This window comes from Antennarius striatus, chromosome 6 (assembly GCF_040054535.1).
Source record: "Antennarius striatus isolate MH-2024 chromosome 6, ASM4005453v1, whole genome shotgun sequence".
Taxonomy (NCBI): Eukaryota; Metazoa; Chordata; class Actinopteri; order Lophiiformes; family Antennariidae; genus Antennarius; species Antennarius striatus.
In genome coordinates this window covers 22,930,760-23,068,078 of record NC_090781.1, presented here as the reverse complement: position 1 = coordinate 23,068,078, position 137,319 = coordinate 22,930,760, and the positions used below count along the sequence as shown (strand labels likewise).

General features: G+C 40.6%; 3 protein-coding genes across 3 annotated transcripts in view; 2 read left to right on the top strand and 1 right to left on the bottom strand.

The window, feature by feature from the left end:
* The window catches only part of pdgfd (platelet derived growth factor d), a 41,510-nt gene extending 29,607 nt beyond the window's left edge, over window positions 1–11,903 (top strand). The window contains exons 5-7 of the mRNA XM_068317283.1: window positions 1,095–1,308; window positions 7,221–7,438; window positions 9,345–11,903. Coding sequence (XP_068173384.1) covers window positions 1,095–1,308; window positions 7,221–7,438; window positions 9,345–9,479 — 567 coding nt within the window. The 3' untranslated portion in view covers window positions 9,480–11,903. The remainder of the gene's footprint in view (window positions 1–1,094; window positions 1,309–7,220; window positions 7,439–9,344) is intronic.
* A 13,085-nt stretch (window positions 11,904–24,988) lies between these two features.
* dync2h1 (dynein cytoplasmic 2 heavy chain 1) lies at window positions 24,989–105,749 on the bottom strand. The gene is made up of 97 exons (XM_068317104.1): window positions 105,666–105,749; window positions 104,973–105,175; window positions 104,441–104,614; window positions 104,097–104,235; window positions 103,756–103,874; window positions 103,284–103,428; window positions 102,928–103,073; window positions 102,716–102,802; window positions 101,250–101,384; window positions 100,937–101,050; window positions 100,714–100,825; window positions 99,676–99,800; window positions 99,294–99,469; window positions 98,931–99,126; window positions 98,584–98,679; window positions 98,226–98,387; window positions 97,985–98,083; window positions 97,669–97,808; window positions 97,206–97,434; window positions 96,634–96,761; window positions 96,123–96,238; window positions 95,892–96,019; window positions 95,455–95,604; window positions 95,076–95,281; window positions 94,400–94,555; window positions 94,174–94,288; window positions 93,833–94,003; window positions 93,477–93,635; window positions 93,016–93,084; window positions 92,710–92,864; window positions 92,357–92,489; window positions 92,127–92,244; window positions 91,868–91,980; window positions 90,605–90,718; window positions 90,345–90,495; window positions 88,535–88,740; window positions 87,933–88,115; window positions 87,614–87,796; window positions 87,169–87,392; window positions 86,740–86,855; window positions 85,285–85,484; window positions 84,925–85,056; window positions 84,593–84,725; window positions 84,176–84,383; window positions 83,948–84,077; window positions 83,111–83,266; window positions 82,648–82,907; window positions 81,279–81,525; window positions 80,950–81,101; window positions 80,635–80,779; window positions 79,977–80,079; window positions 78,511–78,675; window positions 77,774–77,898; window positions 77,151–77,399; window positions 76,927–77,035; window positions 76,203–76,316; window positions 74,905–75,047; window positions 74,454–74,532; window positions 73,862–74,022; window positions 73,395–73,532; window positions 72,176–72,289; window positions 71,917–72,077; window positions 71,320–71,443; window positions 71,049–71,170; window positions 70,696–70,782; window positions 69,449–69,575; window positions 68,628–68,769; window positions 67,977–68,086; window positions 67,646–67,666; window positions 67,126–67,224; window positions 66,493–66,616; window positions 65,798–65,961; window positions 64,702–64,821; window positions 63,482–63,616; window positions 62,761–62,904; window positions 61,125–61,214; window positions 57,797–57,862; window positions 57,663–57,713; window positions 57,528–57,584; window positions 57,185–57,316; window positions 56,549–56,621; window positions 52,275–52,435; window positions 51,521–51,646; window positions 48,707–48,817; window positions 47,339–47,408; window positions 47,095–47,180; window positions 45,078–45,153; window positions 44,588–44,814; window positions 43,349–43,453; window positions 40,163–40,279; window positions 38,529–38,636; window positions 38,160–38,261; window positions 35,245–35,334; window positions 28,704–28,813; window positions 28,545–28,626; window positions 27,593–27,709; window positions 24,989–27,249 (listed from the first exon to the last, which is right to left on the bottom strand). The coding sequence occupies exons 2-97, from the start codon at window positions 105,153–105,155 to the stop codon at window positions 27,088–27,090; spliced, it is 12,933 nt and encodes a 4,310-aa protein (XP_068173205.1). The 5' UTR covers window positions 105,156–105,175; window positions 105,666–105,749; the 3' UTR covers window positions 24,989–27,087.
* A 2,528-nt stretch (window positions 105,750–108,277) lies between these two features.
* LOC137596832 (T-lymphocyte activation antigen CD86) lies at window positions 108,278–114,564 on the top strand. The gene is made up of 8 exons (XM_068317593.1): window positions 108,278–108,294; window positions 109,107–109,135; window positions 109,565–109,629; window positions 110,594–110,899; window positions 111,752–112,024; window positions 112,246–112,374; window positions 112,467–112,509; window positions 112,718–114,564. The coding sequence occupies exons 1-8, from the start codon at window positions 108,292–108,294 to the stop codon at window positions 112,752–112,754; spliced, it is 885 nt and encodes a 294-aa protein (XP_068173694.1). The 5' UTR covers window positions 108,278–108,291; the 3' UTR covers window positions 112,755–114,564.
* Window positions 114,565–137,319: the final 22,755 nt, after the last annotated feature.

Here is a 137,319-nt window from a genome sequence, read left to right as displayed (position 1 = left end):
GATCCCCAACATCAGCTGCATTTCATAGAGTGCTGGGGGCTCTGATAGATACTGAGCTGCCAAATAGCTCCCGATGGCTAATCCATTGGTGTGTACATATAATGATTTATGTTTTTGCCCATGGGTGCCCAAACTAAGTGAATGCAGCTCTTACTTTGGTAACCCCCGCCCCCCCGATGTCTGCTGTCGTCTGCTTGATGTGGATGTGAAGCACAGTGGAATGTTAAACCTCTCTCTATATACTACTTTTCTCTATTTTACTCTATTTACTAAGTTGTAGGAAAAAATTTTAATTGCAAAGGAACTAGGGGCAGCACAGTGAGTCACACTGTCGCATCAAAGCTCTGTACAAATATCTGTGTTGAGTTGGTATGTTCTACCCGTGTTTGCACGGGTAGAGTTTTTTCCGGGTTCTCTGATTTCCTACCTCCCCCAAAAAGATGCAGTTCAAGTGGATTGGTTGATTCCAAATTGTCTTTCTTGTGGTTCTGCGATACACTGGTGATGTGTCAGGAGCATCTCCCCGAGTTACTACTCTCTATAAGTAGTTTTCTGGACTTAAGACATCACCTTGAAAAGTTCTTTTTCCATTTCACTCAAATGTTTCGAAGTGAGTGACAAGTGAAGCTGAAATGTGTTGAAGGAATACAAATCAGTTTGATCAAAAAGACTTTTAATTCAGTTTTGAGGCTGTTCCTGAAAATCTCCACATCATCACATGAATCGCTTTGATTTATTTCCAGTGCTTGTAAAGAAACAGTGTTGACCTCCCCACCACAATACAAGAGGAAACCACAATGCAACAAAATAAATTCAGTGTCAAAGACTCTGACAAGCTCGGAAAAATGATGTGTTCTCAGATGTAGAATTCTTGTCTCTGCTCGTTATAATATCTGATCTTTACATACGTCACTGACACTGTAATTGAGGTTATATAATAGAATAATGGTGCGGGAAATAATGACTTTTTCCAAGGTTTTAGCCCATGAACTATGCTGCAGATTTAAACTTTTCAGTGCACGTTTGCTAAAGTTTGAATAAGTTTAAATGATTAATTGAAGGTAGAATACTTTTTAACCTTTGTCTCTTTGCAGGACTTTGGGGGAGGGCAGGTGCCAGAAACAGTCACAGAAGTGCCTTTCTCACTGGAGGATTTGGACAAGACCATTGCTGCCTTTGACACTGTGGAGCAGCTTCTCAGAACCCTGAGCCCAGACACCTGGAGGCAGGACCTGGACAGCATTTACACTCAAACACATATACAGTACAGATCCAGGGCCTATCACCTCGCAAGCAGATATAATAAAGGTAAGAGCTCTCGGTTTTATAAGCCATGCATGACTGTACATCTTAGGCACATTCTATCAGTAATCGAGGCGTCATCCATGCCTGCAACCAAACTGTTTGTGAGGTAAAGTGACGTGCCCAGTGAATCGGCAGGCGTGGTTAAATACCCTGGGAAAAGCGGTCAGGTGTTCCCAGTTACTTGATGATGACGATGATGATGATGGTGGTGATGATGATCAGCTGTGGACCTGCAACACAAAGCAAAAGAGAGAGAAAGACCAAGGCCCTGGGAGCCGTGACAACAGCAATATAGATTTTACAATATGGCTTTGAAAAGCATGTGGATATGATGGTAGACACAATATTTAATGTTGAAAAAAATTAGTATGAATTAGAGAAATCTTAAAATAGCCATAAGTAGAGTCACTTAGTGTCCAATCAGCAGCAACTGCCTAAAGAACGTCCCAGAATAAGAATCATGTAAATAATAAATGCCTTGCTATGTGAAACGTATGCATTAAAATTGACCAAGCAGATACTTCAGAAAGATTTAAGATATTGCACAGTGATGGTATGCATTTCACTAAATTCCTGCTTTAGATGGGAATGGTATGATGAGAATGGATGTAAATTATTGAAATAGAAATAGTAAAAGAAAAGAAAAAATACTAAATAAGTGCAAAGCCCACAATGACATCAAAATTGGCCTCAAATCTGAACAGTGCTTCAGAGGAAATATTTTGTGATCGGTGGAACAAGTACAAAAGAGAGAGGATGTTTTATTCTCATGTTTGGGGCATCTGTATATGGGCCAAGGAATTCTTTGTTACAACGCCATATAAAGGTGTATTTTGCATATTATGAGGCCTTTGATGCTCAGGGCAAATATTCCACAAGTGAATATTTAGAGTTTTTTTCCATCAATAATGTTCAAAATACCACAAAAAACATCATTCCTGCATGTGTGTGATGTTTTAGGCCCATTTCAGACAGACATGATAAGCAGAGCAAGAGCAGTTGATGTCAGGAGGACAATGACTTCTATAATGAAGCCAGGGGACTGTCGAAATGATGCAGGAAGATGATAGTGGTGATGCTCTCATTCTGTTTTAGTGTGCTGCAGATGGTGATTCACAAAAACTCTGCTGCATTCACCATAATTCACGGCAACCTGGTGCGGTTGTGGGTAGATGGGGTGACTAGAAGGGGTGGGGGTGTGTCACCTTGCACTAATAAAGCCAGACCCGCACAGCAGGAGGGTAATTTTCATACACATTATTGTGCGGCACTGAGGTGGAAAAGGTTTATTCTGGGCTGTAATAACTGCGATGGAGGCGCATTAGCTTTTAATGATCAAATATAGCACAGGTGACAGTCAGATGTAAGAACATGCTAATGAAGTGTAAGGTATAAACTGCTTCTAAGATATTTCATAGGTCATTGGATGCATCTACACACGTGCGCTTTGCATGAAAAGAAGGAGTATTTGAGAAGCATTTTAATGGACTTTGGTGTGAAAATACATTTTGAAATTGAAACAGGCAATAAAAGTCAATATGAGAGATCATGACAAGAAATGAAACCAACTCCTGTCCACGGTATGATGCAACAACACACCACATCCTGAAAACATACTTGAATCATGGATTGAGGGACATGCCTTTGTGGGTTGGTGACAAGGCAGATCTTAATTGTGAAGTGAGGCCACTGACCTGGACTCACTAGTGGTATAGATTTCTTCATATTGGAACCCAACCAACTTGGGTGCTTCCAACCGCTTCCTTCTCATCTGTTTCGGCATCTGTGCCTTAGTAAATGTTTTGTTCATGAAGGCAGATCTATTTTTGCATGATAGGCTGGTACATGGAGGTTCTTTACATTGGGGGGAGCTTAACGTTGCAGCACTGCATCAAGGTGCAGGTGCTGCAGGTCTTTGGTATATTGGTCTATCTGATTGGAAATTCAACCTGTGCAGTGGAGCAGAAATGTGCCAGAGTCAGCAGCTTAGCTTTGTTTTCATTAAGACACACACACACACACACACACACACACACACACACACACACACACACACACACACACACACACACACACACACACCGTAGATGTTGTGAAGGACGGTAGTCCAACACATAGGTCATAGCTCATACAGAAATAAACAAAAAAATAACAAAATGATATTTATACATCCATGGACATCTTTGGAACAGAGTGTGTATTATAACTGTCACACACACACACACACACACACACACACAGTTGCTTTATTTTTTCTATTGTGTTACCATCTGTCACAGTCATTCTTGTAGTCTTGCTAGCTATCGGTCTTCGTATTTTGTCTCTCCAACAGTCCCTGACAAGGTTCATTGATTTTTTTTTAGATTGCACTCACTCCTCTGAAAAAGGGACAAGCTCATCCGTGTGAGCGCACAGACCAGAAGAGTCTGCACACCAACACACTGACACACTCCCATTTGACCCGAGCCTTTGTCAGAGGTCTGTCATGATTCTTGACTCCAACCATGAAAATGGCATTGGCTTAAAATCTGGTGTTTTATTGCAGTTCACTGATTCTCTATCCCATAGCAGAGGACATTTTCCTCAGACCAGATTCAGGAAAGTTAGAGCAGAATTTCTTTTCCACCTTTAATGTTAATACAACATTTTTTTGCTGCTTTATACAAACAAGACTCAAGGCTGTTAGTAGAAATTGTGTTTCTACCTTCATCTCTATCTATGTACCCAAAATAAATGATCAGATCCGCTACTCTCCTGTCTGTCCATTGTTGCGCATTATTTATTAGGCTTCCAACATGCTGTGTCTCATGAATGGTAACCCACTCAGCAAAGATTTCTTTTTGTGAACAATTGCTTATTGATTATCAATGTCATTAGTCTTCCTTTTCCCGTTTCACTTTGGTTTCCCTCTCATCGAGTTATTGAGTTATTGTTGTGTGAATATACTACAGGATGTGTGATTTTGAGGTGGTTCCTTGTGCATAACTGATCTTTAATCTTGCCTGGCTGCAGTCAAGATGAAAACGGAGTCTATCTCTCCGAGCTACACGGCGAACATCGATCTTGATAAGTCCTTTGGGCCTCTGAAGGGTTGTAGAAGCAGGTTTTACTTCCATCAGATGAAAATGCAAATGATGACCCAAGAAAATTAGCTTCATCTTCTCTGAAAAATTGACTTTTTGATTTCAGCCAGGTTGTGCTCTCTAATTGGCTCTATGTGCTTTTTAGAGTCATTGGGCAAACAACCAACTCCAGCTTGTACTGGCAATGGAAACAGCCCTCATAGCCAAAACCTGCTTCTACCTGATTTCATAGTCATAATGATGCAGGATGTCCACATTGCTTGCTCTGTGATGTTTGCTTCTCCCTGGGAACAGAACATTTGGGTTTATCTGCCACCAACTTTTTTGTGCCTTGATGGAGTTTGGGTATGCGATGGAAAACCAACTTGTGATGCTGCAACTTTACATCTTTTTGCAGACTCTGTCTTGCATGAGCAGCGCAGGAGGAAGAAACCAGTGCTTTGGCATCAGTCATGGTCTCCGAGAGGAGTCCACTATCCAGTTAGAGTAGATTCAATCCACCATCAATGCCTGAGGGGCAAGGTTGAAAGAACCTACTCTGTCAGGACAGTTTAGTGCTTTTTTAGTCTCCATCTATCGAACAGAGGACAGTTGCATTCTGCCATTAAGGTGAACACATCAACAATTTCTTCTCCAAGTTGCTGAGGGCAAGTCTCCTAAACCTCCTAAAGTGGTTTCTGCAGATAGTGAAGTGTCACTATGGACCGGTGGGCGATCACGTCTGTCTCCTCTGAACCTCTGGAGGCCATTAAACCTTTTACAAACGTGTTTATTAGTGTAGCAACTAAATCAGAGTAGAGCACACTTCAGTCGTTTCTGCCTACACCGGGGACGTCAAACTCATTTTCACAGAGGGCCAAATCAGCATAATGGCTGTCCTCAAAAGACCACATGTAAATCATAAATGTAACTAAATGTAATTCAGTGTTATGTAAAATAAATTTAATTACTCCTTAATGTTAAATAACTCTGAATTTGTTACTTATTCAAGTTACAAACATTACAGTTACACAGAAAAAAATATGTTTGCTTGTTGCTTTGTTATAACATGAACCATTTTAATTTGTCAGATTATGAAACCCACAGAACTCCATCAAGCAAGGATCAAACTAGTGAATAGAGTGAAGTGAATAAAGAAAAATAACATCACACACAAGTTAGGATATTAACTTTGTTCAAAATGATTTTGTCAAGGTTAAAATGGAGCTTAGTTACTACATTGTGGGAAATTCTGGAAAGTTTTTGGTCAAAGCACACTTTTGACCTATTTACTTTTAGATACTCTCGCCTTTTATACTCTCGCGGGCTGCTTAAATGATGTGGCGGGCTACATTTGGCCCACCGGCCCTGAGTTTGACACATGTGGCCTACACTGTCCATCCATAGCTGAAAACTTAGACCTTTCTTTTTTAATATCCAAATATGCCTGCTTTGAGAGCCACCAATGCTCGTGTATTGTCAATCTAGTTTGGTTTTTTTGAGTCTGAAATACCACTTTTTTTTATCTTTATTGTGAAAGAAAAACCAAATAAGTAACCTCATACGTAACCTCATTATTTGACTTTATGAATATCTCCCAATTTAATAAAAGCTTCTTTTTTTCATTCAAAGTCACTGACTCCGAAATCAAGAAAGCGTTTTATTACAAAAGTAGAAACCAGTAGTTAAAAAGAGGGCACAGTGCAAGAGACTGATGTAGCTCCATTCTTTAACGGTTTGAACAATATTAAAGAAATATAACCTCCAATTTTCGAAAAGAAGAAAAAGGCTTTAAATCCCTGGAGAACCTTTGAGAGAATTGTGAGCCAATATGGAAGTCCATCGTTTAATCACCACCTCAGGTTTTTGACAGCACAGTCCTGATTACCTGCTGATGACCTCTGAGAAGAAAGCAATCTGACACTCTTCATTGTTCATTTTCTTCTCTAGTCTTTTTGTTTGTTTGTCTTGTGCCTCATCTGCCCTTCATACCACTTGTGGTCAATGTGGTTTGCTTGCAGAGAAAAAGGCAAGAAAAATGTCTCCACTATATTCCACAGTTAACAGATTCTTGTTCCCCTTCATGAATTTATCCGTTTTAATGCTCTATTTTCCATTAACTTGCCTCACAATAACCAGTTCCCCTGGAAATGAGTTTTGAACCATTGCAGCAGACTAGCAAACAAAGGTTCTATGCACAAACAAGTTCATTTTCTCTAATGTGGTGACACAAAGAAGCACTGCAATCAATACATCTATCTGCAATCAATGAGCGGGCCCTCCTTCCTCCTCTACTTCTGGATTATTTTCTCTCCTTCTTCATCTTTATGTCTCTGTTTCTTCATCTCTGTTCCTCTACAGTCAATTTTGGTTGCAATTGTACTCATATCTAATAGTCCTACTCCATCTCTCATGCATTGCCATTCAATCAATATTGAGCCTATTTCTAGTGTGAATTGCAGCACATTTGTCTCGTTCATCCCCCTCCTCTGGTTCCATTTGTCCTTCTCCATGCCACACATTTCTATTTATGATGATATGAGGCAGCAGATTAACAATAATAAATCAAAACTGTTTTCATCAACGAGGGTCGCTACTGTGTTAGAAACAAAATGGTCATGGACAATAACTAGTCAACGACAACCCGATATCTTTTGTGTTTATTCACTAAAAAAAGGAACCATTGCGTAAAACCACGAGTGACAAAAGAGCAGGCGAGGACTAAACACTGAATCTCATGAAATACAAGATAAAGATGTGTCACACTGATCTGGAAAACACCACAGCAGAACAGGAATAAATGAGACTAAAACCTAAGCAGCTATTTTCCTCTTTCTGTACCTTGCTGTCCAGTTGATCTGAACCGTCTCTACGACGATGTCAGGCGGTACAGCTGCACTCCTCGCAACTACTCCGTAAACCTGCGCGAGGAGTTGAGAGCCACCAACGCCGTCTTCTTCCCTCGATGTCTGCTGGTCAAACGCTGTGGAGGCAACTGTGGCTGCGGAACCAATAACTGGAACAACGGCTGCACCTGCCAGGCCTCCAAGATGACTCTGAAACTACACGAGGTAGGATGTCTGATCCAAGGACCCACCAAAGCATTCTTATTCATCCTTTTTTTTTTCCTAATGATTTCAAATCTAATGATTTAAAATATGCTGTCTTAACTAAAAAAATCTATGCAAACCCATTGTCTTAAAAGACCATGCTAAGTCCATTAAAAATAAGTGAGCCAATGCTTAAAACCTATAAGTTCATGCAACTTAACAAAAACTGGAATATTTTAAGCCCAGTCAACTTAAAATATTCAAATTCAGGTAACTCCTTTATTTTAAATTGACTTAGCTTAGTTTTTTAAGGCAATGAGTTGGTATAATTTTTTGAGTTAACCCAGCCTATGTTCAGCACTACCTACGCACATAAACATTCAAGTTTAATCTATCTGTCTGTCTGTCTGTCTGTCTGGTTTTGTTGGGACTGAACAACAGGGATCGTTTCTAGTCTTATTTCGTGTGAATGAAGGGTGGAGGAGGGATGTAGCCTTTCGGATGAAGTAGTGATGCACCAGGAGCTTCACACACACCTTATTTCATTCATTACTTCATATGTAAGTCTCTGCTTCCTCTCTCCAATCACTTAATATCACTCTCACTGGATCATTAGCAGTCCATCACTCTTTTTCTCTCAACCATCATCCTTCCATTCTTCCCTTTCCCATTTTCAATTTATCCCTTTACAGCGAACCATTCTTTTTCTTTAAGCCTGTCATTCATTCTTCTCTCCGTTTTTCCCTCCATCTCTTTGTGTCTTTGTTGAAATACAGCTTCATTATTGAAACTTGGCCCACAGGGCTTTCTCTCTTTCTCTCTGGTAGGAATCACACAATGGAAATTTAGACAAAAGTGGGATTTGGATTGTAATTGTACCGCATGTACGTATGTGAGTGTGTGTAAGTCTCTGTGTATGAGCATGAAAAGGGTGTTTTTGTGTCTATACGTTCTTGTGTGTGTGTGTGTGTTTGTGTGTGTGTGTGTGTGTGTGTCTGTGTGTGTGTCTGTGTGTGTGTGTGTGTCCCACCTCCTCCCCCAGCAGGCAATAACTGTAACTACTTTCGTCACTGGCTTAACTTCTGAAGAAACGAGTTATTACTCACGCTATTGTTTCATTGCTGGAAAGTCCTGATATAAATCACGGGCCGCTTTGCTCTCACTGAGCTTTGTGGAACAAATTCTGTCTGTGGTAGAACAATTACCACTTTCACTCTTTTTTCACAGCCGAGGTGGCACCTGCAAAAAATATATAAAATATAATGCTGCCAAACTTAAACTACTGAATGTCTTCAGTTCATTTGTAATTTTGTCAAATTTAAAGGTAAATCCTTAAACCCAGTTTCGTTAACATCCAATATTTGTTTGCATTCTTATTCCTTTAAATTACGATCTTTAAAATTCTCTACAGTTTAATAAACTCTACCATCTTCACTTGCTTGGTGTTTGGAATGTTGAGATCCTGTGAACTGTTTTGTCTTTGTACGAAACAGAACAGGAATTCTTGTGGGGCCAGTTATGATTGATAAAGGGAAGGGTGGGTTCCTAATTGTCTTCATATGTGTCCAAGTTTCACAGCACACTGCTGCATTCTTTGAAACCATGTTGGTGTATGTTGAAGTCCATTTGTTTTGGTTGTGTTTTGTGATGTGTGTGTGAGTTCTTATCTTTTATCTTACGTGATAGTCTTTGATTATTTTCCTTGTAAATCCGTCCATCCTTTACATTTTTTCTTGTGCCCTTTAAATCCCTGCTGAAGTCTCCACTCACAATGAGATGTGATTGGACGTCGAGGTAACGTGTTACCACCTACTGCGCTGGGATTCATTGTCATTAGCTGTGACAGTAGGACAGTATTTTCAACACCTACCTGCCAACAATAAATCCGACTCTTTTCCCGCTGTCTTTATCTCCCTGTCTCCTCCAGGTCCTGAAGTACGCCCCGGAGATCACTCTGTATCAACGCCACCGGAGGCCGCAGGTGCGCTGGGTGATCGCTGAGATCTTCCTCACACACCATGAAAAGTGCGAGTGTGTGTGTTCCTCCCAGCCCCCTCGTTGAGGATCTCCACATCTGGAACTGCTGGACAAGTTTTTTTTTTCTTCTCTTATCTATTTTGCAACAGACTTCGTATAATAACAGCAATACAGCAACACATGCAGCAGAAAAGAGATTGTCTTTTTTTGACAAATGCAGCTATTGTCATGCACAATGATTTGTTCTTGCAAGTAAACCACCAAGCCTCCTCCGTATGCAGGCCGGGCTTATAAATGCATAAATGTCCCAAAGATGTTTGATATCTAACTGAACTGCACCTTGGAGAATAAATCGACCCCATTCAGATTACATTCAAACTGCTTTTACACCTTAAAGTGATGAAATGACAAATTTCCCTTTTGATTCATCCCCTAAACATATAACTTACAAAAACATGATGGGTTTAAAAGAAAATAACACACATTAATGATGAAATAACACTAATATTGGTTTGAAAATGACTACCCTTGCATTGCCATTGAAGGAGCTCAACAGATGCTAACTCGAACTGAGCAGAGAGCGAGTCTCGCTGCTGTGTAAACAGTTTTTCTATTTGGTTTCTTTTTGCTATAATAAGAGCGTTTCTAGAATCCTCAGGCGCTTCTTCTGTCAGGATCACGCTGCGATGAGTGAGTGTGAGACAGACGGAAGGAGGGAGAGAGAGGTTTGGAGGAAGTGTAAACCAAAATAACACTTTATCTTGATGTGAAATTAGGCTAACCACAACCCTCCAGATCTGGATTGCACACAAACACACACACACACACACACACACACACCCTAGGCTTTCACACCAACCTAAATATAAGAAGTGCAGTTATTTATATCAAATTCCTCAGTGCTGTTTTTATTCCGTGCAACCGTTCTTTGTTTTTCCTGCATTCCACACTTCCTGCTTGTCTGTTCATCCGTATAATTCCTGTTTTTTCTTTCCCTCTCACTGAATACCCTCTTCCTTTCTCTCTCTGTCACTCTCTCTTTCCTTCCCTTCATCACTCACGTAACACATCAAAGGATATGTCAGATGAGGCTGCAGCGCTCTGCCCACTTTTCTGAGCGTTCCTGGCATTCCGACTGCCGCACAGGAATTCTGCTTACTCGGATAAAAACTGTGCTGCTTACAGTCAAAACACTCAGGAAAAGCGACATGGAGGTTTTTTTTTTTTGGTGTGGGGGGTTATTTTTGGAAAGAGAATGGACGCTCAAACAAGCTTCCTATCTGTAGTTTACCAGTGGATGAGAGTTCAAACAGTATCCCCGTTTGAGGTAGAGCCCAAACAAGATTTCAGCTACTTCAGGGGCTCCGATCAGCATCATTTCACGTCTTCAGTGTGTCTCATTTTAATTTATTTTTTTCCACGCAATTTCATTCTTCAGAAACAAAACCCCGTGCACAGCTTGCACCAAAGTGAAAAGGAGTTTTGTTGGAATTAGTTTGATGCTCTTCATCTCAGCTGGAAATACAGCTGATACTTGAGAGATGCTTTGTGTGTGTGTGTGTGTGTGTGTGTGTGTGTGTGCATGTGTGTGTTTGTGTCAGCTACTCAGGAAGAGAAGCTTTTGTCTAAAAGGTGGAGGGTTACCAGCAGTCTGTGAGAGCTGGCAGCAGATGCAACGGTCAGCATGCAACCACGCACGCAAAGTAGGTGTAGGAAGATAAATCTGCGACGGTTCAGGGTGACTGCTCCTGGTTTTGCTATTAGAACGATTACGTACTAACCCATACTCCAGGATTGTCAATCCCAGACATATCCATAACCTGAGTTTGTATTAATCTGTCTTCTGTCTTCAAATGTTGTGTTTTGAAACACAAACAGAGCGTGGATGATGTTCTTGTTTCAGGATGGTCAGCTGATACATCATGTGGGATTAGTTAACGTATCGTTTTCCAAGATGCTTTGCAGCAAAATGTAAAGTTACAATATCCATGAATGTTTTCGAGCTCTCATGAAACCTGCTGCAGGAGATGTACAGTAAATGTAAAAAAAAGGGTGTGTGCGTGAATGTGTGTGAGTATGTGTGTGTGTGTGTGTGCATCCTGTCAAACAGATTTCTGGTGTGACTAGCACATTCCTCCTTTTCCTCATACCCAGTTTGTTTTTAGATCCAGAACCACATCAGCGTTTATTAAGATGTTTCAGGGCCCACTTGTGTTTGGATTTTGTAGCCCAGACTGTCAAAAACCACCACATCAATGTTGATCATCATTATTATCATCATGCTTCTTTTTTGTCCCGGGTTTCAGCTTCTCTCCGGAGGATTGTGGGAATTGTGGTTTTCTGCTCAGAGAAAAGTTGTTCATAGTTGTCATTTTGTAGCAATAAAAAGAAACTCAACCAGCTTTGCTGAATTCATAGAAATATTTCTGATAAAATGTAAGCTTTACTGAAATAATTTATTGTTTTTTTTTCAGCTGGTTCTCTTAAATAAAATGTTTCTTGCACTGCTGCCATCAGTATCTTCATTTTCTTCTCTGATCTGTGAGTTTATTTGATCAAGTACAAAGTGTTACAGGAAGTAATTTAGAAGAGATCATATAATTGTACCAATTTAATCATTGTAAGTAACATTTTTCAACTTAACTCCATACTAGAAATTGGAAAATATAATATTAGGATGGATAAATATATCATATATATATATATATATATATTTATGGTTGTTTGTCTTTCATGTGGCCCCACGATGAGCTGGTGTCTTATCAGGGGTGTACCCTGCCTTTGACCATTCAGCTGGAATAGGCTCCAAAAGACCAGTGACCCAACATGGTGGATAAGCAGTTCAAAACTAGATGATTTCAATTGTCCCATCTACAAGAAAATGGATGGGTGGATTTTCCAGTCAATTCATCCATCCATAATCCATACATCCTCCCACTCATCAAGCCACCCATCGCATAACCTTCTCTGAATCCCCAAGGAGATGAGAAAGATCAAAATATGAGACATAAAGCGAGATAAATATGTGTGTGCAGAATTTAAAACAAAGTTAAAACGTGAGGTGAATAAAAAGGGATGAAGGCAGATAGAGAGGGAGAGGTTATATTATTCATCTGTTTGCAGGTTCTTATCATTTTCCTGTTTACAGTAAAGCCTTACAGTTCATTGTGTCCATGCTGACTTAGCCACCGACCTCAGACTGACTCAAACGCGAGTTACTCTAAGCTATAATTTACGACCATAAATGCACCACATTCTGTTTTCCTAACTGTGGTTTAACCATCCACTTAGTCCCCACTCTGCCTCCTCATTCACATATTGCAGTTTGCTTTTTGATCCAATTATGCTTCACATGCATTCGGGTTTTTTTTTTCTTTTTCCATGTTCATTTAAGTGTGAATCCGGTGGTGTTGGGGGTAAAAGGGACTGTCCATGTTCAATCTTATCATGTATTAGTCATGGAGGAGGTTTCTAACACGCATAATGCCTTCAAGCGCTCTCTGTGCCTCACAAAACATTTCCATATCTCCTTTTCATGGTCAGTGGTTGTCAGGAATACTTGATAATCTACTCTGGATGTCAGCGGCTCCAGGAACTTGTGAATTAACAGAGTAAGGAATTGTCAACTTGCAGTTTAAAACAAAATAAATGCATTTATCTTAAGTGAATTGCTGCAGCAATGGCAGTTACCACAGGGTTCTCCATCAGCTCTGCAACCCCATCTGAAATGGGGGGGAATTAAATGAAAATTATTACAGCACAAAGATAACAGTCAGAAAAAGGAACCCTGAGACAAATCTGTTTTTTTATTCTCCTGCATTTGAGTAGCTTTGGGAGATTTTAATGCAGTAATATGTCAAGTGATGTAAAAATTAAATCTGACATCAGCGTGTAATAAAACAGAAAGTTAAAACCGGCCTGTTCTTCTAATGGAACGTGGGAGAGAGAGAACAAAGTTATACTAAATGCAAAAGTATGATCTAATTCAGGGTGGTGGCTTGTCACAGTCATACGCCTGGAAAGCGTCTGGGATGGAAGGAGTGGGATTAATTTGATCGAAGACAAACAGGCACCATGAGAACAGGGTGATGGATGAGAGAGACGGACAGAAAAAGGTGTGGAAGAAACAGAAAGTAGAAGACAAGAAAGTTTTATAGAGAGACAGACAGAACAAAGTGACACAAAGACAGATGATGAGGAGGTGGAGAAGAGTTGATGAAGTCATTGAGGCGTGGAGCAAAGAAAGGTGGGAATTTGACCTGTGACTAAAGAACCATGCATGGAGTCAGCGCTGCCCAGCGTCGCAGACTGGCAGGCAGCGAGAAATGTGGTATTGTTGCATTTCTACATGAAAGCCATAACGTCTTTCCTGTAGGGCTTCAAACGCCTCAGACTCGTCTCCTTGGACAAGAGTGTGGCTGAAACATTTTCTTCTGCACTCCTTTTCTCCTTGATTGTCCATCTGGATTCCCAGGTCCATCCAGCCTCCAGGTCCCTTTGGTCCCATCTCCCCTAGCTTTCACACTACATTATAGAAAAGCCTTCATTTAGGTATGAATATTAAATATTTCCTTTGAATAATGGAGAAAGAGCGTATGTGAGGAATCTGCAGACATAGGGAGAAAAAGGACAGTCGTTCCTGTAAGTACTCACTTGCACATTTAAAATAGTCCAATAAAAATGACATTCTCAGATCCAAACTGTTCCATTAAATAAATGATTAACTCAAAGTGCACATCAAGAAGAGTGTGTGTGTGTGTGTGTGTGTGTGTGTGTGTGTGTGTGTGTGTGTGTGTGTGTGTGTGTGTGTGTGTGTGTGTGTGTGTGTGTGTGTGTGCGTGCGTGTGTCGAAGCATAGCTGCGGTAAGCTCTGGGATTCTGTGACGAAAAATATCCCAACTGCTTCCAACGGAGGTTGGGATGTACGAAATGCTGACTGAAGTTTTTGAAAGTGTCACACGTGGCAAAAATGAAAACAGAAACACTTTTTTTTGTTGTTGTTGTTGGTTTCTTTGGTTCCTGGAAAGTCAAGTTTGGGAAGTTACATCTATTAAAACGTCTAAGAGCGACAAGGAAGGAAGACGGAGAGAGGAAGAGGAAGAAACAAACAGCCCAGAGGCAACAGTCACTCGAATTCGATGAAAGGGATTCACTTTTTTGAGTGTGTGTGTGTGTGTGTGTGTGTGTGTGTGTGTGTGGTCTTCATACCTCCATCTCCCCATCCACCTTCTCCAGCTCTCCTGGGGTTACATCAAGGTGTTTTCAAACCAGCTGAGAGATTTAATCCCTCCATTAATCCATCCTTCTACCGTATTTTATTAGATTAAAAAAAATAAAACAACATAATAAAGCTCATCAGCTTGTGCGTCAAAAATCCATTCTTGTTCAGTTGTGAATGTGTTTCACGTCATGGTTTCAATTTCTGCTGTCTTTTCTTCATCCTTTCTTCATCCTCAGCTCAGACTCACGTAAAACAACCATTTCTTTACAGGTAAACTCAAACATGCACATTAGAAGCTTTCATTTCAACTGACATGACTTTACCAGAATGCCATATTGTAAACCGGGAGAAGCTCAGATCCAGTCAGATCCTAGTACGCGCCCTGATCCCTCCTCCCATCCTGCGGTGAGGAAATGGAGCTGCAGTGATCACCTGCTCTCAGGTTCAGCGCCTGGCAGCAGTGTGTCTGCCTCAGCCTGTGCAGCAAACACACCTGGCACACCGACGGGGTCGCTCGGATGCGTGTTCACCGAGGGGTACGGGAGGATGACTGAGCGTTCAAGGAGGCCACGGCTGCTCCCCGGGATGAGAGGTGGTTCTATCGCTGCTCCACATGTTGTGTAAACGCCCTGAGAGGGAAATGAATGCTGCCCTGTCTGTTTGTAATGGATGTTATATCTGTGTGGGAAAAAAAAAAGATGTATGTTCAACTTGTCTGGCTCTCGGAGCAGATGGAGGGAACACGGTGAACCCAAAAACAAGGGTGACGTACAGCAGGAAAAGAACAGGGTCTGATAAACAACAACGCAAAGTGACACATTTCATTTAGTGAAAAGCAGGAAAGTATGAGGTGTGTGTGTGTGTGTGTGTGTGTGTGTGTGTGTGTGTGTGTGTGTGTGTGTGTGTGTGTGTGTGTGTGTGTGTGTGTGTGTGTGTGTGTGTGTGTGTGTGTGTGTGAGAGAGAGAGAGAGAGAGAGAAAGAGAGAGAGAGAGACAGAAAAAGCCTTCTGGGAGATCTGTGGCTGCTCGGACCGAAAAAGGTGCAAAAAACAGGAAACACATGGTAAGGAAGGCTACAAAGAGCACACACACACACACACACACACACACACACACACACACACACACACACACACACACACACACTCACGCATGCACGCACACACACACACACACACACAAATCCACCATGATGGATTTTTCTCCAGGACCGTTTCGGTAGCTGTGAGGTTATGTTCCTTATCACATTACTGGAATACAGAGGCTGAGAAATGCTTCACTGGAAGAGACTTTATATTTATCTAGCGTTACATCACAGCACCGACAAGCCAAACGCCAGACACACCGCGCTTCTATCAGTTCAATAACAAAAGGAAATATATAAACCTGTACCGACCACACGTTGATATCCAGCAGAGCAGATCAGTTCAGGTCTCCAACAACTAAACGAGATTCTAAAATTCTGCAAATACGATTTTTTTTTTTTTTTTTTTTAGATAAAGTTATGGAAGGAAACCAAGTCAAAAGTTCAGCAAATTCCTCCTTTGGACTAAATTCCTGACAGGAAATTGTAATATTTTTTATGTCGACTGCTGTCTAGACAGTGAATTAACGCGCCAACGCCTTCAGGTTCGTCAACTTTCAAATAAATATGAATGTCAGCAAGCTACTGGAAACATTAGATATTTATCAAATCTAAATTTTGACATGATGACACTAGATGAAAAGAATCTGCGGGATGTTTTTCATATAAAATTTATCCTAAACAAACTGTACCAAACACCCAGTGCCTTATTTTACAGAACCACATAAAACACACCTTTAAATGACTTCCTACTGGTGACATTTATACCAACTACCGGAGCTCTGCTGGTCCCATTAACCACCCAGTAATGGTGTTCTAAAGTTCGAACATATATATATATATGAACATGCTGCAAGAGAAGAAATCAACTTCAATAATGTGTCTGTTCTTTTATTCAGTACTTTACTCGTAATCCGGTGTTTCAAGATAATAAAACAATGTGCCAGCAAAACAAAACCAATGTAACTTTTAGTTTAAGCTTACGCTGACAATAAAGATAATTGTCAAATCTCTGAGTATTGGAAACCTTATGCTGTTTTGGATCTGATAAGTCTTTAAATATAATTCATGTTTTACTCCCAACTGGACTATTTGTATCTTAAAACAACCTCAACACATCTTAACTCCAAAATGCCACAATTTATTCTTCAAATTTATTCCTAACAAAATAAAAGACAAACAGTTTACACAGCAAAGATCTGTAGAACCATTCGCCAAAGCGACGCCCATCTCCATCCCCTCAAAGACTTCAGACCTGATTTCACCAACAACCCGCGAACCAACGTCTGAGCTACACCTGCATCTGCTGAACACAGTGATTACATCTCACGTTCAGGTTGAGGTTTCTGACGCATCCAAAACGTAACGTGTTTATTCTGGAAAGGGAAATATCCAGAGAGGAGAGGGCCGAGAACTAAAGCAAGAGATACTGAAGAGCAGGACAAAGAAAGGTGCCGATCTTCTCTGGGTCCAGCTGTTCGGTCAGACTCACCTCACACACAGAGGTCTTTTCACGTCTCGGATAGATTCTGAAAAAGCTTTGATTACCCCAGGTTATGCAATCACGGCTGGAGGAAGGCTTTCCTGGATGGGTCTGAAAATCACGTCGGTAATCACAAGCGACACCAGAGGCTCCGCGTCCAAGGCAACGCAGCTGTGGCCTTTTGTGTTCTGTAGGTTGTAATTGCAATTACCTGAATGTGTGTGATTTTCTGAATCTGACAATCAGTCCGTAATTGTGCTTGTGCTTGTGTGTGTGTGTGTGTGTGTGTGTGTGTGTGTGTGTGTGTGTGTGTGTGTGTGTGTGCACATGCACCTGCAGGCAGGTTCTCTGCATCATGATAGGAAGCCTGTTCTCTGACACGTCGGTCCAACCGCCATAACTCAGCGACACACAGATACGTAACCACAAAAAAGGTTTATTAAGCGTGCGATCTCAGATGCACACTTAAGCAAACACACAACTGTGGACAGACACACATATGCAGGTACACACAAACACACATACACCTACAAGCCAGCATTAGGTCCAGTCCAGCCCCCCCCCCCCCCAGCTAAATAATAAATGACGAGTCAGTGAGCGTCTGACCTGTTTTTGATGATCTTGGTAGAAACTTCCATGTCTGCACAAAAATGCTGAATCACAAATACTTTAAAAAAAAATATATATATATATATTAATGTAATAGAAAAAATAAGTCTGTCTGGGTCTCGGTAATATTTTGTGTATCGTTGTTTTTCAGATAAGTTGTGTTCACATTATTATGAATCATACAAACTTGACTGTTAATGAACCAAATTCAGGACTTTGGGTTGATTGTTCAAATATAAAAGCAATTGAAATATACTTTGAGACTTATATCCCAGATAAATAATGCTTTAAGGACTTGAACTCTTCATCCTTTATCTTTCGCTCTGTCAAAATACCGTAGTATTCCCCCCCCCCCCCCTTTAGCTGTTGCACTCTTCTACTATCAGCATCCCTAATGCTTTTTTTTCTCTTTGTCCTTTCTCAAATCGTTAGTTCCTGTTTTCTCCTGGCAGTGGAAATAAAAAGACGAGAATTCGTTATTTTTACTTTCCCTCCTCTACTTTCTCTTCTCTTGATCTATTATCTATTTCCTTCCAACAACAGTGTTGGCGCTACAGAGCGTCTCGCCTGTTTCATAACCTTTTCTGTACAAATATGGGTTTTTTTTCCTTTCCATCTATCTTTCCTTTTCTATAAGTTTATTAAAATCTGCCAAAGCAACCCCCCCTCCTCCCCCCATGCTTCTTATCTTCCTTTCTTTTCCTCCATTGGTGTCCTAGATTTCCCTCCTTTTCTCCATCTCTACTTAAGCCTCTTTCTCTGCTTTTCTGACTGAACTTTTTCCCTTTATTTCCTTTTTTCCATGTCATAAAGCCTAAACCCCGCCTGTGAAAATGTCTGCTTTGCTTCTAAATTTGGTCCACATATTTTCATCTCATAGATAAACTGACTAATCGTTCATGGAGTTAGCACACATGACAAAAAGTGAACTTAAAATACTGAGATCTGACAAAGTTCTGCCTGTTTTTGACGGAATTAATAAAATCAGACTTTAAATTCTCCTCTTGTCTCCACTCACATCTCGTCACGCATTCATCCGTTTTCCATCTGTGTGCATGGATGAGTCCATCTTTACTAATGAAGCATGTTAGCGACAAGAAACGCAGAGCTAATCCGGCCCTCGCTAAAGTGCTTAGTAGAATTACAAAACTAATGAACATCCTGATAAACACGCCGTTGAACAGGTCTGCATTCAAAGCTTGTGGGAGACGATGCGGCGTAGACGCTAGAGCAGAACATCATTCACCTCCACGTGTTTGACGATACGAATGCTAAGTATTCAGAAAGGAACAAATATTTTCGACGGTGCATTTAGTTTGTCAAGATAGGTGATTTGAGAGAAGCGACTTTGGAAGGAGTCTCCTTAAAACTCTAATGATGCAACTCTGATGTCAAAACATGAAAGTCAAAGATGATCTCAAAAACAAGTCGGAGCGTACGCACAGAGAAAACCACAGCAATAGACAATAATACACCTAAAAAAATATCAAACTCACACCTCCGACTGATGTGTTCGGAAAAAACTTATAACACCGTGGGACAAGTGGATAATTGAAGGACGATATATCCAGTCAACTCAACACACAGCAGCACCTGTTTAAACTCCACAAAAATTCATTTTCTGGTCTTTAACAACCTTTTGAGGACACTTTTCGCGAGGAATTAATGGAACATGACTTAATGGTTGGTGATAATCGCATCTTAAACATACTCCTGCGACTATTTTAATGTAACTTTTAAATCTAGACACAACAGGATGCGGCTACAGCTGGAAACAACAAAAAACACAACATTATCGGTCGACTTGTGGGTGAAGCTTCGTTTGCTGCTGTCTGACAACGTTTGACGTGTTTGGACCGCTTCTGGTAAATAGACATGAGTCGTTAAGTTTGTGAGGGAACAACAAATTTGGTGAGAAATGATGTTGACACCAACAACACAGGAGGGGATGCTTCCACCAATCACCACCTGATATCAAGGAACATGAGCTGGCGACTCTCTGTGGGAAGAGAGGAGCGCACAAAAGAGTGTATTTTCATTTACTTAAGAATTCAAATGACTCAATTTGGCCAGCGTCTTCCCAAGCAGCCTGAATCTGCAGGCGTGATTGTTACTGACACCCACCCCCCCACCGGCGATGCCTTTCCTCCCACGTGAGTGTGGCAAGGTTACGATGAGTCATCAAAAAAATACAAGGATACAGGTGAGGGGGAAAAAAATGATGAAAATGCCGTTTAGGTGCTGCATTGCCATCACACACACACACACACACACACACACACACACACACACACACACACGCACGCATGCATCGTCACGGACATAGATCTTCTTTAAACTCGCAATTTCTCTCAAAGCTTTGCACTTTTACCACAAATCAACAACCAAAATGATGGAGTCGGCATTTTTTAACAAGACTCTGCTGGAGATTGACCTCTTTAGCTGAAGAAATGACAAAATAAACTGCGAAATCCATGAAAGATTTTCACCTTCATCTCTGTGTTTTACAGTAAAGCCTCTGAGGCCAGAGTCATAAAGAAAGCAGCGCGTTGAGACGTCTCTGCTGTCACATCCGGACGCCTCCTCCGTCTCAAAAAGACGATTCTGCAGATTCAAACGCCTGAAAGAAAGGATATTAGATCAGATCACCTCAAGTCATCCTCAATATGATGTTAGCATGTGAGCTACTGTGTGTGTGTGGGGGGGGGGGGGTGGGGGCGGCGCCATGGTGTATCTAAAGGCCAGCAAATAGGGTTGTGGTCATAAATCCGCCCAGCTGTTACCACGGTGATTTGCAGGTTCAGAGAAACCATAAACATCAGCACTGAGTGGCCGGCTGCCCTCGGAGGAGGGTGAATTAAGTGGTGAGTGAGCAGCTGTGTTTGTGAGCGCCAAGTGTGTGCATTCCCGCTTCAATGCACGAGAGTGTGTGTGTGTATGTGTGTGTGTGTGTGTGCAAATTTTGCTCAAGGGCATCCCTGGCCTGAGATGTTGAGCAGAGCCCAGCGATTGGCTGAAGCTCTGAATTAATCTACGCCGCTCCATTGGCTGTGACAGCAGAGGGGAGGGGTTAGTGCAGCTGGTCAGTTAGCCGCTGTCAGCTTTCTAATGTGCAGCATTCTTCAGTATTAAATGGAATTCATGGAGGATCACTACGGCAAAACCAGGTTTAGTAAAACACACACGCTTATCCCGGCTTTGTTGATCTTCTCTAATCAGGAGTTGGAGGCTACCATTTAAAGACAAAACCTCTTATTATGACAGAATAAGTGGGATTCACATTTTCAAGTCACTTTCCAACGAACACACACACACAGAAAAGTTAAATTTGGCCTCAACATTATGTAAAACAGGATGAAAAATAAAAGTAAAGTCAGAAATAAAGGAAAACTCAGAATGTATAGGACGGCTGCATGAGCGGTTTGCATTCGTGCTCAATAATAATTGTAAAGTGTGAACATGAGGAAGAGTATGTACCTTAATTTTTATACTCTTTCTTTTTCCTCCCCCTTAATCATTTTTATTTTAGCCCCTCCTCCATCCTATCCCTCTGTTTTATAGGAGGACAGATGGACGGTCCAATTTCTGCAAGACTGTTTTCCATTGCAGTGGGATTCTGCAGTAGCTCCAAGGCATCTGTTTACAGCTGCATTCTTGTTGCAATGAAAGAGAATAACTCAACATCTGTACTGCAGCAAGCTGCGGATAATTTAGAAATGGGAAGAAGAAAGCTTGTTAGAGAACACACAAGTTTTTGGGGGAAGTTTTTTTGTAAGGTTGGAACATGGAAATGTCTCTAAATCTGCACAGAGGTGACACACCATCAGAGAACTGACACTACTTGCGGCAGGAAGTGGAAATCGGATTGATTCAGACCTAGAGATCTCATCTAAAATCAATCCGGAGAACAGCTGGTAGATGTATGTGTGGCTAGAGATGACCGCATTGATCCAGATGGGAGAAAAGCACGTCTAATAGCTGGATAAACCTTCAGTATCTCTGTCACCTTCAAATGGAAGGCACAAGATTAGAGAAAAAGCAACTAAAAAAAAAAGCTTTTGTGGCTCTGAAGCTATTCAGTGACTATTAAAAATAATTTTAAAAAAAGTTATGGACTGGGTACTCTGGCCACTTTTAAAACCATCAACTGGAACAGTGTGTTCTGTGCTGCTAGGACAAAACACAGATTAAAACATCTGTGATGGATGTGATGTTGTGATCCCTGCATCTGGCTGTGTGTGTGTTGGGTTTTGTAGATTTAGATTGGTACCCTGGTGTTAAGTGATCTCTGTAACTACTAGATCCATCTGTTCAGCATCTGTATTGAATGTAAATTCTTTTGCAAAGACAGCAATTCCAGCGGCACTGACGACAACAAAAAACTGCTGAAGCCGACTTTTAAAAAAGGGTCACGGGCAGAAACCTCTAACCAAATATATTCAAACTACTGCTCCAGGTTTTAGCCTCTGCTGTACAACGCTACGTCTATTTGGAAAGCTGACTTGAGGTTCTTTTTTTTTTTTTTTTTTTTAAAGAAGCTTGCAAACATCCTTCACAAAACTCAATGATGAGGGGAAATCGTAAGAGATCGTTCGAAAAAACTGGATTCCTTCCAAGCTCAGCATGAATCTAAAAACCCAACCTGAGCATCCGAGAGGCTGTGGGAACACAGAACTCCTCCTCTGCTACTGTCAATGAAAGGTCCCGGTGTATTGACTTCATTGAGGCAACCTCTTCACCTTAATAGATGCAATTCCCTCAATGTGCTCAGATCAGAACTGCAGCCAAGATGAGTCATCAGAGGCTGTATTGTTGTTTGAGCTGAACAAAATAACGGCATGCAGGAGGCGTTCATCCACCCGTTTCCTTTAACGCTTATACTCTGCAGGTTGACGGCGTGGGATGGAGCCTATCCAGGTCACAGAGGCGGGTTCAACTCTACAGAGGTCACCAGTTCATCTCAGGGACACATTCACACACATTTACACCTACATGTGTGTCCAACTCTAGTCACCAACGTTGTGCGTCAAACTGCACAGAGGAGGATCTGGGTGAACACACTCTGGTCTGGCTCAGAGCGTTTATAGCTGCGAAATAATTCCTCAATAAGTAATTTTATAATAATGTTATTATAAAGTGTGTTATAATGTGCTGTATTGTAATGAAATGAGGGTCTTCAGATTTATACAAGACATAAATGTGAATCTCTCGACTCACATCGCCAGTACTAACTTCTTTTCCAGAAGATTCATTTTTATAATTGCGACCCCCCAGCTTGTTTTTTGGAGGCAATAATTTTAATGAGAATGTGAAACTAACTGGCTTTGGTTGAGGGCAGTTTTTAGTTGAGAAGAATATCCAATCTGTTTGGTAATTATAGGTTATCAATTTGTGCTGAAGAGGTTCTTTAAAATGTCAAAGTTAGCAGTCAGTAGTCTAAAACACAGCATGACGGACGGCAAGAAGTACAAAAGGAAGTCAGGCTGGACTGAACGTCCCAAGGAAGAAGGGTGGGGGAGATGAGGTAGGTTTAAAATAAAAAAATAAAAAAAGTGCAGGAGAATAAGAGAGGAAATCAGAGAAAATATGGAGGAAATTCCCCTGAGGTGTGTTTTCGTCTCCGGAGAGGATCACAGATCAGTGAGGAGTGACCTTGTGGTCGTCTGTCAGCCAAACTGACTCCACTGGAGGCAGGATATCTCTCCAGGGACAGAGCACTGCACTCCCCCCACCCCCCATCACACACACACACACACACACACACACACACACACACACACACACACACACACACACACACACACACACACACACACACACACACACACACACACACACACACACACACACACACACAATGAACATTTTACTGGAGAGAATACACAGTATGTGTATTTCCACACCCACTAACATACAAAAGGCCTGAGACAACCGCCTCACACTTTGTGTGTGTTCAATAAACAGGATAGTGTTGAACGACATCCTCAGGTCACCTTTTCTGTTTTTCTGGTTCCTCAGTATTTCATGACACAAACATTACAGTAGGTCTATTACCTTCATTAAATGTCCTGAATCCAGACACAAACACAGCTTCACTTGTGTGTTCGTCTCCTTCTAACTTTTCTGTTATAGCAACAGAAGAATTGCTAACACTGCTGTAGCTAAATCCCATTTTGGCCAGTCTGACCTCCCAGAAATCCCATTAGAGCCCCCTCACTCCACATCCAAACATCTTTCTATACTTCCAGTTAGAGTTCCCACCTCTCTCCTCCACTCTCCTCCCTTAAAGTCCATCTTCTCCATCTTCCTCCTGCTGAGGTGGGACCCCCTCTGTGATATCTTTCAAATTAGAGTGTGTTTACCGAGGAAGTGACAAAATAAAAAGTGGAAATCTCACGGTGGCCCGAGTGAAGCTGATGGAAGTACTGGGAGTGACTGGAGATGTCATCCATCTGTACTCCAAAGAGGCTCTGGTCTTCAGCTGAAACAGCCTTATAAAAACAATCTTAACACAACATAAAGTGGGTGAAAAATACCAAAAAATGTTTGGTTGCCACTCACATCTGGTTTGAGTGCATTTTCATGCCCCTATTTGACTAATGTGTGATGATACGACAGCTCACTTGCAGTTTAAGTGAATTCTACCCTCGGTCTGGTTTTACAAGCCGGCTGTGACTCGTCTGAGGCTCCACCACCAGACTGTGGTTACAGTCTGCAGCAGCGATTAACATTTTAAACGCAGAAAACTCAATGAGAAACCGAGCCTCCTTCAGGAGCTCAGAAACATTTTGTAGCTTCTGTTTCATGAGGTCCCACTAGAACCGGCGTGGGCAAACTAAGGCCCGCGGGCCATGTACGGCCCTTTTGGTTTTGTAATCCGGCCCTCCAAATGTGTTTAGAATATATGATTAATTTAATGAAAAACGCAGTTGTAAAATAAGTCTAACAATGAGCCTTCTATACGTATGCTTTGCTGCCTGTTAAAGGGCAAAACCTATTAGATAATGGTTTTTACATTTCATTTTGCATGAGAACAAATAAACACTCCATCCATCTGTTCCTCAGCTGGCCCGCCTGCCAAGTTTTAAAACTCTGTGTGGCCCACCGGTCAAAAAGTTTGCCCACCCCTGCACTATGATGATTCAGTGAGCATGAAGATGCATTACCCAAACACACTCAGCAATATTAAACGACTAAATCCAACCTCTGAGATGGTATGATTACATATCTGCAGGCCTGGAAAACAAGGAAAAGTTTAGTTTATATATCGAGCTTTAGTATTTATTTGAACATGTCACCATTACGTTACAATCAGATCGAAAAAGAAATGTTTACATCCCTCACAAGACACCTTATTGTGTTTTAGATTTAACACAGGAAAGACCTCCAGCGCCGTGAAAGGTGGACGCCATGGAAGAGTGAACGCAGGAAACAGTGGAAGAATTGGGAGTGAAGCAGAGGAATGCAGGAAAGATTGTCTCATTTTTACGTGGGGTTTCATTATCTTGATTTTAAACAAGTCATTTCTCCTCAGTGGCAGGAATTTTTCCTGAGCTGTGTTTTGAACCATTGTTCTGAAATGACTCACAAAAAAGAAAAGAAAAAAAAAGTGAGTTTACTATCAAAAAAAAAAAAAGCTAAGCAAACATCTCAAGACAGCAAATCCAGAGTCAGACTTTTATCACAATAGTTTCTCAAACCTGACACAGTAATTTGTGATACAGACAGAGTCTGTAAACACATTAAGTTGGAAACCAGCCCTGAGCAAAGCGCTTCCTGTTTGCCGCAATGCTGATTTTAATTTGCCACCTCTGCCTGCAGGATTATGATAAAAAAAAGTTACGGAGGAGTTGTGCAACAATGCCAGCTGTTTTTTTCAAATCCAGTTTGTGACAATGTGAGAAATTTCAAATATTTGCCGAACAACTCGTGAAATCACAGCTCAGAGTTTTGACTTGTCCTCGCTGCTGCAAAATGTCACCAATATTCCAAATGGACAAATTAAAATGGTTCACATTAAACGTTTATCTTCTCCTCCTTCTATTAGATTTCCATCTCCCACTCGGAACCCATCCTCACCCTCTCCATCCACCTCTTTCCCGTTGACCCCTCGACCTCGGTGTCACTACAATTTTCTCAAGCCGTTTACTTTTTTTTAACCTGTTTTCTCCTTCTCCCTCTCTCCCTGCATCATCTCTCTACCTCAGCTTCATCCCTCTGTCTCTCGTTCACCCTCTGACCCAGAGGGCTGTGTTTTGTCGAAATCCAATTCTCTCTTTTTTTTTAAACCTGCTGTTCCATTTCACTACCATTTTGTCACACCGCAGTGCACACACAATATCCACTCCTCCCTTATTCCAACCCTCCTCTCGTTCTCACAAATACATGGACGTTCACGGGGGGAGGGCGCACACACACAAACACACACATACACACTTGTGAGCGTTTGCACGACTGCATAAACATGAACCGACAACGGGAGGATTATGGGGGGAGAAAGTCTTAATTAAGCCATCAATCATTTCTGGTGCTACTTGCTCGGGTTTATACACAAGCAAACACAAACATACACACCTCTCAAAGCTCACGCCCACCGCTCTGCGGCCATCCATCACAGCTTCACTGACTCCACTCAACCTCAACTAACAACCTAACAGGCACTTTCATGCCTGTTTCAGCGCTCACACATACAGTACACACACACACACACACACACACACACACACACACACACACACACACACATGCGCGCACAGTTACGTCTCTGAGTTGGTGCTTTATCAATATCCTTTACACTTCTACACTAATAATAATAAAACAGGCTGAAACAAAATTAAAACAAGGGGGATTTCCATCAGCTGTTGTATTGAAACACATAAATGTTGACTGCGACTATAAATCAAAGTAATAATGATTTATTTCCTTTTTATTGTGAACAAATGAGGTTAAAAAACACACTTAAGTAAGGAAATTACGACAAAAACATTGATGCAAAAACATTCCCTAATTATTTCTGCATCAGTTCTGTAAATAAAATAAATTACTGATCAACAAATTTACATATTTCTATGAAATGTGGAGACTTGTGAGCAGGAGGAGAAGGTGGTTTTATAAAAGTTTGATACATACCGAGGTCCAAAATGAGATTAAGTGTGTCTCTAAAGATGCTTTTTCGTGTCGCTAACAAAAAGCCGGTGCTATGCCACTTCAGTCATTTATGACATCATCATCTACCCGACAAAAGCCCCCGTTGTTGATGCCTCCAGGCGATCGTCGTTCATCCAGACGACGATGTTTCACTGCTGTTTGAGGAAGAGAGCGGCTCCAGTCTGGATCCACTGGTTGGGGTTTGCTCCACAGGGCAGACAGATGTGTGTGACCACCTTCACCCTCTCTGAGCTGGTGTACAGAGGCAGCCAGATGCTCTCCTCTGATGCAGTGGAGTCAGCTGCAGAGTTCTAGAATGAAAGCATGCATTACGAATGTGTGGACCGTTACCGTTTGAATTTTAAATGCACAGCAACAAACAAATGTTATCCATGATGCTCAAATCCCCAAATATTCCAGAGAGGATGGATGTTAGCTTTCTGCAGAATGCATCAGTCTAATTGTTACATTTCTGAATCGATAAACACAACCTCAGATTTACAGAAAGTCTCTCACTGCTAGTTTTACGGTTATATCAGAGAATAAACGGAAATTCAACAGAATCGCAAATATCCATGTTTTACACACACAAATTGAGTCTTTAAAGGCAACAATATGCTAAAATAGCATGCTAATTTATACACAGACACATACCTGAGGAACCCAGGCCATGTAGCACAGAGGGACGGCCGACACACTGGGAGAGTTATGTTGATTCTCACACAGATGAACGCCATCGAAACTACAGCCTTCCAGCTGGAGACCTCCAACCTGGAAGAAGAGAGATGAGGGAATGAAGCGGCGCAAAAATTGGACAAAAGGAGCGAGACGCAAATAAACAGGATGAAAGGATGACTAAACCAAAACGTGTGCGAACGACAGACAACACGGACTGTACGTAACAAAAGATGACAAACATTTTTTGCGGCCAGATTAGCTAGCATGCGGCATACATTGTGCTGGGGAGGGAGTGTTTAGGGAGTGGATTCAGTCCACTGACAGAGGGATTTTCCACAGAAGGCCAGACTATAAAGGAAACCCTGGCGTCGAGTCAAACATACAGACAACCAACAAATCATCATAATCTGGACAATAGAAGAGAGGGAGTGGGAAACAAATCCAAGTGTGTGTGTGTGTGTGTGTGTGTGTGTGTGTGTGTGTGTGTGTGTGTCTGTCTGTCTGTCTGTCTGTCTGTCTGTCTGTCTGTCTGTGTGTAAGGCAGCTCATTGTTTCACAACAATTATCCCCTTTTGCTTTTTCTGTCAGATTTCATCTGGCACAATTTAAGTCGGACACTTTGTATTGACATGACAGAAAAGTTTCTTTTGACGCTTTGAATAGCAAACTAAATAATTATATCGCCCTTTAAATCAGAGCATGAAAGGGGAAGAAAGGAGATAGAGTGGCATTGTGCAGTGTGTGAGCTTTTGTTGAAAGAATCAGTGTCCATCAAATGCATTACAAAAGCCCAGCAGACCGGCTGTGACTCAGCAGCAGCAGATGTCTCTAATGGAAATGCAGAAAACTCTTCCCAACTTTCCTCTCTTTGAGTTGCCTTCTCTTCTGCATCTGTGTTGCACGATCTGTTCGCTTGCTGTCATCTTACCTTGACTTGCAGCTTTGCCTGCGCTATGGGACGACTCCACGATGAGACGAACACCAGACTATCCATAGAACAACCCATAGACCTGAGAATCAGGGTGACGACGTGAACATTAGCGTGCATGCAGGATTTGTCTCGCATGTACATCCCAAGAGCCGTTACCTTGCAGTTTCCTGTCTTAGAGCGTTGAGGAAGGTGTCGGGGTGGAAGAGTTCCGCTAGATCCAGGGTGTCGGACAAAAGAGCTTGTCTTTCTGCACGTTCCACCCAAGTCTAGATAAGCACACACACACAGAAGAATTTAATGACACGCAAACCGAGTGAATGATAAATAAACAGCAAAAAAATGCAAAAAATTCAGGTATAAAATCACTTTTACACAGTAGTCAGGCACAACATTTAGTGGATCGTTAAAAGATAATGATAATATGATAATAATGATAATATGATAATATGATAATAAAGATAATAAGATAAAAGATAGAGTCTTCTGCGCATGCGCGAGCAGGCTGCAGTTTCCTCTGCTCAGAGCGAGTTTGTTTGCATAATTTTGCGTTTTTTTTCTATGTTTCTGCGTGTATTTTTCTAACGTAAAATTATATAATGTATAGTAATATGCTAGTGTACTCCAGGGAGGAGTTGATGTCCATGAGGGTCAAAGGAGACCCCGCAACACGCGATCTCATCCCCGCTGAGCTCCGACGGAGATATCGCGGATGCCGAGCGGGTCGAGTTGAAAGGACTAGACTAACGGCTAGAGCCGCTAACCGGAGGAGAGTCAAGCCCTCCGTCCCCTCCGTCATCACGGGGAACGTGAACTCTCTACCCAACAAGGTGGACGAACTGACGGCGCTGTGCAGGACTGATCATCGCTACCGGGAGACCAGCTTGTTGGTGTTCTCAGAGACGTGGCTAACTGGCGACGTGCCGGACGCTAACGTCCGACTAACCGGCTTCTCCTCCGTCCGAGCGGACCGGGACACGAACACCGCCGGTAAGAAGAAAGGAGGTGGATTAATCATCTATACCAACGATAGATGGTGCCATCCGGGACATGTGACGGTGAAATCAACACTGTGTAACCGCGACCTGGAGCTAACAGCTGTTAGCATCAGACCCTACTACCTGGCGCGTGAATTCTCACACGTCATTGTCCTCGCCGTCTACATCCCTCCACGTGCGGACCCTGAGGCGGCACGAGAGACCATCTGTGGGACCACCTCTGCTCTTCGGACCCGGCACCCGGAGGCGCTCGTCATCATCACCGGTGACTTTAACCACGTCACCCTGGACTCATCTCTCCCCACAATGGTCCAGTGTGTAGACTGCCCCACACGGAAGAACAGAACCATCGATCTGTTCTACACTAATGCTAAGGAGGCATACACCGCCACCCCCCTCCCTCCACTAGGTAAATCAGACCACAACCTAGTGTACCTACAGCCCACCTACATCCCGCTGGTGAAACGGCTGCCAGCAACAACACGACAGGTCAGGAGGTGGTCCCCGGAAGCAGAGGAGATGCTGAGGAACTGCTTCCAGATCACCGATTGGGATGTTATTGTGGGCTCACATGGGGAAGACATTGAGGGGGCAGCTCAGTGTTTTACAGACTACATAAACTTCTGTGTGGACACCGTGGCCCCTGTCAGGACAATCAGGTGTTACCCCAACAACAAACCATGGGTAACCAAGGAAGTCAAGGCTGTCCTGAACAGGAAGAAGCGGGCGTTCAGGAGCAAGAACGAGGAGGAGATGAGGAAGGCCCAGAAGGAAGTGAGACTCTGCCTGAGGGAGGCCAAGGAGGCGTACAGGAGGAAGCTGGAGAAGCAGCTGGGGCGCAACCAAGTGCGGGAGGTCTGGAATGGGATGAGAACCATCACCGGACACGGGAAAGGGCGCAGCACTGTGGAGGGGAATATTGAACGAGCGAATGAACTTAACAGCTTTTTCAATCGGTTCAGCTCCCCCACCTCTCCCGGCTCCTCGTCCCAGGCCTCTCCTGGCCTACAGGCCTCTCCTGGCCCTACAGACCGCTCCACTGATGCTCCCTCCTCCTGTGCTTCCTCTCCTTCCACCCCTGCCACTTCTCCCGAGCCCACTCCAAGAACTGCGAAGCTCAACGGCCCCACCTCAACCACTGGACTTCCAACCTCGCCACAACCTCCTGCTCCCACCACGACCGAGACCATCATCACTGCAGACCTGGTGACGACAACGCTGAGGAGGCTCCGTCCCTACAAGGCGGCTGGACCAGATAAGGTCTCCCCAAGACTCCTCCGAGCCTGTGCTTCGGAACTAGGGGACCCCCTGCAACAATTGTTCAACCTCAGTCTGCGGCTGGGGAGAGTCCCGTCACTGTGGAAGACCTCCTGCATTGTCCCTGTACCCAAGAAAGGACGCCCTACTGAGCTCAACGACCACCGACCGGTCGCTCTTACCTCCCACGTAATGAAGACCCTAGAGCGACTGGTCCTGGAGCTCATGCGTCCACAGGTGCAGGGTGCTATGGACCCTCTCCAGTTTGCCTATCAGGCCAAGGTTGGGGTTGACGATGCTGTCATGTACCTCCTCCACCGCACACTCTCCTACCTGGACGCTGGGGGCTGTGCCGTCAGAGTGCTCTTCTTCGACTTTTCGAGTGCCTTCAACACCATCCAGCCCCAGCTCCTGCAGGATAAACTGACCTCCATGGCTGTGGACCCCTACCTCGTGAGCTGGATTACGGACTACCTAACGGACAGACCCCAGTACGTCCGTATGGGGGACTGCTTGTCTTCTATGGTGACCAGCAGCACGGGGGCGCCACAGGGGACCGTTCTATCCCCCATTCTCTTCACCCTCTACACATCAGACTTCAAGCACAACTCGGATACATGCCACATACAGAAGTACTCCGATGACACCGCGATAGTGGCGTGTATCCGGGAGGGTGATGAGGGGGGGTACAGGGCATTGGTGGCTGACTTCGTGGAGTGGTGCCAACAGAACCAGCTCCAGCTCAACGTCTCCAAGACAAAGGAGATGGTTCTGGATTTCCGGCGGGCACCTCCCTCTCCACAGCCGGTGATCATCAATGGCAGTGAGGTGGAGGTGGTAGAAAACTATAAGTACCTGGGACTGCAGCTAGACAGCAGACTGGACTGGTCACTCAACTCCAACTGTGTGTACAAGAAGGGGCAGAGCAGGATGTACTTCCTAAGGAGGCTGGCCTCCTTCAACATCTGTCCTAAGCTCCTTTTCATGTTCTATCAGTCCGTAGTCTCCAGTGTGCTGTCATACGCCATTGTGTGTTGGGGTGGGGGGGCCAGGAAAAGAGATATGGACCGTCTGAACAGACTCATCCGCAGAGCGGGCTCAGTGGTCGGGCTGAGCCTGGACTCTGTGGATATGCTTCTGGAGAGCAGGACTATGTCTAAAATTAAGGCCATAATGAACAACACCAGGCACCCCCTACACACCACCTTCTCCCAGCAGAGAAGCACCTTCAGCGGCAGACTGCTGTCACACAGCGCCTCCACAGAGAGGCTGAGGTCCTCCTTCGTGCCCCGTGCCATCAGGGGGTACAATGACTCTCTCAGGAGGAGCGGGGGGGAGGTGGCGAGGTCAGCACGGGGTTGAAAATGGATTTAATTTAATTTAAATTTAATTTTATACTGTTGTATATATATATATATATATATAATTTATTTATTTATTTTTATACTGTTTTTATATTTTAATTCAATTTTATACTGTTTAGATTTTATTTTATACTGTTTATATTTTAATACTGTAATATTTTTAAATTTTATACTGTTTATATTTTTAGTTATAGTTTAGTATATAAGTCCTGTTAGTGCTGCATGTGCCTGTCTGTTAGTGTAATGTATGTCTTGTGGTATGTCCTGTGATGTCAGTGTTTCCTTTTCTCCTGGTGTTTATCCAGTATTATTTGTTAAGTAATGCCTGAGCAGTGGATATATGCAATTTCCTCCGGGATTAATAAAGTATCTATCTATCTATCTATCTATCTATCTAATGAGAAAACCGTTTTCTTCAGGTCGAGAGGTGAACTTTAGAACAAATAAAAATGGAATCTAAATATTCTCTCCCTGCCGTCAAAGTTTACAGACTACAAATAGTGAATTTTAATTCATGTTAATTTTCAACCAGGACATCGATCTGTGATCTATTTGTACCCAAGTCGGTGTGTTTTTGCTAATTAGAGGTGAAAAAAAGAGATGGCAGAACAAGTCGTTAAAATGTGCTGCGAATAAAGTATTTTATGTCCCCTTGTCTTTTTTATCACGGCGTCAACAAGCTGATGACAGAGAAACCCCAGTTACAGGAATTTATGTACAAATACACACACACGCACACACGCACACACGCACACACACACACACACACACACACACACACACACACACACAAACACAGCACAAACACACACAAGCTATTTTTACACAGACACCACATTAGCACCGTAACCAAGGCTCATCACACAGTCTTTGTTTATTTACAGTAAACCAACTAATACTGGCTTTATGTTGCTCCAACATGTGACTCTAAACAGAACGCCAGCATTCTGTGAAAAAATAAGTGTAACATATATCATGGCAGCATCACCGTCTAGTGTCACACGGAAATATCATGGTAAAAATGATGATTTATCGTCCCTGCTACGGTGGATGATCGTCTCCTCTGATTGGAGGGTAAGGAGCTCCAGAACCTTGTGCTGTTTACTAGATTAGTTGATATTTTCACAAATTTTGTCTTTGATTTTGTTGCCAGCTGCTGCTGGTAGCTTGTTTCTTAGTTTCCAGATGTGGATCGCACACATGATGCTTCATCAAAACATCACATATCTGTCCTGTCTGATCGGTTTGATTAGACGTTGATGCAGGACTTAAACTATGAATGATCCCCAGAATACAGTTCCACCTTGAAGAGTTGTTGTTATTTAAGTGTGTATTATTTATACTGCTGGTTTACACAGACACATGCATGCACAGATGTTGTGACGCGTGCATGTAGATAAAATGCACAGATAAAAGCAACCAGTATGCATTTGATCTCCTGCAGGTGGATTCCTCAGAGCTTTATCCAACGTCTTCATCCATTTCACTTCATTCAGAAACGTCCGTATTGATCAGGTGAGTAACGTTCTTCTTTGTTCCGCTGAAATGTTTCTTTTCCAAAGGCAAAGCTCCAGACTTAACCTGATGTGTATTTCACAACGCAATATTTGTTCACGGTTTGGATTTTTATGGATGTTTTTCCCTGATTTTTTTATAGAACAATACGCAGTGATACAACAGCTGATTTCAGCATCCGCTTTATATTTATGGCCAGATTTTATCATAACACACGCCTGGACGTCTACAGTGGCAGCATGTAAGCACTGATCTATTCTCGGTCCTTTATAGTATACCTGTTTTGGACAGATAGGGAATTCCTCTATATTACCGTGGATACCACAAATTTACAGGTCAGCCGAGAAACATTTCTGACAAATAGAGTCATTGTGAGGAAGCATTTGATCAAATCTCTATTGTAAATGAATTCCTTTGGAGCACAGCATCAGTCATGACCGGCTTTAGAGATGAATTGTAATGATCATCATGCAAAGAACACTTGCAAGTGCGCAAATCCAAATACGTTGTCACATGAATACTAAAAGACATGTTCACACACACTAAAAATGTCCCGAAAAAGCCAGGCTGTGCAGGGCTGCACAGACTCTGTGTGAATATGCATTGTGTGTGTGAACATGATGTTCAAGGTCGTCCGACAGTGCTGCTAGTACTTTGTTCTTTAGCAGCGGCACACAGCAGACACTCTGGCCTTTATTAGACTGATTAGCTAGCAGTACACAGACATGCTGCTAACATAGATATCACTCAATGCTGATGGGCAGAGTTAGACAGGTAAGGGCAGAGCAGTCTCCAGACAGACACACGTGAAGACAGGTGGAGCGTAACAGAGACAGGGAGATAGGAAGGTGTGTTCAGTTACGCACACACAGACTGATGGATAAGCAGGCGGGCAAGTCGGTAGACCCTGAACCCCACAAAATTTTCTTCAGGGTTAATTCACCCAAAATTACGTAAATCAATAAGGAAACAGGTCAAGTTTCCAGGAATAAACCAGGGGTAGTTTAGTCCTGAGTCACTATGAGTTGTCCACACCTCCTCAGTGGACCAAAACAAGCTTAAATTTGTAACATGCATGTTGATAGGGTTGGGGCTGGGGTTACTTAGCTTTAGAAAACAATCAAACACGAAAAATCAATCAGAATCTTCACTTTCTGGCACCAACGTGATGCTGATAGTCCACAGAACCTCATGCTATTATATGAAAAATCTTTGGCTACATCAGCTCTGCAGTGTTCTTCAAGTCAAATGTTAACTATCACATTAAATTCCAAATTTCAATCTGAAATAAATTACAAAAAAAAAACTTTCATGGCTCAAGGCAATTTTCAAAGGTTGGGGAAAGGGACAGAAAACAAGAATAAAAACTAGCACTATTGTGGAGTATTTGGATACAAGGTCCTTTTTTAAATCACTTAAGTACTTAGTAATATAAAACGTTCTGCCTTTAAAACTCATTTTGACTGGAGGCCAAGGCTCCTGGTAGCACATGAATGCAGCGATGAATTAAATGCTTGCTTCAATCATTACATTTACGCTGATTAGAAAACCACATATGACTATTACCTGTATAGCAAGAGCTCGTGTTACCACAGCTCTTAGGTACTGCATGGGCTCCTCCGGTCCTTCCCATTTATTTTGCCACGTTAAAGGGCACTGCAGTTGTGGGGAAAAAAGGCAGAAAATGGAAGTTACTTTAGAGGCATAAAAAAAAAAAAATCAAACAAGTGTCATTATTCTTCAGGAGAAATAAGCTATAAATAATAGCGAGCCAAAAAATTCCACAAGATATGCCTGGAACAACAAAACTGTCCCAAACACACATCCCAACTATTACTTAGGACCTCGTACTCTCAGTGGTTTTGCCAAAGATGAAATCTGATACTGAAAACAACATATGGCTGTTTTTCTGTTTTCCAAAGAAGTAATGATGTAGAAGTTTTGGTGACGACTGGTGGAAGAAGATCCAGAAAACGTGGGTTGGCAAGAAGAAAGACAAGACTCCTTCCAGATGCTAAGTAGTTTTAAATGTCAATAACCTTAAACTGTTATGTTAAGTTTTCAAATCCCGAGAGAGTTTATTATGGAAGCCACTGGCAAATACAATACGTATGTGTGGGCGGTGAAAGAAAGTTTCCCTTAGGAGACAACTGTTAATTGGAAGCTGGACACTAAAACTATGGTGCTATTTGTACTTAGAAGTCAAAATGGAACTTGATGCGCATTTGAGCAGCTGTTAGTGACAAATATATATATATTTTTTTTACAAACATTTGTGAATATTTTATGATCTATGTCGATGATGAAAGAAAAGAAATACGGCTTCAGAGCTTAATACAAATCATAGTTTTGATTAAATCCTATTTCTTTTCCTTTTTGTGACAAGTAGTGACATATCAAATAAAAATATAAAAAGCTAACAAAAACTCCCAATAAAAATGTTTATACGATTCATTTTTATCCATTGCTAATAACGACACATACTTCTTCATGTGGAATTCATGTTACTGTGTAGTAGGTTGCCAGGGCATTAAATTGGAGCAATTTCAGTCTCAAGGTAATTCACTGAACATTTTGCCTTTTGTCGGTTTACTTTGAACAGAACATTCCTTTTATCCCTTACAAGCCTGTTTGTTTAAAAGTGACCACAATGACAAGATTGCATATGAATTTATCATAACTCGTGCCCATTTACTCAATGATCATAGAGATTGTTTAATCAATCAAAATATCGTCTCTACATCTGTCCTCATGGCTTGGTATTAATGATATCTGCACTGATCAAAGACGCTGGTGATGTGTATTTCTGTTTTTCAGTGCTGCTCTCTACTCTCCTCTGATGCTTGGAAAGTTTTTAAGTATCTAATTATTTCTTACTGCACAAATGAGGAGAAGAGCAATGGAGTTAATGGAGCCAGAGTTGTGTCTGAGATACTTTTACAAATTTAACCATGATCCACTTTCCAAAAACATAAATAAATGGATATGATTGCTTTGAAGTGGTCCTTTAACTGGTGCGCTCAGCAGCCGAAGATGTAGTTAGGGAGCTTTCGTATATTCGTCTGGCTATGTTTCTCTTTCAAAAAATAAATAAATAATAATAAAAAGGATTTATCTAGCATTGAAAGAAGTATTCATTGCACATGCACTAATGCACTCTCTAATGTGTTCTATTAGAAAGAGTTTTTTGACACATTTGGAGTTGTGGAGAATATTTTCTGCTGCACAACTCTGGGTGGCTTGAAACAGGTCCGTCCCAATAATTTGGGGCATCATCTGAATTTAAAAATGAGGCTGTGATAAAACTCTACAAAGCTACACTGCCCTACAAAACTCATAAAAAAACCCCATCTGTTTGATTATCAAACATCTTATTAAAATGCACCCTTACTATTATGCACACCACAAACAGAGAATGCCTTGTGAGCTCTAGAACAAATTCTAGAAGTGATCGCCGAGGTAAATTAGCTGAGCTTGCTACTTCAGTGGAAAGGAGTGAATAATTCACACTTTATAACACAGGAATCACGATTTAATCATTTTAATATTCTGAGTTGTTTTTGTGCATGTAGGAGGTTTATGATCTGTGGAATGTCATACCATGAGTATAAAAAAAGAGAAATTATGGCATTAGAGAGAGTCCTTGGTTTACTGTGACCCTGGGTACAGATCTAACAGACTAAGCAAACAAATGACTGGACATGTCTTTGATATTATGAAATTGAAATTATGATAATTTACAATTTAAAATATATAATAATTCAACTGCTGGAGGTACAACATTTTAATTGGTACCTAATATTTTTTTTTCTTATTGACTTGAGTCAAGTGGAGGAATATATGAAAAAAAGAAAGAGGAAAAAAAATGACTGGAGAGAAAAATTGAAGAGCTTGGTTCAGAGAGAGATGGCAATGAGATTAAAGAGCCACTGATTAAAATAAAAACAGTTGAAAAGCAGTGAGAAATGAATTATGGTTGAGGCGTCTCCCTCTCAGGAAATTACACACAGACTAACACAGTAAAAGGTTGATCGTGCAGCTTCGCCTCCAACTCATCACATCCACTTTGACCCACAGGAAGTGAAACGCCGTGTGTGTTAAACATGTACAGGTCAGCTCTGTGGACTCTACATGTGTCCGTCCCTGTGGACAAAATTTCCCCGTGTGGGAACCAATCAAAAGAAAACATTTACTTCCCTCTCTAAGTCAAAGAGATAAGACTTATTGTATATTTTATGATGAGATAAATCAAAGTTCCATCCAATGTGCTGAGCTGTCAGGGGAGAAAATATGCTGAATGTCAAAAAATTTAAAACCTACGGGAAAACAGACAGTTATAAGACACAAGTGTGTTTGATGCTGGAGGCACGAGACTTTTAGTACTTAATGTGTATTCATTTTTATCCTTTGGTTATCTGAGTGAGGAAAAGACATCTTTCTTTCTTTTCCTGTCTTTCTTTTGTTTTTTCTGTCATCCTTACCTCTTGATTGAGGAGGGCAGTGGCCAGCCTTTGGACCTCAGGAGTTAACAGCTGGGCTCCTCTGGTGACCTTGCTTAATGCGGACAGGGATTGGTGGAGACTCTGTGGCAACACTTACAGGTTAGCATTTATGCTACGTCTCTTAAAGAGTATCAGCACCTTACAGAACCTGTGATTGGCTGATGGAGCAAACTGTTTAATTTTTGTAGTTTCATGTAGTTGCTTTCAACAAAACTTGCAAATTAAAGTAACAGGAAGTAGAAGTACAACAAATATTTTAAATGAATAATAATGCAATACAGTTTCATCAACTATATCTAAAATGATATAAACAAATATTTGCTGTTTTTCTCTGCATATCTGACACACCTGGACCAGACGGATGGCATTGAACTGCTCCAGAGTGATGAATGACAGAACCGGTGACCCCTGACCTTCTGTAGGTGGGGACACGTTCTGGTGGATCAGCTTAGAACCCTGACAGTCGACAGACAAGAACGTTAGCATGGAGGCAGCAGATATAATTGGACAAGTGTCGTATTAATTGGCTTTGAGCTGTGGATATTTGCAAAATTTACTCAAATGAACTTTGTTTGTAAGACATCACAAGATCAGTTTGTTTGATCTGGCTTCAATACAATAGCAGACATCATTATTTTGGATAAGATGCATTATGCATTTTATAGCTGCCACTGTGCATCAGCGTGCTTTTACTTTTGTTTGAAATCATTTCTGCAATTCTTACTGTATACTCTTTCTACTCTGTGATCGCTGCGGGATTCCTTTGCACAACATACATGAACTAAAATAGTTTATTTTTCTTTTCTATTCTGCAAACAGGGAGTCCATTCCACTTGTCAGCAGAAGGATTGTGTGCTATCTGTACAAAAAAAGATACACCAAGATTGAAATTGCTATGTGTTTGTGTGCATATTACTGCCTATTAACACAGTTCCTGCATCTCTCCAACAAAAGGCAGAGTTACGAATAGAGGTAGAGAGGGATGGTGAGACTGCAGGATAGGGGAGAGGAGAAAAATGAAGAGTGAGATATAAATGAGACAATAACAAACAATTGCCTTCGTTCACAAGTACCATAACAGCCAACAACGGCATATGCTGCCTCTTTCCTCTGGACCTGATCCAGAGTATAGAAAGATTTGATGAAATAAATACATTCATTCCTTACACAGGAATACAGACACACTGTCATGAAAGCAGGCAAATTAAAAGCTGTACTTAAACACACATAAGATGAACACCAAGCTACCAATCAAACTGTGCTGGTGAAAGGGTAAAGATGTGCATTCAGCGAACACAAATCCACTGATGGTCAACCCCAAGAGGTTAGCTGATGACAGAAGGGTCCGTTAATTGAAAGCAGTCGGAGGTAGATTGTAATCTGTGGGTAACTGGATAGTGATACACTGGCATTGTTTAAGACCGCCACTTTATTAGAGAGAGAGGAATAAGGGGTAGAAAGAGAAGGAGGCATCAGTGCAAATGAGAGAAAGACAGAGTGTGTGGCTTACAGCGTGAGAGTGAATAAAACAGAGACAGAACACAGCGGCTGAATTATTCAAAACAGATGTAGATGTCCTTTTGATTTGGAAAGGTGCCAGTCTCCAAGCAACTGCACACAGGAGTCCCGCTCGACTCGGCAAGCCGGGGGGGGGGGCTATCATCCTCATTGTTCAATAAGACCCTACTTATTCACAATGAACGTTCACGTTTTTCATTTAGACTAGTTAGTGCTTAATGGAGAATGTGAAAGCATGATTGTGCATACAAATAAAGACCCATTTAGAATGACTGATTAGCATATACTTCGCGGGGCATGTTAGTTTTATTACATAATAGTCAAGTTATCGAGATGAAATCAAGATGAAATTTGTAGGGCCGGCTTTTCAGTTTAGCGAGTAGATCAAACGGTGACATAAAAGATGCAAGGTGATCAGTTGTGGAAATGGAAAAAGAAGAACAGAAAACATAAATTGAACCGACCTGGTTGAGTTTTTTCCACAAGAGGAAGATGGGAGCGAGACCTTTTGACCAGAGCTCTCTGTCAAACTTTGAACCTGTCGCGACAGAGCGGCTCAAGACACGCAGCTGAGAAATCACCTGAGAGCGAAATACACAGACAAACAGATTAATGACATTTAGATATATTGTAAAAATAACAGTGCCAACAGAGGCACCTTTTTCTGACTTACACGTTTGTTTACGAGGGAAACCCTGCAGCAGGCTTTGAAAAGGTTGCCTAAAAATAAATGGCACAGGTTTTTTGAAACCTCCTCATAATAAACAGACATAAAAAGTGTGACTGATGATAAAATCCCTTGCAAACAGCTCTTTGTGGATTATTTTTTCACCAATAATGTGTAAAATAAGAATAGAGTAAATATGCGAGCATTCAATGCTGAGTTAAAGAAGTACATGATTAGAATGCTATTGATCACTCTGGTGACGAAACTCTCAAGTGACATTGACACTGTTTCATGTCCTAAAATACTAGAGGAATACATTCCAACAACACACATCAGCTAACAGGTTCTTAAATGCTTAATCAAGCAGGATTAGATACAAGCATAGAGTCCTGAACAGTGCTTTTATCTCAAGTCAGCATGTGTGTGTATGTGTGTGTGTGTGTGTGTGTGTGTGTGTGTGTGTGTGTGTGTGTGTGTGTGTGTGTGTGTGTGTGTGTGTGTGTGTGTGTGTGTGTGTGTGTGTTTTTATGCAGTTGTGTGATTTTCAACATATCTGTGTGTTGTGGGGAGGCAAAGTGTCTGATAAATGGCTTTCATTTGGGCCAGGAGAACTCTTTACCAACACCTGTTTTATCTTCTCTGCTCAGAAGGGACGACTGTGTGTGTGTGTGTGTGTGTGTGTGTGTGTGTGTGTGTGTGTGTGTGTGTGTGTGTGTGTGTGTGTGTGTGTGTGTGTGTGTGTGTGTGTGTGTGTGTGTGTGTGTGTGTGTGTGTGTCTGTGTGTTTGTGTGTGTGTGAATGACGGCGAGAGAGACAGAGGGAGAGAGAGAGGATGAAAAAAAAACAGATAGCTAATCTAGAATTTCACCCAACAGAAGAATTGAGAGTGGCTGAGGATGGAGATTTGAAACATACTGGGGTTCAAATATATACGAATTTAAATATATGAAGCCTCATTCTTATCTTAACCACTAACGACAATGCAGCAACTGCATTTAACATCCTAACCAATGGACAGAAAAACACACTGCACAACGTCATTGTGTGAGGAGTTTTGTTTTGATTGCAAAGGGTGCCGACATGTTTAGTAAAAGCACAATTCAGGACTGCATCTCATCTGAACTGATGGTTATAGTGAAGAAGACGTTGAATGAAGACAAATAAATTCACAACATGGATTCTGTTATTAACACACGAAACAGTGACATCACTGAATATGGTTGAATGCCAAACCAAGAGGACTGGCAAGGTGCACGTGAGGTTGTGTTTGTGTGATTGTGTGTGTGTGTGTGTGTGTGTGTGTGTGTGTGTGAGAGAGAGAGAGACAGAGAGAGAGAGACAGAGAGAGAGAGACAGTACCAGTGACAAATGGCAGAAGGAAGAGAGACAGTCACGAGTGGGTATAGGTGGAGAGAGGCATATTGGGAATTGGTTGATTCTGGGGTCACCAGACCCCAACAGGACTGTATACACAAATTGTAACGGTTTAGTGTGGCTAAAGTATGTGGAGTTTGCTGGGGTTAGTTTCACACAGTAAGACATAACTACTGCAAAATCATCTATTCATCCGGTTACTCCTTTTTATTTTTGCTTTTATGTAATTGACATAAAAATGAAATAGTTTGATATTGCCGTTCAAAAAGGATAAAGGAATAAGAGGCTGCTTCTTGAACTCTTTTTTTTACTTTGGGTCACAGGTTAAACATACAGTCTTTCAGTTTTCATGGGCGTGACTCAGTGTCGTATTCCAGGAATTGCATAGCTGCTAAATTTGTAAAGATGCTAAAGTGAATGTTTTGTTGTGATATCCAGCCTTCTGGTCAAGATATAACTAACTGATTATCAATTCCATGTTTGTAGACTGTTGTTCAAGCTGTATTATGGCTGCAGAGTAAAAAGCCACTTACACCCATGAGGTATGGCAACACTTCACACAGGCAACATGACCTTCACTTTGATAAAATCCGACGCAATATGCACTGTGATGGATTACCCAGGTAACCCCAGTTCCATGTCTCTGCAAGGTGAATTTTATTTTGCAGTGAAATAAATGGAAATGGATGGCTGCCTGGTATAAAGGTTTAACCTTAAATTGAAGTCCTGACCATGAAATAAACTGCTTTCATGTCTCCTGAAGGAAGGTGATGCCCTGCACCGGAACTGAGGTTGCTGGCTTGTCTGAAGGATAAGCATTCAAACATGTATTAACTCAAACGCTCTGGTGCACATAAGACTATAGATTGTAAAAAAAAAAAGAAGTAACTACATGTCATAAACTGTTACTGCACAGGTTTCACCTACAAGCTGGTTGAGTAATCACCTGTGTAATGTGAACAGTAATTAGGAGATAAATAGCCTTCCTGCACAAGGAGTGCAGTGACCTTGCAAAAACATGGCTGCCAAAGTGAAAAATTGACTTCCTTCTGGCAGCGACTGCTTGCTTGTTCATTTTGTTTTAATTTCTAGAAATCAGAGGAAGTCTGTATGTTCACGCATACCCTACAGTTCTATTGTAGATATCTTCTTTGAAATGTCTGGTTGCTTTTATTTTCATGCTTTCATGCATTAGCTAATTATTTAGCTAATTATTATTTATTATTATAATTATAATTAGTATCTATTATTTTTGCAAACAAGGCATGGTGACCAAGTAAAATATATTCTGATTGGTTCTGATCACCTTTTTCATGATATGCACTGAGCAAATCTGATACACACAATGAGCATGAGTATCTGCCTGTGTGTGAGCCGGCATGCGTGTTAATATTAGTGCTTCGGTGAGCATGAACATTAAATAATGTGTTTATGTGCTTTTCCTGCGTGTGTGTGTGTGTGTGTGTATATATATCGGGATCAAGAGTGCGCACAGCTCCACACTGTGAGCGTTTTAGTGTTTGTACATCAGTGAGGGTGTGTTGGAAGCTGTGGTGGTGGTTATGTTTATTTGAGGGGGAAAAGCAGGTGGCTGTGTTGGTGGCTGCACCTGGGAGCTGATGATTCTCTGAGAGGATCGCTCTATGTTGGCAGGCAGACCAAAGAAGGCAGGTCTGTCATCCTCTGGGAGATTCTCTATTATGTTTCTGTAGTCCTGTAAAGAAACACAGACACATATGGATCACAGAGAAAAGTTGAAGACACAGAGAATGTCAGCATGTTACCCTTTTTTTTATTTATACTGGGGATCTGAAATACATGGAATTTTGTTTTTACCAAAATGCTGCCAAACTGAAAAAAGTAAAAACTTCTAGCATGCCTATTAGTGTGCAATGTGGGAGTATAAGATAAACTAACAGGGCACTCAGAGAGAGCGTATCTCTGCCAAGGCCAATAGTCCATTCTTCTACTACATGTAGATCAGCAAGTGCAACTAAATGTGTGGGTACATTTCCAGAAAGTATTGAAATTATGTCAACAGAAGGCTGTGAATAAGTGAAGCATCAATATCATCTTGATATCTGCAAAGGCCCACCATGTGCTTCATTTTCTGTGTTTATTATACTATTATTATCAAAAAGGGGAAATATTGTAATATCCCTGAAATATCACAATCCTGTTGGAGGTAAAAACACAGCACCGTCCTGAATCACATGTTCATAAACAGATTAATAGAGATTTTCTAAAATCAATTTGGAACTCTCACTTACATCCAAGTAGATATTTCCATATTGACTTCATTTGTGTAGGAAATGGTCTCTTCAAGGCTCTGCAGTGTATTAACTTATTCAAACCAACATACATCTAATCAATAGTGTGGACTTACACATCCATTTATCTTTGTGAATACTACGCTACGTCAACAGAATGCACGGCAATTATAAATGGACATCAATTGAATAAATTTAAGGTTAACTAATTGGATGAATTTACATTGGCAACTCTATACATGAAATTAGAATAAAGCTGACACACCTTATATGTACGAAACTTCATCACTGACCAAGACAGTAGCTGTAAATCTATTCCGTAAAAATGCTGGGAGCATTAATCAAGTTTATGCTTCTCTGCTAATACAACTTGATCATTTCAGAAAGTTAAAGAAGACAACAAAAACACTTAAGAAAAAAAATAAAACATGCAACTGGCTATTTTCTTCACTGTGGCAAAAACTACTTCTTGAATATCTCAAAGAGCATTGCATAGAGTACCTATGGCTGCAACTGCTCAGTAAAATCCATTATTTGCCAACTGTGTGTTACACAACCACGATGCCCTGACAACTTACCAATATGGAGCAAGAGTTCGGTAGGTTGATCTGAGGTGGAAAGAAACGTGTTCCGCCTCTGTTCATTCTCTGGCCACCTGACAGGGAGGGTGACAGGAGCTGTGAGGAGAAGAATTGCTCCAGGTAGGAGCGCAAGATGCGAAGGTCAGAGGGGTTGTCGATACGTCCGCCGTAGATGGCGCTCTCCAAAAGACCATGGACAAACTCCCACTGGAAAGCTTTGCGACCTTGAGGAGGTGGAAACGTAGACACAATGAATGTAATGAGTGCACGGAGAACAAAAGGAAACTACAGCAACGTGCACATAAAAGAGGGGTGGGGGGACCTCACACCGCCTTGGAATGCAAATACTGAGTTGTCCAGGTCATGCTTTAACAGGAGTAGTGTTAATTAAAGAGGTAATTGATTGAAGAACACACATATTCGATCCCTCATTACCATATGACCTGCAGTCTCCACTTTGCTATAACATTGCTACAAGGCCCCCTACCTTCAAAAAGCCTGTCGATGATCTCAAAGCTAGCACGGAGGTCCGACAGAGAGAACTCGTAGAACTTAGTCCAACCCTGCATAAAAAAAAACAAAACAGAGGATGTTCATTTTACTATAAAACCCTTCCTGACTACAGTTGCAGTTGACTACAGTAACTGTTGTTGCTCTGGTCGTGTTTGTTTTCTCCTTGATGTTGATCTACGAGCTAAAGGTGGCACTGGCTAATCTTACAGAAATTAATGCAAAATATTTGTAACAATAAAAAATCCAAAACTTTTATAGTACAGCGATCTTATAGAAAATGGTTTCAGTTTTGGCCAGCATGTTATCGTCTTCCATGATGAGTCCACTTGATTCGACTCGATCATCTTGTAAAGCAAAGTAGTACGAGAAGTTTTGAAACACATTTGTGTGTATGTTTTTATTTCTTTACTTGCTTTTTTTTATTATTCATTTATTTATTTATAGAGGGGCAGCACAAAAACATCATAGCAGCTGAGTCTTGTTGTTTGTGACCCAGAGAGAAGCAGGTAGTGCAGGAAGTCCTGCAACAATCAACATGTTTTACATAATGTTCCAACATTTCAGCAGTTCAGTAGTTTTTCGCTGCCTTACAAAACAAAGCCACACACTCTGGTTTTATTCACCTCCAAGGTCATCCTGGTGTTCTATAAGTCTCAGAAGAGTTAGAGCAGTCATTTTATGACTACCTGAGCATCACCCACCTATGCTGTCGGGAAAGCATGTCTTTTTCTCTTTTTTTTCTCCATTTGCCACTTTTTTTCCACTTCTAGCATCTATCTATCTTTGCAAATAATGTCACACTAAAAAGGATGGAAAGAATAAATTGGAGAGCTGGGATGAAGCCAGACTGAAGGAGCTGTGATTTCTTCAGTAATCGGGTGATCGTGTTTTTGGATGATGAATAACATTACAATCTCAAATGAAGACACTTGCACAGTAAGGAGGGAAATAAAAGTACTAAATAGAGAAAAAAAAAGATATTTTAAGGAAGGATTTGCTGTTTGACAAAAGTTGAACTACAAAAGCATCTTTTTCGCTCCGCTTCTCCTGAGAGTTTGGGTATCCTGTGTGTCAATCGCACATCGGCATGGCAACTAGAGAAAGAGACACTCTCCTTTTAAAACTGCAGACATGTAATATTTACTGAGACAGACCTCTCATTGGATAACTTGTGAGTAGGATGTTGAAATTACAGAATTGGTATGATGGAAAGGATGCTTCATCAGCGTGAACGTAGCACATTTTTATTAATTTAAATTAATGGAAATCTAACAAATAAAATTGTGTTGACAGGAAAAATGCTGATTATAACATCCACATATCAGCCAGAATGGTAATCAGTCCACCCTAAATCCCTATGGCCTCATAACAACTCTTCAGCATCACTTCCCTCAATGTTTTTCGATCTGCTATCCATTTTATGCTGATTCTTCCCTGCCGTGGGGTTCAACTAAGGAAATAAATAGCCTGTTTTTCTCTATAGGGATGCAAATTACGCCATTTTTTACACCCTCTATTGTGTTATGTGGACATGATTTATAGGCAGAGTTGAGGTTCAAATGAGGAAAAATCGTGTTCCCAGCTCTAATCATTTTGAGTTGTATGTGGCGCATAAAACAAAAGAAAAAAAAAATCACTTAATGTTGTTTAGAGCTGCGGTGAGGCTGGAATGAATTCCATGTTTGGTTGACATTTACAATATGTCACCTTTAAGGTCAGGTCATGTCAGATACGCCATCATCCCTGGCGGGTAAGTGTGTTGGTGTAATTTCATAAATGTGATTATTTAATAAAAAAAAATTAAAAAGATAATGAGATAGAAGACACAACATGAATGTGTTCCCATTGTGCTGCGTTGAGATTAGTTGATTATTCTTGATGTACAGCGGAACTGTTTTTAATGAGTTTGCAGAACTACAGCTTACTTTCCTGACATGAAATAGAGGAACTGTGACCACTCAGGTCTGTGTGGAGGTGTTCGTGTATTTTACCTGTGGTATGTAGTTGCGTCTCTCTTGGCAGACAGCGTGGAACCAAGCCAAACAAAACAAAGACTGCGCTCTGGCCAGGATGCCTCCTGCACACAAATGATCAACACATCACGAGAAATATTACAACAATAATTAATCATTTATCAGAATCTGCCTTGTATAAACCCTAAAAGCAGCTGTTTTTATTATTCATTAAACAATATACATAACAGAGGGGAAGAGAGGAGAGAAATAGAAAGGCAACCTTTACTGATCTGCTCTGGGCTCCATGACTCGTACGTTCTCAGCAGATTCTTCTTCAATCCAGGAGGAGCCTGGAGATTGGGGTATAAATAATGGACAGACGGACAGAGGAGGCAAGACGTAGAAAAAGGAAGAGAGAAGAAGTTATTTTATTATGATGTAATCTTCTGCAACAGTCAAACATTTACAATAGTTCAAATTGTTAGGTCACAACACATGGTAATTTATCAGGATTAGGACCACAACCCCTGACAAGGTTGTTTTATAAAAACAGCCATCGCACTGTCTTCTGCATATAAATGCTTCATTCTTATATTAGATTGTGCTCTAGTCTGTTAGGCTTTCTGCATAAGTCAGCACATATCGTATCTCTGAATATTTCAATGTACATTTAATTCTTCTGGAAATAATATGCTCTTGTTACAAGAAAAAAAAATCAGCAGACACATTATCAGCTTGACTGAACATTTGGTATCTTCATCCGGAGGTTTTGACAGCAGGGCATAGACAGTAATGAATATACTTTAGTTGTAAAAACAGTAAAATCCTCACATATGTCACAAATTCAGTAGATTAAACATATATGTGTCAGAAGAGACACATTCTAAGCATACACTCAAAACGAGAGAAGCTTTTTACGCAGCATGCTTGACTACTGAAGCAACGAACCCCTTGAGCAGGACTGCCATCAAAAACACACTGAGCACTAAAGCGTGCATTACTAACACATGAGCTGCATCACTATGCTGCTCCTTACTGATGTACAGAGTGTGAGGCTCCATTTGAATGGAGTCATTATATAAGGGAATAGAACATGCATGGTTCTAAATTCACAACACTTCAGCTACAGAGTCCCGATGCACACTACGCTCTCGTGAGTGGAACTTAACCTACTAACTTAAAAAGTTTTGCAGAATGAATTAGACATCATGAGACTACAATAACGTCTAGAGCAGGGGTCTGGAACTTTTTTGGCTGAGAAAGCCACATATTTTTAAATGTAACTCAGTGAGAGCCATACAATATGTTTAAAACTAAATACATATAAATGAATGCATTTTATGGTATACCAACACTTTTAAAGTACAATAAATCTCTGATGGTTCTTTTAATAACATTATTATGCTGTTGCTAATCAATAATGAATATTTTTTATCATTAATGTGACTTCAGTTTTTGCTGATGGGTTTGTGGTCTGACTGTTTCATAGATGTAATTTTATCATTACATATTAGACACACTGCAGAACCTGCTGTCTCCACAAAGGCAAATTCCTCCGTCTAGATTCCCTGCCTCTGCTCTAGAGTATTATGGTGGTATTGTATGCATAGCTGTTTGTGTGTGGTGATTAATGTGGGTGTGTGGGTACCTCATACGTGATCTTGAGGCTGGACTGCAGCAATATGGGAGGAAATCTGGGGTGAACTTCTGCTGTCAGCCAGAGACGGAAACCTGCTTTGGGGTGAAGCACATTCAACTCCTGAGGAAGAATGACAACACGTATTTTAGATGACACACGACACACAAACACAAGGAAAGATTGTCACAGGAAAATGGAGCAAGAGGATGAGGATATGCTGCATTTCGAAATCAAAGAGATGCTAGTTTTTTAGAGGATTTGAGCGAACAAACTTCACAAGGTTGGTCTTCTGCATTGGTACCCTGTGTGCTTTGGAAAGAAAAGTAAATTCACAATAGTAATGGAACACTAAGCATTAGAGTGTTTATCTAATGAAGACATGTATGTTTTATGTGTGCAATTATTTATGATTGTTTGTTATTGGGCCATGTCTCTTTCTCTCACTGCTCTTTACTCATCTGTTCTTTCCACTTTCTCCATCACTATCTCATCCTCTTACTTTCCATCTTTCTCTCTCATTTCTCTTGTTTTATTCCTCCCACCACTCTTTCCATGAACGCTTGTGATTAAAAATAGCAAGTTGGAACCTCAGGATCATATGTCATCTGCTTATATATTCGCACATGAACACACACACACATGCACAGACACGATAAAAGTCATTGACTTGAAATCACATTTGTGCATCATTTGGAATGCATTTGACTCTCGTGGAAGTAAACATCATCACAGAAAATCAAAGAACATAGAAACTGACATTTGTCAAAGCTTCTGTCGTGTGTGTTTGTATGTTTGTGAGTGTGTGTGCTGATGTGTGTTCAACCACTTTGTTGAATCATAGGGTTAGAAAAAAATCCAAGTCAAGAAAAGACAATAAGTATAAATGTGGTAACCATAGTGTGACTGATTTTGTGATGAGTGGTATCACATTTACTAGATGACGATTTCATCTCCTACCCCTGCTACAATGTCTTGAGCGGTGAGTTGAACAGAAAGGGGCACTCGAAAATGAGGGGCGGGGTTATACAGAGGAATTGGGATTGGATCTTCATCTACACAGCTGTTATTTGTTATTTGTTACCCATTCTTTTTAAAGAAGAATAAGAATCTTACCATAGTGTAGCTCCTGATACAATCCTATCAGAATGCTTTCTCCAGAGATACTGCCTTAAGAGATGCGTTTGTGAAAGGTGTGATTTACAGTGACTCATTTATTCGTGGGAGTAAAACAAGTCAAATATATCTATCTTCTCTCATATGACTCCATATGATTGGCAGGGTGGCAGGCACTCAGACTGAAAGATAGATCCATAAGTAGAGCTGGAGTGGATGATGTGAAAAATGAGACAGAAAACAGCGCAAGTGGAAGAATATGAGCCGACAGGAATGCGAAGACATCTGCACTGCCAGCTTCAATTAGGAATACATGCCGCTCTCCTTCTCTACCCCTCTCCCGACCTTTGTCCCAGCTGTGACTGACCAACTGGTTTAGTGAAGTATCAAAGGACTGGAGAGACAGATGGCAAAGAAGAAGCTGGAAAAGTTAGATGTTGTGTTAACAAATTCAGTAACACAGTGGAAACAGGCGAGAAAACGGACATGCTCTGCAACGATTTCCACCTGCCTGTCGAGATTCGGTTTGTCATTCTTTATTTTCCTTACATTTCTACATTCACTGTTTTCATTTTTTAATTATTTTCCCCATCTCTGCTATTCCTCTTGTTGCATCAGGTTTTCATTTCAAGCTCAACTGCTGCTGTTGCTGCTTGCTGTGTAAAGAATAAGAAAAGGAAAGTGGAAGAGGGGTAGGTAGGAAAAAGTGGAAGCTGGTGGGGAGATGCTGAGAATGTGGAGGGAGGAGAGGTGAGTGGAGAAGAAGAAATGAGTTGTAATAATCTCTGGTTAAAGTGACACTGTGAGTGCAGACGACTCTATACAGGAGGATCTCTGGCTAACCCCGGGGGGGGCACAGACTCTCCCTCAAACGCACAGGTGAGCGCTCCAACACACAAACCAATCAGTGCAAACAGCTGTGCCTCCCGGTGAGATATGACCTACGACAATAAAGCAGCGATGAAGACCTCACCGACACAAACAGCAGGAGTTAATAATAGGAAGTGGGGGGCCACATTAACCCACTCAGCATTTATGTAGCAAGAACCAAAATTTCAGCACAACAGAAAGTGATCGAGATCTTGGACGATGTTGACTTGTGTTATTCTGACTGCATATCGACTAGTATGAGACAGGTTGAGAGGAAATGGGAATAATGAGGCAAATACTAAAAGGTGATTTTAGATATGGAAATTTCTCCAGCATTCAGAATTTGTTGTCTTGTTGTTGTGTTAGGGTAAATGCAGTGATTTAATGTCAAGGACGAATAGAAAATTAGGTTTAAACATGAAAACTACTCACCTTTTATTTATAAAAGTTCAGTTCCGAGTGTGTTCTGGTTCCACTGACATTTAAAAAAAAAAACTTTTATTTCATAGAATTAGCTTCCAGCATCTATTCAGTTGGTCATATGTCACGGAACCAAGCCTTATCCCAAACTTGGTATAAAAGTCATATTATGCATTTATCATAATTCTTCACATCTTGTTAAAATCATAATGCTGGATCATTGCATCATGTATCAAATATAAAATCTTTGAAAAATCTATACACCCCTATCCAAATATACAGTCACTGCATGGAAAGAGTCAATTTGACTCTTCAACAAAAATCCTTGTTAGGTTTCAATAATTGCATTACCGTTACAGCATAAAATCAGATACAGTCTCTATCAACCAAATAACACTCATCCATACACCAGGTACCTACTTTTTCTAGGAGGGGCAACCAAGTAGTGACAAGATGAAGATTTTTTAGGCAAAGCCAGTCTCCGTTTCTGGAGCATTCTCTGAGCATAGCTAAGGCCACATCAGCCTGTCCCTGACCCATAGAGATCTAGACAGACAAAGAGAAAGGATGCTATCAGAAGATGAAACATTTTTCCAATGTATCAAAAGATAGAAGCAGATAATATGAATAAAAATTTACATTGATGTGTCTAAAAAGTGAGAGAAATTATGAAATACTTGCCAAGTGAGATTAGTTTCCACAAGGAGATCAGTAACTCATAACTACTTTGTTTTACCTATATAATCAGTGATAAAACATACAGATTTTGTGTTTGTAGCTACGGTTTTGATGGAATAGTGTGTTCATTTTTTATGAATTTAATTTCATGTAGGTGTAAATGTTAAACTGTGTATTTTCTACGAACTCCCTGTATAAAATAATCAGTGGCTATATTGTGAAATATAAATCACATCCATAAAGTGTCGCTGACCAGGTTGCAGTCACTTAAAACAGCATGGAGGCAGAAGCTAATATACAGTAAGTATATCATGCTTTGAAAACACAAACAATAGAGTTCCTTCGAGTGATTTATTAGTAATTACAAAAAATTAAATGCAATAAAGCATCGCTCTTTAATATTTACATTAACCACAGGTGCATGAGAGCTTCTCGATGTTATGTTGCACTTGCTTATATGGTATGCTTTTGACCATTTAATCGTTCTATCCTCTACCTCATGATAGTTGTCCCTGCCCACGGTTTCAGCTGCTAGTTCTGCGAGTTCCTGGGATGGGTCTGCCCCTGGAGAGATGATAATCAACACCGGCTCCAATTCCAGTGTCTCGGTGTGGAGGCGTCGCAGGTTTAGGGGAGGAGGGGAGAGCTCTTTCATACCTACAGAAGAGAAGCGATGGGACGATAATGGCAGGTGTAAAATGCACATCTGCAACAAAAGGTTACAATGTCTTATGCACAGGAAATCTGCAATTCGAAGTCAAAGGGTCTGCAACTGTTGAGCAGCCAGGCTGTGTAAGGTGTTGACAGGGAAGAGTCAGCAGAAGTAATAAAAAAGGGATATTTGATGGCGGTAAGCAGATGAAAAATGAGACATAGATAAGGTAGATACATCAAGTAGGAAAAGATGACAGGAAGAAGGAAAGTGGGAATGAACAGGAAAGAGCAGACAGCTCCTAATGGGGGGAGTGATGAGGACAGGAGGCTGGGGTAAAAGAACAGGGGGAGAGCAGAAGTGTTGGTGATGATGTAGAAATGGAGAGAGACGCCGAAAACACTGAGACAGACTGTGTGAAAGAGATTACAAGGGTGATGTGCCGTGCATACTGAGTGCTAGGTATGCAGCAGTGTTCACCCCACATAGCAGAAGAATACCTTGTCAGCCCCCTGGTGCTGAGAAGCCAGGCTCTTTCATGTACTTGTATGTGTGTGTTTGCAAGTGTGTGTGTTTCCTCACTGAACATTAGCCTCTAATCCTGCTGTAATATATCCAATTGCAGATCTGATGAGTGACTATTGACACAGACCACGATGCAAATGGACACACTGAATGGCTGTTTTTTTTGGCAATAATCGTGCATATACGTCAGCATACTGTATGCACACACACACACACACACACACACACACACACACACACACACACACACACACACACACACACACACACACACACACACACACACACACACACACACACACACACACACACACACACACACATCACAGTGCTCTCTGTTCTGGCCGGGATGACTGCCCAGCCTCAGCATTCTTTTGGAGTCTGCTGCATCCATACATATTTGTATCAGCACAAGGTCTTGGTAGAGAACATCTAAGAGAGACCTTTTTTCTGCATCGCCATGGCAACAACATGAACAACACTCATCTGACCACATGACTTATGATGTGTGACTACAAAAAAGGAAGCGTTTACAGGATGTCCGTGAGCGCCCAGAGATACACAACTTGCCGGATGGTGGAGAGTCGATACGTTTACCATAGGCAATAATCACTAATGTGCTATATGAATCTGCAACCACTGTCTGCATGTAACAATGTCATATAATCAGGATAGATAAGAGACTTGAAAAAGACAGAACCAGTTTCCCCATGAGTAAAACTTTCAATGGATGAAAAGGTGAACAGCTACAATTAATGGTATTATTATAGTATAATGATGCACAAACCTCATGATGTCTGCCACTGAGGTTTTTCTGTTAATATTTTTTCATTTTTACAATACAAAAAAAGAGTCTTTCCCTTATGTGTATGATTAATGATAAGACAGATATGAAAAGAAAAAAAAGTGAAATTTGTATTTTTTGAGAGCAATCAAGGCAGTGAGTGAGCCAAAGCGTGATGATTGTGTTCACCCAGGCATGCCTGTGTACGTGAGCAGTGCCCAGGCCTGGACTGGAGGGATTGACTGAGATTAGCTGTAAGAGGATTACAAACCATGCCTCATTAGCATACTGATTTACAGCCAAAAACACAGACATATACACACGAAATCTTCCTCTCTCCTGATTTTTTAATCTGCCTTTTTCTTTCTCTCTCTCTCTGTCTGTCCTTCTCACTCTGTCATTCAACGAATGCTCCCTAACCCTCATCATACTTTTGGGGCACCTTGCACCTTCTTTAACTAGTTCAAAAAATGTTTTATTATGTCAAATAAAAACAAGAAACAATATACAGTATGTAGATTTTTTGCAGATGGACAGCTGCAGAAAAGCCAAACACACACAGCTACTATAAACACATCACCATCCTGAAAGGTCATTGTTTCATTTTTACCAGGTATGATAGAACCTCTCCTAATCTGAAGTGGAGGTCGAAGATTAATATTGATAGCAATATTTTTAAGCAGGAAATGGCTAAAAGCTGATGAACTGACTACTGTGAAAGCTTGACCATCTCTCTCATTGAGTCAACACAATTATTAGCAGACTGGAGCAGATGTACAACAACTGACACTGACATTCATTGAACAGAGTGTTTCTTCCCAGCAGAAACCAAAGCAGGTTCAGTAATCTGGCTCAGGAAATAATTTTCTTTGTCTATAGTTTATCTGCTTTCCATACATATATATCCATTGGGATCCTTCACTGTCCTTCAAATCATATTTATTACAATATTTGGCATTTGAGTAATGCAATACTATACTGCATATTTTACTGCATACTACAGTGTTGGACTGGGCTAGCAGTTGTTGGTCCTGACTGTGGGTTTTGAAGCATCCACACTTCCCACATTTGTCCATATATCCCATTTCTCTAGGATTGCTTGTGTAGTAACATTCCAACAATTATCGATGCCTTGTCTTGTATGTCTTGTTCCAGTAGCCCATTTCTCAACAGATAGCTCTGGTTCCATGATCAGGGCTACATCCAAGCCGGTATGACTCATTATTGTACTCGTTCATGTTCCTGAGGTAGGCTGGTATAGCGTTCGGGGTCTTGCTTAAGGACCCTTACCATGAACCTCTGGGAACTTTTTCAAGACTATTGCAAAACGACTTTCAGTTATGATTCATGAACTTCATTGAGAAATTGTCAAAACTGTGCAATGCTGCAATCGAAGTAAAGAGTGGTTATTTTGAAACATCTAAAATACAAAACATGCTTTAAGTTATTTAACTTTTTTTTGTTTAATATATAAATCCATATGTGTTTATTCATAGTTTTGAAGTCTTCAGTGAGAACATATAATATGAATCAACGTGGAAGTAAAAAAGCCCATCAAATGAAAAGATGTGTTCAAGTTTTTGACTGGTACTGTATAAACCTAAAAAAATAAGTCGACGATCATGCACATGAGTGAAAATCAGCTTTGCATGCGTAGCATATTAACATCTGCATATTAGTTTTATCTGAGACCAATTAACAGCAGCAGTCAGATAGTGCAGTCAGAAGTCAACAGACCATTAGTTTGATCTTGACTGAATGAATGGGCTAATTAAGCACAATAAATGAACATATCTCTGACAACATCATGACCATGTGTGTGTGTGTGTGTGTGTGTGTGTGTGTGTGTGTGTGTGTGTGTGTGTGTGTGTGTGTGTGTGTGTATGAGTATCTTTGTGATTTACTGAAGGACACTGGCATTCTCAGTGATGAAAAGCACAAAGAAAGAGGACAGAATAAAATAGTTAAGAGTGGAAGAGAATGTGAATTTCCAACCCAAAAAGGATAAAGGAGGATCCAGTCAGTCCAGGTGTTTAAGATTCTAAGATCTTTATTAGATCTTTATGAGGTTTTACACATATAAATCACGCAAACCGTAATTCTCAACAGCCTCAGCTCATCATTTCAGTCAGTATATATGTTGGTTACTGCAGCTTCAATAGGGGTATAAAACATCAAAACATGTTCTTTGATGTGATGTTTCTGCTGGATTGACCAAGTGAGATCAAACAAAGACAGAACCATCATAAACATCACGTAAAGCTGAAAACACATTCAGGGGCTGGGTGACATGAAGGTGTTGTGAAAATGTGAGTAATTCACATTTATTTCTTTTTAAGGCTTGGTGTCCACAATTTTATTATTTAGTATTTTCAGACTTCTAAAATTAAGTTTTTTGGAAACATTGATGCGTTTCATCTTTGTCAGAAACCTCCACAATTGCATGTCTATCTCCAAGAGCAGAAACAGAACTCTGAAAATGATTCTGTCATGATGAGTTCTCTTTTTATTTGTAACATGACCTTTTCCAGAATAGAAAAAAAAAACATTATTAGCCTATGGCCGTGACCACCGCTATTGTTTGCTTGACTCCTGCATAATACAATGCTAGTACCTCCCACATGCACTGTAGGCAATTATTTGAATTACAAGGAAATATTAGAACACACAGGTTGACCCTGATCAACCGCAGCAACTGAAATGGTCAAGTGGGCAAAAATCATTTTTAAGTGTGAGTGTATTGTAATGGATGTGAATTCCAGCCAACTAACACAACAAAAAAGGAAAAGGCTTCATGTGAAAGACTTACCCAGGGCTTGAGTGGTAAATGATACCATAGCACTCTGCATTCGGTCTGGTCTGACTGCCTGAACCAGTAACAGCTGGGGAATGCAAAGAGACAAGGGTTAGATCAGGGGTGTCCACACTTTTTATAAGAAGAGCCAGATTGATAATGCGAATGTGTCCAAGGGCCAACAGTCCCTCAGTACGTCATCTCAGTACGTATGGCAGGTCTGGTTGGAGAGCTGTGGTAGATATACGCAAAATGTCACTTAGTTGCTCTCACTCACATGAAATAAAATTGCAGCATATCTCAAAAATCATCAATAAAAAAACCCTACATTGGTTATGTAAAACTGGACCGAATGAAAGAAGTTATCTTTCTTAAATTTACTTGAGAACATAATACGTAAAAAATAATATTGTAAGTTCACTGGTTTGACAGAGCACATTTTTGAAGGTAGTCGTCGGTATCTACTTTATCTTTTACGCTTTGAAATCAGATCAAACATTCGCTTATCCTCAAACCACATGTGAAGAGGTGTGTTCAAAGACCACAACCAGAAAAGCTGCTGAAAGAATGCACAGTGTGTGATATGCTGTATATATAAGGTGTTTTCATCTGTATGATGAAATAACTTGTAGTTTTTGATTTAAAGCTGACCTGCTGGAAGGGCGTAATCTTCTTGGCAATGGAGGATGGGATTTCCTGTTCACAATGCGAGCTCTGTGAGAAGGACAGCCAAAGGTCTGAGTCACCCAGACAAAGGGATTGGTAGAGGGCTGGGAAGGCAGTCTGTGAAAGAGGGATGGAAGAATTACCAAAGAAAGATGGAGGAGAGGTCAAGGTATAGGTTTAAGGTGATCAGGAGATCCACTACAAACCATTAATAAATTATTTTACACATTGCATATGCAGCACATGGCGCAACAATGAAGCTACAGAATTTTTTGCACACAGTGCACTTGAAGTTTGTGTACATCAGCATATATATCATTGTGTTTACTTTAAAAATGGCCACTGTTCCATGTCTCTCTTGATCGATCCAAGAAGGAAACTCTTGCTGAAAGAGAAAAATGCAAGTCAAAAAACAGAAAACTACTGTATTGTCTCCTGCTTAGAGATAAAAGTGACCTATTACCTCTTTCTTGAACATTTCTCCCACAACGGATCCAGTGAAAACGTCCCATTCCTACAGTAAAAATCAGTTTTGCTGATGGTGCGTTGATGTTTCTGTGTTCAAATTGTGCGTAAGTTAAATCCACAAATACTCACACTCTCCTGGAAGAGTTCGGGGTACATGCCTTTCACAAAGTGAATTGCAAACATTAACTGGTCAGCCTAAGAAAAAGAGAAGGATGGAGTAAAACAAACTCACTAACAGACTTACTCAACATCTCAGCCCATAATTCCTTTTCATGATAGTGTATAAAGCTCAATCTGCCAACATTAGTGCTTGCTAAAGGTTGCTCCACACATAAATGCACAAGGGATGTCCAGAACTACATTGGATGTTGAATCATTCCTGCACACTCGCCCTCGCTCCTCTTGTGTCTGTTTCTCATCAACTGGTAGAGTTTGAAAGAGATAACAGCAACAGTCCACTAATCAAGATGCTTATCCTACTCCCACCCAGAGAGGGAAACAGAAAGACATTGACCAAGAGACTCCAGAGGGTAAAGTGAATGAGCCAAAAAAAAGAAAAGAGGACACATAGAAAATCTAAGGGGTATAATAAATAAAAGGTACATATTTATTAATCCTAATATTTGTAATATTTACTCTTCAAATTAAATAACCAAAAGTGCACCAATATCATGTTCAAGATGAGATACAGGCACATGGTATCTGTGCTGGTCATCTATATGTATGTTTAAAAAATACACTTAACAACAGGACAATCAAGGATAATCATTCTAGAAGTGGCCCGCAATTCAATACTGGTCTTGTATTGCAGGAACAAGTTAAAGGACTGCGACAGTTCGGCCGTTCATAGTAGCTATTCATGTGGACGTGATTGAAAAATCAAGTACATCAGAGAAATAATCTACCTACAAAAAAAATAAATAAACGCACAGCCACTGAAGCTGCAGTTGTTCAGATGAGACAATTACAGTACATTAATTAATATAATTACATTACAATCAAGGGGAATGGCATCTAATAATCCCATGTGATTACTGTACTTAGACTCCCTGTGGATTTAAAAGTCTTAAACATGTGTGCACAATGTGTGTTGGTTCTATGTTTGGAAACCTACAGGATTGAGCCGGGGGTGACCCATGTACACCAAACCAAATGACCCATAATATTTATATGTCAAGGTGTTATTCTTTTTACAAGCCAAGATTATGTGACATAGGTCAGGTTGTGTGTCACACAGACATGCAGTCGGCGTCCACACAATCTTTTTTTCTTTCATAAGCTGCGTGTCTCCAACACACTCTATTTTGTTTTTTTCATCCCATCTTATTACTTGTAAGTCAGTTCAATTGAATTTAGTCTCACAACTCGTGTTATTTGTTATAAAGGTTTAAGACAACAGAAAGCTCATAATAAAAGAAGGGATCATTCTTCTTTATGGTAGGCACTAGGGTACAAGAAAATCAATAATAAAATCAGCAATAATTGCACTTGTTAATTTTTCTCATGGACAAAGAATCATGGAGGGGTACATCTATGTCCTACAAATCCAACATGTGCTCCAGTCAGCAAATTCCAAAAACTTCATTTTGTCACAAAACAGACTAATATACTGAATAAAAATCTATGTATGTTTTCTACATCATCAGAAGACTTCATGATTAATCTCTCTGTCAACTCCTACTCTTTATTCTCGGCCAGTTTAAGCTGCATTGTTGCTAACATTCAGGCTACATTTGAGCGAAAGCTCTTCAACTCCACGTCCTCCTTCGGACCCATGCAGCAGTTCCGCTCTTGATGCGACGTCTTTACGATTTACACCACGTTCACCACCATCTGCTGAAGTGACAGGACACAGCCTAGCAACAGATATGACTGATTGAACACAGACTGGCACAATGTACTGGGTCCATGGGTTCATGAATAAATATTTATCTGTCAGAGAAAAATCTATTAATATACACTGATGCACCGCTTATAAGAAATGAAATATGAATATTTTCAAACATCTATCATACAAATAACATATGTCACATTCGCTATTGAATACGTTTTGGTGTACATTACATATAAGCATATATAATCATACTTCTACAGTATACTGTAACCTTAATACAAACCTGTTTTTATTTAGATTTGATAGTAACTAACACAGTCAAACTCCAGACCAAACCAGAAAACACATGCAGTACATGTAAATCTAAATTTTCCAAGTATTTCGATTTCATCTTAAATATGCTTCTAAGTTTTGAAAGAATTCTATGCTTTCATAAATATTACAAATTTATATCAATATTGCAAATCTAGTCACTGAAACTAAACATGAAAAAAGTACAAGGAAAAAGAAAACTTAACGAATGATGGAATGAGTTTCAAGGATCAATACTGGTAAAGACTCTTTATCACAGCTTTGATGTGTGCAGTTATAGTCAGTCAATAACTCATTCGCCTGAATCGCTTGTGTAACACAAAAAGGAAAATGACAGTAATTATCATGTATACACAGATATTCCAAGACTATGGGTGTAAAAATGTTTCTGTAAATTAGATATCTTTTCATTCCTTCTTCTCTTTTCCCTCTTTGTGTTATCTATTTTTAAAACACCACTATCAGTGTGGTCTAATGTCTCCTTCTGTTGACTGACGAAATGCATTTGTGTGTTTGTGTTTACATGTTGGATCGGTAGTCCATAAATGCAATCAGCAGGTAATGGTCACCATGATTCTCTGTCCATAAAAAACACTTTACAACTGCATTATTGCTCTGTTGGTCAATATTAGTGGTGATGGTCTGATTACACAACTGGTCTAAATGGTGATACCACTATACCAGTACTATATATCACAAAAACACAGACTGCATCTGCTAGAAACAAACTGTCATGGTTTGGCGTGGCAGTTCTGGTGTGTGGCAGGGGGAGGCCAGGCTGGTGGGTGGAGCCACGGCTTCACACCTGAGACTCATCCACACCCCCGTTCTGATCGTTCACACCTGAACTTCATTGGGGAATCATGGGGAGGCTTCTTAAGCCTGGCTCAATGAGAGCTAGGTGCTGGTTCGTTTCTCTAGTTTGGTTGGTATTTTCTGATTTTGTAATTCTTGTCTGTATGGAGTATTTTTCAGTTTGTTATTAAATGATGGAGAAAGGATTCGCTTTTGGTGTCCTGCATTTGGGTCCATATTCCGCCTCCCGTGAAACGTGTGTTACTATTAATTTCTATACTTATTTCCTGCCAGCTTAAATCTTGCATTTATAATGGAGAGTCTTTCTAAATTTAAAAGTAAATTCAGGTAAATAAATGAACATGTCATGATAATTAAATTTCATAGTTGATAGTAGAATCTTATATTGTGGATACTAGAGATATTTCTTTTTTCTGTTTGGTTTTGACTGTGGTGACCAACATAACGCTGACACCAATTTATTTGTTTTGGTTCTGTGTGTTGGTTGTGTGTTACCTTGAACAGCGACCGGCACACGTATTCATACACCATGGTCTTTAAACTGGACTCCAAAGCAACAATCCTGGCATCGGTATCCTCCACTTCCTAAAACGACAGGAGGTCAAATAGCCACTGACAAAAAGATACATATTTACCTGGATCTTTTACAAGCTTTGTTTTTTCACATTTGGCTGATAGATAGTTGCTAGACGATAGATGATGTTTGTCAAGCTGTCTTGCAGAGTGGCTTCAAATAGTAACACCTGTGTTTAATCAGCACGAGTTAACACTGTGTATAGAGTAGCTGACCGCAGACATGTGTGCTTCTGAGTGTGAACAGGGTGCTTTGATGGGCATAAGAGGCTAAAATTCTCCTCTAAATTCTGGGAACAATAGGACACTCACGGCTAATTAAACTTATTGATTCAACCTAAGAAAGGAGTAAAAGATACAAAGGGAGTGATGACCCATGAATCAATACAGCATTCTGACCACGCTCACTGTGTCCACAAGCACACAAGCATACCTACACCAACACACGTAACAGCAGTGACCAGCTGCTGCTTGGTGACATTCCTTGGATGACAGCACTGGCTCTAACAACCCTCACAGGCTTTGGGGAATTATTGCTCAATCTCTCAACCAAATGCCTGTAAGAGTGTGTGCGTGTTTCTGACAGGGTTCAGGATGGAGAACAGCATTGCAACAGACAATTCATCATGCTGTCTTGTCACACAGGACGGACTGAGATAAACTTGTAAAGGAAAACAAAATTGTGTTGAAATAAATCAAGTTGGCATCAAATGAAATAAAATCATTTAAACTCTATTTACACAAAATGCACTTATTTATTAAAAATAAACAGCACAGAAATGAGAATCCACAGACAGCCCGGTTAGTGTTTTTATAGGAAGGTCTGCAACCATTTCTATTTTCTTTCAAATTCTATGTCATACGTGTCCTCGGGCCAACCCAAAGTTCACAGGCTTTGAAAGGAATAGTTTGTCATTTTGGGAAAAGTGCTGTTGCTAGGCAACGAGCAAATCCAGAGAATCTAGCAAATTACGGTGCTTCGCTCATAATTAGCCATGTAAGACCCCTATAAAACAGCAAATTGCCGTTTACTTGATTTTTGTACAGGCTAAAAACAACAATAATGCTAAGCTTTAGCTGCTTTTAGCACTTCTCTTAATAAAGTTACAAAGTCTTAACAATTAATGTGTTTTAATCGGCTGTTTTTCTACCACTGGGTTTGATGAAGCACATTTTTTTAAAAAGTGGAGTTTAAGTGAGGATAATTACAATTTTAGACAATTCTTTTACAATACAGAGTAGAATAACTAGATTAAATAGTGAGGAATTAACAAAACAAGTAGTTCCTCCTACTAATGTGGAAACTAATGTTCTTCCCAAGTTTTGCTGCATTGATGTGTGACATCAAGTGTTGCAAAATTGCATGTGGGAACATGTACCGTAAAGTGTGTCTTTTACCGGTTTTGGACCTCTCCTGGATAATTTGTATATTTGTTCAGTTACATGAAAGTGCTGCATTGATGTTGTTTTCTGGTAGAGGGAAAATATTTGAAAGCATTCTGCAAGATAAAAATGATGAAATGGATGAAAATGGAAACAGGATAGATTTGTGTATCACCTTCTTTGCCTGAAGAGCCCTTTGGAAGAGGCGCAGAAAAGAAGAAAGGCTGAAGCGGTACATGTTGTTGATCTTGGACAGGTCGGTGATGACAAAATACATCTTGCTAGCGCTCTCTGCAAGAGGCAGGTACGCATCCCGCTCCTATATTACAAACAGACAGAAGGAGAAAAAGAGAGAACTGGGGTAAATCAAGAAATAGCACAAAAAATGAATCGTGGATGTTTTAGGGTAACAGAACATACAACAGATGGAAGAAAGGCATTGAAAGGAATTTATATGACAATGGATATGCAGAAAAGTACAGTGAATACATTTTATTTCAATGAAGATAGCAGGAGAGAAAAGGAGACACGAGGAAAGACAGCATAAGGTGTGATAAGACAGGAACTGTGGGAGAAAATCGCAGTATAGGAGGACAGAAACAGGGATGGGATAAATTATGAACAACTGAGGGTAAAGAACAACAGTTCTGGTATAACACTGCTCCCTAGAGGATGGCTGCGTAAGCTATCTACAGCATCCTTGCTTGTGCACTGTACAATCTATTTGTAGCTATTTGTACAGTGAATGGATGCTGGTTTATCCTTCATAAACCAATAAAGACAGAAAACCGACACTCTTTAAGGCAGAGATAAGTCGATCATTGATCACTGATTGTGTGCATGCATGTTTGTGTGCATGCACATTTATGAATGTGTGTGTATGTATATTACAGTACCTGGTCCAGGGCTTCCTGCAGTCTGTGTGATTCCAGGAGTGACTCCTGAATCAGAGCGCTGCTGGCCTTTGTCTGGTTGAGACTGTCTATCAGCTCCTTGTTCTCCAGAATGTTACCCTGAGCTGTAGCCAGAGTCTGAGACAAGACAAAGACAGACAGACACACACACACACAAACAAAAGAGTAGGTAAAATTCAGTCAAAAACAAAGGAGAAAGAGAAGGGGCTTGGATTGCTTGAGAAGAAAAGAGAAAGTGGGCCATGCATCTGTTAACTGGCTGGATTCTGCATTCTATGAGTTTCAGAATTCTATGTTAAACAGCCTTAGCTTAAATGTTCATTCAACTTTCTTTACTCACAAAATTTATTATTTGACTTTCCGGACCCACCCAAATAATCTTGCGGGATCTATTCTCTGAAACAAACTGACAATTTATTCAAATATATTCAACTGAAATAGGTGAAAAAGCACCGGAGCATGGAAATGTCAAGTCAGATCTGCTCCTACAATTCTGAAATAATTGCTTGTCTGGAATTACTGAGGCCATAACATCCTGCTTTTGGATGGCTCTCTATCTTTCCTTTCCCATTTCTCCTTCAATCAGTCCATCTATCCATCCATTCATGTTTCCAAAATGTCCCCTTGACTGTGTGCGCAGAAAAGTATGATGCAAGAATTTACTTTATTTGAAATTTGCAGCGAGACAAAATTGCTAATTTGTTTGAGTTGATTCAAGGTATAAATTACCAAAGTTATTAAAGGTGGAGCAGAAACCCCCCCCAGCATGACAGAGACACGGGTTTGCTGCTTCCGGCTTAGCTAAATGTTCTGTCAAACACATCTGGCAGTGTTCACTGGAGGGAATATGGTGACAGATCACATCCTTGTTGCAGCTCTATTAACTCCTCCTGCTTGGTCTGTACACATTGTATCATTCTGTCAACAACCGCAAACAAACAGTCAGAGTTGGCAACAACAAGGTCTGCACACAGAGCAGTCCAAAGAGGAGCAAAATGTGACTGATTTTCTCAAAGGTGCAGAATGACTATACAGTACATTGGGAAAATCAACAACACATTTTTATATTCAGGGTATATAATTAGGCTTTGGCAGACATATTAAAATAAATAAATAATCCAATGAAAGGATAGTGATGCAGCAACAAGCTCCACAAACACTGCTTCATTCCCATTACGGATGCTGTGTGTCTGCATGTGTACCTCTAACAGAGTCTCTTCCAGACTAGCCAGCTGTATCTTCTTGTCCTCCTCTTGTTGCAGCAATCTTGTTTTTTCAGTTTCCAGCTCTGGTTTCTCCTGCTGGATGGTTAAGGCTAGGAGCTAAATCAAACACACATGCAGGAAATGTTAGAATGTAGACCTACAGATTGGAAATACTGAACCTAATCTTTCTGGTAAACCCACTACCTCTCTACGGACATTCAGAATTAAATTGATAAATAAATTGGTGTACATGTTCTTGACTTTTTATCATTTGATTTTACATAACAGGATAACAGACAATATTCTCACTTAATGCACTATTAAATCAACACTGCTCCATCCATCCACTGTCTATGGCTGCTTATCCTTGTAGGGTCATGGAAGACTGCCCGTCAAAGCTGACACTGGGTGATGAAGTGCCAACCCTGGACAAGTTGCCAGTTTATGTCAGGGTCGTCACACGGAGACAGTGACAAACTCCACTCTGTCAGGTAAAGGTCATGACCGTGTTTTGCAAGTGTTTTTGTTTCCTATCTCAAAATGGATTCAAACCCTGATTCACATCTGTCAATGAGTCCAGATGTGGATAAAACACTTGGTAAAGAACATTGTTACTGCTGTTGTGGACACTTACTTTCTAAAATGATCAGGCCTTCCACCACCAAGATTAATCACCATTTAAACTAATCACCAAGGGACAGAATCATCTAGTCCTAGGAAAAACTAACAACTTTAAATGCGGAACAATTTCATATCTTCGTGTATTTAGTCTACCCCCAACCTCCAGTGCTAGTTTCTGTCCATACCAGCATTTCTTTATTCACCTTACAACACTAGAATTCAGTAAAGATTTACACATGGAGATTATCTCTAGAGTCACATGTGCGGTTCCTGACTTCTAGTTGCAATCAGTTACACCAGACAAAAACAAAAAACAATCATTCTCGTGTTCACAGTATTCCCCTCTATTGCATTCATATCCCGTGAGGTGACAGTGCTAACCACCACCCCCCAACATTGATTCAACAAGGTACTAACAAAAAACGAAAGGTAACGGTGTGAGTGCTTGTGGTTGAATAAGGGATACGTTTACCTGTCCTCGCAAGCCTGCCCTGGTGGTGGTGAAGTTCACCTCCGTAACCACAGAGGCAGCATCAGGGGGGATAAACGGGGCGGGATTCCGTGTTGCCATGAAGAGCCGGAAGTCCTCATTGTAATCAATAACTTTGTCTCCTATCTGGACAACGTATCTAGGACCTGTGAGTGCAGAAAGAAAAACACACTGCCTGTTACGGGTCTGTTGCTTTTCCCTTCTACTCTCTGTTATAAATGTCTGCGATGCAGTAATTTCAAGCTTCTGTCTACTTTTTCTTTCTTGTACAACAGCGCTTTCAAGTGCAGGAGATAACTTGTCCTTCTTACCCACTCTCTGACCTCACTCTTTCCAATTAGTTCCTAATAGACCTTCACCTCCACCTGGAAGATTGCCGTGTGACTCATCCTCAATTTTAAAGGCCTTTTTTCTACCTCTGTTAACACGTAGCTACTGAATAAACTTGGCAGCTGCTTTAGTAGCACTTCTACCTACCTTTCCAGCTGAATCATCACAGTAGAGAATAATTCTCATATGATTCTAAATGTTCTCTTTCCTCTGAATTAAATCATCATGATTAAAACCAGACAGGCAAAGACATTTGCACACGAATAAAGGATATGACAAAGAACAATATGTGATATGTAATAAATCACTTTGATATAGAATAGTGTTTGTGAAGGTGTATACTGTACCTTGCGCTATGAGGTCCCTCCTCAGCAGTGGGTAGAGCACAGCTTCCACTCCATCCATCTCTTGAATGATAAGTGTTTTTCCAAATCGGACTGCAAGCTCCAGGGAGGTCATGAAGTTACTATCCTAAAGAGAACAGAGAAACAGAGAAGGAATTGAAAAAATATTTTTGAATTCAATTACTGGTTGATAAAAATGAAACATGTCATGGTAATACTGTCGTTATTCCCACTAAAATTTAAGAAAATTTATTTGATTAACATTCATATAAAGAAGTACCCTTTCCTTCTTTTCTAAGGCTGAAGATAATTTCCAAATCAATCAATCCAGTTCTTCCTTCCTTTTGAGTAACTTGAGCAAAAACTAAATCTTTTATCTCTGTATAAAAACACATTAGCATGTCTTCATAGTGTAGTAGATCTGACTAATTCAATGCCACTTCCAAATTTCTACCAACACAAATTTTACTATTCCTAATTAACAATTAATGGACAACGTTAGAAACTAATATCATATAATATGGTCAAGTAAATATCTGGTAAGATAGAGAATACAATAATGTTAAAAATTTGCCATCGATATGAACAAGATTTAACAATGTTGAATGTTGTGTGTGTTCGTTTGTGTCAGTTCACCTGTTGGTTGATGACCTCTAGTCTGTGCTGTTTGAGGTGCGTGCAGAGCCACTCTGTAGCTCGGGATGACGGGTCAATCAGGAACGGACAGGCGACACTCTGGGAGTGGAATGACAATAAAAATTTTAGATGCATTTGTTAAAAAAGAGGTTCAGTTATTGAGAAATGGAGGAGTGTGTGTCTGTATGCGTGTGTGTGTGTGTGCACATGTGTGCACGCATATGCTATTGTGTGTTATTTAGTCCTGTGTAACTGGTTATCGAGTCACGGCCGCACCAGACAAAAGAAATAATCTATCACCCTCCATTCATCCTGTGGTCTCTTGCTCAAAACATTTTAAAACTTGAAAGTTTTAATAATCAGTAGAGTAACTCAGGTGTGTCAAGACACTGTAATTTCATACACAAAAAATAAATGTAAAATTATACAGAAGACACAAAAAAGGATAAATGAATGAACTAGAGATGCGGGTCTAAAGAAAGCGGGAGCAGTTAGGATGAATTGTGGAACAACTTCTTACCGGTAACTTGAGTGCATTGATCTGAAGGCAGCAATGGTAAAAACAACACACAAACACAATACAGACAAATGGAGGACAGATGAATGGTGACAAGGGCATAATCTTCAGTATGACTATTAAAATGATAGCGGTGTGAAATTCTGTTTTACACTGCGCTGTGATAAAGTGTGTATTCAATTTATGATGAAATTGAAAAAGAGAAAAAAATCTGTGATTAAATTTTATAATGACTGAGAGCCTCCTGTTTCGAGATTGATCTGTAATTAAAAACCAAACACAAAGGTAGAGAGGTAATAACAAGATGTGGCACACAGACAAATGAATGTCCAACCTGCAGTATGACGAGTGCGTTCTCCATGGAGAGGTCATCAGACGGCAGCCCTTCACTCTTCCAGATTAATTGTTCACTCTCCGAGCACAGGAATGACCGCAAGTCAAACTCTGACACAAACAAACAACAAACAGATGTTATTGTTCATTTCACATCTTTTAATTAAACGCATGGCAGCTCTGTTTTTTTATCAAAATTCTTAAACTTAACAGTCCGACCGTTTCCCCCCTGTACGTCCTGAACACTCCATCACTTTAAGTGTTGCATTAAGCAATCTCGATAACCAACATGTGGCGAGGCCATGCAATGAATATGACTTCCTGCAGATTGGACCAGTCAGGCCGTAAAAACTAATATTCTGTTTCATAGTGGATGAGACAAATGTGGGAAAAGGAATACATTAAAAATTTTGAAAACTTTATTACATTCCCTACAGCAATCCACAGCAGCAAAAATGATAAGCGCCTCCCTGCTGTCTATGCCATTAATGCAGAAGGTACAGCCATTAAATTTATGCTTGGGAGCTAATGATATTCTGTGTTATTTTGCAGTACACACACTGTCCTCCTGATATTGAAACTGTCTGAAATGGAAGTACAGGAGCACAGTAAAGGAGCTAGCTACTGTGTTGCCCTGAAAGAGTGTATTTACTTTGCAGTCCAGACTGAGCCATCCATGTCTCCAAACATTGTCTTCTTCTGTCTTCAGGAGCTGCAGACAGGTAAGTGATGAAGGCTGCCGCCAACATGGCCCTCATAGGGAGCGTATCCAACTCGTTCTTTATGTCAGACATCTGATGAGAGACAAAGACAGCTGACAAGGTCCCTTTGAGGTTGTCTGATTGGTTGGCAAATAACTACACCAGACGTTAAAGTCACGCTTTATGACTCATGTATGTCAACATCTCCTAGAATCTCTGTGTAGTTAATCTTCTGCAGTATTCCACACTCCCAACCACTCACTCTCTAATCATGCACACTTCCTTCTTTTATTTTCCCTTGAAAAACCCACACGACAATGCACAGACATTAACAGAAAATCACAGTTACCGCATGGTGTGCTTAAGAGTTCAGATGTACGCACGCATATGTGTGTATATAAAATATGGGGAGTAAGAAAAACGGCTCTTTGGTTCAGGCCTTGAGGGAGGCAGAGCCTGGGAGGCTGTGTGTGAATGTGTGTCAGGAAGAGATTGAGTATCTTAATTAAGGTGCAGACAGATGCTGCAGAGACGAATAAAAACAGCCAGAAAGGACTCAAGACAGCAGGCTACATCCTGCTGTCTCTCTCTCTCTCTGTTTTTCTCTCCACACACACACACACACACACACACACGAACACACACACACACACACACACACACACACATACACACACACACACACCTCCTGTTGCATGGCAAATGGTCCCTTTCTTAGTAGATAACCACCCAAAGCAATACAAAAAACAGAAACATTGATGAATCAAACAACCTGTGCGTTCCAGCGGGTGTGTTCTCCATCCAGTTGTGATATGAGCTGCTGGGCAGCGGTGATTGTGTCCTGAGCTTTTGTCACCTCAGCCTCCAACTTAGCTGCCTCTGTTGTGCGTAACTGGAACCTGAATAGATGTAGATAATTGGAAATTTCTATAACTGAGCTACATAAAAAAGGCTAAGTGAATTATCTGAAAGTTTCCTTTTTTCCCTCTGATCAAAAGTGTGATATTTTCTCTGGTCTGAGTGTTCTTGTTTTACTGTTGCATTTTCTGAGATAGGGCGGCACGGTGGCGCAGTGGTTAGCGCTGCTGCCTCACAACACGGCGGACCCGGGTTCAAGTCCCGCTCTGTGCGGAGTTCGCATGCTCTCCCCGTGTCTGCGTGGGTTCCCTCCGGGTTCTCCGGCTTCCTCCCACCTCCAAAAGCATGCGCTTCAGGTTAATTGGCCGGTCCCAAATTGACCATAGGAGTGAGTGTGTGTGTGAATGTATGTTTGTTTGTATGTGGCTCCGCGGTACACTGGCGTCGTGCCCGGAGTGTCCCCCGCCTCACGCCCTGAGACTGCCAGGATAGGCACTGGCTACCCCGCGACCTGCGTTAGCGGATTAAGCGGGTTGGAAAATGGAAATGAAATGATTTTCTGAGATATTGGGGGGGGGGGTATGCTTAGCTATGAAAAACAAAAAACATATATGCAAATTTTTCCATGGTGCAGTTAGAATAACTAATGTTTAATTTACAAAGGATGGATCAAAGTCACTGTAAATATACCATCATGTTCCTGATGTTCAATTCCTTTGTGGTGCCTTTTAATGGCATTAAACATAAAATAGGTGAGGTGATGTGCAATGAGATGGGGCGAGGAGCCAAGTTGCAAAGGAGAGATGGATCTTTGTTGGACTACGATTGGATAAATATTGATGATGGCCAATGTCCAGCCGACTTAAATGAGGAAGAAAAATACCTGCCCTTCAGAAATTATTGATTAAAGCCTTGTTTATATAATTATACATGGTGAAAAGGAGGAATCCTGCATGGATGTCAGTGAGTGAAGGGCAAGTAAGGGTAGATAAATATAAAAAGGTGTAAGATTTGTACAATATCCTCCAGAAAAAAATACACAAGGAATGACAAAGTCATTTGACACAATGTCACAAAGGTATTTCTTTCCACGATCAAACGCATTCAGAATGGAAAGACGGCTGCCTGGAATAACAGATGGGAAGTAGAAAGGAGTCATACTTCTCTTTCAACTCATTGACTTTGGCTCCAACAGAGTTGAGCTGGTCCTCTAGTTTATTCTTCCTGTTCTCTGTTTTCCTCAGGTTTCTGAAGAGACACGCACATTCATATATAATAATTACTGTAAAGAATATATAACCACTTTACGCATACTTGATGAGCAATTATCTAAAACAAATGGAAAGGCATGTTATTACAGCACCAACTTTAATTTGCATGTAAAAACTGTGAGGCTAGAGAGAAGTGCACAACAGACATGCCATACAACAGCAAAATCGTTGACATCTCTTTGTACAGTAATTAACTGCTAAGGTGTGTCGGAGTGGTGTTTGTGCATTTGCGTGCGTTCCTACTCCAGCAGACCGGCCTGCTCCCTCTCCAGCGGCTCTATTCTCTCGAGGACGTGGGAGTATTGGACGTTGGCTTTGACCCAGGCAGCCAGAGGAGCAGCTGCTGCACTAGCGCGTTTTGCATTCTGAGCATTAAGAAAAACGGCATGTTGTCACAAACAACTCAGTTATAACAACAACCTCGACACCAGCTTCGGCAAATAAATAAAAATGGGGTTGCTATCATCCACTAATCATACATCTAATTCTTATTCTTCTATCATGACAAGCTGACCTTGGGATCGAAGGAGGCCCTGTTCCTGTTGAGTAGTTCTTCCACACTCTGGCGAATCTCTGGGGTGATGTTTCTGGCCTCAAATGTAGCTATGTCCTCTCTCACACCACGCTTAGCCAGAAAGCTACAGAAAAGAGAAAAAAAAACAAAAACAGGGAGACAAAAAATAAAGAAGAGTGTGAATTGTAGACAAGAATGCGAAAAAAAAAAATTTGTTTCAGAGGTTTGACTTCATATATACCGGCAATACAGCTGAGCAAAAAAAGGTGTACAAAAAAAAACTAAAAAACTAAAAAACTAACTATTCCATGTCTGACCTTGTCCTGAGGAAGGAAGAAAGAAAAAAAAAAGTGGTCCATAGTCTAATGTCAGGGAATATTTTCTGTTTCGTATTTTATTTTATTATATTTTTATTACTATCTTTTTGTCCCCGTTGATGTTTTTGTTTAAAAAGTTAATTAATAACGTTTTTTTTTTTTTTTTAAAGTAGTGAAACATAAAAAAGTCATGAAGAATTAGAATGAGAAAAAGAGCAACGCACACTTCCTGTTTTTTGCTTGTATTTTTACATGTTCTTCATGTGTTCTTTCCTCTCACCTCTTCATGCTGACCCAGGAGGTGTCAAAGGTGCCCATCAGTCTCAAAACACCCTCCAGAATGTCTCTGATAACATCGGGGGGCATGCGGAGAGATCGGATCTCTGACAGAGATTCAGGCTTTATGTTTCCAACCGCACGCTTTGCTTCATCTACCAAGGGCTGTAGGGCAGCAATGATAAGGAGAGGGAGGAGCCAGACCCAGGATGAGTACACCAGGAATAGTGAGTCTGGGACAAGTAGTGGTTGTGCCAACTTGCCTGCACTTCTTTAAGCTCGTCGTCTATTTTGGCCTTCCTCTCCTCAATTTTGGACACTTCTTGAGCCATTTTCCCTTTTATCTTCTCCATTTCTGTCTTCTGGTCACTGGCATTCTGGATAAGTAAAAAAAAAAGTTTTAAAATACTTGAGCACAACACCACTCACACCACTCAGAAAACTTAACCCCGAGACTAAGGATACAACAGCCTCAACTTCTCTAAACACCCTTTTAGAATGTAAATGAGCTCTCCTTTTTCAGCACTTCAAAAAATGTGTCAGACATACTCAACCCCAGTCCCCATAAAAAGAGCAAAGATGAAAGAAAATATGAAGAGTCAGAGTAAGACAGGCATTGAAGATGAAAAGAGAGAGAGAGAGGATGAACATTTGGCAACACCTCCTCTTTCTCACCTCTACAGTATATGCCTGGAATCTATCAATTTTATCACATCTCCACCTCATCCAAAACTAATCCCTTCATGACTGTCACTTCATTCTTCCGGTTTTCACCTTGTCTTCCTACGAGCCACAGGCTCACTTTTACCTTTCCGAACTGTATTTTCCTTCCACCAAATCCACCAATTCTTACTCTTCTCACAAAACGTCTTCCCCAAGTTTCTTCAACTTTTACACCTGGATTGTCACAACTCTTCATCTCTTGGTTTCAGTCTTCCTCTTCTTCCCTCCCTGCTGCTACCATCGCAGCAGGAGACAGGGTTGCTTCAGCCCAAGGAGATGAGTCCAGTCATTAATTATGAATCTACAAACAAATAGTTTTTCCTTCTGTCTTCCTCTTTCCCTACAACACCCTCAAAAAGCTGAGTTCCCCCACAGAGATGGGAGATAAAAGGATAATAATCGATAAAAGGAGGTCTCTTTCTCTCCATAGATCTACCATCCATCCATTTATCTAGAAAGGAATGGAAACATGGAACATATGGGACATATGCATATCAAATAAGTGCCATCTTCAAACTGGAGGAGTCACAGCCATCGGATATTCAAAAAAGTGGCTGGTGTTGCAGAAAACAATGACGATGAGGAGGAGAGGAAAGAGAGGAGAGAAGGAAAGAGGCCAGCGGTGAGAGTTGAGAGGAGGATAGATGCCACACGGAGAAGACAAGAATCCCTGCAGGGCAGCTGTTCTGCTGCCACTGAACGTCAAGGTTACGTGGCGTTGACACACACACACACACACCAAACTACACACACACACACCTGCATGGAGATGGTGATTTCCTGCAGGGCAGAATCTGCCTCCTGTTGTTTGGACTGGAGCAGTGCACTCTGCTCTGCAGCCCGTCCCTTCAGCTCGTCGACCAATGCCTTCGCTTCGTTCAGCTTTGAAACGCCTGCCTGCAAAGGCAACAGAGGCACTTAGAGACACCGTAATTATGATCAGATAAAAACAATAATCAATCAATAAACTGATTAAGACAGACTGAGAGGGACTTGAAATCCTCACCATCAGGTAATTGTTTGCTAATATGTGGATTTTGTCATCATGCTGAAGTATAGATATGATTAGTAGTACAATTTCTCTTTTATTAAATTAATACATAACATATCTACACATCACCACCATGTTTTACTGGATTATTGAAAATACTTTTAATTATATATTTTAATAACATATTAAAATATTGAATATACATAAAAAACAATGACACTGTTCACTGCTGTACCTGTAAATGCTGCTGTCTTGTTGTCAGCTGGCTCTTTTTCCGACTATATAATCCCGTGTAAACATTCAAAAGGGCCATGTATTGGCTGGGTGTTGCACCATGCTCTCTGCAGGACTCATGAACCATGAGGAACAAACGACACAGGTCTCCCTGAGCTGAGCCTGCTGGGAGCAGTGGGGGATGATGATTGTGATAGCAAACTGATAAAAATATAGGAATTTCATTTAAGAAAACACACAGTCAAACTGAGCTTAGAATAAACAGAAAATGTGTTCTTCCTAAATCTAATTTATGATTAGGGTATGTCTTTCTGCAAGGGAAAATAACTTTGTTATTACATACACAGATTTTAAAAAATCCAAATTACATATTTCTTTTATTTGCAGAACTAATATTGTAATCTTGACCACTGCGAAATGAATTAGACCACTACACCAATAATCTTACAAGAAGCTAACAATTACTGTACAATCAAGGAATGACAAACATAGCATCAATATCATTACAAATAATCTCACACAATTCAAATGGCTTATTCATCCAAATGAGATATTTTTACAACAATGTATACTTTTCGACTTTGAGGTCCTACCTGAACTTTTACCCTTAGTGGCCTTTTCTCCCTCATGTCTGCCTCCTCCTTCAGTCTTTCCCAGCAGTAGTTCAGGAATCTGACAAGTCAACACATTTAAAATTGAAATAGATAACCTTGATAAATGCAAATAAAATCCCTTTCATCACTTTTATTAAAATCATATTTAAATTTTTCAGCTTTCAGTTTCAGGTAATTAAATGTACAGTACTTCTCAAGCCCTGCAGTGACGAGTTCAGTATCGGGTCTGGAGCCACTAAATACTGATGAGCAGAAAAGTTTGATGTATGAGTCTGTCTTTACAATTTTTCCTGGCACATATAAATACATATGCTCAACATTTTTAGGCAGATTAATTAATATCAATATTGATGAGCCTCATTAACAACCGCTGATGTAATAACCACTTGATCTTGTCACCGTACTTCCATCCTCCTTCTCTTGCACTAACCTTCTTCATACTGCTTTCAGACCATCCTTCCATCCACTGGACCGAACACTTGCGGTAGAATGCTGGATTGCTCTCACAATTGATGGTGAAATTAGAGTTGGAGCAGTCCATAATCAGAACAACATGGAGGTTCTGCTGGATTCCTAAAGGTGTGTGGTATTCACAAAGCAGCAGAATAGAGTAGAAAAACAGGAGAGAAAGTGCTCTCACAAAATGTCACAAAGACAAGACAAAGAGATAGCAAGTCAGGATGTAAAGACAGGCACTCGCTTTTGTGTCGGGGATAATGTTTAACTTCCACCTCCCTGACAGAGTTAGATTGAGAAGTTGAGCAAAGAGGTTTTTAGTGGGATTACGTTGACAACCGTAGCATCGCTGATGTGATCCTTTAGTAGAAACCTTTACCTCAATGGCACTACTTTATTTCTGCACTGCACTCACCCTGCATAGCAAGGAGGCAGGGGAACAAACATAATGATAGAAGGAGGAACGGAAAGGACCTCAGAGAGAAAATACCTCCTCCAAAGCTTAGGAAGTATAGATCTGCAAGCACAGCTGCTATATGGGCAGATACAGTATATTTCTAAATGATTATATACTTTTCTAAAGATTGTTGTGCATAGCTGAATCAGCAGCACTCCCCAGTCATTACTTATGACCCAATAGAAGCATGGTCCTGTATCTGCAGAGACCCCATTCGTTATTTTGTCAGTTATTATCTTGCAGGTCAGGTGCATTTCAGGGCATCCTTTGGATGCGACCAGGTTACATCACTGTTTCTGTTTGTCTCCTCTGCAGTCTGTTAGTTGAAGATGTGAGAGTGCTTGTGTTTGACGTGTTATTTGTTGGAATTCACACAAAATCTAGCAAAGCCTCACCTCCCTGCAAGGTTGTGCGCGGAGGTGTGGGTATGTTTGTTTGTGCTTTGGTGAGTAACCATAGTGAATCAGATGATTCTCTTATTTTCCATCAATTTTAGCTCAGTGTTCCACCATTACTGCTTTCAGACAGAGAGCAGTGGCATAATCAAAAATATGATATTCCTATCTGATATACTTCAAAATTTTACTCCACAACATTTTTCTTTACCAAATGCTACAATTTTCCAGTCAGGCATCAGGAAAAAAACCTGCTAGTAGCATTTGAGAAACCATGACTTGAACTATGAATGTAATCACACGGAAGGGCACACTGACAACAATAAACAGAAATAACAATAAATACCCGCGACCTGCGTTAGCAGATTAAGCGGGTTGGAAAATGAATGAATGAATGAACAATAAATACATATTACATACTGTAAGAAAAGTAGTTATAGAGTGGTCCGGTGAATCCATCTTGGGAAGCAGCGTCTTTGAGGGGGGAGAGGAGAGGCTCCATTTCCTCTGGGGTGTACAGACCTGGAACCTCTCCTGATACAAAATAAAAGCATACAGTTTTTTTTAGTTATTACTAAATAGTGGCCACCCCTTTGCTTATCTCACATTCATTTACACAGCATATTTACTCAGAAAGGTGACCTGTGATAAAAGAATCCAGGCCCAAACATCCCACTTACACATCATCATCATCCATTTCATTTGTCAAACTTAACAAAAATTTGGTGTTGAGGAAAATGTATTTGAAAACATGAGTCTTGCAGTCACCTTGATGTTGCCAGGCAACCAGCAGAGAAACCTTCTTTTTTTTTCCATATGAAATGACAGAACTCTTTAATTAGTGACATTAACAGGTGCTGTGGGTGGATTTTACATCCTGTTGACACAGCCAAGCAAGCTGTTTTTCCCTGTCTTCATGCTATAAGAAGATTCCATCATCTGATTCCTGCTACAAATCATCCATCAAGGAGACCATTTCTTTCTCACATCTAACTCAATGCAAACACGTTTAATTTTGTGTATTATCCAAACTGAACCCTAATCTTCATGATAAAAAAATGTTATAACTCCTTGAGATCCAAACAGTGGAATCACCTTTAATCCAATTGTGTTCTATTTTCTGTTGCACAAACACAATACACACCTGATGACAGCAGGCTGTTGATCATCTCCAAGAAAGCTGGGTGAACAAACTGATAGTCTTCTAACAGAAGAATCACCTGTTGACCTTCCAGACCTGCCAGCTGCATCACCTACAAATATATGACACACATTACACATGTGATATACAGTACATATGATCAAACTCACTGCATTTTGGCAAATTGCTTGGCACTTTTTCAAATGATGGAGAAAAACAATTGTTACCGTCTTAAGATCGTTGCTGAAATGTTTCAGAGAATAACCACGGGAGATTTTGGGCGTGAAAAGTGTGTATCCATGCATATGTGAAACCAGGTATGTGGCGGTGTGCCGCCCGACTCCACTTCGTCCCGCCAGAAGGAGAGATCCACTGGGTCGGCTCAGAACACGATCCACCCTGGACACAAAGTCGCACACCTCCCAAAACAGGAGAAGATCCAGCTCCCTGTTTTCACGGCTGTAGAGCGCCACTCCCTAAAGCAAGGAATGGAATAAACAAGAAGTGAAAAGGTGAAAAACAACAACACTTTTTAACACACATTCCAACAAATACAATTAAATGTGGACAAGAGCACAAAGACACAAGAGAATCATAACGTGTTGAATGAATCAAAAACGCCAAAAGCAAAAAGTTATGATGATGTATGGCAACCTCTTTTAGTGTGTTAATATTGCATGGGCATCGCATTAATCATGCATTAACAGGAAAGAGTTCAATGTTCTATGTAGCTATGAGCCACAGAGCTCAGCTGTACAATCTAAAACATAACGTATGTGTGTTTGAAAATTTAATTCAACAAGCCTGACCAGACACACAACATACCAGACGGTAGTTCCTGACAATTTACCTTTTGAATGACTTGTTTTAGGTCAGATGAATCCAGACATCCCAGCTGTTTACCATGAGGAGGTAAAGGCTGGCCTGGAGCCATCACAGCCCCTTCAGAAGATCCCCAGGTCACATAGAAGCCATCTGCAAGCCAGGGAAATATTAAAGAATATGACACACTGATGCTAACCACACTCAGAGACGCATCAAAAAACATGACACAAACAAGAAAAGAAAAGATGATTTTTGAATGACAATTTGTTTTTTAATTCATCTTACACGTAAATTTAAAGACACTTTAGCATTAAAGACTACGAGTTACTAAGCATCTGTTGTAACCAAAGACTTCAGAAGTTATTACCTGTGGCTGAAACTAAATTTCTGATCAGTGATTGAGAAACATTGTTAAGTATAGTTTTTATAGTGCTTTCTTTACGGTCTTTAGCACTTTGGAGCAGTCAAAAGAATTTAACGATTTTATGATTTGAAATAAGGCAATGGACCGTCGCCTGAAACACCATAAACACGGGGCTGTCAAAAGGAAGCAGCCAATAAAGAAATGTGTTCATCCAGGCATAAATGGCAACTTTAGAATGTGTGAAAACATTAATTACGTGAAGTATTTAGTAATTGGTCAATGTGGAAAAGATGATTTGATTGATGATAGGGTTGTTAAATTCTGATTTGCAAAAAAGCTGTTTGTTATTCCAATGAATTTGCAATTTGAATGAGGACTCGTGTTCATGCAGTTCATACCGGTCATGTTGTCGAGAGCATCAGAGCCCCAGTCTCCTCGGATGATGGAGGACAGGATGTTGTCAAAGCTGTGAAGGTCTTTAGAGGAAACGAGCCGGTCTCTGAACAGCCTCCTGGCCTCATATGCCACCACCTCCAATACGCTGTCTGTCACATTGGATTGAGCTAACGAGGAATAAAACAGATTCACACACATCTAGTGTTTGGATTAACAACAAAGTCAATTAGATGTTGAGGGGTTTTTTTGGCAGGATCACACACAACAAATTCACTAACCAGAGTCAGATTCAATTTATTTGAATTCCCTTTAGAATCAACAAAGCTTCCACCTAAACAACAGAAAGCTTGAGAGACAAGCCACTGTCAAGGTCCCTCTGCCTCCAACAGCTTCTGATATGTGATTCTAAAAGACTTGACGAAGGCAGTCGAACTGGGAACTGACTTTTTGTGACATAGTGTAATACATTTTACAGAACACTAAGGAAATGAAAATACTTCAAGTGCCAAGTTGTCATGCTAAACATTTTCTATGCCTCAAATGATTTGCCTGTTCTGATACTGATATCTGTGAAAGTCTGCATTTATGCTTGCGGAGCAGAAACACTTCATTTCTTGCTTGAGTCTTTTGCGGCTTTTACAGGGCAGCAGACCTCATGCCTCCATCCTCTTAAGAATAAAAGTGAAGCATTTGGATGTCAATTACCATGGAAACAGTTGAAGCCCTGAAACATTTGGGTCAGAACGGTTGACCCCTGTCAGACTTACATATTGTTTTTACTCTGTGATTTCACTGTTACTGTTCAATTGAGATTATGACATGTTTATTCATTGTAATCACATGCAACTCATTAAAAAAATAAAGGTACATATTTTTACATACCAAAAGGAATTTATGCAGCAAGAAGGGGAAAAGAGGAGGAAAGAAAATAAGAGTTTGTTAAAAACTGATGAGCATTGGAAAAAAGAAGTTCGTCTGCTGACTTATTCAATTAAAATAAATGATTGGACTCACTATCACGGCAGGAACACATTGCAGAAGAAAGAAGAGTGACAGAGGGAGAGATGAAAGGACAGCAAAGGAAGAGGGTGATGAAAGAGTGGGAGACAGACAAGTGGTGGAAAAGAAGTGAGGAGAGACAGAGGAGAGGAGGGAGACGGAGAGAGAGATCGAATGAAGAAAAAGGTGAGAGTTGAAGACACTGGCTCTGAGCTAAAAGAATGCAAATGAGAAAGGAAGGCATTTGGCACCGTCTGTGATTGTGGCATCACAACTGACAGAAACACTGAAGCTTTATGTTCCTCATCAACAGCAAAAAATTCTATGCGAGGAATCTAAGGACATCGAAAACCAGCAGATCGTTAAGTCTACTTTCTGTTCTTGTTCGCAGGCAGCAAATCTGAAAATGTGTGACAGTGAGACTGATTTTTGCAAGTTTCCACGTTGCAAAAAACAAAAAAGTGATTACCTGCAGTGAGGTCGTATCGCAGCAGGCTGAGGACCCATTCTGTGAGGATGCAGGGAGTGAATAGGTAGTGGCTGTGGTCATCCACTGTAAACTTGGCTTTCACCTAAGTGTTATGATGCACAGGGAGAAAGGTGATTCACACATAGGACAAAATTCATTTACAACTTCCAAAATGCCCTTGTCTTTCTTCTATATCAGCATACAAATAACCTAATATACCCCAGACTTGGTGTCAGTAATAGTTGCAGGTCAGGCCATGTGGTGCTTCACGTATAGCCTGGACCTGAACGATGCCTTTGACAATGATTTATAGTGATTTTGCCAAATTACCGCAAATAGCCGCTCACAAACGTTTACCACGACACCAAACCTTTAGGTACTGTGCAGTTCAACAGAGATTAAATGCAACCAATTGTTACTTGAATATGTTAAACAATTTATTATGTGACATTTGTGGCATTAATTCCAATAAACATCAAGATGGTGGAAAATTAATCTTAAACTAATTAATGCTCATAGTTTGTAAATGTACTATTGTTTCATAATATTAACCACCTACACAAAATTCAAATATCCAATGTCATTTTTCACCGGATTATCGTGTTATTAATATATCATTGATGCCTGATGACATTCAATAGTGTTGAATTGCCAATACCTGTTCGTAGAGCTGCACAAGAGACCCGGCCAGCTGGTGTGTTTTCCCTGCACTGGCCCAGGATGCCTGGCTGCTCAGGCTATGCTGGAGAACAGGCTGCAGGTATGCTGAGTAGATAGTCTGCAGCTGCTCCCTATCGGGGTAGCTAGAGGGGGATTCAAAGAGGTAGAAAAACAGATGGAGAAAAGATTAGATTGAAGCCAAAAGCAAATAGAAAAACAAAGAAAGATGAGGGTGTGCATCTGCACATGTATATTTAACTTGTAATCTGTAAATGACTTTGTAATCTGTAAATGACAGGTGAATTTTACTCACTCTATAGTGCAGATTCGAACTATAGATGAGAAACGCGATGTGAGTGAATGGCTGCCTACAGTGCCCCCTGTTGACATGGAGGCCACCACCTGGATGTTCTCAAGACTCAACCACTCTAAGTTTTCATCATAGAATCCCTTGTAGGTCAAAGCCTAGAGGAAAGATAGAAAGAGAAAGGGATGAAAGGCCGTTATTAATAAGATTAGTAATTAATGGGAGGGTTGAAAGAGAAATAAATTCCTTAAAAGACAACAAAAAGTCTGTGAGGGAGATTTTAAGTACTTTTCAATTTGCATGAAATTAATACCAAAGGTTTTTGTTATTGCTACCTGTTGTAAGAAGGCTATGAGGTTGCTGGTCCCCCACTTGTCAGGTTTAGGTAGGTTGATGTCTTTGAGATAAAGCACCAAGTTCTCACAGTCTTTGGGTCTGAAGACTCGACCAGTGTTTGAACTGAGCAACAGGCAGGTCTGACCGAGCTTCTGTAAGATGTGACGAGAAGACGTCTGGGCACTGCAGTGAACCACGGCCACTTGAGTGGACCGGAGGCGAGAGAAGGCGTAGCTGAGCAGCATGCTAAAGAGAAAGCAAGGGAAAAGAGTCAAGAGATGCAGTCACCAGAGATACAGTCTTAACAGCTTCAGCAAATAGGTTGACATCATAACTCCCATAGATCTCATATAAGATTATGATCTTTGGAATGACCTAAGGTAGAAATGTGGATTGTATGCAAATGCTAAAAAGCACAGACCGAAAGACAAAGCAAGACATTTTGAGAGGATGGAACAGAGAAATAAATAAAATGATTCGCTGTGGTGACTCCTGAAGGGAAAAGTCGAAAGAAAAAGAAGAACAGAGAAATAAATAATTGCGGCCTAATGCAAGACATGGATGTATGGTTTTTCATTCCAATCAAAGTGAGGCAAGACAACTCAAAGGAAAAAAAAACACAGTGAGTGAGTCTCAACCTAAATGACATACTGAATGAATAATAATGACTTCAGAGGCAATGACTCTGTGCAAACAGTCAAACAGCAAATTACCACGTAGCCATGCCCCTGCAAAGCTGATCATTATTCTGACTTGTCAGTGAACCACAGTTCATTTCTTGAATGTGTGCTGATTGGGTTTTTTTATGTGTCTCAAAACCCATATTGCCCCCCCCCCCCTCACTGTGATCTTACTGACCATTTTCTCTGGTAGTGATCAACAGTGATTATAGGTTTTTTTCTAAACAGACTAACATTCATTAAAACGTGTCCAACAATCATGGCAATGAAGCTAAAAGAGTGAATGTAAAATAATTATGTCAAAGTCAAAAGACCGCAATGAATGGAATTTTAAATCCATATTTTAAAAATAGCGTCTCCCACCTCCAAAAATATGCGCTTCAGGTTAATTGGCTGTTTCAAAATTGCCTGTAGTGTGTGAGTGTGAGCATGTGTGGTTATCTCTCTATGCGTGACTCCACAGTGCACTGAAGTCGTGCTCGGAGTTTGCCCCACCTCACGCCCTAAGCCAGCTGGGATAGGCTCCAGCTCCCCGTAACCCGCTATGTCAGATAAAGCGGTGATTAGAAGATGGAGGGATGGATTTTAAAAATATTTCTTTGTTTGAGTTTAGTCCATTGGTTTGTAAATATGTATATATTCTGAGTAATATCTGCTCTGTTTGATTATGCGTGCGTGTCCATATTACCCCTTCCCGCAGCCCTCCGGTCCGACCACCATGAAGGGCTGCCTGTGCTGATTGGTGAGCCATGGTGAGAAGCAGTGAAGAGCTCTCTGCATATCTGCAGTCTCAATAACAGGCAGCGAGTGAGCGTGAGAGAGCTGCTCCACTGTCAGACTATCAGGAGGCTGGAAAGTATAGGCCGCTAGACGGCCGCTGTCTGTGTCGTAGTAGGTGTCCAGTGGTTTTCTGGCATCCGGTGGGCTTTCCCTGGTCCAGCTTAGCAACTAAATGAGGACAGAAATAAGGGTTGTAGTGATAGTACTGGTAAGATTACATTAGATGCATAACCTACATTCGTAATTGATGGTTCATTCTTCTACTTTTGAAATGTGAGACATTAATATCATTGTAAACATAAAGATGACCAGTTCTGTCAGTCACCTCTGCTTATATATTTAAAAAAACCAAAAAACCCAGAGGTCCTCACCTCTTTGGCAAAGTCCTGGCGTGCTTTAAGGTTGAGGTTTCCTCCCAGACCTCTAAGAAGACCAACGATAAACTGGCCTCGCTCTGACACAGCGTTGAGGTGTGACAGACCATTCAGGACTGTACCCACCAGGCTGGTCTCCACCACAAAGTTATTCTGATGAAAGAACACAAAAAAGATGATTGAAATAAAAAGAGTTGCACAGCTAATGAGGATGGCACATTGCAGAACACATACATCAAACAATAATCCACACGTATGTACACCCTTCCTGACCATGACTCAACCCACCATGTTGCTTTGAAGAAATTGATTCAGCAATTTTTATATGGTTAGTTAAATGTTCAAATACGCCAGCAGGAAAAATTCGTCAGCAGGACCCTTTATCTGTTTCCATATCAAAATCAAATCAGAATTTGTCCATAATCAAACCAATAGTGACTCACAATGTCAAAGATCGCAAAAATAAAACAGTCCTGGATCTGCTCATCTGGAAAGATCAGCATAAAAAGTTTATTTGGGTCTATTCTGACCCAAAGTTTTTATGGAAATTGTAATCCAGTTAGAAAACTGATTTATCAACAAATAAGTTGAAGATGCTAAACAGGATTTATGCATGGAGTCTGCTGACAAACACTTGTCAATGACAGCATTTAGGTTTATTACAGCAAGTACTGACAACATATATGAGCGTGATTTATTAATTGTCCTGTATTGTTTTGTTCATATGTAATCTTGGTTGCTTTATTTCAATAGTCTGGCAAAAAGCTGGAGTTCAACACAATTAAATGATTTGACCATTTTTAGAACCACTATGTAGACGTAAGGTACAGTTACCTGATTGAGTACCCAATCCAGGGCTTGCTGGAAGTAGTTTCCCAGCCAGTTTTCTAGATTAACACAACAATCCTCGGGCTGGCCCCTCAACCATGACTTCAGCAAGGCAGCCACATTGATGTCCTCATCACTGAACATGTCCATGGGAAAATGTGGAGGCAACAAAGTTAAGAGATAGAGTTTGATAACAGCAATTGTCTTAAAAGCTGCTCGCAAAGAGTGACCGACCTGAGAAAGATCATCCCCATGCGGGATATGGTGGCAGGCGAGGCACAGCTGAGGTCATGAGTCTCAAACAGGAAGTTAACATTGGGTCCAAACTGGATGCGTTCTCCACTGGGCATGGTTAACAATCGATTGTCATCAAGCACGGAGTTCAGACTCTCAATCCACTCTGGGTCTATGTCGCCATCACAGACAATCCAAGAGTTCACCTCTACAAAACACAAAGACATATAAGCACACAGAACATGCCATCAATGACTAAAAGGCTTTGTCCAAGTATATAGTGTTGAATTTTAGAGATCTTTAGGCTTTAGGCTAACTTTACAAAGTCCTTGTAATGTGTACCGGGTACAGCACAAGAACATTACCAATCAGCTTTTATTCCAGTTGTTAAAAGTCTGTCTGTGCAACACTCCATACCCTGTGGTTCTCTAACCACATTCCTGGCACTATGTGTGAGGACGCCATCTGCCCATTCTCTGGTGTCCATGTCTATATGCCCCAGCAGCTGTTGTCTGGGCATGGCTTTAGGATTCATTGTGTACTGCTTTACCTGCAAAAGTACAGCATTAAAATATTTTTCTGATCGATTAAAGGTTGGACAAATGTGATTCATATTCCTTTACATGCTAAAAAACATTGGAACCAAAGATCACTTGTGCATTTATTGAATCTTTATTGTATTTTTATATTAATTCCACACACTAAATAATTTCATTCAGTTCCAGGTTGGTGCATTGTCTCTTGCTCACCACTTTCCCCGTCTTGCCAAGGGCAGCTCTCAGCATCCTCCACAGCGTTGATTTCCCTGCTCCGCTTGGCCCTACGATGACGACTCCCATGCGTTGTCTCAGCTGCTCATTCAGCTCCAATGCCTTCTTTAACTGCAACGAGATGAAACAGGCTATCATTAGTCTATTTCCAACCCTTTACAAGTAATTATCTAAATATTGTGCCATTGCTATCGTAAGATAATTTTGGTAGCATAGAGTGGCACTAAAACACTGACTGAATATCACTTCACCAAATATATCTTGGTAATAAAGCATGTATCGGGCTAATAAATAGATTTTTCCATACAAACACACACACACACACACACACACACACACCTGGCTTGGTATAAGTTCAAGTTGTGCCTCCTTGTAGACTTCCTCCAGTGCATGCGTCAGTATCTGGTCCTCGACATCGGTAAAATTGACCCCAGAGAAGACATCTCTGACCAGAGCATCAAACCTGGAGCTATCGGCAAATGTCAGCTTGGACATAGTGTTCAATCTCAATGCCTGCACCACCAGACTGCTCTCCTGAACTGCATGGAAATGATACAAACCGATTCAATTTCCATGTCAACTGCAAATAGGAAACTGCATGTAAAATACAGTTTGTATAAATGAATATAAGATGAAATGATCACATGCAAGAAGAAAAGGAATAAAATACAACAAATTTCAAAGTTATTGGTAAAAATGTACTTTGTTTTATTTCTCGGGCCATTTCTGCTCTGCTCCTGCAAATATTTCCTGCTAATTACAAAAGCTGGTCATGATTTAAGAGTTTGTCAATACTTCTGTTCTCTTCTCCAAAGAGGCTGGCCGGAATATTGGCCAGAATCTGTACAGAGATAAATGCAAGAAAACCTCCGGGACTCATTGTGAGTTAGGAGGTGCATGTAGTGGGTGTGTAGGTGTGTGTTTGATAGATAAAAGGTTCATGTTGGGAGAGAGGAAAACAAAGTGGAAGAGGGCTTGAGAAATGGAGGGATGAAACAAAACCAGACACAAAAAAGAAACGGGGGCCGAAAAACAGAGAGTATCAAGTGGGATTGGAGAGGCCTTCACAAAGTAGCTACATAGGGGTCAGATGGAGAGGAAGGACAGTGGGAAAAAGTACTGAAGAGGTAAAGAACACTTTTGAGAGTTGATGGGGAATAAGTGAATGAAAAATGACAAAAGTCAAGGTTTCCTGTAAGTTTAATTATTTGTATCCTATACTAACCCAGATATCTGCCATATTTACGTCTTATTTTTGGCACTGCACACATCTGTCTTGCTCTGACACTGTCTTGCTATGTTTTGTTCTGATGATTTACCCACTGACATTACATTTTCAGTACAGCTGGATCCAATAAGATTGACGTACCAGTTGATTTTAGATAAGATAAAGTTCCTAAATGTCAAAATACCTTAAATACTGGGCTAAATATTTCCTCCTCTAAATATTTATGTCATTGATAAAACGAGTGATTAACAAGATGTAGAATTTTTGGCAAACAAATCCCACATTGATTAAAATTACCGCAATGTTGCATTCTTCACTTTTAAGACCCTGAATTAGCAGTAGTTTACAATATTTTTTGCAGTACTTCATTCTCTAAATCTTTGTCTGGATTAGTTTCACTTGACAAAAAGCACCATATTTGCTGTGTTGTAGGGCTTTCAAGGTCACAGACAAAGAAGCCTTCACATTCTTACACTACTTTCACAACTCCCTATAATTTTCTACTACTGGAAAAATATAAAAAAAATATTGTACTTTCAAATAAATAATAGCCAGAGGGGTCTTACTCTTGTCCTTCTCATGACTCCTCCTCTGATGCTGGAGGAGGCTGCCACAGGCCTTGAGGACCGTCTTTAAAGCACGCAAACCCCAGTCATAGTGCTGCTGGGGAGTCAGTAGCTCCCTGGACACAAAAAAGGCACATTACCACACATACTCACTGTGAACTGGCTGACTGTCAAGCTAGTGGTGGGATGACTTGAGCACAAAATCAATATATTGAGGAAGAGAATCCAACAGACTTAGTGGCAGTATGAATGATTTAAAACGAATTAATGAACAGCATGATTTAGTCCTGAACACAAACACCACTTTGAAAACTGTTTAGACAACATAATGTTGCATAGTAAAGACTGAAGATAACTTTACAGTGGAATACATTCTGTTCATACTCATTCTCACTTCGACCCTAACCCAAACCAGATCACAATTTTTACCTGGCCAGATTAAAGATAGCAACCAGTTTGCGGCCCAGTATCTCTCCGTTCTTGAAGCCCTCAGAATAGAGGATGACCTCAGCAATGAGATCATTGTCTGGTCTGCTCATAGCCACAGGCCTGAAGAGCTGCTTCAGGTTGTCTGGAAGCTTCTGTCTTCCTCCATAACCTTTTCCTGCTGGGTTCAATGTGATGAACACGCCAGAGTTTGGGTCTAATTCTACCTGCAGGATAAAGACAAGGGAACAATGTGTGTTATATACGACATGTTAGGTCATCTGAATGATTGTTTGCTAATTAGTGTCCCAAACAAAGCCTCCAGAGGATGAAAGAACTCAAGAACTGACTGATTGAAAGACTGATTTGACAAGAAAAAGCCACTAATTGTTTTTTGGCAGCAGTATTATATTTAACATCCATGTGTTGCACTTCTTATTTTCCCGACCTCCTTCCCCAGCAGATCACACATGTTCTTGTGATGTTTAAGAGAGTCTTGAATGGCCTGGATCTGCATGGAAACAGCAGACAACACTGCCTCCTCCAAGCGGTTAAACTCATCAAAGCAGCCCCACGCACCGCACTTCACCAAGCCCACAAAGATCCGTCCCATCGACTTCACATCGATACCCTAAAAAACAGACAGATACAAATCAGAAACACCTTCTTGTGTGTTGTCATTTGTAGTTTCCATTGAGTGTTGCTCTCAGATAAACGGTCACCAGTATGAATTTTATGTCACATACTCTCTGGGAACATTTCTATACCTCATCGCAGTTGAACACCAAAACTTGTCGTCCAAACAAGCCACCGAGGGCTTTGACAGATTCAGTCTTGCCTGTGCCAGCGGGCCCATAGGGGTTCCCACCAAGCCCCATTTTCATGGCCTGGGTCAGAGTCAGGTAGCACTTATCAGTCAGCGGCGTGTGCACCAGCTTAGCAGCATTCCCCTGTGAGACAGGAAAGGTAGGATGGAGAAGAAAGTGAGAGATAAAGCGACTAAGAAACAAATTGAAACACATCAAGTTAACCAGACACCAGTGAAGGTATCAAGGAGAGAGGGAAGGGGGAGGGACATAGGAGAGAGAAAAGAAGCCAGCAGAGGATAAAGACAAATACACAGATGATCATTTGAGAAAGGATTGACAGTCAAATAAAGAACAAGAAAAGGGAACTGAAGTGATCGAGGCCGAGTCTAGCTCGTGTTTCTCATCGGTGCATAAACAGTGCCACCAAAAGGTAAGAAAATAATATGTACAGGTATATCCTCAAGACACACAAAAGGGCTCTTTTGAGACACAAAAAGAGTTATTGATGCATTCATGTTAGTCAGTTACAAAAGATGAGACTTTATAACATGCTAACTCACCTGGTATTCATATGTATATGTGAACTGAGCGTCCACCATATGTATGAGACAGCATTTGTCTGGTCCCATGTAAAAGCGAAGCTGCTTCTTCCAGACCCACGCATCAGGACTGGTCGCTCCTGCCTTGTTGAGCTGCTTGATCACGCTGATGTTGTGAATAATATCCAAGATCAAGGCCTTCAGCTTCAACGCCAGGACACCGGACTCTGTGCAGGAGGATACGCAGGAGTCTGAGGATGGCACAACTGATAGGCCTATGCAAATATGAAACGTGGCCATTATAGAGGTTCTGTTTCATGTCGTAAATGTCACAAACAGGATGTAAGAGGGACATTTGTGAGAACAGACACCTGCACCGGAGTGAATATTCGTATCATTCCTGTCTTTTGAAAGTGGCCACTTGTTCCTTTTTTAAATCTAAAAGAGCTCTATGTCGATGATTTGGATTTTGTTGTATTGAGGTTTACATACATGATTTCAGCATTGCAGCAGAGGCACAGAAAAATACCCTGCCATATGGGTACCATCCTGTCTTGCTTTATGCCAAAGGAGAACTCTCTCCACCTGGGTTTATGGTCCATTAATGGAGGCTGGATAATTAGATTATCCCTCTCCCCATTACTTTAGTTTCTTTAATTAGTACTGCCACTCCAAAGCCTCTTCAGTCTACCTGTTTGTTTGAAGGGAGCCGGTAATTAGATGAGATGCTATCATGGAGATGATTGCTGTTTCAAGAGTGTATGGCAAACTTCTGAATGCAAGACAGTCACAAAATTAATTAGATTATCCGCTGTTACTGTGCTGTGAAGAAACGTCCGATTTTCTGAAATAACGTCAAAAGCTTGGGGATGTGTGATATTTTGTGAGGAAACCATTGCTTACATTTAAACATTTTATATAAGACAGCAATGTGAAACTTGCAAGCAATGTCCCATGAAATTATTCCACCTCAGGAGCTTGGGGGAGCTTTTCATCTCAAGAGTGAAGGAGAACACTTGATTAAAATTTAAAAGTCTTTTTATGAAATCTAAGTTGCATGAAAAATATGCTGTCCTGCTTTATGCAGCCATAGATCCTACCCCCCCCCCCCCAAATAAAGTTAAATTAGCCTCGGGCTATCGAGACATTCACATTAGAACAATCATTCAGCAGCGATGACAGTAATGACCCACAACGCTGATCAGATCTCTATCACTGACAAGACATGGAGCACACCAAAAATAGGAACAAGGAAATTTGGAAAGGTAAGTATTATTCTGATACCAATCAGCAAACATAAAAGGCATGGAAATATTGATAAGTTTACGTTAAGTCATTATTTAACATCCTGAGAAACATTTAGCATGCTGTAAATGAGCGAATCAATTTCCTCCATCTAACCCTGTCTTCTGCATCCTCTTCTCTCACACCAACTACCTTTATGTCCTCTTTTATTTCATCGGCCTCACATGAGAAGTAGGTTTTCCTCTCGGTCATTTTGTTACACTAAAGAAAAATTGCAACCAGCATTGTGAGATGCAACATTCACTCATTCATTTTCATGTACCGCCGCTGTATCCGCTGCAGCGGGTCACATGTTCCTGAATAAATGCAGAATACAGTACGGTTTGTTAATACAAAACGGAACAGAAGGAGAGACAGATGGAAAGCATATGACTACTGGAACCCACTGAGTATACATTAAACCCATGCAACCTACTCAATCACACTACACCTGGGGTGTCATCCTTTGCCTAAACTGTTGTTATATTTCGTTACTTGGTTCTCTTGATAAAGAGAATGTGGCTCATTCATATTCATACAGAGTTACCTTTGTTAGCTTGATCATCGGTGTTGGTGTCCACTGCAGTGTAGTGTTCTAGTTTGGCATTTAGCTCCAGCTCCAACTGCTGCAGTTTGTGATCTTTCAAAGCTCGTTCCACATCTTCAGTGAACTGGATTTGCTCAGCCAAACACAGAATCTGCAAGAGAAAGGAGACTCTGTTATTGAACTACAATATGTTTAGACTTTGGAGCTATTAAATTCAGATATCAAAGTAAGTTGTACAAAAACTGTGCATGTTTGTGTACTTGTGATGGATAGCGTGAGGGGTCCACCTCCCCTTTCCTCCCCGCTGACACACATTCATTCAGGAGGTGCTTCAGAGTCTCCCTCATTTCCATTGATAGCTCACTTAGCCACACCTAGAGAGGAGTAACATTCAGGCACAAAAATAAACAAATAAAATGAAAAAAATAAATAAATAAAGCTTTTAGTTTAGATCATTGAAAAAATTAGTAGATCAATGTGGTTCTCGCAAATTAACACAATATGCTCAATTTTAATCCACCTGAAAGAGTATGTACTGCACATTAACCACAGTGTAGGGATGCATCAGTGACACCATTGTCAGGCAAAGTGCAAATACTTTATATCTACATTTCAATACTGTTGGTTAATACTTGGTTAATTATTTTATAGACTTCTAAATAAGGGCATTACAAGATTTTCCAGGTGTGTTTTATTTTACATAGGTATTACTTTCTTTCTGTGGCAGCTGAGTGAAATCCTCATTTCCCCTTGGGGATTAATAAAGTATACTTTCTTGCTTTCCTCTTTCTTTCTTGAATTTACTAAGCAATTCAACTGATTGCTGGATTTTTGCATAAAGGATAAGACATTTATTAATTTCAGAATTTGATTTAACCAACAGAAACACAACAGAGACTTCAGAGAGTAATATTCATGAGCAAAATGATGTCTGAAATACATTGCACAAAAATAAAAGAAAGAAGAGGACAAAGCCAAAAGGAGAAGGAGGTTAAGGAGAAGGGGAAGAAGAAGAGAAGAAGAAGGAGGGTGATGAAGAGGAGGAAAAGCAGGCTTGTGGGCAGATGATAGTAAACTCTTTGGTGCGAATATGGATGAGAATTACGTGTAGACTTGAGAATGCTGAGAGTAAGTTAAAAAAATAAGAATTATCTACAGCCAATCATTACAAGCAATATAAGGGGTAAGTGTCTCATATTTTCACAGACCATCACTAGTTGCTACACAGTTGGTTGTAGCTATTAGCATGGTGCTAGCATTAGTCAACTCCTTGAACTCATGCCAGTGTTCAATCAAACTGTGTCTATTTATAGACCAGCTTCCTCTTTTTAGATCAGCAGTTTTATCCCAGCACTCAACTTCCCTTTTCTGATTGCAGTTTACTAAGACCTTAAAGTTATGTTGTCAAAGCGTTACTGGGCACAATAATAATCCCAGTATCAACCTGATACATAACACCCATGTATGTGCATCCCTACCACAGGAGCGTACAATAAACACATTCACACAACATCCAGCTTCACCTCTACAAGACTGGAGATGCGTACGAGGTTTCTCAGTGGAACAACTTCCCCCTCCAAAGAACACATGGCAACAATGTGCTGCCACTCCTCATCAAACACAACACTATGAATTCCTGCAAAGACAATCCACAATAATATTAGCTTCACTTTAATACCTTTCAAACAAAGAACACTGAGGAAGTTATCTTTGAATTTATTTTTGAATTTATCTCTTCCTCTTCTCTTTGAAAGAGGAAAGAAAAAAACTGAGGTTTTTGACCTCCAAATAGTTTCTTGAGGTGCGACTGGATGACAGTTGGGTTGGTTGCCTGACCGAGAATCTCTAATAGGTCGTCATCACCTATGAAGTAAAAGCGTGGGAATGCGGAACGTTTCTCCTGTAAAAAAAAACAAAAAAGAATACCAAACAGTTATAAGCGCAACCTTATGTCTTACATGCTTACATGTACAGAATGTGTTCTTTGCACAAACATTTGCATGTTAGGGTACCTCCAGGAACTCATTGAGTGACTTCTGGCAGCGCTGCAGTTGGTCGAGTATGGTGACCAGTGAATTCCTGATGCCTGCCCTTAAGCTCAGAGACACAACTCTGTTGTCTCTCTTAATATCTGACATTATAGACCTATTACACATAAGGAAAATATTTTGTGACTGAATGCATGTAAAACACTTCCTGTCTTTTAGACAAATTTTATCTCTCTAATTTTATTCATATAAAATTTCAGCCACAGTGAAGCTAAAAATCATACAGAACACAGATATGAAATGTGTAAAAAGAGCTTGTCTTGTAAAACAACAGCTTTAGATTTGATGCTGTACAGACACAAATGCTAAAATAGCACCTGAAGTCTTCATCAACCCTTTTGAAGCGGGCTTCTTCCCGCGGCAAAGCCCCCCTTCCAAAAATCGGCTCCAGGTAAACCCAGCGTCTCTGGATGGCATTCAGATCGAGCAGGTACTCATCTAAGTCAGACAGCCTGACCTCCCACAGACCGACCTGGATATCCAACGTAACATGAATTAATGTTACCTTAATACAGATGAACCACGGAGAGGAAAAACTTAAAAACAGACCTCAATTTTAACACACACGAAAAAAATAAAGAGATTAAAAAAGCACATTCACAGATTCAAGCTTTTGACCCAACCTTATCTTGGAAGCTGCGGTAGTAGGGAGAGTCTTTCAGAGACTGCAGCAGACAGCGGTTATCTCCCACCTGGATGGGCACAGAGCAGCAATGAATTCAACTTTTCTTGACAGCGCTGGTAGGTATGCCTTCATTTTTCTGCAAAATAATTTTTGTCTCCTAAGCCTCACAGGTTTGGAGCTAGAAAAGTAGAAAATGCATTATTTTGCTAACTAGAGCAGCTAATTCAAGAGACGTGAACTCTTGGAAAACTGGGTTGAAAGATAAAGAGATCAAAGTAGATGCTAACTAAATACTTGCATACTGGATTCAATCCAGGGGGCAATGTTAAAGAAGCCTTTTGTTTCATGGATGAAAAATTAGTGACTGCTTAAGACAAACCCCACATCAGCATGATACTATGCACATTGTGTTTTCCATTTACATGGACTCTGTATTTACGTTTGTTTCAGCGTCCCTACCTGGTTGACGATATCCTTCCAGTCCTTGATGAGGGTGATGGTGCGTTTGCTGCTGTCTGTGTACTCAATGAGGGTAAAGTTTGCAGCAGCGCCCCACAGATCCAGCTCCCGCAGCGCCTCTCGGATCGTCACTTCTGCCTGAGCACGACTGTTCAGGTCCTAGATGCAGGCACAAGAACAAACACACACACAGTCTTCTATCAATACTTCATTTACGATTAAAAAAACTGTGAAAATTGACCTCTATAACACCTGTATATTGATTTGTTAGATGTAATAGAGGTATTGTATAAAGAAGCATGTGTCCCTAGAGAAACATATACTTTTCACAGTTGTACTTGTATGTGTGTTCATACTTTAAGCTCCGTTGCCTTTTCTACGATGGTATTTGCCACACCAAGGAGGTCATTAAAGGTGAGTCTCTCTAAAGTCGTTCCTTTCGGAAGGCCAAGCAAACGGAACATGTCCAGCCAGTGGTCCTGAGACAAATGCTCCCCACGCACATACTTTAGCACTGGGATCATGTTCTAGGGTAAGAAAGCAGGGGGAACAGAGTATGAGCATTAACCACTATGCAAACATTCACTTGTCAGGATTCGAAAATAAAATCCATTCTAAGATTTGTCAATATTTTTCCATGATCAAAATAAATAAATAAACAATGCTACAATTTCCCATCACGTCTACCATGGTCTACCTTGTATTTGTCTACTTCTCCCTGCAGCTTCACAGACATGGCGGTAGGCTGCTCCAGCTTCCTAAGCCTGTCCTGCCACGAAAAAAGAAACTCCTCGAACACATAGACTTTACTCCTGGAAAAAAAAAAAAAAAAAAAGGGATGCATGAATGTAAATCAAAAACACAAAGTTGTAACAAAAAAACTAAAATCATCCAAGCCATTGATGGCAGACGTAAACCTCTACCTGAATGTGATCCAGTCCTCTTGGGCCTTTTCTGTGAATCCTTGCTGCCACTCCTCATACAGACCCCAAATCTGCCTGCACTCCTCCATGTCTCTTTTTGTCTCCTCTGCTACAGAGAAATCTGGAGCCTCCAGGTCAAAGCAGGTGCAATCCTCTCTAAGGAGAGGAAAGGAGTTGGGAGTAGAGAAAGTTGAGGGGATTTGTTTGTTTATCTGGATTTGCTTGAATATGTGATGGATTTCTACCAAGTTTTACGAAAAGCAATCAAGTATTTTTGTGTAATCCCACTAACAAAACAGACAAATTGACAAAAGACAAACCCAAAAAGTAAAACCCTCCCTGACAGAGGCGAAAATATCTATGATACCAAAAATAGGAACCAGGGAGACACTGATAAATAACGTAAAGATTGTAATCCCTGTTGAATGACAAACCTTTATGGGGTATCTGAGTTATTAGTCACATTCATAGCCATAATCTTATCGTGTCAGATTTAGATAAATCATGAATAATTCCACAGACAGAACAAGGATTTATGTAAACTATGTCTCTGGCCACATTTCACTTTAATGCAGCATTTTCTAACAAGATAAGGGCAATAAACATCCTTATCGGCCATCCTGACTCTCGGCAAAAAAATATATAGATAAATTCAGCATATTACAAAACAACTTACAGCAGTTTAATGCGCACAAGCTCCAGTTCCTGGAACTCCTGCTGCTTATCTTTGATGGTTTGGAGGCATGCGAGCAGGGTAGCGTGATCGCCCGTCTCAAGCATCTCATCTTTAGGCTTCAACTGGTCCCAGCGGGCTTTGAAGCGTTCTAGGTCTGCCCTGTAGGCATCGATATGGCCAGCAGCCTTACTTCGCATGACTTCCACCTAAAGGGGAGACAGGACAGGAGAAATGAAGCCGCATTAAAACCACATTTGAAGACGGAAAGAGAACGATTGGGATAAATGGCAGAAGAGAATTAAAAGAGCAAAAATAAAGAAGAAACATTTCAATACAATCAGCAGCAAACAGCTGCTGACAGATTAACTGCTTATATCACCTGTTCCTTAATCATGAGCTGGTGACTCTCCATGACAAGCTCCAGTTTGTCCCACTTGGCCCTCAGTGAGGACAACGAATCCATGCCGGCACCAGCAACAGCTCGCAGTAAGCGGTTCTTCTCCTCAGCACACTGGAACTGAGGTAGGATCTACAGAAGTGAAACAGGACAGTCAGGCAGTGTTGCCTCATGTCATGTCACACATCTGGCACATATCATACAGATGCTTTATAAATCAAACTTCAAAATATATTTTTTAAAAATTGGTTCTAAACAGGAATCTATGAGTATGTCATGTAAATTAGGGCAGCAGCTAGGATAGTCTGATACATAGAGAAACATTTGGAATAAATAAAGAATATGTGACTTGTATTTCTAAAATCTAAAAGTATCACTGTTATCATTCGAGAAAGTTCATATCCAGACTATTTCCTTACTTCGGGTTTGCGAGCTTGAATCTGGTTATATTTGCTCTTGATTGCGCCAATCTCTTCCATTGTCTCTGGTCTGGTGGACAAGGCCTCCATTGACTCCAAAACAAAATTGTCAATGGTCTGTGTGTGGCCTGCAAGTAGGAAACAGTGTCAACATCAAGAAAAGGACCAAGAAAGCGCAGACATAAAAAGGGAAATCTCACCGGCAAACACAAAAACATAAACGGGTTTTACCATGTATGGACTTCCTGAGTGCCAAAAGCAACATGTCAAATAGTCGCTGGATGAAGTCATCGATGACAGATTTAATTGGCTCACAGTTAATGGTGATGCAGTCAACCTTCTCCTGACTGACAGAGAAGGAAGGAGCAGTTTAGTAAATAAAGCAGTTACTATTTGTGGTGTTGATTCTTCAATGACATCCACTTCTTAAGAATTTCAAAAAGAGGAAGTGAATGTAATTCCTCAAGGGTAGAAAAAAAAATGTCATGACGAGTGGAATAAATGTTGACACAGAAAAATCTGTAATTTCATGAGCACAGTGAAACAAATGTTTCTCATTCTTAGATTTTTTTTGTAGTATCATCATCTGTTTAAGAATAAAGACAACTTTCACAATCCCACACCATTTTATTGAAATCCTGTCATTGTTTTGACTGTAGTAGAAATGACTCATGTTCAAGCTGTGTTTTCTTGTCTATACTAAACAAATACAATATTGCAATGTTGTAAGAGTGGCGGGTACCTGGGAAGACGTTCTGACTCCTTTCCTCTGGCCTTCAGGGCCTTGAAATTTCTCTCCCAATCTTGCACAGAGTTCAGATGCTTCTCTACTAACTTCTCTAAATCCACCTGGCCCAACACCACCCACTCCTGCAACACACACAAATAAAACATTTATACTTGTTTGGTTACTTTGCACATGACAGAAGCTACACGGAACCACAAGTCATAGAAGTCTAAGTAACAACTGAAGTGCATATGGTGTTTTTTTAAAATCATCCTTAAGTTAGTTGTTACTCAGTTTGCTGTTGGAAAATTCCACCTGTAAATCAGATGTGCTGAGCTACTGTGCACTTCCGTATCAGTATTTACAGTATATCAGTCATCAGAGGTGCAAAGGCCAATAACTTATAGAAGAAGTCATAAATTTTATGACAATCATAACATTAATCTTGGCCTCTGAGGCCAGGTTCAAGTATTGAAAAGCAGCAAGCTTATCATGAAATTAGGATAAATATCCTATAAATCACTGCCTTCTTCACACGTCTCTTGATGTTTTACCATCATTGTCAAAGTCACGTGTTGCTCAGGCACCTTGAACTTGTGTTGGATTTCCTGCAAGCGGCTGAAAAGATCCTCCGCTTTGCTGAAGATGGTGAGGAACCCAGACGCATTCCTGTCAATCATGACGCCGAAGATAAGCTCCTCCCCCTGGGCACTGACCCCTTTGAACTGGTTTGGGATGGAAATGAAGCGCTTCATCTCCCTGAAATAGCGTGCTCGCACCTCCTCAAATGGAGGACGGAACTGCAAACGACCCTGCCTGTTAACAAAAAAGAGGGGAAATCAAAAGAAACTTTTTTTTTTAATCTACACTGAGCAATAATGTTTTTGCAGGGCAAAAAATACAGAGAAATAGTCATGTTCAGTTGAGAGGTAGGGAAAGATAAAGGGAAAATACTTTATATGTATGAGAAGAACAGGAAAAACATGATAACTCAATCAAATGGAGAGACGGGAAAAATAGTGAGAGTGTAGACAGAAGGCGTGTGCTGACTTGAAAGTGAGGTCTATGTGTATTTCAGGCAGGTTCTTGTTCAGAGCATCTAGTCCCATCTGATACTGGTGTTCAAGCGCCTTGTACAGCTGATGGTTCCAATGCTGACGCCATGCCCGCATGTCATCAGACCTGAAACCCTGTGAGCACATGCACATCTTTAGAAGAATTTCAACAGATGTTTGTTCACAATCATTACATGGTAGATCCATGGTAGACCTTCTTGTTTTGTCATAAATTTAGAAATAACTTGTCCGTTAAAAATCACAAAAAGGACAGAAGCAAAGGCCAGTATACTTCTGCATGTGATGGATACCTGAGCCTCAAGGGTGGCAAAGCCAGTTCTGAGGTCTTGAAGGCCATCCTTCCATCGCTGCTGATGCCTCAGTAGGTCTACATTCATCAGTGTCACCACCTTGGAAAATATACACAGACACATACAAAAAAAGTACACAGAAAAATAAGACTTAAGTTACTTTATGAATGTGAAGGAAACAATTCAGCATGCTTGCTGCATTTCTATTCAGTGAAATTATAAAATAACAAGGGACCACAACCTTTTCAATGAAATCAGTGTGCCATTTGCGCAACTTCCTGTTCTCTGTGGAGAGTTTCTCAGCAGCAGCTTGTAGTTTGTTGATATAAACTTCCAGTTCTTTGGGGGAGTCCCAGGTGATCTGGAGTTTACCACCTGATCCCTTTGACTGAGAATGAGGATTCTGAGAAATACAAGCAAAGAGAGTAGTACTGGTTGGAGATTAAAAAACAAAAGTGAACCAAACAGTGAACAAAGGTGAGAGAAATTTCATAATCTTGCAAAATCAGGCACTGGAAAGTCATCAAATTCAAATTCTCTATGATATGTATCTTAATATGATTCTAAAATATAAATTATTTTTCTACCTATATACACACCTTGATGACTTGCTCAAAGGCCAGGGCAAGACCAAGCATCATAGGTCTTTGAGAAGGAATCATCTGCTGGTCAATGGTGTTGTAGAAATGGGCCACCTACAACAGAACAGTTAGCTGTACCTTTCCCTTCCATTGTAGGATGGTGTGTGTGTGTGTGTGTGTGTGTGTGTGTGTGTGTGTGTGTGTGTGTGTGTGTGTGTGTGTGTGTGTGTGTGTGTGTGTGTGTGTGTGTGTGTGTGTGTGTGTGTGTGTGTGTGTGTGTGTGTGTGTGTGTGTGTGTGTGTGAGTGCATCTGTGTGTCTGTGGTGTGTGTGTGTGTACCTGTGTATCCTGACTAACTGGCTCACCTGTTTGAGGACGATAGCTTGTCTGTAGAATTTGTCTGCGGTATTAGCAGCCTGTTGAATCTTGGCTGGGATGGGAAAGCCCAGAGCCGACAGCTGCCTGACCTCCCTGAGCAAACTGACCAGTCTGTCTGAATACTGGATCTTAAGCCGGCCGTCCACATGGTCCAGGTCCATCACACGGTTACTGGCCTGGAGACTAGTGAGAGGGAGTTAAGATTGGAGAAATACAGAACATAAGATTCACATTCACCTGAAGTTCCATAGTTTGGTCTGATGATGAAAAGTTAAGATGAAATTCACTATTGCTCTCAGCCTTTCTGGAATGCCCTGTTATTTGTGGTCATAGTGTGAATTGTTCCAAACCTGATCCCTGACTTTGGGTCAGCCAGGCCAGACAGTATATCTCTGGACCAGTCCTCAAATTGTTCCTGCTCATAGGCCCTCAGAACTTCTAACAGATCATCACAGAAACGCAGGAACCCTTTGACAGCAGACAGATCTGATAGCAGCGCCTCAGCAATGCGGACGGAGTCCTCAACCTAACATAGGTACAAACAGGGAAACTGGTAAATCGAACTCCAGTCATTGTCAGAAATTATTTGTATTAGTATAATTAAATTAAATTAATAGTACCTCGTATCAGCTGTAAAATCATCGTCTTACACCAGGAAGTCTATGCTATGTGGGGGTCAGTCCCGTTAAGCATACATGCACACATTAGCACACAGACCACATACTTACTTACCTTGTGTATGAGCTGTCGCACCCAGACAATTTTGTTGACCACCTCAGGGAGATTTCTACCAATTAACGGTCCAGACTTGTCTCCAGGATCTCCATGGCAACGACTTTCAAAATCAGTCTTCAGGCCTAAAAAGTAGCAGTTTTAGTAAAAAAAAAAATCAATTTTCAACGAATATGCAGGTAGAGCTTTTCATGACCTTTCCCAAGACAGCGTGAAGCAAGCTGGCTTATGTGGTAAAGTTGTTCATGGATTCAAAGGTCGTCAAGCTTGATTCCATTTTACATCTTCAAATTTAAATTAATTGATTTTTTTTTTTGGGGGGGGGGTTGAGGTAATTGGTTTCTTAACATGTTTAAAAGTGAAGTCACTCTTATAATTTACAGCAGAGTTAAACATCTTCACCATTATAACTCCAGCATTTCTGAAGAGAATATGTTAGTCTTGAATGCACCAGTGTTAGTGGTGTTTAATAGTAAGACATCATGTCGTTGCTTCATCTCTCCCACACATTTTAAAAAAACCCTTCGGGTCTCAGTTATAAAGCAGTGTGTACACATGAATCAGCCTCACTTCCTGTCTGCTACAGCCATGCATTCAAACATTAAGGGTAATGCAAAAAACTCCATGAAGATTAATACATAGAAATTAGCTTACTATCAACAGTTCATTGTTGCGAATCATTGCAACGACTGAGAGGAATTTGCAGAAGAGTATTACTCCTGACAGAGAAGTCACAACCCTGCCTCTCAGGAGTTATACTTATGCCAAACTAATATGCAAACGCTTTTTCAAAAGAAATGTCATCTCTGCCTGTATAATGTGCAGAAAGAAGGTTTATTTTACAGAGGAAAACACTTCATTTATTGCTGGATGTTAGAGGACTGGGGGAATAATGTACAAAAAAAGCAGGATTCCAACACCAGAAAAAACAATTCTACAAGACTCTTCTGCATTTCATCAAAACTATTTAAAATCATGTAACAGCGCATCAACAGATTTCATGCCAGGTGAATCTGTAACAGGAATAAAAGTCAGAACCTTTGTTGTAGTCGAGCAGCCTGGCCAGTAGTGTCTCTCTCTCTGGCTGCAGCTCTTTGCTGATGGTGGGGCGTCTGATCAACTCCTTGTGCTTTTGAAAAATCTGTAACAGCTACACAACAAGCAAACACACATCCACAAGTACATTTGGTAAGTCCTTTCATTGCCACAAACCGACAACACAGTATTAAAAGTCCTGAACTGAAACAGTGCATTTTAGTACCTGTTGTGGATTATCCTGTACATTAGCAACAAAGCTTTTCAGTCTGCCAGCGACTTCCTGCTCTGACGGAGCCATCAGGCGCTCAAACTGAGCCACTGCTGCTCTCCAGAGAGGCTGCAAGAATGATACAACAAGATTTAAGTGAAAGCTTCTTCACCCTTCAGTGTTTTATATGCAAAGTCAAATCTCCATGACTGGTGGTTTCCCTAAGATAGTAATCTGAAGTAGGAAAGATCAATCAGCCACACAATGAGGAACCTGCTTTCCACAACCTGCATATACTGCACACAAGCATTTTGTTTCCAAAACTGACCTCAGTGTAAGGGTTGTAAAGCAGTGGGTTGAGTCCAGAGAAGGGTTCAAAAACACGATCTGAAGTCAGAGAATTTTGTTTCCCTCCTGGTAGCAGAAGCAGCAGTTTCTCATGAACTATGCGCAGGGTCACCACCTGGTAGAGACATTCATGTTATCTACGACCTACATACTTGGGATGGATTAGAACCACTGTGTCACTAGGACCCCAGGACTAATTCTAAGAATCTGTGCATACCAGTATGTGAGACACACAATTACTACCCATGCCAAATTGTCATTGAAAATGGTAATAGAACAAATAACAGATAGTTCCCAAATATAATATTCCAACCAACAAGGAAAATTGGACTATTTCTTTGAAACAGCTACTTGCATGTATGCAAAGGCTACATGTACCTGGATCAGTGGCAGAGTTTCCACTCTAAAGGGAAAATCTGCACCACTAAGTGAGGTCTTAACAGCATCACAGATGTGTACAACAGTTATGCAGTACTCTAAAGAGCCCACGTGGGATTGATTGTTTATCGTAAGGGAATTTCCTCTTGGCTCCTCCTTAAAGACATATATGTCCTGAGTAGATAAGACTGTCTCTTTCCAGTCGCTCCTTCGAGCTCAGGACAGTTCCAAACTGTTGTCTTTGAGCACTTATCCTGTGCAGGGTCATTGGGGACTGCAGTCTATTCCACCCAACAGAGCATGGTACACCCTGGACAAGTCACCAGTTCAGAATTTGATATTTTCTGTCAAAATTGCACTAATACTAGATAGATAGATAGATAGATAGATAGATAGATAGATAGATAGATAGATAGATAGATAGATAGATAGATAGATAGATAGATAGATAGATAGATAGATAGATAGATAGATAGATAGATAGATAGATAGATAGATAGATAGATAGATAGATAGATAGATAGATAGATAGATAGATAGATAGATAGATACTTTATTAATCCCGGAGGAAATTGCATATATCCACTGCTCAGGCATTAAATAACAAATAATACTGGATAAACACCAGGAGAAAAGGAAACATTGACATCACAGGACATACCACAAGACATACATTACACTAACAGACAAGACACATGCAGCACTAACAGGACTTATATACTACACTATAACTAAAATATAAACAGTATAAAATTTAAAAATATTACAGTATTAAAATATAAACAGTATAAAATAAAATATAAACAGTATAAAATTGAATTAAAATATAAAACAGTATAAAAAATAAATAAATTATATATATATATATATATATATATATATATATATATATATATATATATATATATATACAACAGTAATTGCTTATTTTTATTTTCCAGAACAATTTTACAGTGAAAATACAATATTATGGCAGCCCAACTTGTAAATGGTGACAGCATGACGAAAAATAGAAATAAAACATATGCGAAAGAGTTTCCTTAACCCTGTATCCCAACCAAATCTCACCTCATCTAATCTCTTTGCAAGGCAATGTAGGGTTTGTGGGCAGTGTTTGTTTCCTTTCCAGGGGTGGGGGGCATATCGCTTCCAAACCTGAAAAGAAAAGTTTTTAGACTTTACTACAGTCAAATTAATTATTTTTTTGTAGCATTTATTTTACAAGGTGTCAAAAAACATTCAACACCTTTAGCAGGTTCTGATTTTAATGATTGTCATACCTGTCCAGTCAGATGTTCACAGGCTATCACCCACTGTTCACAGATGGCAGCGCCGGTTCTTATGTTCTCTCTAACCGATACAAATGGCTCCTCAAAAATTTTAAGTCCACCCAACTTCTTTTGCACATATCTTCCCAGGGCCTCACCTTGTCAACATGAAAACACAAAAATAAAAACAAAACAATAAAAACTTTGTAATTACTGACTCACTACAAGGCAATGTATATTGAGGAGTTTCCAGGAAATGAAACTTTGTTTTTGTATACAAATGTGTTCTTTTTTTTTTTTTACAAAAGTGTTATAAATATAGAATGATAATTTTCATTTCTGTGCATTGGTTTGTGCATGAGTCACACCGATGACATCCATGAGTCGGACCATGCGTGTCTCCGGATAGGGTTCAAAATCAGTTTGCCTCCAAACATCATCAAGAGCGTCTTTGCTCTGTTCCACCAGATCCATAACATCAGACATGGACAACCCATCAAGACCCTCATATTCCTGATGCAAACACAAAGAGAAACAAGGTTCCATGTGTTAGTTAAGTTTGTTGCTTTCTTATTTTTCTTGAGAAGTCACTTGTGTTAATTGTCCCATTCTGTTTCATTGTGTGTTTTATGTTTTTCTTCCATTGCAGTTTTTTGCATAGGATTTCCAGGCAAAATAAAGGTGAAAATAAAGAATAATCATTCACATTTTAATCTAAGTTATATGAAGTTTGCAAAGAGCCTATATACAATACACACAAAACAATTTGTAATACAGTAATAACTTAAATTTTATTTTCTGATTTAGACAGCAGTGACATGTAAGGGTTTGAATATATACCTTTTGTATAAGTTTAAACTGCACAGTGAAATGTGTGGACCTTTCTCTAGCACTGCTCCTCTCTGCAGACTCAGAGAGATCAGTCCAGTACTGGAACTCATCACTTGGAGTCAGAATTCCTGTAAGATTCCGAGAATTCCGAGTAAGAAAAAACCAGAGCTCATATTGTGAAAAGTACAGGAAGCTTTTCTTTTCATCCAACATCTGGATGCGAATCATATACAGTACAGCAAATCAGGTACAGCCACTACCACCAAGTTGCCACAAAATAGCACTTATAATATGATGTCCCTTCAGAACAAAAGTAGAAATACATATAACATAAATATATTTCAACATACCAAGGACATTTTCTTCTGAGCGGCTTGACTTGGCAGAGGATTTGGCTCCAGAGTGGCGGATCACTGATCCCAGACCAGCCTCCAGCTCCCCCAACAGAGCTGCCAGCTTAGGGTCGAATGTTGAACACCATCGCTCATCCTTGAAAGGAGTTAAAGAAATTCACAATTTATAGATTAACTAGTCTCCTCTGCTCCTACCTCATTCAGTCAAATTCATTTCACTAAGGCTTTCAGAGAAAAGATGTTTATTTGTCAAACTTTTGTCAAATATATCAGATGTTTTTTAACTACTGCTATGAGCTGCATCAATTGGACTCTATAATACACAGGAATTAAAGCCTCACCTTCAGCAGCACAGGTGCAAAGACTTGTCTTACAGCCTGGTAGAGGGTGTTGATGGGAGACTCCAGCATGGATGAGACGAGGAGGCTCTGGTGAAGGTTTTCTTCTGTGATCACTGTGGGACGCAGCTTGAAGAAAACCAACACCTTCTCTCCACTATTCCCCGAAGCGTCAATCTGAAAAGGGGATTTGATTGTCAAGTCAGCAAACTTTATAATGTTTATTTGCTGTTTATGCATAATGCAGTAATATAGTTACATGTTCTGCATATGCAAATACTATTGAGATATACAGTACATAAACTATTAGGATCAGGGTGAACATTTGTGGTGCATTTGGTATCTTAAACACAGAACATTTATCTCTTTATAGTGGAATTTTATTAAATGTTTTCCTTTATTATAAGCTATGACTGTCCAATAACATGTATGAGCTTATGTTTTGATGTTACAAAAGACTTTCACATGGATGTATTGTTCTGCATGCCATTGTGACACTTGAACATCCTACTTATGATTCAAATATTTGTATTACCTTATTTGACAGATGAAGGTCATTATCATGTCTGCTGACAGACAGGACAAATTCATTCCCATCATCTAAGAAGTTATTGAGCTGTGTGCTGTCAGCCAGGGAAGACGAGGGTTTTAAGCCATAAAAGTTTCCTGTTGTAGTCAGGATAAACTTTTTACGCTCATCGTCAGAGCTGTGGGGCATCTTTCAGTGGCAATAATGTCCTGCGGAGAAAGATTAATTGTACATATACTTCAGAATATCTAACTATACTGTTTCAAGCCTTCCTTATTACAATAACAGTTAACATCCTTGAAGCTACAACTAGCAGTCGCATCAGGACCAGCGGTAGTTTGACCGACCGATACGACCAACAGAGGAGGCAAAAACTAGCTCTTTACTCCGTCCTTCGTTAAACTAAAGGTTATCTTTTCCTCACTAAAACAACCTTCGTTAGTTCATAAAACAATTATCCAGCCAGTCAGTTGTTTTTTTTGTCGTGAAGAATCGCATTCTATTAGCGTTAAAATGAGTCAACCCATGTTTGCAGGTTCCAAGTGCAGCCTGATAGCTAACCAGTGGCTATGGATGAGGCTAACGAGACGTGCTAGCTCATAAGCTTAACTCAGCGCCCCGTGATTAAACTTTAGCATTCTAGCTTAGCTGGGTGGACTAAACCGGACTAGCAAAATAAAAAGAAAACTTGTCTGATACCGTTTTGCTTCCAAATCTCCTTTCACAGCTGAGAGTAACTTGATTCATGAAGAAAAGCTATGTGTGCTCATGATTATGCCTGCGTGGTTACCAGGCAGCAACTCTGGTTGTACGCATCCTATTTACGCTCTTTACGTACGTAGAATGTACGTGCGCCGCTATTCTTACATTTACAGTGAGTAAATGTAAGAATAGCTATCTTCAGCTCTATCTTCGTCTTTTTTGAGACAGATGGAGCTTTTCCGTGATAACATCATTTTATAGTTTTCTTACCGCTAAAAGTTGGAGTATTTGTTATTTGTCATGTTAGAGAAAGACAAAAGCTTGAAACTTAACTTGATATAATAACTTGAAAGGACGCAGCAACCACGTCGTCCATGTGCCAAATAAATATGCATCCTTATTAATTATTTATTTGGCGAGTATTTAAACTTTCCAGTGGATTTTTTTTTTTTTTTTTTTATTGTCTGTGTGTCTGCAGGGTGGCTCAAACGTGCTCTGGTAAAAATCACATATCCCTATACTGTAATACCAACCGTACCTCTGGATCCAAACAGTATTCAGATCCAGATAGTCCATATTCCTTGGGCTCACAAAAATATAACTAAAGCATTAAAATAATAATCTGTGCTGTAATTGATCTCAAAACTACGGCAGCTAACTCAAGTAAATTTCAAACTAATGACTGCGGAAGAACTGAAGTTTTCAGATTCAGCATGGTATTTGTCTTTATCAGTGTTGACTGCTAGAGTTCAGAAAACACCATGTCTCTTCTAAAATTAACTCCCTCTAAAGAGTTACTTCCTGTTGCCCTTTGAACTATGAATTTGATCCACTGTAGTATTGTGTGCACTTCCCACATTTCATTAAACTGTGCGCTCTGTGAGTGTGAATAACTTTCCCTACGGACAAACATCCAGATTTATTGAAGAAAGCAGACAGCTCCAGATTCATGTCTTCTTCTCCAACTGGATTCACTCACTGACATTTAAAACGCACCTCTACAGCTTTACTGACATATGCAAATTAATAAATGATTTCTGGCATCAAGACAAACCCGTCCCTGTCTTTCTAGACTTACTATTTACTCACTTGTAATGAACCTGTAATGTGATTGTAAACCTGTAATGAACCTGTAATTGCGAACTGCTTATTAAGCAGTTCACAACTATTATAATAACATATAATATATATATCAGTAATATTATTGATATTACGGAATTACCCTGTTTGCCACCCAGCTGCTGTCTGGCACAACACGTTCCATCAGGGGAATTTGCAGTTTGTGCAGGGAAACGTTTTACTCTCCAAGCAACTATTTAGAAGTATCACTGAAACTGAAACTGTCTGTGAAGGAAGCTTGGAAGTACACTATTAAATGCTGACAGATTACAAAGATGTCATTGAGCTGAAGCCGAGTGGAATTCAACAAAATTCTACCTGGTTAAAATCATTATTTTTAAGCACATGAGATGGTGTAAAGGTCTTGTTTGTCCCCTTTTATTTCTTTAGCTTAAAACCTTTCGAATATCTCTTTGATCAACTTGAATTATTGGTAATGAAGATGGATAATTGCCAGACTTTTTCTAATATCTGTCATTTGACAAAATGCATGCATTAACATACAGAAGTGAAACTGCATTCCATTTAATGGGAGAGAAGAACAAAAATCAAAAACAGAATGCGAAAAGCATTACAGTTAATGGAGAGAAGGTGATATTAACAACAAATGTGGAAATTTCTGTACAGAGCACATCAGCTGTGTCAACACTTCTCCGACAGAAACACTACATTACACAACAGTCCACTGCTATTCTTGTGCAATCAAACTTGCACAAATGTGGCCTGAATGGATGTGATGCGTACTCTTGAGCGAACTAAACTTCTGTAAGAGGCTCATTCACCGACAGTACAGTACTGGCGAAGCCTGAGAACTAAAGTTTGATGTACAATGTTTGCATTGATTTGTTGTTCTAGGTGCTTTCTGAAACCGCTCCTCAGATCGTCATGTTTTTGATTAGATAATAAGATGAATGGATTTGTGGTATGTAGTTTTATCAAGTGAAGTCACACCCATGTCAGTGTGTGAGACAATAGATGAAGTCATAGTACTGGAATTTAAATTCTGAGTTATGTCTAAATGTGACCTGTCCTGTCCTGCAACCTAGCTGGGTAATTTCTGATGCCAGCATCAATAAATGCGTCATTGATCGCTCATACACACATATGCACATGCACAAAAACACGCACAACCCATAGAGTTTTTTTTACATAGCTTCCCCACAAACTATCAGAAAACAGGAACTTCTTTTGCACACAGTAATGTGCAGTATTTGTATTGATATAAATGTTTCATACAACTGCAGAGAATCATGATTCAATGTAATTATTGCCACACAAGAAAAAGCACAACAAAAATCAGACTAAAAGAATTTATGCAGCTCACAAAAACAAAAGTTCTTTAACATTAACTGCTGAGCTGACAATAATAAGAATTTGTCATCATATATACCAGACTACATGTGGCCTAAAAAAAAAAATGTTTCAGGAAATGACTCATCCCGCTACACGCTTCCTTGTCCAATTGAGATCTTAGTCATTCAGAGGTTGATCACACGGAGGGAGCATGGTAAGAGCTTTCCCTGTTAACTCCTGAAATAATTTTTATTGTCATTATTAATCTTTTATCTTCTGTCATTATGATGTGAGAAATTGGCATGTATTGTATGTATATCACTGACAGAATACCTGGAACACCACTGTGTGTGAGTGTGTGCATGTGTGTGTGCTTGTAGTTTCATAGCCTTAGGAGATCATGGTTAGTTATTTTGCCAGATTAAAAACTATTAAAATACTATTTAGCCACAAGTGATCTACAACTTGTTGACACATCAGAATATGTTTAAACCTCTGCAAGGCTAACTGGTCATTTACCCAGTTTATTCTTGAAGCCAACTTTTGTGAAGGAGTGAAGACATGTGTACACACCACAACTTTAGATTGAAAATTAAATGTCAGTGTTCATAGCACGGTTTTATCACGCATCTTATTGGGTGTAAAGTCTCAAATATGGAAAACGAAAGTAACATTCAGTTTCTGGAAAGAACCACAGATGTTGTGGAGCAACAGCGGACTTACAAATGACCCCTCACTGCCACAACACCTTTACAGGCCTTTCAGTTGTCATTATATAGCAGTTGTTTTATATTATAGCATGTTGCTCTCCGTGTCAGGAATCCCCACACTAACAAACTGAATCATCATTTAAGGAATAGACTCATCAAAGAAGAGGTAGTGCGTGATGCAGGACTATTAGATTAAACAGATACTATAAAACAGTGAGATCATTCAGTGTTACTATTAATACTTCATGTACTGAATCAAAAGGAAAGGAGTACAAATTCCATTTCACTGAAGTTCAATTGCACTTTTTTTCAACAGGTGTCAAATTACAGCCCACAGTCTTTTCTGTAAGTATCCATTTCCCTGTCCTGTTGATGTGACTGTGAAATGACAGCATTTGAGGTTGCATTGCTGTAACTCAAAGTATTTTACAATTGAACCCTGCAAGGATCTCTGTCACACCAAAAACACAACATGCACTCAGTTATAAATAATCCAGATGAAGATATGAATGAATGAGATGAACATTTTTTTGTAAATCCTTTACCAAGTCTGCACTGCTTCAAATTAAAGCTGGAGCTCTACAAAAGTAAGAAACGACAATAAAAAAAAAAAATTGTGCATGTACATGCAGGTAATTTTCTGCACAAGGAAGATTTCCTTCTCTAACTGAGAATTCTTGAAGTACATCTGTGCATAGAGGGAAGGGGAGCTTTGCTGTATTTTGTTTATGTTTCTGGAGTCACCATGTGATCGACTCGTTCTCTTTTTTTAAGAAACCAAGTCCGTTCCCTCCAGCTTCTGTCTTTCTTCTTTATTATGATGCTGCACTTCTGTCCAGGTGAGCGTTGCTGTCATAATAGGGCATCGACATCACAGTTTAGTTTATAATATACATTCAACTCTATAAATGCATTTTAAACACAGTATTATACCACGATGTGGGAATTGAAAAAAGATTTTCAGTAGTCAAACAACTCTTTTAAAAAATTGCCCTGTCCAACTGACAATAGTCAGACTTATATTCACACCTATGCACATAAAAGTCCCAGTAGGATTTGAACAGAGGTCCTTCTTACTATCACAGAACAGCCGTAAGAACCTGGGACTTTTTCATGTGGAGTTTACACATTCTCATTAAGTTTTCAGCTTCTTCTCTCTATCAAAAACATGCCTATGAGGCATGTTTTTGATATGGTGATACTGTTACCTTAACTTAGATATGAATGTAAATGTGGTTCGTTGTTTGTCATTCTATTGGTAGCCCTGTTATAAACTGGGTTGAACATAGAATAAGTCAAAATCAATGACTAAATATCACAAAAATTAAAGAGCAGTTCAATGTCAAATAAAATTATGCAAATAAAAAGGAATCTTCTAAATGAGTTTATTCGCAGCTAAGTTAGTTGAAGTGAATTCAGACCAAACTCTATTTTTCTGTAGAGGTCTGACAACATCCAATGAGGAGGCACCCAGTGACTGTGGTGAGAAAAATGATGCAGTGTGTGCGTCATATTTGTATGCTTGAACTATGACCAGGGATAGTGGATGTCCCGAGTCTCTGACTCTCTGTTTCGTTTTTCATTTTTTTGCGGTTGAAGCGTTAACGTTTTTGGGATTCCCTAACATACTGTAGGAAAGGGCAAAATGAACAGAGGAGGAAGTGAACCTTAGACATTAAGGCAGTTTATTAAGTGACATTTAGTTCTCAAATTGAAAGCCACACGCTGTACATCCCGTTTACTAAGCACACATCATTTAAACTTATCCCAAACCTTAACTACCACATGCTTTTTTCCCCCCAGGAATTACTGCTGACATTAATGTCCGTGGGGAAGTCGGTGGAAATGTGACCATTCACTGTCCGGTCAAGGAACAGGGAGAAATTATTCTATTCTACTTCCAGAGAGGCAACACGTATATCAATGGCTACCATACAAGTATTGACATATCAAACACCCCCACATGGAATAACACGGAAGTGGATCCCCAGAATGCAACTGTGCACGTGTACAATCTGAAGGCCTCACACAAGGGTGAATATAAGTGCCTTATAGAGTATAAAGGCATCGTGGAAATTGATAAAACCATCATACGCCTAGACGTCACAGGTATGTATTTAATATTTTGGGAATTAATTTGATTGTCTAAGTTCTGAATCTATTGTTTTAGTGATATCGAACAATTTTGCAATTCTGAGGGTCATTACTATCAAATAGCTGTCTAATCACTGATGCCTGAATAGTGTCGCTTGTGATGACATCAGATGGTCGATGCCGAGTGAAGAGGAAGTGTCTTAGTCTTCCTTGTTTTTATTCAAGGACGGCTAATGACTAATGTAACCAGTAACTACAAGTGGCACCTGCTAAACTGGTTACATGCCCTTTCATGGTTCCATTTTGTGTAAAAAAAAAAAACACAATAGGGCACTACCTATGGTACATCCTAATCTATGCACCTCACATTTTCCACATCTAGTTATGCCTTATTCCTAAATGGATTTAATTCATTTGTTTTCTCAAAATTCTATACACAATAACCCATAATGAGAATGTGAAAAAAAAATTTTTTTGTGAATAATAAAAATAATTTGAAAAATAAATACAAAAACTCTTCATAGCCATTATCATGATGCTTAGAATTGAGCTCAGGTACATCCTGTGTCCACTTGGAGTTTACCAAAAGACACCTGAAGGACTCAGACAATGAAAGATTTTTTTTCCAGACTTGAATTATTTTTATAAAGCTTCGCGCAAAGGCTGTGCAAACTTATGTTGCATTTTCATTCTTTTTTAAACAATTTTTTTAGAGAAATTTACAAAAAACTTCAAATACATATTTTCATTTTGTCGTTAGGGGGCAATTTATTTAATTTTCAGTTACACAACGTTTCTAATGATTTCTGCTAACCTGAAACTGACAGAATGAAACATACAACCTGACAGTGCTGATATCTCTCCTAGGGAAATACAGCACACCTGAGGTCACGCTGTCATGTGTGGATGGTTTGAGTTGCGTGGGGAAGTGCGTCTCACATGGCGGGTACCCGGGTGCCACAATGATGTGGAAAGTGCCATTGAGTCAGACGTGGACGGTCTTGAACAACAGTGAATCTCACGATCCAGAAACCATGTTGGTCAACGTCACCAGTTTTGCAAGATTTAACTGCTCCCAGGGAGAACTGAGGTTCCTAAGCTGCTTCGTGGGCGACGTCACATCTGACCCTTTCGACGTCTGTGAGTATTAGACTCCCAAGGCAAAGCCAGTGTAGGTATATAAAGTATTTTCTGAGCAATAAATTGACACATTTATTTTACACCGTACATCAGAGTTCCATTCATGGAGGTTTGACATCTTAATCATCAGTAATAACAAAGGGATTTTATCAGACGGTGGGATTTATCAAAAGGTTGTTCTTTAAAATTCAACTTTTGACTGCTTTTGTTCTGATTTTAAGGTACACCCAACGATTCCCCTAAATCCCATAATGATAATGTCACTATAGCGGCCACCACGACAGTGGTAGTCATCAGTGTGGTGCTACTATTCCTGCTGCTGTGGTGGAAATGCAAAAGAAGACAGAGAGGTAAGGATTTGTCTCTATGAAACTGTTCTACGATCGAACAATACAAAGATCCCAGCGCCACAGTAACATGCAAAATTTTTCTGGGTCCGTAGGAACAGATGAGCAGACGGCTCGGGCAAATGGAACCCAAATGGAGTAAGTAGATGTTAAATGGATGCAAATGCCCACAAACAATACTTTTATTAATGTGTTACCAGAATGAAGAATGGCTGGAATTCACAATTTTGTGCATAGTCCATTATTTTCTTTGTAAATTTTAACCTCCCATCCTTCAAATTTTTTTCTTGTAACCATTGAAATCATCTCTTTCCTTCCTCTCTTTTACAATTTCAACATTATTTAGGGAGATGATGGCCCTCAACTGTAATCATACGCCATGACTGCAGCCTCCTTTTTGAAGATAATCCGAGGAATTGGATATTCTGTTGGTAACTACAGTGTGCTTCCTATTTATGACTTACTGGCTCCGTACGATCAATGAATCTTCAGTAATGACAAGCCAACACCTTAGTGTTCAGGTTAGGTTTAACATTAGGTTTAGGGTTAATATGGCAGTACAAAAGAACTTCCTCTCTCATTCCAAGATTCATGAATTCAGCTAATGAACAATGTAACTGTGACAGTTCTCATGTATCTGGTTATCCTGTGTATCCTGTGCGTTGGAGCCTATCAGCTATGACTGGTGTGTTGGAGCTGTGTGTTGGAGCCTCATCAGCTATGAGAACAAAATACATCAGGAGATGTTCTCCATCTTAAAGTGGTCTATGTCACATCTTTATAACGTCTTTAAAAACTGGAACTGGAAGAAACCTAATTTAACACAGGTGATAATGAGTGTTCCATATCCCTGAACAAGTCTTTTAACACTGACTTCTACGAAGAGACAGTATTTGCTACAAATGCCAGTTTATGACATCACTATGAGTCAGTTTTTATTGTGTTTTATAATTTCATTTATAATTTTCTATGTGCAATATTTTTATGCCCTGTTTACAATATTCTGTTTTACTTAGCCTTACACTATCTGGATTTCCTTCATCTTGTAAGGCATATAGTGAAACAGTTTGTTTTTAAACCAGAAATTTTCTTTGTTCTGTGAACATAGATCAGAATCCATCTTAATGCAGTTGCTGTTGCAGAAAGTTGTCAGCTGTATTACTCAGTATTCCAGGATTCCCATTTAAGGTGCAATAATGAATCAAAGGGAAAGTATTTCCTCTTGTGTAGGAAGACTTTTAATACTAGCGTGATTCATATTCTGTCAGTTGTCAAGTAAAATAACCTGTTATTTCATTTAGCTATATTTATTTAAATCTGTGTCTTTAAAATTTTATTTTGTTTGACGACAAGACCATATTTTCCCATCTACCCAAAAATGTCAAAGGACTGCTTTCATTTCCAAAATCTTTATAAACACTCATCAAATTGAGTTGTTTTTCTGTTAGTGTGAGTGTAAGTTTTCCTTAAAGCATAATGTACTTTTTACTTCAATGTGTTCTTTACTGTGAAGGAATAAAACATCTTTTCAACTCAGTTCATAACGTTGCTTTTTAATTGTAATACATATGTCTTGCCACTAGGTGGGGCGCTAGCGCCACACAGCCAGGATGAATTTCTTGCTGTTGATTGGCAGGATTGGTTTCCTCTATATAATAGCAGAATATTAGGATTTGATCGCACCTGTCAGCGGGTCTACACAAGGTCAAAATATGACATCTGCATGCACAGGAAATGAAGCAATGTTTATCCACTCAGCATTTGATAAATGAATAAAGTAATGTGAACACAATCCTTTGAGATGGCGATACATGTTGTCTTTCTCTGACCTCAACATGTTCTCATCTGCCAGGAGAAACAGAGTTAGCGCTGGAATGTTTAAGGAAAAGAGAGATGTGCGGTCAGATGGTATCTAAAGGGAGGAGAAGAAATGTGAGGCAATTTTAGGACCAGCGAAGAATGTGGGGTCTATAGGATGTAATTAGCATTCTAAATATATAGACCATATAGCAATCTGTTCCACCATCTTTGTCTCTATTGCTCCTTCCTTTCACGTTTTATCCTTTCCGAACACACCTCTCCTCTTCCTCACTGTGACAGCCTGTCAGTCCAGCTCTCTGTGTTTACATTGGGCAGCAGAGCAGCGCCAGGTTGGTTGCACTTCAGGAATGTAACCCCCCGGCTCCTTGCCCTCCTCCCCCCTCCTCCTCTTCTTTTTTCCTTGATTCTTTTATTTCCTCATTGTATGGATTCCCTTCTTCCATCACTTCCTTTCCACTCCTCTTCTTTCCCTAATTGTACTCCCATCTGCCCCATCACTCCCCTGCCCCTCATAGGTTCCCTTCCCTCTCTCGCTCCCATCCTCCCTTAGCCTTTGTCTATCCCCTTTTTTTGAAATTCAAAAAAGCATTATCCAAACCCACTCACCCTCCACATCCCCCCCCCATTCCCCTGTCATCATCCTCTCACCTCCCACTTCTCCCCATCTCCCTGTCCTCCCTCCCTCATTCCTCTGCTGTCTAACCCAAACAAACCACGGAGGACTTTCCTCTGTGGTGGCTCAGAAGAAACACACCACATGTCAGAGTCGGTTTGAACATAAACATGAGTCAATTTGAGATACTGGAAAAGGAAATGAAGCGCTTAAGTTCAACATTTGATAGAACTGCTAAATGAAATCTTGAAGCTCAGACTCACCACTGGGTTAGCAGAGAAGAGTATCTCTTGGTGTATATTGGCAATATATTCTTTGGAATGGTGGATACTGAATTAAATAAACACTGAAAGTAATGGACTTTGAAGAAAAACATTAAAAAGCTCTTTTCCCATCGAATCATTGAATGAACAAGTTGAAAAAAGATATATATTATTTAATCAAGCCTTTGAAATAAAAGCAAAATTTTTTAGTGTGAGGACTGATTTTTGTGTTCTTTTCTTGTATACTTAATATTTTCTAATATCTGAATATCATGGAAAATAATAAATAAAATCCATGTACATTTTACTGGATGAAAACTTCAAACTTCTTCTCACAACTTTGTGTCATACAGATTAAAAGTGACACAAAAGGATCTGCAGAGATAAATTTAAAAAAGGGGGTCACAACAATTAAAACAGATGTAAGGATGATGTCAGAAGGCTGTTCTGTTTACTAGTTTGGAATCTCGTGCTTCTTGTGGGACCATTTTCAGTCAGGACACTTGGTCTTGTGGCTTGTCTCACACTGTTCTGTTTGGCGTCTGCAGCGGGGGGATTTATGATCAAATTGTATTGCTTATGAAAGTTGATTACGTGCATTAGTTTTGTTGCTGGTATTTCGGGAACAAGGCATCGATTCACAGTTGGGGGATGGGAACGATCAGATAATATCTTCAAAATAGGATTGGAATAATAGCATTTTACTGTCTCTGAATCTGTGTGTGTGTGCTTGTGCATGTGTGTGTGTGTTTGTGTGTGTGTGTGTGTGTGTGTGTGTGTGTGTGTGTGTGTGTGTGTGTGTGTGTGTGTGTGTGTGTGTGTGTGTGTGTGTGTGTGTGTTTATGACAGTATACATATAATAATTTGTTTTAATAAGAAAGTCAGACTGACTTTTTTGTTCTTTGTGTGTTTGTAAAATTTCATCTCACTTTCATCCTTCACAATATTAACATTCTGATATTTTGCCAGCAGATCATAACTCAGAATTCCTGCTGAGTTCCCAAATATTACTCAGGCAAACTTTCAGTGCGATCAGAAAAGATTCATTACTCTAAGATTTAGTTGTTTGTTCCAGAATTATGAGGCCTGCTGGCTGCTTACAGGCGCTGGCGTTGTGCTTTGAAAGCTGGTGGGGTGAATCTCCTTTGTGTACTCCTTTAGACGATCCTTTTTTTTTTTTGTAAAGCTGGGAGAAATAGAATGAAGCTGATGGGAGTACAGACAGCCAGAGGACCGAACAGGTCAAGAAGTTCAGCTCTGGCGATTTGGCTGAGTGATCATGTTGTTGCTGTCACTGCAAAAACCGTCTCCTCGACCCCCAGAGACAGGAGATGTGACCTGGAAGCATTTATCACTGTGGAGGTTTCTGACCCATGACCTGAGGCCTGAGATAGAGGAAAACACACACCAGAGGGAAGGGAGGAAGGAGATGCAGAAAGACATTTGGAAGAGGCGACCAGTGCTGTAAAATAAAAATAACCTTTTCTGATTCTAAACTTATAAAACATATGTTTGCAGCATCACTCGTGAGAGGAAATTGAACAATCGCTCTCTGTTCTGCAAAGTTATGGAGGTCGTTTTTTTTTTTTTAAACTGCTGGAAACAAAGTCGGACTTTATGAGTGCATCAAACACAATATTTCCCTTGGTCTGAGGATGAAGACTTTACTGGTGGTCCCTGTTTAGCTGAGCTGAAAACCATCAGCTTGAGAGGCTTGAAAGAGCTCGGAAAATTTTGGAGAGACGCGTCCGACGCCTTGGAGCTCAACGGAACCATTAGCACCTCTGACAGCCAACTGCAATATGCAATGATGTAGAAACTTGTGTGTGTGTGTGTGTGTGTGTGTGTGTGCGTGCGTGCGTGCGTGCGTGAGTGCGTGTGTGTACGAGTGAAATGTGAGCAGACATTGATTAGAGTCAGATCACATTTGAATATTTATAGAACTGCACAAGTGACGCAAAGACACATGTATTTGGACACACACTCGCACACACACACACACACACACACACACACACACACACACACACACACACACACACACACACACACACACACACACATACACATACAGACACTTTCAAAACAAATCTGTCTCTAGTCTGTAGATTCAAGAAAATTTATTGGTACTTTAATGCAATAAATTGTCGACCTCGGTTGGTTGTTTATGTGATTCATGGAAGCCATCCCTGCTGCTCCCTTCTGCCATGTAACATTTACCCAGTCACTGCGAACATGCAACATGAACCAGTCTTTATTCTGCAATTCAACTGCTGTATCCAAAAAATAAGCACCAATATTTAGAGATAGAAAATAACTGCAAAAGAAGAGGACACCTCTGAACCTGCAAACACGAAACGCCGACAGGTGCTTGTCCAGACCTCTCCTTAAATCAATCTCACCAGACATGATGAGAGAGAGTGTAGACATTCATGGAGGTTTTTGTGAGCTTATTCCCCCTTGTATTTATCAAAGTAGTGACCTGTGTATGAGTCTGACCGTGTAAATGAAGGTGTGTTTATTTATGTGAGTGTAAGAAGAGACACCTGAGACACCCAGAAGGTTGTTCCTGGATTCTGTTCACATAGCTTTGATCATTTTTCACATCGTCTTAGAAATAGACCACAGGAGATAAGACGGTCACAAACCCAGTGTGTGTGTGTGTGTGTGTGTGTGTGTGTGTGTGTGTGTGTGTGTGTGTGTGTGTGTGTGTGTGTGTGTGTGTGTGTGTGTGTGTGTGTGTGTGTGAGATCCACCAGAGAGGCCTGCTCCAGCTGCAGACGGACAGGGAATCCATGCTTGTTTGGAGAGCACAAGCCTGTGTTTGCGTGACTGCACTAATGCATTAGGAGCGTATCTTTGTTTGGCGCTGTTTGCCATTTCTATGTGAATGTGTTCATTCACATGCATGCAAATGCGCGTGGAGATAGTGCGTGAGCACTTGTGAGTGCAAAGAGACGTGATCGCTGTTGGTATTCAAGCTGTTCTCGAGTTTCATCATAGAATCTTAATGTGAATCTAAAAACTGTCAAAAGGAATTCTCTCGTCCTCACGCAACATGTGATGCACAGTTTTCAGGATGAGCAATTGCATCCTGGTCCATACTGACACATCCCCTTCAGGCACTGCATAATCGCATATTTACATTTAACATCTACTGTAACTCTTCATTTGGTCATGTTGCTCTTCTCCTGCCATACACAAGGAATCCCTGACCAAAGAAAAGATTAGTAATTTCAGGAAGAAATCCTCTCTAATGGAGGTATGGTCTGGCAAGCTTGCAAGAAGAACAAGTTTACAACAAGTAGGAAAAGATGTTGTGGAAAGAGATGACATTCCCTGTGTTTGGTTTACCAGATTTCAACTTCTGCAAACCTTGTAAGGCAAAGGATTCATTTAGCGCCGTGCTTGAAGAGGGCCTGGAAATATTTAATTAGCCTGTAAAGCAGCAGACATGCAGATGGGAGGCGACTCTGTGTGGGGCAGCAATCACTGCAGAAAGGCCTCCTCTTGTCCTGCAGAAAAAAAGAAAGAAAAAGATCCACCATGGGACCATGAAGCAATCAATCAAAAGAAATAAATAAACCAAATCCTTAAACAAAAGCACAATACAGTCATTTTAGCACTACTGGCTGGACTTCAGTTCTGGAGAGAATATAATGAGAGTATAACCGACTCCTGTAATCAATCTTCACAGCCACATGTTTCATTCATTCTGCAGCCACAGCTTCATTAATAACCTCATCTGGTGCTCATTCCTACAATAAACACAACTTTCCTGCATTAATCTGTTTCTTTATTTGTCATCATCATCATCATCATCATCATCAGCATCATCATCATTTTCACGGTTCCTTCCAAAGCCCTTGGCAACACAACATGTGTAACGATATTAAAAACGGTGACTTTGCTCAAATACGGCATGCTAACAGCTCCTCTCAACGCACCAAAGAGGTCCACAGGGAATAGTTTAGATGATTGAGCGTGTTAACATGGACCTGCTTCTGACAGGCAGAGGCTAAGTTGTCCTAAAATGGTCATAAAAATGTTTTAATTTAGTCAGCAACATATTTCATACAAGGTCATACTTCACTTTCTAACAGGTCTCAGCGCTGAAATGTTGTGTCTCATTTCTCACTTTGTGTTTTGGCTTGCTCGCTAGTTACCAGTGCAGCTCCGCTTTATTAGCCTTGATGACAGACAAAAGTGAAAAATTAACAACTTTTGCTAATGCATAAATTAAACCTGCGCTTATATTCTAAGCCATTAAAGTGCGACCTAAATACATAGCTGTTCTATGACATCTGTTTTCCCATTGCATCTAATGGGAAGACAGAGCATTTCGCCCCCACATGGAGAAGTTAACCTTTACTTGATGAGGACTAGCTTTGGAACCAAAGCCAGTGCTTGTCTGAATAAACGCCCAGAATGAAAAAAGAACCTTTTCTCAGAAACTTTGCACATAGACCATGTTTGGTTGTATTTCAAAACTCAAGAGAGGCCCACAGGCGCCATCAATCCAATATAAAGGTATTGCAGAAGCTCATCTTACTCTGAGCGCAGCAGAGCCTCGAAGGGGGCTGCAGTTCATGCTTGGCCTCCTCTCCCAACAGTTCCAGTTAGACAAATCTTTGGAAACAGAATAGACATTCAAGTACGTCACCGCGGGACAGGGTCGGGCTCTACCTTCCTGTTTTTCAACCCAGAAAGACACAGAGAGGTATGTTTACTGGACATTGATGCAAAATGAAGCACCCAAATGTAAGGATTCACTCTGATACCCAAGGAACAAAGAAACTCTCCTTGGTAGGTGACTGGGTGTAAAGCAAATATGTGCTTTTTGCTAACAGAGTAGGAGAAATCAGACGGTTGAGGTTGGGGAGGAATACTGTGATCGAAACATGAGAGAGGGGAATATCTACAGATCAACTTCCCCTGAACCAAACATTTTTGGTGTCCTGATGAGACACTTTCATTTCCATCCACATCTGTGAACACAATGAAAAGAGGAACTGCTGTAAATATTCGCCGTGACAACTTTAATTTCCCAGGGAATGTATTCGGAGTTTCCTATTAACATAAAGTAATCTTAAAATAATCCCCTACAAACTGTGTTTATCTGGGCTGTCTGGAATGCCACAATGCAGAAAATGACCTGTTCAGGGAATTATATGGTGATTATATTGTATGCTAACCAGAAAGCACTGGAGTAGGGAGCCAGAATTGTGAGCAGAATAAATTCAAGTAACAGAAGACCTCAGTAGTGCTTCAAAACTATTTGAAATCACAGCCTTGTTTGTATTTTGTGCAAGACAGCTATTACTGCCTGCACAACAGTCCTGGACAGGCGGTCGAAATTTTCATTTTGCAAAACTCCCAGTTTAATATTGGTGTCTAGCAACAAGACCTGCTCTATACATAATGTATTTTGCACCCAAAGCCTGCCTGAACACATGTTGCCAGCTTTTGTTAGATTTCTTTTTTTTTTTATGATACATGTATTCCCCTTTACTCCATTAGTCTCAAGATTTTATTGCCTTTTCCCTCTTTTCCCCCACCTCCCCAACTGTTTTCATTCTTTTTTATGTTTTTAGGGGAGGTTGGGGAAATGAAAAGTCAGAAACTGCATACCTTTCCACCAAATCAAACGTTCAACTTTCATGAGGCTAATTTCTCCATGGGCCTCAGAAGGGTTAGCTTAGCCCAAAATGTATTTTATTAAAGAGAAATCTTAAAGGTAAGCAATTAAGAAAGCTTGCATCTTGGTGCAGATTTTTGCTGTATGTTATGATGTCTTTGTTGGTGGATTTCTTTTCCCCCTCCTTTGTGCATACTCTCATGCAAACACAGTAGAACCACCTCCCTCTCCTTGAGGCCATCAATTTGTTGTCAGTTATTGATCTTATATTGTCAGAATGAATAACATGTCTTGATGTCTTGACATTTGGATATTGAGATACATCAAATATACATCAAGGGGCTGCATTGATTTGAAGACTTACAAGGGAAACCAAGTGGGAGTGAAGAAAATAAACAAGTGTGAGTTTTTTTTTAAAGAAAAAATATATATCCCCACACACCTTCTACCAAGAGAACTAAGGCTGGAATGAAGTGAAATGCAATTTTAAAAACTCATACAAAGGTAAAATGAAAAGAAATGCAGCCTTAAAATCATATTGTGTATGTCTTTCTTGCCGTTGTGGCACGCTGTCTTGGTGGTCTGGCTGTCGTTTTTGGAGGAGTACAGGTACTTGGTTAAAACGTCCAATCTAAGTGAAGGGCTACAAATGGTGCAATTTTTATGAGCGCATGCCATTATTATGGGCAGTGGAGCTCTGTTTGGCAAACACAAGTACTGAAGGAGCCAGAATGTGAACTAACTGGCAGTTTGAAATCTAAAAAAAGTGAGACTACAATAAATAGAAATGTATACAAACTGAGCTGCACGGTTAATGTTTAGCAAACAGGTTCTCAGACACCACAGGGGGAGCATGTCTTGTAAAACTTATCACTATTTTATGCTCTAACTCAGATCCTATACAAAGGCCGGTGTAGATGGACCTGGAGACGAAATGATCAAAATACTGTTGTAGCCAAAACATGTTTCATCCCATTCAAAATCATCACAAACGGCTGCCAAGTTATACTCATAAGAACCAAGTGTGTGTCCAGAGTTCTGACAGGAGACCAGGTCTGTCTTGCTGTTTTGCAAAAACCTGAAAGACTCATTTCTTAAGAATGTAACTTTCAGGGGATACTGACATAGCGGCTGAGCCAAATGGTTAAAAATGCATTGATAAGTACCAAAACAGTCCATGTGAGGTGTGGCCAAATCTGCACCTCAGCATCTGAACGCTAATCTGTCCTTCGTGATGTTTTCGGTTGTGCTACTTGCTAATAGGGAATAAATTGACTTAGAAGCATAGGCGACTCTTCAGTCTGTCCGCCCCGTCCACCCAACCCCACGCCCCTCCCTGTTCCCAACAATTACCTCCTCCTTCTCTGCTCCCCAGCCCAGGCAACCCTTTAGCCCTCTTGTATCCAGCCATTTAGCGTGACAATCCATTATTTTGACGGCTCCCAGAGAAAGAAAGGGAGAGAAACAAAGAGGCCAAAAGACGGGGGTTGCTTTGACTTTCAGACATCAGCCCAGATTTTTTTGTCTGTCTTCCTCAGTGCTCTTCTCTAAGTCTGCCTTGTCTTCCTGTTTTATCAATTTATTATGTATTTCATCCTCTTCTTAACCCTTTCAGTTCAGCGTTTATCCCTCATGATATGCTTTCCTCCAATATATTCCCAACTTTCACAGCATCTTACAACGGTTGTAAAAAACATGGGTTGTAGTACTGTACAACCCATGCCTTTTTCCGTCCTCTCCTTTCTCCCTCCAGACACACTTTACCCCAACCCCGTAACCCCCCTTTATTTTTACCCCTGCAACCACTCAACATGCAATTTTTTTGGCTCTGCATTTGTCTGCAGTTGCTGGCAGCCTTGAGGAAACCCGATAAGGCCGACGGAGGGAGAGCGTAGCTGGGGTTTAAAATGTCTCAAGTCTTCCCCCGTCTCTATTTATATGAGCCATACACTTGCCTCACCCAGACACACTTACTACCAATGTTTCCTCCCCTATCAACTTCTACAGGCTATGAAAGTCTTTACATGGTGATTGTAGTTGTGATAGTGCTATGATGACTCTTCTCCGCACCACATTTTCTGTTTACACTGGTCAAGTTGACGGTGGCATGTCTTCGCTCAGGTGGACTTTAGACAGTTTTATGGCTTTCAAAGAAATGGTAGTAAACATCATGAACAAGAGCAAAAAAGTCTTTAAAATGTTCTCCCCCCCCACAAGAAAAAGTCTTACACTATTTCCCTGCAGACTCTGTAAAATGTGTGTCAGGGCTTTATAACTGTGTCCAAGATAAACACCTGGCACACTGCAGCGAGCTGCTTCATTTCGCCTCCTACCACAGAAATATGCACATGGGGGGTTCATACGCAGACATAAACTCAAACTACACTACAGTCGGTGTTACACAGCGTGTGTCCACATTAAAGACCCGTTCAGACCACAGATTGGCCAGGAGACAAGTTGAAACTCGCATCCACTTGCCGAAAACCTGTCAGTTCACACCACCACGACTAGACGAGACGTTTGATTGTTTCTATAGCAACAAATCCAAACTGCCAGCTTTAAAAGGGAGTTTGTTTTGGACTCAATAGAATTTCTGGAATTTGAAAATATGATTATAGAAAGTGACATTTAGGACTTGTTGAATCTGTACTGGAGCAAAGATTATAAAATTTGGAGCAGGACTGTCTTAGAAGTCCAACCTACATGCAGGATATTTAAAAATCCGCTGGTTGCATCTAGTTACAGTCACAGCTAATTCAAAGAGGAGGTAAATCAACTGATGTCTACAAGACAGGGAGACAACACAAAGTCAGAAGCCAGTGCTAGCAGAGAAAAGACAGGATTGGGTCTGCCATGTTAAGCGCTGTGTGAGGAACGTGTGAAACACACGTTGCCCCAGGTCGACTTGTGTAGGTTGACTAAGGTTGTGAGAAGGGTTGCACCATTATTGCACAATATGTGCAAAGAGGGTGGTGAAGCAGAGCAAGGTTCAGACCACAGGCACTGATTGGCTGTGGAAACAAATGATGTACCTGATGTTCTAAAAGCAGCTGCTGACCATCACGGTGGGGACAATTTAAACCACGGAACTCTTTCTTTGCAGTTACCGAAATTAATTTGAACACAGAGCAAAAAGGTGGGAGAGACAAGTGAAACGTCGGCTCTACTCCCCCTGCTCCTTTTCTGTCTCCATCCCTGGTGGTGTGTCATGTTTCTGGGAGGGGGGCTAATAGGTGTCATGGTGAGACCCCTTTGGTCTCAGTGCTCTGGGGGACAAAACGCATACGTATATACACAGTCAGCCATGTGAGCACAAGCGTCTCATTCTCTGGACCATGGGAACCACAAGTCAGTCTCCACTGCTCTCGCCTTTCTCTACCTCCATCAGCTTCTTGCCCCACCTCCTCTCACTCCCCCCCTCTCTCTCTCATTGCATCCAGATGTCAAATAGAACCGATAGCTAGGTTAGAGTCTCATAGGTGATCCATATGACAAGGATTAAAACCTGATTTAATGTTTCAACTTTAATTTTATTTTCATCATCTGAAACATCATGTTGCTTGGAAAAATAGTTCACACTAACAAAATTTGATTTCGGAGACCTGGTAATGCAGTAAAACTGAGAAAGATTTCAGCCAGAACGAAGTTGTGAAAGTTTAATCAACAGCCAATAGTCAATAGTGTAAAAGAAAATAGCATCCATTGCAACCAAAACTATTGAACACACAACCAGTTAAACTTGAGCATTGACATAATGATTAACAAGCTTGTTCACGGAGGACAAGAATTGACCACTGGGGGCAGTGTTTCCTGGTTTTATACTCAGGATTATAACATCATCTAACAGGTCCAGTGACAGCGTGGTTGCTGCCGATGTCAAACCTTTCATTCGGGAAAGACATGGAATACCTCCCAGTGGATGAGTTAACAATAGAATATACAATGCAAAAGGCCTCATATTAAAAATATCTTTCAAGATTTTCCCCAATCTGTATTTGAACAACGTATCGAGACGCGTCCTGATACAGCTGCTGCACATGTTTACATTCAACAACATCAAAATGAAACTGTTATTTCAGGTCTTTTTTTTCACTTAGCAGCCCCTGCTGGAGATGACAGACACGTGATAAAGTACCCTCACCCAGACCTGTATCAGCTTTCAGGTGTAGCGTTACTGATCCTCTTTCTCTTCCTTTCTAACGAGACAGGCAGGACGACAACTGCTCCAGTAGCCAAAAGGCAGAGGGGGAGAGCGAGGGATGAAACGAGGAAAGGAGGGGGATGTGTGTATTTGTGTGTGTGAAAGCCATGTGTGTGCATGTATTAAACAAGTCTAAAAAAAGCGATGTTTACCTTGAATGCTGTTATTAATTACCTACAATTTTCTGTGTGAGTGACATGTAACCCATTAAAAGTCTGTCATCTGTCACACCTTTGTTGGCGGTCTGGCCTCAGCTAATCACAGGGTGGACTGACAACAGCTTCCACTAATCCTCTCCACCTCACTCACACTGTCGCCAGGTGAAATCATTGACATGACATTGGCTGACAGTTCTTCTTTCTAACTTTTTTGACAGTGCTTTCTTCAAACCTTCACCACTGATTCCACTTCCTGACGGACAAACTGGTTTGCATGATTTTGTTGAACATAATCCTTAATCTCTTGAAGTATTGGCTGTGTTTGTGAGGCCTCATGGAAAATCTGTCATGTCAAAACTAAAGTTTAAAGCTTTAATCCGTGGGTCTTACATTGATTTCATAGTAATCTCACACAAGAATGTCAATAGACTACAAAGCAACAATTGAGGATTGTCCCCAATTGACAATGAATTATTTAAAAATATGCTGCAAAATTGGTTATAAAAGGAGAAAAGAAAGGAAAAAGAAATGAAACAAATATGGAGTGGAGAAAAAAAGATGCATCAAGTAGTAAAATGTAAAAGATGACTTCATTCCCTCATATCGGCTATAGTGAATTTTGACTGTGTCTGCTTTCCACGGTGGACAACGTTACTGAGTTTTTCCACAGAAATATCAAATTTCTAAATAATTTATTTCTCTGCAGGCGATCTCCAAACAGTAACTGTTCCCCAGAACCCTGGATAAACACACTGCTCTGAGCAGAGGAGCTTGAAGTCTGATAGTCTGTTCAAGAGGCTCACACATTCTGATTTCATGTTGAGGTTCTATTTTCAGATAGGAACAATTCATTATATTATATATAGAGATATTATATTTTCCCATATGTTTCAAGCCTTCAGATTTGAACATGTGTTATTAAAAACAGTTTTTCAGTATTTTTATTGTTGGATGTGATCTTCATATGAACAAATTGTTTAATGAGTTATTTTTTGTCATTCCAACAAAGCGTGAACAATGGGAAAATAGTTCCCTTGTGGCAAATCTAGTCAGCATTCAGGCCTTGAAAACAACACACAGGTACGCGGGTGTGCACAATACGTATGTCACATTTTATATAGCTGGGATGATATTAACTGTTGTATCATATCCAGAACACAGCACACACTGTGGTGATGTCACCATGATGACATTGCCCCACTGGGATCTGCCTCTTAACAAATTTAAACCAATTAACTCCTTCACCATAAGAAGTCCTAGTATTTAGAATAATACGTTTATTTTCAGCATTTCTACGTTATTGGCAAATAATTCTGACTTTTTGTGGGGGAGTTCCAGGTGTTTTTTTTTCCTTTATACATGACATCCTGCCTTTTAGAGATACTTAAAATCGTATCATAGACTTGCAGACAAACAGGGATCATGTAACTCTTGTTGGCAGGGGTAATAATCTCACAGTTATTATAGGTTAACGTGCCGTTACTAAGACGGTGTCTTCTAGGTTGTCTCACTATTCTGCCTATGTCTGTAAACATGTTTGTTCAGCCTAGCTGTGGTTATTTCATGCTCTAAATAAGCCAAGTTATTGGTTTACAACCGTCTGTCTTGGTGCATGACCTGACATGCTCACAAGTCTCCCCTTGAACTCTATCACTGTGGGGTTACATCATTATGACTTAACTCAGGAAACAGATGAAGAATTTGCATGAAGTGTTCAGCACCTCAACGCTGGTCTAAAATTCTAACTTTCAGGTGAAACTGTCAAAAACACGAGCAATGATCTTTTTCAGAACATGTCAAATCACATGTTTAATGTCAAGACACTTAAACTTCTCACACATGTTGCATAACCTGTAATCTGTCCATAGAGATCATCTCGTGACATACAGCTTAACACTTAGGCAAGCCGTGCTGTCATGTCTACAAGACAAGACAGCCGTACATTATCAACACCTGCAGGAAGCGGTGTTGAACATTTGACAGACATGAGCTGTGTGAACAGACGCTGTGTTTAAAAGGGATATAATTTACAACTTGACACATACAGTTCATATACGGTGAAAGAATGATAGTGTTACTCCTCAGCACTTTGTGATTTTATTTTGCCCTTGTCGCTATGGAAGTTTGGTTTTTTTTTGTGTTTGTTTTGTTTTTCTTTGGCTTTCATTGTTCTTGATTTTCAAGGTTTCCAACATCGGCAGGCAAACTCAGCACCACTGCTAATGCGACCGTAACATCAGCCTTGACAACCGTGTCTTCACTTTTCTGGCTTACTTCTCCACAGTTGTACACACCAACGGGCGCGCACACACACACACACACACACACACACACACACACACACACACACACACACACACAATAGAAAAACAGGCCATGGTGCACATACTGTATACTGTATACAGGTTTCAGAGCTGTTAGCCACTGCTAACCAAGTTGAACTGTATTGAGAGTGAGGCCCAAGAAACCCAAAGTAAAGTCACTAAATATATTTCCCATGAATAAATATTTCCCATAATAAAAATAGAATCCAACATACATCAGCACAGATGTTTAGTCTCTAAAACAGCATCACGGTGTAATGAGATACTTCAACTCACTTATTTACTTTTTCCTCTTCCCTTCTTTTACCTCAAATTGATCCAATTTCAAATCCTCTCTAAATTGTCCAAAATTACATGAGATTAGTGTAGGGAAAAAATACATAAATAGTGATTTTTCTAAATTGCAAATTCACCTGTGTCTACATTAATCATAGTCCAACAAATGTTTAACATTTTTACATGATTTTTTTGTGAAGATATACACTTCTTTTATCAGAACTGGAGCCATCTTTCATCTGACAGGCCAGATAACCACTAAGGAAATGGGACACAGTACCCTAGATGGGAACGCACAAATATGGGTTGGGCCAAGTTGGGGTGGGGTGGGGGTGTACTGAGATTCGGCTATTTAGTCCCGTCACATAAAGTAAGCATTTTGTCTTCACCACAGGAGTTACAGTGGGGGACATTCAGTTGTAAGGGTGGCCCCATCACTTCAGCCTATCCCCGTGCTTTGTGACTGATTGTGCCTCATGTCAGCTCTTCAATCACCCACTCCCACAGGCTCACCCAAACAGGACCGGGACTCGCTGGCCCGTCTGCTGACCCCTGCGCCGACCACCTCCCCCACTGTACATGATGAGGGCTGAGGATTAGTCGCTTGGGAAACAGTAGCCGCTGTGTGTGTGTGTGTGTGTGTGTGTGTGTGTGTGTGTGTGTGTGTGTGTGTGTGTGTGTGTGTGTGTGTGTGTGTGTGTGTGTGTGTGTGTGTGTGTGTGTGTGTGTGTGTGAGTGTGTGAGAGAGAGAGAGAGAGAGTGAGAGAAAGAGGGAGTATTAGTGTTCCAATTATTTCTGCTGGGAATGATTAGGCTTCTAGCGAGACTACAGGAATCCAGGGGTCATAGATTAACCCTCCATACTCCCTTGTCCTACACACACACACACACACACACATAGACACACAGACACACAGACACACACACACACACACACACACAGACACACACACACACACACACACACACACACACACACACACCTCGAGTCGGCTCAGTTATTTAATGTTTTTCTTCAGAACATATACTCCCACATTCATTCACCAAATTCCTGCCATAGCCTAACCCCCCGACACACACACACACACACACACACACACACACACACACACACACACACACACACACACACACACACACACACACACACACACACACACACACGCACACAATATAAGATAAAGGCAGATTGACCTTGTACCCTTTGATCCTATCTATCTTTTCTTCGGAGGAGAGGAACGACAGGCTGATATGCTAACTGTTTGGCCTTTGGAAATGATTTCAGTCTACTTCTATTGTCCACATTAAAAATGTGGTGATAAATGGTTCCAGATAAGAAAGTAGATGATACAGTACTGCTAAAACACTCCCACTTTAGAGAAGTGTTTGACACCACAAGAGGGCTCCAGCAACAATTCAAGACGTTTATTCATCAAAATTCGTAATAAGAGGATCGGCATGGCGGTAGGGGTTCCCTCTGTGAGTGGTTGCTGCCGTTAACAGAGTGCCAGGAACGAGTGGATTAACATGACAGAGATGTCTGACTTTCAAAGGAGGACCAGATACGAAAGTACTGTACTAATCCCAGACAGCTCCCACTGCAGCAGGCTGTGTTTTCTGGGTTCAGCCACTGTTTACATTTCACATTCTAGAGTTTGATAGGCACCAAAAATCTGAAAAATGTTCTGTTATTTACAATTTTTTACTTTTTAATTTGACGGGGTCAGCACACAACATGAAAAGTCAAACTATCATTTCAGAACGTGTGTGGGAAGTAAAAACGGATCAGCGTATGAAGTGTTCAATAAAATATTACAAACAGAATTCAGAGCAGCAAAGACATTCAAATCACATAAAACCTGATCAGAAACAGACAGACACACACACACACAAAGACACACACACACACACACACACACAAAGACACACACACACACACACACACACACACACACACACACACACACACACACACACACACACACACACACACACACACACACACACACACACACAAATCTAAAAGTGATTCATCTGAACTTACTTAAAAGAAGCATTAAAGTTATGATCATCTAATTACATAACTAGTAAATAAGAGAAATTTGTTTTCAAGGATATTTTGACTTTAAAAAACTCAGATCCAGTTTCGACTGCAACACGAGGAATCACTAGTTCCTTCTTTCTTATGTGCTGGAACAAAGTCTCAACTGGAACTCAGCATTTTGGAATATGAGGCAGAATAATCAGCGTAGTTTAACGTGATGACAGGCTGAAAATCCAATTGGGGTGGGGTGGGGTGGGGGTAGGTGCACAAAGAATGAGAGTGGGAGGGAGTGACAGAGCAGAAGTAAGGGATGACAGAAAGTGAGTCAGAGGTCTGTTTTTATTGGACTGTTTGTGGAAGCTACAAATGTTCCCTTAACTTTACAGGGGGAAAAGTTCTCCCCTAAATATTTTTAACAGACTGCTGCAACAGAACAAGAAGAGGAGAAGGAAGAAGAAGAAGAGGTCAGTTGGCCTTTTAGTTGTGAATGTGACAGATTGTTTCATAAAGTAGCTACGTCATGGAAATTAGCCGAAGTCATGTGTATGACTGCACAACCACAGCTCTGTTGTCATAACGATGGTTTCATTTTGAGTAAACAGTTTGTCATATGAAGAATTTCATGTTTTGTAGCTTTTGTGGTCATCTTGTAATTGGTGCAGATAGAGACAACGTGCAGCAACAGCAGGATGTGAAGTGGAAACAATCTTCACATGAAAGATTGCTCATGGCAGTGTCTTGCAACAAATTTCCCATGACCCTTCAGTCCTGTGGTCTACCACCTGAACCACACTCCGCTCTTCCTTATTTCCACCATCACAAAAAGGAACACATGATGCAGGCACAAAAACCAGTTTGTAGAAATTCAATGTTCCAGTTGTGGTGAAACAGTCGCAAGTAATTACTGCAACTTCTATAAATCTGTCAGAAAACTGTTCAGGAAGGAACCATTCAGAGGCAAACTAATTCTGTGGTATGTAAAGCAGCTTACACGGGTCTGAATCGGGTTCTGTGCACACATACCAGACTGGTCAAGGTGGGATTTGTTGAGCCTTCCTGTTCTGTATAAGAGATGGAATCAGGGTTCGCTGTTGTTGTGCTTCTCTTCCAGTATAAGGGCTAGAAACAGCGAAGAATCAGAAACCCCATTTCCAGCAGCTCAACACAACTTGACTTTTTACCCTTGCATGCAGAAAAAAGTACATGATTCTACTTTTTCAGTTCCACCTCCATCGTTGTTTCAAACAGGCTGAGCAGAAACTAATGTCTCTTTTACGCCAATGGTACCACCTCCCCTCTCTGGACTCTACTCTCCTCACTCACTATTTTGTGGGCAAGGTTTCATTTACACGACATATCATTGATCACCGCATTGTTTCATGCACTACCATAAGAAAAACTACTATCACAACGTGTGTATGTCTAAAACAACGACTGCATGAGGTGCGTTCAGTTGCAAGACTGTTTAAAAACGGCTAGTCCGTCTTTACGTTTGTGCCATGTCAATTGCATTTGGTATCGCTTCGGTTCCCTTGGCGCCTCAAGCAGCTAAGAGCAGCTAAAGGAGAATAAAATCCAATGAAAAAGTTTTGCAAATCTGGGAGAGAAGGTTTTTCCATAAGTTCTTGACTATAGGATGAGACACCCATAATAATAGAGAAAGTAAATGATTGTTAAGCTAATGCAACGCGCAGATCGGAGTCTTCACGGGTATCATTCTTACAAAGGTGAGGGGACAAGTGTCTTCCTCCATCGTTCCCAATTCTTTTTTCAGCTCTCTCTCCAATGTCAATTTCCCCAGGGTAGAGGCGTGTCGCCCCATCCCTGGTCCTTGCTATTCACCCCCTCCTGTAATCGAGGGACAGGTGTGGAGTACCCTGACCCCGCAGTGACCTCTTTACCTGAGGGTAATTAAGGGATGTTCTACTCCTCCATCCTTTATCATTCTTTTCTCCCGCGTCTATAGACCGGTCATCCACCTGTTCCGAACCCCACCTTCCTCTGAGGAGGTATCTCAGATCTGGAGGGGGTAAACAAAAAAGGGGAGGAGGGGGTCACGCAGTTCCCAGAGTGAATGCACCGAGTCTAAGAGCGAATAAGAGTGAAGAGAGTCCGAGAGAATGAAACGGACATGCGATACACCACAGCTCACCAGGTTTCTTTGTTCTTACCCTCCTGCAACTGACAGACAGGACAATAGCACCTGGCACCGCGCTCTCTCTCGCTCTCTCTATCGCTCCTGCTCTCCATTTCCCAGAAATTCTCCTCATCTCTCGCTCTCTGGCTCCATTCATCTCCAGAGCCCCATGCCGCACCCTCACACACATTCAGGTCTTTACATAAAACAGAAAAAAACCTTGCAATCGTGCGTTTGGGTAATAAAGGTCTTGCATGATTTTTTTAACATGTCGACAGTCTTATCTCAGTACTTAGTGGGTATTCAGGGTCCAACAATGCACCATGTGAAAATGCAGTGAAAAATAAGTTTTACAAATAAAGACAGAGACACTTCGGCCCTTATCGTCTGTTTTTACACGGTGTATGATAACAATAAAAGCATTCTCTTCTATTCTATTCTATTCTATTCTATTCTATTCTATTCTATTCTTACACTAAGTGTACAATATGCTGAATGTGGTCATTATATTGTTGCAGAAGGACCTATTCACGTGTTCATTTGATCTTATTTCTACAGATTCAACGAAGAGTTGCATAAATAATTAAATCATAAATATGGGGAGGTATTTCTCTTGTTTCTTTCTCTCTCTATTTTCCTTTCTCTCTTTTCTCTCACGCTTCTCTTTTTTTTTCTAGTCATCCCTGTGAACTCTTAACCCCATAGCTGCACTTCAGACTCTTTGCTTTGCTTCCCCATGCAGTTTACACAAAGACTCATTTACGCACATTCATGCACCTGCCCTGAATTCAAACACACACCCTCAGATATCGGTTTATAGGAGAAGTCTGGTTCTGGGTCGCCTTAATTGAGATCAGACAGACCTGGAGGCATGTTAGAGTCATCAAATGCATTATCTGGAGGAATAGATGTTATTGGAATACTACATGTGTTATAAAACTAAATATACCACAGGCTATAAAGAAAACATTGTAATTGCCAAACAGGGAATATTGTGTTGGGAATGGAAAGCCCAGTATGGAAGGGCCCCTTTCCACACTAATACTCCTGAGACCTATCCATTGTCCAGCCAACATCCTCTGTGTGCATGTGTGTATGTGCATGTGTGTGTGTGTGTGTGTGTAACAGGATGTCCCGGACATCTCTGAAAAGCATGTATACCTCCCTCTACACCCGTTCCTGTACATTGTTTCCTGCAGAGAAGCAACAAAGATGGAGAGAATGAGTTGATGTGAGTGTGTGTGTCGGTGATGAACAAGAGGTACATGAGAGAGACGGTTCTGCAGCACAATTTGAGGTTTCCAAAGGCAGGGGTGAGACAGATGGAGGAGGAGGATGGAGGGGGGGGGGGTTGGCCCAAGACGACAAAGGGACTGAAAGGAGGAGAGGAGAGATGGAAGGATAATGGATGATAATGTGAGAAACAGGAGAGGAGACGGTGGATGAGATAATATAATATGACCAGCCTCCATTCAGCGAGAGGACTCGAACAAACGCGACTCAAACACAAGAAGAGAGAAAGAAAAAGAGAATAACCTTCTTCTTTCCATCCACAAAGCACTTTGCTTTCTTTACATTGACGCTAGATTACAGCTCAGAACACGGGGGGAGGTAAGAAGCCAGTTTCTTGTCATCATGTTGTCAAGAACATCAGTGCATATACATTAAACTAATTTGCACAAAATGGACATGAACATTCCTCACATTCAGAGTCCTGGGATTTAACGTCAGCCTATATTTTGTTCCAGGAGAAATGATCAGCAGAGTGTAGAGGCGGCGCTGACTGGAATAAGGAATGTAAACTGTTGTTCGCCTTTGATTTAAAATCTACCTTTAAAATGAGGCTGTAGTTTCTGCTTCCTTACAAGTTAACAGTCAACGGATGCAAGCCACGCAAACTGCAAGTATATCAAACATGAGGCTTAACCAAAGCTTCTGGCTTTGTGGACACAAAACAAACCCTTTTATTACTAAAATAAGATCTCTTATTGTAGGTGGAAACACTCTAGTAGTACCAGTAGTTCCTAGTACACCAAAAAATCGGAAGAGCTCTGCTGTAAAATATGCAGATAACTTCAAAGTGTGAAATATGGATTGAAGGACAAGAATCAATTGTACTGCACAGTAAAATAAAAATAAAAAATGCAGCTGAAGCTGGGGATGAAATCAAAAATCGATGTCTGTCTGCAGCTCTGTCTGGTCCCGTTGTATTCTGGGTACTTTTCCCAATTATTTGCCTGCTTGCCTTTGCTTGGAATTGTGCATGTGTGTGTGTGTGTGCGTGCGTGCGTGCGTGCATGTGTGTGTGTGAGTTCAGAAGCTGAATGAAGTGTTTCTCTCCACATGACACAGCCGAGGCGGTAAAACTCACACACACTCCTGGCTCAAATTTAGAAACGCTGATAGTTTAAGACAAGAGGAGGAATAAGATGTCAGATATTTTGTGTTTATCATAACTGTGGGCTGAACTGACCTGGGATCAGTTTGGGAATCACGTCACGGAGGCAGAGGTTTGCTAAAATAGTGACATACCATCGTAATTTGACCATGAGAACTTCCCCTGACAGCGTGTCCATGTATGGGTTGCTTGAATCCATCTTTGGATGTGTGTGGCCTGTGTGTGTGTGTGTGTGTGTGTGTGTGTGTGTGTGTGTGTGTGTGTGTGTGTGTGTGTGTGTGTGTGTGTGTGTGTGTGTGTGTGTGTGTGTGTGTGTGTGTGTGCATGATGTTTGCTCATTAATCTATTCTTCCTCTTCTGTTCCTGTTTTTAGAGAGTATGTTTCTCTCATTTGGTAAACATTTATGAAACGCAGGAAGAATAAAATAAAAAAAATTTAAAAAAAGGATTGGCAGATTCTAAATTTTCTTCTGGGCCAAGAAAAGATGGCGATTTATCTGCGCAGGAAAAAAAAATGCATTCCACAAACCATTTTAAGAAGAATGTGTCAAACAAGAATCAGAATCGATTTTAACTATTTCAGAGCTATGAATGATTTAGACACTTTTACGAACCTATGGTGTGTCAAAGGTGTCTTATGTTCCTACATTTCATATAATTTGTTTCTGAAGTGTGAGTTCCTGTTTGCGTGAATATCTTTTGGATTTCGTGATTTTAAAAATCCAATCAATTAAAAATCAAATTTTCGTCTTCTTATTCTACTCTCCCTGCTCTCTCTCCATCCCTTTTAGTTCCACCCTGCTTCACCTTCCTTCTTCTGTCATCCATCTCACCTCTCCATCTTTATTTGGACTATAATCCCCTTATAACACTTCAGCATACGGCTCCAGCGTACCCCTCTAATCTCACTCTTCTCATGCTTCCCTTCTTCCCTTTTACTCCTGTTGTACGTTTTCAGTCCATGTGTGTGCTGACAGCCCCAAATTAGCTGGAAACCCAAAAAAATGTACATGTGTAATTACCACTAGTCCCATGTAGACACAGACACACTGATGAATGGAGGGAAAAAAACCCATCAAATTCCACGAGGGACAACATCTATTAAGAATTTCAACACTTAACATTTAGAAGTCAGACCCAACCCAGACTGTGTGTGAGGATTACTCGTCAATCGAACATGATGTAAAGTCTGGAAAACCTAAAAGGGATGAACGTTTGTGTCCATGTCTGGAATCTCACACAAAGTGAGCTGAAGTGGACTAAAATAGACGACTTCTCGGTGTTTTCTTGTAAAGGAAAGAGACAGACAAAATAAAATCATTTCTAGTTAATACATTAGTAGTACACCAGGAAATTACTTTGACCCCATTTAAAAGCAATCAGAGCTAAGAAATAAATAAACTTAAAATGGCAGTGGATGTGGATGGATTACCTGCCTGTGCGTGCATCCGTGTGGGTTTTTGTGTCATGACATAATGTCCATCCTTTAAGCAATTGTCTCTTAGGTAGGTGTGGAGTGTCAAATGTCACAAAAGAAAGGAAAGGACCACATCCCAACGGAAATCAACGTGCTTGTGTGTGTGTCTGTGTGTCTGTGTGTGTGTGTGTGTGTGCGTGCGTGCGTGCGTGTGTGTGTGTGTGTGTGTGTGTGTGGGAGTGACATAGAGAGAGAGGATATTATATACAGCCTCACAGGAAGAGCCATTGTCCATCAGGAAGGTTTATATTTACAGCTGCGAAAAAATAGAGAAATAGCTGGGGACATCCCAACATAGATGTGTGTGTGTGCATGTGTGTGTATGTATGTGTTCACACCAACAATTACAAATGATAGATAGATAGATAGATAGATAGATAGATAGATAGATAGATAGATAGATAGATAGATAGATAGATAGATAGATAGATAGATAGATAGATAGATAGATAGATAGATAGATAGATAGATAGATAGATTTTTAAATCCATCACGTTAACGCTGACGTATTAAACCCACAGGAGGCCCCTCACAGGTTCTGCTGCAGAGCTGTTTGATTAAAACACTTGCACGTGAGCCTCTTGAACAACACAACATGTTGTTGGAGGTTTTGGGGGCCCAAACGCCTTCCATCCACAACAATAGGAGCCGTTTTAATTGCCCGAAGAGCTCCGTCTATGCTCTTAACCTTTGGACGGCCATATCCACCATTTCAATCAGAACTCTCATTGCTTCCTTTCACTCCTGGTCTCGTTCATTCCCGGCCCTCTCTCTTTCACTCCCCCCCCCCTTCTTTCTGTCCTACTCTCTCTCTTAACTAGCTCTCTAATTCTGAGGCTTCTGGGTCTTTCTTCCATTCAGCGTCTCCTGTGAAACCAGCTAACTAATTCATCTCCAGACAAATTGCCAATCAGCTGCGGACAAAGAGAAGAGGAGAAAAGAGACTGGTCCTCAATGGAGCTGATCGCTGTTTTACTAAATGCTCCATGAGAGGAGAAGGGGGGGGGGTGGGATGGAGGAAGGGAAGGGGGGGGGACGAGTGTGTTTAAATGTGTATGTTTGTCTGTGTGTCTGCGGGGGTGTGTATAATTTTGATTTGTGGGGGTATTTGTTAGTGTCAGTGGGTGTGTGTGTTCATTAGGATGGTGTGTGTCCTCGTCACCCCCTCCCGCCAGGGTTCAACACTTTCTGTATGCAGAGGTTAACGACCTTGCCGTCCAATCGCATTCCCCTGACTTGGGCCCGTCGCCAACAGCAACAGGTGGTCCCGCCGATTGGCATCCTGCAGAGCGGAAAACGGGGGGGGGGGTATAAAAGATGGAGAAGGAGTGAATGGAAAAGAGAGCGTAGTTTCCCCCAAATAATTTACTCTTAAATCACTTTTTATCCATTGGCTTACCACAACCCCCCCACCACCACCACCACCACCACCTCCCCCCTCATCATCAGATCTGGATGGCATATGCGAGCCCAAAACTGCTCACGTTTCACTCGCCAGCGCCAGAAGGCAGTCAAGTGTCCCCCACACTCCCAAGAACTCTGCAATAATCAGGAAGGCTTCAGACGGCTGCCCATGGAGCAACTTTAGCCCAATTATA

Coding starts and splice junctions, on each gene's coding strand:
- dync2h1 (XM_068317104.1), bottom strand. CDS start 105,155: ATGCCCCACAGCTCTGACGATGAGCGTAAAAAGTTTATCCTGACTACA. Junction 98,388..98,583: donor CCTTTGAGCAAGTCATCAAG/GTGTGTATATAG, acceptor TGTATTTCTCAG/AATCCTCATTCTCAGTCAAA. Junction 61,215..62,760: donor GGGCTCTTCAGGCAAAGAAG/GTGATACACAAA, acceptor CTGTCGTTTTAG/GAAGTGGAGGATACCGATGC.
- LOC137596832 (XM_068317593.1), top strand. Junction 109,630..110,593: donor GATGCTGCACTTCTGTCCAG/GTGAGCGTTGCT, acceptor TTTTCCCCCCAG/GAATTACTGCTGACATTAAT. Junction 110,900..111,751: donor CATACGCCTAGACGTCACAG/GTATGTATTTAA, acceptor TATCTCTCCTAG/GGAAATACAGCACACCTGAG.